The 140,487-nt window shown below is 53.1% G+C and overlaps 3 protein-coding genes across 4 annotated transcripts; 1 reads left to right on the forward strand and 2 right to left on the reverse strand.

The window, feature by feature from the left end:
• Positions 1–35,572: 35,572 nt before the first annotated feature.
• On the forward strand, positions 35,573–71,226 carry ACAN (aggrecan). Of its 2 annotated transcripts, XM_044230976.1 has the most exons (17): positions 35,573–35,642; positions 38,020–38,403; positions 39,267–39,441; positions 41,051–41,178; positions 42,461–42,754; positions 43,929–44,354; positions 46,184–46,358; positions 46,892–47,019; positions 47,966–48,259; positions 50,056–50,268; positions 53,026–56,901; positions 65,222–65,335; positions 68,207–68,365; positions 68,702–68,784; positions 69,398–69,542; positions 70,333–70,515; positions 70,891–71,226. In XM_044230976.1, the coding sequence occupies exons 1-17, from the start codon at positions 35,573–35,575 to the stop codon at positions 70,965–70,967; spliced, it is 6,924 nt and encodes a 2,307-aa protein (XP_044086911.1). In that variant the 3' UTR covers positions 70,968–71,226. The 2 variants fall into 2 exon arrangements, with proteins under 2 accessions (XP_044086911.1, XP_044086912.1); XM_044230977.1 differs by lacking the exon at positions 65,222–65,335.
• A 2,028-nt stretch (positions 71,227–73,254) lies between these two features.
• Positions 73,255–87,852, reverse strand: HAPLN3 (hyaluronan and proteoglycan link protein 3). Its single transcript, XM_044229997.1, has 5 exons — positions 87,728–87,852; positions 78,982–79,119; positions 76,313–76,681; positions 74,555–74,857; positions 73,255–74,118 (listed from the first exon to the last, which is right to left on the reverse strand). The coding sequence occupies exons 2-5, from the start codon at positions 79,094–79,096 to the stop codon at positions 73,832–73,834; spliced, it is 1,074 nt and encodes a 357-aa protein (XP_044085932.1). The 5' UTR covers positions 79,097–79,119; positions 87,728–87,852; the 3' UTR covers positions 73,255–73,831.
• A 3,186-nt stretch (positions 87,853–91,038) lies between these two features.
• MFGE8 (milk fat globule EGF and factor V/VIII domain containing) lies at positions 91,039–103,064 on the reverse strand. Its single transcript, XM_044230440.1, has 9 exons — positions 102,924–103,064; positions 100,270–100,395; positions 99,760–99,891; positions 97,840–98,021; positions 97,298–97,453; positions 96,485–96,629; positions 93,001–93,185; positions 91,921–92,076; positions 91,039–91,788 (listed from the first exon to the last, which is right to left on the reverse strand). Exons 1-9 carry the CDS (start codon positions 103,054–103,056, stop codon positions 91,651–91,653), a joined length of 1,353 nt encoding a protein of 450 aa, XP_044086375.1. The 5' UTR covers positions 103,057–103,064; the 3' UTR covers positions 91,039–91,650.
• Positions 103,065–140,487: the final 37,423 nt, after the last annotated feature.

Here is a 140,487-nt window from a genome sequence, read left to right on the forward strand (position 1 = left end):
CCAGACGCACCAGAAGCCACTGGACAGAACGCTTTTGGGCAGAGAAGCAGCAGGATCCCAGGATCCTTCCTCTTTCTCTGGGAGATACTGCAGTTCTTCTTGTACAGAGGAGGGGCCTGAAGCTCGTAGGCACGTCGTTGGTAGATGACACAGCTAGAACTAGAGAAGGTCACCTAAGCACCCCCCCCCTCAGGGAACTGGCCAATTCACCCTGGTTGCATACGGCAGGGGCCAACTGCACAAGGAACACCTTGCTACCTCCCAAAGCCCTTCGCTTGCTCCTGGGGTGGTGGTGCCTGTCTTGATCTAAACTCCCACCACACCCAGGGCTCCGCCATGTACAACTGGGTGTCTCGTGCTGGTTTTCATGCCAGTGGCTTCTGGAAATGAACTGCCTCCCCGCATTTCTTCCCCACCACTTTTTCCATCCCCCACAACCACGCCAATAACCTCAAGTCAACGTGTTTCTCCCTGGGACACACAGTTAAACACACAACCACAGAGATGTGTCTCGAGCCCAGAATGGAGGGGACCAAGTTGCCAGGGATGACAAGTCCCCTGAGAATCCAGCTTGAAGCTCCCCTGAGAGACACCCCTCCCCGAAATAGGCAGAGAGGGTCGGGAACACCCATGCAAACAGCTGATCCACAAAACCCCCACTGTGCCCACGACTTTCCCCACCTCGGCCCTTTCTATTTTTATCAGGGGAATAAGAGGGGGTTGCCAGGTGGGGCCGTGCCGCTGTTTATGTCTGAAATTTGAAAAGATGCACAGTGTACTCGGGAGAAGGTGTTTGCAGTTAAAGGAATTTCAGAGGAGAATTTCAAACCCAGCAGGGTGAATAGGTGCCTTGTGTTCTGGCTTTTGACTCTGGAAAAGCCACATTTCCAACCAAGGCGTGCAGAGGGGCCAGGGGTGGGGAGAGAAACACACGGGTGTGAGATGTGGGCAGACGGAGGGACTCAGCTCACCTGGGCACAGGGAACAACCGATTTTCAAGATGAGGGTCTTGGGGAAAGCCCTTTCACCCTCTCCAGGGCAATTTCTGTTTATTTGCCCCCCTAATTAATTCCTAGCCTTTCCTGGCCCTCTTACCCTTCCCTGGTTAACCCCACTCAGAATCTATCCTCTACCTCGTCTTCATCAGTGAGTTCTACTCAGTATTGATTCATATATTCCTATTTGTCAAGGCTCGAAATCCCTCTAATTTGTCAATTTCCTGTTTCCTGGTTAAATCGTAAGTGTCCCTTTGGTAGCTGTATAGCTGCTTTTTCTTTTCTTTTCTTTCTTTCTTTCTTTATTTATTTTGACAAACACACAGCTTAAGACCTGATCGAATGCTTTACTCTGGAGGCATGACATTGGGACTCAGTGGCCCTAATTCATCAACATGTGGAAAATGGGAAGACAGAAATAACAATAAAATGACACCTCCCCCCCCCACACACAAGCCGAATGAAGTTCACCCTTTTTTCTCTTCTTCATCCTTCAAAGATTAAGCTGGCTCTGACAGAGCTCTGCAGAGAACTTCTAACCCAAACTACACAGAGCCCTTACAAAGCCAGGGATCCCCAGAAAGGCTGGGGGTACTTTGTGGGGACTGGACTTCTGACTTGATCTGATACCAGAGGTGGGCCCAGTGCATGAGACCTGGGCAATGTGTGTAAGAGGATCAGAGCTGTTTGTCTCATTTATTTGTGCGTAGGGATAAATGCCAAGGAGCAGTAACCTTGTTTGTGCCCCCAGCTGCAAAAAAAAAAAAAAAAAGAAAGAAAGAAAAAAGAAAAGAAATAAACAAAAAATGCAATGGTTTTTAAAATTCATTAGCCATAATGTCCTAACAGGCACAAGATGAAATTGACATGGAGCTAGATTCTAGCTCTGCCTACGGTTCACAAAAATTCATCGCTTGACCTTTGTCTGTATTTCTGTTTCTCTAGAACCCCCTTATAGGCACCACTTTCGCTCGAGTGTGTCAGGGGCTCTGGCATTCCCTCTCTACGTGTCTGGGGCTCTGTCTGTTTTTCTCGGTCTCCTTGCCTTTCTATCCAACAATCTCTCGTCCTCCATCTTTTCTGCGCGCCTCTCTCCCTTAATTGGTTACAGTATGCAATTAAAGTCTATTTTAGTATTTATTGGGTAGAATTCAATGTTCCCTACTTTTCCATGTGTGGACTCTCCTCGGGCTGAGCTTTTTCCCAAGTCCCAGGCTCACAATTCTCTCAGCCTGCTGGCCACTTCCCCTGAACGTCCCTCCAACTCTGAACACACCACTCCCTACCCCAGCACTTGCTGTCTTTCTCCCCAAACCAACTCCTCTTCCTGACCTCCCTGTGACTGTCACTTGGACTCCCCATCTCCCAGGCAGGCGGGTTCAAAAGTCGGAGGCTTTTCTTGCTTCTCTCTCTCTCTCCCCCAAGATCCAGTGTCTGATTTTTCCTTTCAAACGTCCCTCCATGTGCATTCCCACTGCCCTCCCCAGCGCATGATCCCACCACTCACAGAAGCTTTTTGCCGATCCTTCAACATTTTGATACACACCATATTTTAATGCTTACGTTAGTCATCGTCTGATCTTGTGTCAAAATGCAGACATTTGGCTTCTCAAGGAAAACAACAAAAGTACCCCCACGGCCCCCATTGTTAATCCTAATACCAATGCTAATACAAATACTATGTGATCCAGCAACAAAGAACTGAATTCCCGAATGGTGACCTTTAGTTGGAGCAAGGAAGTGACTGTCCCCTTGGATGAGGCATATGCTCTCCAGGTTGCCTCCAACTTGAACAGAAGAAGCCAGAGACAACAGTGTATTCATAGGATAATAACATTTCTATCAAGTTTAAGAATAGACAAAACTGATCTGTCAGTAAAGGTCAGAAAAATGGTCTCCCTGGAGTGTACCATCTAGAAGGGACACCAGGGAAACTTCTAGGGAGCTGGAAATTTCTGCGTCTTGATTGTATTGTGAGTACAATGGTGTTAGTATATGGTAAAAATTCCTTGAGTTGTACACTTAAGATGCACTTTATTCTATGTAAATTACATATCAAAAGAAAGGAAGGGAAGGAGGAAAAAAAGTAGATACAATGCCTACCTTAGTACCCAGCACATTGTAGGTGCTCAGTAAACAGTTACTATTGAAAGTTTTTTGTTTTAAGCCTGAGGGCTCTGAAGCCAGGTGGCCTGGCTGAGACGTCTGGTTCTCTTCAGCAACTACATGAACTAAGGCAGCTTGCCAAGCCTCCCTGCCCTCAGTTTCTTCATCAGTGAAATGGACGGAGTTCATGAGACTTCGCAAGGTCCTTGTGAGATTTAATGAAGCACCCGGCACAGGGCCTGGCACATAGTAAGAGCTCAATACGTTGTTGCTCTAGAGTAAAGGGAAGTGTTACCAATTGTAGAAGACGTCATGGGAGTGAATATACCAGTCAATCCAGAACATAAATACTGCATGTTCCCACGTATACGAAGCACCTAGAGTAGTTACATTCATAGAGGCAGAGTCGAGTAGTGGCTGCCAGAGGCTCAGGGGACAGGGGGCCGGGGACTTAACGTTTCATGAGTACGGAGTTTCAGTCTGGGGAGATGAGAAAGCTCTGGAGACCAAGGGTGGTGATGTTTGTAGAACACTGTGAATGTACTTAACGCCACGGAACTGGATGCTTCAAATGGTTAAAATGATCAGCTCTGTGCAATGTATGTTTTACCACAATAACAAAGAAAGAGAAGGAGAGGAAGGAAGGAAGGAAAGAAGGGAAGGAGGGAGGAAGAAAGGGAAGGGAAGAATGAAGGGAAGGGAGAGGAAAGAAGGGAAGGGAAGAAGGAAGGCAGGCAGGCAGGCGAGGCTGTGCTAGCCCACGAAGGAAATGACATTTCATTTTTTTGAACTTAAGATTTTGAGACTAGACCAAGCACCCTCCAGCATTTTGATAATTCTTGTTTTTTAATGACTGTTTTAAGACTGAATGCCAACAAGTCAATGTCCTAAGAATAAAAGATTACCTAATTTAATGCTGCTTTTCCCCCCTTACACATTCTGTATGTTCTCGCCTTAAAGGAATACACATTAAGAAACCAAACAGATCAATAGCAACAGCTAAAATGTCAAGATAACCATTCCCCAGGGCTTTCGTATCAAATAAGGGCCAAGTGTTGTGGGGAGAAGCCATGCCCGTGTTTTAACAGACGATCTTCGAGCTACGAAGAAGCTCTCTGTACCTCTCACATTTCATCTTCAGTGCGTGTGGGCTACCGTAGTTGCACATGGAGAAAGTACGCATTTTATATCCCTGCTGGAATATGCAAAACATCTGGGACAAAAATTTTCAGACTGACCCAATGTTAATCACTGAACGAAAATAAAATCATCGAGCCCAATGTCACAAGGGCTGGGCCATCAGTTCCTAAAACATTCCAATGGCAGAAATAAGGGAAAGAGCAGGGAAAAGCCATGTCAGGTGTGGGAGGCAGTCCCTTAGGATTCAGTGTTGGGGACAGACTCAGGGTTAGGGACAGAGAAAGTGGGCAAGTTCCCAGGGGCCCTGGGGGCTGAAGCTGCCAGGGGAAGGATCCTTCTACTCTCTTCTTACCCCAGACCTGCTTGGAAAATACCGTTTTCGATGATGATGGGGGTGATGATGATGACGGTGACGATCCTTTACAGTAACATGGTCACACACCCCCGCCCCCGTGTCATTCCCTGCGTCTTCTCAATGATAAAAACACTAGTGAGTCACAAGTAAAATGCTTGCCATAATTTCCTCTGTTATAAATGGCAGGGGTTTTATTGAAAATAGAAACTGCTATAAATTCAGGTGGTGGGGGAAGAGGGAAAAATCAAACTGAATCTTCAAGAAATGAGAGTTTCCTTAAACATGCCCTCAATTTCTATGTCTGAAGTGACACAGCACTTTCCCGTCACTGTACGTCATTATTCCACACAGACCTGTGGGGATTCGTAAGTGTTTCATTAACTTACCCCATGTTCTTAATTATTAGAACATTTCCCTCTGAACATTTCACTTACACAGCGTTTAAGTAATAAAACAGCACTTTTCAAATGTTCCACTAATTCTCAGAAGATCACTCCCCCTCTCGGTTCGGCAATAAGAACACTTTTCCATATCATACTTCTATGGCCCTTGGCTTCCAGGAAGGATCGCAACCTTTCTACACACATGACATATAGTATTTATTATTGTCACACTCCAAGGAGGCGAGTTTTCCAGCTTCCTTTATGAACCCAGAGAGCAGCCCATACTTGCTCGGGAACATCAGTTTGTAGTGCGGAGGAAAAGGAAGAAAAGTCATCATCTTGAGCCAGATCACTCGCTAGGCACTGACTGACATCCCTTATTCTAACTCTACATTTCCATACAATCCCGTTTCACAGATGAGAAAACCGAGACCCAGAGAGGTTAAGAAACTTGCCCACCTTCTTGTGCCAGAACCGGGATTCACCTCCAAGGCTCCTGAAGACACAGAGGACCTCCTCTTCCACTCTGTTTTGTTGCTTGAGAGAGACAGGAAGCCCTTTCATGAAAATGAGCTGATGCTTTTTGACTGTCCTCAAGTTTCAAGATCAACCAGAAGTGTGACACAGCTCAGCAAAGCAACAATCTTTGACTGTACCAGGAAGAATGGGATGCTGAAGACTGTCCCGCAAAAACTGGGACAGATGTGTTGTCCCAGAGAGCAGGATAGGCTGCTTGCTTGTACAGGCGTATCCAAAGGATGCCTCAGAGGAAATCTGCAAATTGGGACTCAGCAAGTTTCGTACACGGTGCCCCACTAAGGGACAGAAACATGCACTTGTGGTGCTACGGTTAGGTGAACTGGGGGACTGGCCATCCTCTAAGAGCCACTTGAATGGCACGTGGAAGCCAACCTCCAAGATGCTTCCCAGCAATCCCCATCCCCTGGATCCATGTGACTAAGGGAATATGGCAGATGTGACAGTGTGTGCCTTCCAAAGCTAGGACATCAGAGCACTGCAGCTCCCACTCAGCCCCCTGGATCACTTGCTGTGGCAGAAGCCAGCTGCCATCCGTGTGATGAGGTGACTCCCCTGGCAGGCAAGATGGAGAGGAGCTGAGGCCACTGGCCAGCAGCCGACACCGACTCGCCGGCCATCCTAGACCCGGATCGTCTAAGCCCCAGTCAAGCCTTCAGCTGACACCTGACTGCAACCCCATGAGATAACCTAAGGCAAAATGACTGGCCATGCTTCTCCCAAATTCCTGACCCACTGAACCCATGAACGATATTAAAAGACTCATCGCTTGAAGCCACTAAGGCTTGGGGTAATGCATGACACAGCCATTGTCATCGGAATATGGAGCCATGACATCGTGTCCTGCTCTAGAACTCAGCCCCAGGATAAGTGAAGACACGAAAGTGGAACATTGGTCAGCTTTGCAGAAAGTCTGCTGCCAAGAATGATAGAATGAAGTCCCACACTTGGATTAGAAGACACTGGGCCCCTTCAATACTTGTGGAAAGGAGATCTGAGTTGGCTACAGACTCAGAATGAGCCATGATGAGGCTGCAGAAAAGCACGTAAAGGAAGGCTGCATTAAAAGAAGCATAGTACCTCATTGAAGGAGGTGAGCTCCTGCCCTGGGCTGAGTACCCTAATAGGACTGTGTTTAGGTCTGAATCACTCTACATGGGACAAGGGCAGTCCAGACACGCTAGGGGAAGATTGGTGGGAGTAAGTAGCTTCCACTGATGGAGAAAGATGAAGAAGGACATAGCGAAGTGGGGATTCCCGGTTCCTAAAGGAGAAAAGGGAGAGGGCGAGAGCAAGGCAATCCCTGATCTTAAATGCAAAAACATCTGCCATGTGGAAGGAGGTCTGGGCGACAAGGCCAGGATGTAGAAATGGGCCTGTTCGGTTCACTGCTGAATCCATAGTATGGGAACCAGTAGGCACTTCTACAACATCTAAGAGCTGCCTAAGTATTAGAATCACGTGAAAATGGGAGGCAGACTCAGAAGGGAGTCAAATCCACGGGCGTGTTCACACAGAGCATATATCCCAGTCAGGGAGGACGTGGTCCTCCATGTTCCCTAAAGACCCTTTCCCAGCTCAGAGACCCTTATTCTGTGATTTCGTGACTGGATGAGTGGTACCTGCTGAATAAGGCCAACACAGGGGTTCTTAAACTTCAGAAGGCATATGAAACACCCGAGGGATCTTATTAAAACACAGCTTCTGAGCCAGAAGATCTGCAGTAGGCCTGAGATTTTGCACTGTGAGTGAGCGCCCAGCTGACGCTGCTGGTCTACAGACCACACTGGGAGCAGCGAGAGGTTAAAGGTCGCCCGTGACAGCAGTTAGGGTCAGGCAGCCTGGAAAAGGCATTATGTATTTGAGCAGAGGAGGGATGACCAGCATCAGAAGTTACTGCACAAGGAAGAGCCCTGAACAGGGGAGGGTCCATACCCCACCAAGGACTTTCGGACACTAACATCCTTTGATCTCCTGAATGTGGTCTTTACTTTGTCCACTTCCTAATCATCCTGGGTTTTCTGCAGCCTGAAGGCGCAGTAGTGTGAAGTCATGCCAACCCGCACTCATTCACTACCTGGGGCCTGTGAGTCTCAGTTTCTTCGTGTGTAAAATGGGAACAATGTTCCCCCTGCAAGGCCCTTGTATTGAACAGTGTCTGGCGTGTAAAAATGCCCATTATATTTTTCTTAGCCTCATCACAAAACTAGATAATCAATAAGCATTTGTTCCCTTCACTACAAAGATTAATTACCTAATATTCATCCTGGAATTGAATTGCCCTTCACTAACCCCACACGTCCTGGGATGTAAGTCAGATATGACCCCGTCTTACAGACGAGGGTGTGATGTGTTCTCACCTAGAGCATCAAGTAAATACCGGCATGAGTACCACGACTCCTGTTGGAATTCTAAGAATTCTTTTTTTTCTGGAAGAGTCATTTCCCCTGGTCCAGGCACTGGGGCCAGTAACTAGTAAGATTTCATCCCACCTCCTTATCTGAGAGACAAAATGCTGTTTCCCCCGAGGGGCTTCTCTGGTCACCATCATGTCAGAAGGGCCCAAGGTGCTCCGTAACTTGGAGACCTGACCAGGAGAAACCAACAGATTCAGGTAGAACAACAGTGAAGCCAAGAACTGCCCACCAGTGGAACACCTCAGCCACAGCTCCTGGGCACCAGCAGGTGGAGTGGGAACTATGCCCTCCCCAGGCTTCACTGCCCAGTGCAGAGAACAGGCAGGAGAAGGTGCTGGGCCAGGGCCAGTCCTGCCCCCTAGCAGAGATGGCCAGCAAAACACCCACACAATTCCAGAATTATCACCCCTGGGAAACGGAGGCACTTCCATGCCTTTTAATCAAGAAAAAGCTTAGTCTATTGTCTCTGTAATGGGCAGCCCACAGAGACCCGGCTTCTTGCTCTTTCTCATTCAGTCCATGCCCAGTGAGGGCTTCAAGCCGCTTCTACCACACCGACCTGGGCCACTAAATCTTAGCATCAAGCCCGGCCAGCTTCCTCCATAAGGACTATGAAGACCACCAACCAGCCCGGGTCCCCCCAAAACTGCTGTAGCTAAGCCAGCAACCTGTGTAGCAGAGAGAGCATGACTTTGGGCTTGAATTCAGACTCCGCCTTAAATAGGTAACTCCCTCACTCTCTGAGCCTCCGTTTTCACATCTTTGGGGTGTGGGGGGAATCCTAATATTTACCTCATTGGGCTTTTGGGGAAATGAAGTGAGATATTAATGTATGTTAAGCAACCAGCTTAGGGAAGGTGTTCAAACGCTGTTGGTTCTCTTATTCTTTCGGCTGGGAAAAATATTATTAAAGAGGGTGGTCTCTGGAGATCCAGAAGTCCTAGAGAAGTCCTGCTTCGTTCGAGAGATGTCCTTGGCCTCTCCGGGACTTTGAAGAGACCCTCAGCCTTTTGCCCTGGGGCTGGCTCCCCGTCCCCAGCACGCCTCCCCGCGGCCCCCTAAAACCTCCTCTCTCCCTGTCTTCCCTGCCATCCCGGCGCACCCCATCCCCAAAAACTTTCAGCCAGTTCCTCCCGAGGGTCCTTCCAAACCGTGGCCCGGGAGCAGGGGGCGCGCGGTGCCCTCTCGCTTCCCGCCGGGCGTCGGCCGCACACCCAGCGCGGGCCGCCGGGGAGCCCCGTCCGGCCACCGCAGGCGCGGGCGCGGGTGCCGGCGCGGATGCAGGCGCGGGTCCCGGCCCAGCCCTCCGGGGCCCCTCGGACTGCGGAGCCGCCGACCGCATTGCAGCCCTTCCCGCGCCGCTGCCTCCCGCGGGCCCGGGGGCTGCCGGCTCCTCTCGCGCCCTGCGCCCCGGGCGGCTTCCCCCGCGGCGCGCCGGTCCGGAGCCGGGGTCCAGCGCGCTCCAGACGCCTCCGCCCTCCCCTCCCCCGCCGGCCGCCCCTCGGGTCCCCCGGGGGTGGGGTTTCCCTCCGCGTCGGCCCCCCCCCCGCCACCGCCCTCCCCTCCCCCGCCCGCCCCTATGTATGTGTCACCACGCGCCATGCCCGCCCGCCCGCCCGCCCACCTACCTCCCCGCCGCTCGAGAGGGGGCTCGCAGAGCTGAGGACGCGCCCGCGCCGCTCCAGGTCTCTCCTTCCGCGCGCTCGCCGGCCGGCATCTGACGCGGGCGCCAGGGGCTCCGGGCACCTTGCAGTGGCCCTTGCCTCGGCCAGCCGGGACTCCGCAACCCAGCCGCCGCCGCCGCGGCCGCCGCCTGAGGGGACCTGCGGACAGGACGCCGGCGGCAGGAGGGGTGCGCGGCGCGCGCGCAGAGCGTCTCCCCCGCGGCGCCGCCAGCCCCGGGCCTCCCGGCCCCGCGAGCCCCCCGGCCGCCCCGCCAGCTGTGTGGCACCGAAGTTCTCGCGAAGGGCGTCCAACTCTTCAAGGTAACTGTCCCCTTCCCTCCGGGGAGAGGCTCTCCCGGGGTCCCCCGGCCGCCGGCCGCTCCGCGCGCGGGGGCCGCGCTGCCTCGGTGTCCCCTGCGGGGGGAGGCGTGCGCTGCGGCTTCCCGACCGCCGCGTCCGCCCGCGGAGTTGAGCAAACTTTCGGGCTGTTGCGGACGCAGCGTGCGTGGGGCGAAGGAACACGTGACGAGGGGCTGTTGTCTGCTGGTCCCCCGAAATTAAGGAACAGGGAACAGAGGAGCTTTTACTCCCGACTCCCGTGTGTTTGCAAGTCCTAGGGTCTGGAACGCGCTTCGGTGGACAGACGAGCGGCTTTGGAGTCGGGGAAATGTGGGTTCAGATCCCCTGGGCTACCCTTGAGCTGGAGGAGTTGCTTCATAGTTCCGAGCCTTGGCCTGGGCTGTCCGTGGGAAGGACGAGGCCCTTGGGCAGGGTGGCTGGGCATGGGCAGTGTATCGGGTACAGGGCAGGTGCCCAAGCAGGGGCTGAGAGAACCCGCTGGTCCCACTTCCTTGGCCACTTGGCCTACTCCAGGAGCGCAGGGATGGGGGAAAGCTGGGGAAAGGGGGGAACTGGTAGAACCCAGGACAGGGCCACTGAGCTGCCAGCGAGGGAGACAAACTCAGACCGGGCCACTAGGCAGGGGCATCTCTCAAGGAAGAGGAGGGGAAATGAGGACACATGACAGCTTTGCCGTCTCTGGGCTCCTCTGCAGTGGAAGCCCACGATGGTGGAGTCTTTCAAACCCCGGGGTTTGGGTGGATGGTTGTCAGCGTTTACCGAATCTGCATTCCAATCCAGAGCAAACTGTGGGGTGACGGTGGGAGGGGCTTGTCTCCTGTTGGAAGACTCCAACCCAAACTTTTCCATCATTCCACTCCTTGCAGTCGTGAGCAGGGTTCTGGTAAGATTCTTGTAGGGTCTCACCGCTAAGGAGCCCCAGGTCCCAGCATTTTGCTTGGTGTGTACATTCCAATTCTGTCGGGAGTGGGCTGCCAGGAGGAAAGGAAGGAGGATGGAAAGCTGAATGGGTTAGCGAGGTGTTTCAGGTCCCTGACACTGCGGTGGGTGGGTATCTGTCAGTTTGGGGGAACCCTGGACCTTGGAAAGATATTCAGAAGAAAGTGAATCCGGAAAGGTGTGATGACTTTCTAAAGGTCACACCTGACTTAGGGGAAGGGCAGGACTAGAATCAGGATTTTCCAAGGTTCTAGTCGGTTGCTTGTCCTGATTTAAGAATCCAGAAGTCTGGGCTCCAGTCCTGGTTCCTTCCTTGCCTCTGGGTTGCCAAGGGGAAGATCGTCTGTACCCCTGGGCAGAGCGGGTTGGGTGGGGGGGGCTTGGAAGATCAGTATAGGAGCGCTGGCCTGGCAATCACTGAACCTGGAAGAGACTGCCCAAGAATAGAAGGGCAATCAGGGAGAAAACCCGAAGGAGGAGGTGCCTCTACACCCAGAAGCAAGGATCCCTCCAATTTCAAAAGTTTCGGAAGAAGGAATTATGAAAAGGAAGAAAATATCTCTCAGGGAAATGCTGGAATTTTTCGGGTTACATCAAATTGGGTTTAAATGAGATGCATGTATGTGCAATTTCCAGCGTGTCCCTGGGTCCCTTCATTCATTCTCCAGTAACTACTGAGCGCCACCTAGTAACTCTGTGCCCAGTGCTGGCCATTGCTGGTCTGGCCATTGCTGGCCATAAAACAGTTGCTGTGGTTACGCAATCAAGTACTCCAGAACTGATATCATTTATTATTATTATCACTAATTTTAATTCTAAGTAGATATTTTTCTTTTCCTAGAACTTTCTAGGAAAATCATACTTAAATTGGGAGTCTTTATGATTTGAAAGCCCTTCTTCCAATATAGGAATAAAGAGGGGCGCCTGGGTGGCTCAGTCGTTAAGCGTCTGTCTTCAGCCCAGGGTCCTGGGATCGAGCCCTGCATCTGGCTCCCTGCTTGGCGGAAAGCCTGCTTCTCCCTCACCCACTCCCCCTGCCTTTGTTCCCTCTCTCACTGTGTCTCTCTCTCTGTCAAATAAAAACAAATAAAATCTTTAAAAAATTTATGGGAGGAAAGAATCCAGAGGGGGAGATGATAGAAATATGATTACGTCTTCAGGGAGTCTCGGTGAGCTTGCGTGGCGGAACTGTGCGCTGTTGGAACCACACCTGACTCCAGGCCCCTTCTCACACCCACAGCCAGGCTTTGCCCCTGCTCCCCATCTCCCACACACCCACATGCCAGGCAGCCGCACCCCTGCATGCCGAGTGGGGGGTCCTCCATCCCCACATGCCCAGAACAGATGTCCAACTCCCCAGTTGGAGAGGGCGCTCCAAGAGAGCCCTGACTCCTGGGATGGTGGGGGAGAGCCGCGGGGGTGGGGGGGAGCCTGCCCAGCAGGGCAGACCTGGGTTCGAATCCCAACTCAGCCACTTACTGGCGGCATGATTTTGAAGAGGGCCTTGTCTGGCTCTCAGCAGGCACCAGAAACCTTAATTCCTCTCCTCTAGCGGATTCTAGGCCCCCTTGGGGTCACAAACTGTAAGTTCAGGAGAGTATTAATTGAGAATATTCTGTAGTAGTAAAAGACTGTGTGTCCTAACTTTTTTTTTTTTTAAGATTTTATTTATTTATCAGAGAGAGAGGGGGAGAGAGCGAGCACAGGCAGACAGAATGGCCGGCAGAGGCAGAGGGAGAAGCAGGCTCCCCGCCGAACAAGGAGCCCGATGTGGGACTCGATCCCCGGACGCCGGGATCATGACCCGAGCCGAAGGCAGCTGCTTAACCAACTGAGCCACCCAGGCGTGTGTGTCCTAACTTTTCATGTGGATCTTTTTCATGCTGGCTCCTAGAACCCAGTCCCTTCCAAGCCCCTTCTTGTTGGGCCCGAGGAGGGCCTCAGCTGAGCCAGGGGAGGCCCATGAGCCCCTGCTTGGAGCCTCCCTCTTTGTCTCTGCTCCAGCGGACACATCTAGCACTGAGTATCTCCATCTGCAGGTTGTAAAACCGATTTAGGGGGGTGTAATGACATAGGAAATAGTAATTTCATAGTGTCTCCCATGTAATAAAAGTAATTATTGTTTCCAGAAACTTCTATTTCTGTTTTATATTTGGCAATCCTAAATAAGTGTCTATGTGATTATAATACATAGATATATACACAATATATACAAATTTGATGTTTATAGGATGAATTTCTTACTGCGGGTTGCAGTCAAAAAAGTTTGAAAGACACCGATCTTGATAATGTTTTTGTCTCTGAGAAATTCCTGCCTCGTGGTTCCAGCTGACAGGTGCTGGGGCCTCCTTGCTGCCCCTATGCTAACACCTGGACTGGACCTGTAAACGTCCCGGGAGTGGGAGCAGCAGGGGGTAGAAGTCGGGGGGGGGGGGGAGTAGCGAAAGGCAAGTTCAAGGAAGAGGACCCAGACGCAGACAGAGAGAAAGCAATGAGTCCTGCTTGCGAGTGGAACAGGAGGGGTGACAGGGCCAATTGCCCCCCCCCCCGGGAAAGGGAGTCTATGGGTGGATACATCTTTTTTTAAGATTTTATCTATATATTTTTAAAGAGCGAGAGACCGTGCTCGCGTGTGTGTGAGTGAGCAGGGAAGAAGCCGAGGGAGAGGGACAAGCAGACTCTGCTGGGCGTGGAGCCTCTCTCGGGGCTTGATTCCAGGACCCCGAGATCATGACCTGAGCTGAAATCAAGAGTCAAACGTCCAACCCACTGAGCCACCCAGGCACCCCTATGGGAGGGAGAACATCTTTAAATAGGATCCCTCCTCTTCTGCTGTCACCAGGTGGGCCTCTTGGCCACGCTGGGGACCTTGATGGGAGCATCAGTCCTGCCCTCCTTCCTCGAGAAAGCTCTGTTCTATGGAGTGAAAGGGGGTTGTGGCATCTCCCCCGGCTGCTTTTCTTCCCCCAGACCAGATAGGACACCCCCATCCCTGAGAGGAGGCCTGGGCCCCTGGGCGTGGTTGGAAATGGAGTCAACATTATAGGGGAGGAGCAGCTGGTTGCGGGGGGGGGGGGGGGTTTGCAGGGCAGGGGCAGGGTTAGAGAGGGAGAGCGGGAGTGAGGCACAGGGAGGACCAGAGAGAGGGGGAATTTGGAGGGAGAATGGGAAAACGGCTCCTTTTTTCAAAAGTTGAATCCAGGGCAAGAACGGAAACCGTGGAGTTTACTTTTAAAAACTCAGAGCCTCCTTGTAAGCAGCTGCGTGTGTGTGTGAGTGTGTGTGTGTGTGAGTGCACGCTAGGAGGGCGGGCCCTGCGGGCTGGCCTGGGCTTGTGAGAGGCGACTTTTCTCCCTCTCAATGGCCTTACAGTGTATCCTAAAGAAGCTTTTTGTTAAGCTCATGAATAGGTGGGTTTGGGGTGTGCGATGCTAGCCCTCACGATCTGGGTATTTGGTTACCTTTGAGGTTACGTGTTTTCCCTTCTAAGACACACACCCAAAAAAAGGAGCCTCCTCTCCTGCATCAGGCCGCTTTTGGGGATGGGAGGGCTTGTTCGTCTCTGTGTGATGGATTTGGCTTGAGGAGCAAGGGTCCGAAGGAGAAACTGAGAACTAGACAGAGGTGTAATGTCCAGCCTGGTGGACAACCCCTCCTCAGCCCCCAGACTCTGGGCCTCTGAGCTGGAACATCATGGTTCCCAGACCATGGATGTCCAGGACCTTTGGGGCCTGTGATGATCCTCCTGTAAGACATCACAAGGGGAATGGAGGCCCAGAAGGGAGAAAGTGCTTGCCCCAGGCTAGCCCAGAACAGACCAGTGAAGATCTGGATGGAAACCTAGGCCTTCAGGCCCTCACCCTGAAACATACCATATCCATGGAAAGCATTCATTCATTCTTCCTGCTGTACCACTTGCTACATGTTACAGGCACTGCACTAGGTGTGGGTAAACAATTAGCTCTTCCTGCCCTCCAGCTGCTCTTAGTCTATTGAGGAGGACGGGCTATAATCAACTTGACCCCGGCCCCACATTCCTATAAAGCAGCGGCTCTCAACTGGGGAGTTCTTTTGCTCTCCAGAGACCATTTGGCCTTATGTGGGGAGATTTTTTTGTTGTCGCCATGGGGAGGGGGTGACGTACTAGTGTACCAGGGATGCTGTAACCATTTGAAAATGCCCAGGACAGCACTTTCCTCCTACCAGTAGAGAATGATCCAGCCCAAAATGTCAATAATGCCAAGATCGAGAAGTCCTATTCCAGAGCTTCATTTAGCTATGGCACCAAAGCATGCTGTGTGCACCAGCAAGAAGACTGGGGGTAGGAGGGCAAGAAGGGAGGGTTTGGCAGGCGGTGAAGAGCCGGCAACAAAAGAAAACAAGAAGCCAGGCCCCAGTGGTAAAGCAGAAAGAACGTGGACTTTGGCAGCCCCATCATAGGTTGAAATCCCAGCTGTGTGCCCTTGGGCAAGTCAATTACCCTCTCTGAGCCTCACTTTCCACATCTGTGAAATGAGGCTCCTCTGATGGTTGAGGGGGTTCAAGATAAAGCGAATAAGGGACTTGGCACAAAATAGACCAACAATAAAAGAGCAACTGCTATTATTGTCTTGGAGGCCTTTTGAGGTCCCACTCTGGAAAATCACACCAGCAGGTGTGGACGTGGGATAGCGAGACCAAAGAAGATTGCTGTTCAGGGCACGATTGCCACAGTAGTGCGTTCTGGTGGGGGGGTGGCATGTGGGTCAGCACCTCCCCCCACCCCACACAGCTCCCAGCAAGGGGGAGGGGGTGTGCTCCAGGGAGAACGCATCCTACAGTCGGGGAAGTGGGAGAAGCTGGGCTTGCAGCCACTTGAATTGGGCACTGCCTGGCTGCATGACGTGGGTATATTGCTTTGCCTCCCTGAGACTCGGTTTTCTTCTCTGTAAAATGGGCATCCTAAGGCCTGTCTTCACAGAGCAAGATCCAGGGAGAAGTTACTTCTGGGAAGGTGACTTGTAGGGATGGGGGGAGCACCTGTGAGGCCTAAGCAGGCATCTTTCGTATCTGGTGTGCGCTACACCTAACCCAGGGCCTGGCACACGCAGACAGGCCGAATGGATGAATGAGCAGACCCTCACACTCTAAGTTCCTTTGGATGCTTGACAAGAAGAGCGCCAATACTCAGATGGGCGGTCCTCCACTTGACCACGCCTCCATCCCTAGCCGGGCGGAAGAAGCCGGGCCCTGTGTTTCCCGGTGGGCGCCGGGCTCGGGTCACAGCGCTGACGGCAGCGCCCTCTAGAGGGTACTGAAGTCATAGCAGCTGAGTTGTGCTAACCGGGAGGCTCCCTCCTCCCGGGGAGCTGGAGGTGTGGGTGAGACACCAGAAGGGAGAAAGCCCAAGCTGCCAAGAAGAGGACCCAGTCCGGATCAGGAATGTGGATACTTATCTCAGTGCAGGGCGCATCCATTTTCCCACCTGAACAGTAAGGCCTTTGCTTGACTACACGAAATTGAACTTCGAATATATTAAGGCCTCCTTGAAAGTCATTAGCCATAGGGGTGGATTTGAGAATTGCCACCCTTCCCCTGAGCATCTGCTCTTCAGAGTCATGAAGAATTAAATCAGAAAGGGATGCAGGGGACTGAATCACCCGCCTCCTTCATTATACAGATGAGGCACCTGAGCCCCAGAGAAGGGTTCAGGCTGCTCTCAGCAGGCCATAGATCCCATCAGGGCTGCTGGGGCTCCTCCCTGCACATCACATGTCACATTCAAGCCAGTAAAAGGAGGCACCTGATCACAGAAACACTGTGCCATCCCATAAAAACCCAACTGTGGACAGACCTCCTCCTGGGGCCCCCCACCGTCTACTTAGAACCACCTTCTGACTCTGTGCCTCTAGGGTCTTTGCTGGTTCCCAGAATGCTTGAGAGAAGAAAGTCCTTGTAAGAGAAATGTCCAGGGCAATGCGGAGCCTAGCCTCCCCTCTCCCTCAGAACCCCTGGGCTTTCTTATCCCAACCTCCCACCTTGGTCATAGGGAGGGGGTTTTCCCCAACCAAACCTGGACCTTGGCCTGACCTTCCCCTTGAGGGTCTCCCTTCTTCCCCATCCCCCGAACCACCCTCACTCTGACCTCTTATCAAGTTGGCTCAGGGGAACACCTGGATTTTAGGATGACTCAGGAATATAATGGACGTTTGTCAGCTTCACAAGACGCTGAAAAAGGGACTCAAACGCCATCATCAGAAGTAGACTCTGTCCCTAGAATTGAAAGCATTGGAGGAGCTTTGGGAAAACAAGTATGCCTAAATCCTAATGCACCTGCAGAGATTCTGCTTGGGGGGCAGGGTAGGAATTTGTGCTTTTCAAACACACCCAAGGTGATCCCAATGCAACCCAGCTTTTGAACTCCTAATGTAAAGCCCCAAACAGTTCCCTGGGTGCCTCCAGTTCTAAGCCACTTTCTTATAGCCCTGCCTGTTGGGGTCACCTGCCCTCCCCTCCCTGCAGGCAGAACTACAGCCTCTGCCCCCAGTTTGCCCTTTAGGAGAATGAGGAGGTCACGGCCTGCTTCTCTGTCTCCTCCTTCCTGCCTGTGACAGGGGCCCTGCTTCCTTACCATAGTTGTCCTTGACCCTGGATCAAAGTACATTTGTCCCTGGAGGATGAAGCCAGGCCAGGGTTCCCAGAAGTGGGTTCCCCAGAACAACTGTTTCAGGGATGGTCAAAGGACATTTCATGTAAAAAGGGCCTCATCCCCGAGGGTCAAACAGAACAGAATGCACCCCTGTTCTGCAGGAATTCTCCAGATGCTGATGGATATTGGAAATCTCCGAGAGTTTCTTACACTGAATTTTCCAGGGAGCTCTTCTTTTCTAGAGCAGATGGAGGGTCTGTAGAGATGCTGATCTAAGCAATCAGCCAGCTCTGATCCTGCGGCAGGAATGAGGCAGCTGCACCAGGGCCCAAGGGGCAGCCTGGGGACAGGGGAGCGCTTCAAAACCTAAATCGCAAACAGGGTCACTGATCCAGCAGGCCCTCTCCACCCCCAGAGCCAGGCAGGGCCCTCCCTCCCCTTTGCTCCCTCCCACCCTCTCTTTAAAGGTTGACCATGCAGGATGCGTATTTTAGTTTCATTGAACTAAATCGGATTGAAAAACATGGGAGGGAGGTGGCGCACACGGTATGGTCCACTGGGGGATGCGGATGGGAGCCCCCCTCCCCACCTTGGACCAGAGGCCTAACCGGGTGTGCTCTACTGGCCCTGTGACTACAGGGGGCACCAGTGTCGGGACTATTTCTATGAATGACCCCTGCCCCTGGAGCTGAGCGAGGAAGAGCGGTGTCTGCATGCTTGCCTCTGTCCCCCGTCCTCGTCATTACATCCATGAGTGTTGTCCGCACCCCCACTTGCCCACAGTTCCTCCAGGGGGGGCTTCTTCGCCCTTCTCTGGGCTGTTAATTCCCCTTAAAGTAGCCTCATTCTGTGATTCTCCCTCCCTAAGCCCAGCCTGCAGGGGCTTCTGCTGATCTCAATTTGTGAATGTTTTTAGCAGAGAGGGTCCCCCTGGTGTGGGGAGATCTGATTGCATGAGTTGTCTCCACACCCCGTCCTGAGAGAGAAGAATGCTGTAGGGCTGGCTTGGAGGTGGAATGAGCTTTATTAACCATGGGAAGACCTAGCACAAGCTTAGACCCTCACTTCCTACTGCATCCCCTGCCCACCTGGTCCCTCCCATCCACGCTTCCACCTAGGAGCCCCAGCTGCTATCTCAATGCCTTAGGGGCTCCAGGGGTCCCCACAGGGGTCAGCAAAACTCACATATGCCAGATAAGGCCCCCACAACGTTCTGTGGCTGGAAAACTGTAACTCATCCAGCTCCCTCCTTCATAACTGCAAGTATAGCATGGGTGACGATGCTTAGAAGCTTATGGAAATCTTTCAGGTTATTTGCACATCACTTCTCAGCCCTCTGGGCACAGCAGAGGCTCTCAGACCTTCTACCCTTGGAAGACAGCCCAGTTCTCTTCCTTGGCCCATAGGCCTTCAGGAGCCCGTTTCCCCCGCCCCCCCTCGGCATCCCAATTCACTTTCCCCTCACCCACCACCCTGCAGCATCTTCCACTTCATTTCCACCTGAGGACCTTTGTCCTCCTGATCTCTCCTGCCTGAAGCTCTTCCTACTTGGCTTTGCAAGGTTGGCTCATTCAGGTCCAAATGTCACCTCCTCCAGGAGGCCTTTCTTGACCACCTAATTTGAAGAAGATAGACACGCCCACCCCCATGTCCCAGCAATCCTGTGTTGCACTTTCTTTGTCACTTGCCGCTGTCTAAAGACTGCAGGTTGGTTGGTTTCCTTGGTGGTTGTCTGACTCCCCCTGCCCTAGCCCCCACCAAATCAAAATTGCATGGGACAAGTAAGTGCCCATCACACAGATGATCTGTCTTGATCTTCTATCCCCAACACCTAGAAAATGCTCAGCACAGGGCAGGTACTCAGTAAAAGTGTGCTAACCCGACAAATGACTTTAGGCCAGTACTTTTCGAACTGTCTTCAGGGAGTCTGTGGTCATTGTCTATGATGCCCCACAGAGGCCATAGAGGTAAGTAGAGAGGGACAGTGATTTTAGGGGTCCCCCCAAGTCAGATTCGATCAGAACAACTGCACTTTTGTGTCTTTTGAAAGCCACTGATATGGGACTTTCTACTCTTGTCAGAGATCAGAAAACTGGGCCCTAGAAAGGAGTATGTCCACTAGAATGCTGAACGAAGTAAGTCAATCAGAGAAGAACAAATACCATATGACCTCACTTCTATGGGGAATTGAAGAAACAAAACAAATGAGCAAAAATGAAAAAGGGGGGGGGGAAGCATGACAAAGGCAAACCAAGAAACAAACTCTTTTTTTTTTTTTAAGATTTTATTTATTTATTTGACAGAGAGACAGGGAGAGAGAGCATGAGAGAGGAGAAGGTCAGAGGGAGAAGCAGACTCCCCATGGAGCAGGGAGCCCAATGTGGGGCTCGATCCCAGGACTCTGGGATCATGACCTGAGCTGAAGGCAGTCGCCTAACCAACTGAGCCACCCAGACGCCCAAGAAACAAACTCTGAACTGTAGAGAACAGACTGGTGGCGGGCAGGGGAAAGGTGGGAGCAGGCATGGGGACATCGGGGCTGGGATGAAGGAGGGCATTTGTCGTGATGAGCACCGAGGGTCTTAAGGAAGACTTGAATCACTATATTGTGCACCTGAGACTAATATAAGACTATGTTCTCCATCCTGGCATTAAAATAAAATTTAAAAAAAGAACATGTGTGGCCTAAGGGTCTGGCAGGGGATGGTTTCAGAGCTGGAACTAGGACCCAACTCCCACTGAACTGGGCCATTGTCTAAAAACACCCCCCGCCTGTCCCGGCCCCCTCGGCAGCCCCATCTCACCCTGATCATGGCTCGGGGACTCTGCAGGGTCAGAACGGCCACCACCCTGAGCCAGCTTGGGCTCTGCCACCAAGGGGACCCAGCTGAGGAGAGACATGGCCGCTCTCCATACGCCAGTGCCCTCTTCGCAGCTTCCCTTAGTAGCTCATGATGACTCGAGCATCCAGGGGGAGCAGCTGCTTTTAGGAATAAATTTGTATTTTTAGGTTCTACCACCTTTGGAGCCTCAAATTCTATCACTGGGCTACTCAGCATGGACAGTGAGCCTTCTGTCATCTTGTTTCCTTTACCTTCTTCAAGCTGTGGGGTCCTGGCACTCCCTATGGCCTGGAGGAAGGGGGCCAGGCCAGGGGGTTAGGAGAGAGAACAAGAGGGGTTTCCCTGCCTTCGTGACTCTGCAGACCACAGCGGGCAATCCTTCTCTGCCTTCACCATCCACACTGAACAGCATTTCTCCTCCAGCTCGCCTGTGTGCCTGTCGTCTCAGATTCTCCCCCTGGGGGCCTCCCTGGAGCCCGGGGCCCTATCCTGTCTCTCTTTTGTGATGGAGGGTCCAGCCCATGGTCGTCATTGTTTTATTCCCAGGCCATTGTCCCATAGGAGAGGGGGTCAGGTGGATGGGCTCCAATTCTCCAGCTGTGTGACCTTGCCGGAGCTGATTGGTCTTGCATGCCTCAGTTTCCATATCTGTAAATCAGGTATAACGTCTCTGACCTCATGAGTTTGTGGATCCCCTCAGGTGTTGAGGTTAAAATGACATCACTAAACCAAGCTACCTGGCACAGAGCAAATGCCCTCCAAGCAGAACAGCTGTTAATCATGAATATCCCCTGGCATTCCTGGGATCTGAGAACCTGACCTTTTGCAGAGATGGGTTGGGTGGTCACGTGACTACCTCTGCTTGTCCAGCCAAGTGGGGAACCCAACAAGAGCCTTGTGCTTTGTGCCACCTGGAAGCTAGCAGTGGAACAGGGCAGATCCCCTGGCAGGACCGACAGCAGGTGGCTCAGCAAGACCTGTTGTACCAAGACCCACCTCCCCCTACCCCCCCCCAACCCTGCACTGTGTAATCCCAGGGGATGCCATTCCGTTCCCTTCCATGTGTAGACTGCCCCCTGTGGCGGTACAGGGCACAGCTGATTGCGGCTTTGCCCATCAGCCCTCATTCCCTCAGCCACCCCTTGGGACTGCACCACAGCTACAAAGGATGGACCAGCAAGAAATTCCTTTTCAGATGTTCTAACTGCTACCAACTTGGCTGTGCTTTCGGGAGGTGGGCTGGGGAGGGGGAGCTGGTGCTGGACTCAGAGCTCCCTCCACACACCTGTTCCATGTCCTGTTCCATGCCCTGTCCTCCCCTTCTGGGACTGGGGAACCAGGAAGTCTAACTGTCCCAAGAGAACCTTCGATGGTTCTTAGCTAGCAAAGGCAGCTGAACTGCCTGAGTTGTGTCTCTGTTGAAACGTCAGTGTTTCTTGGTCCTACCTGGACTCTAGGAGCAAAGATGCTCTGAGTCCAGACGGGACCAGAAACCTCAAAGAAAAGTTCGCTTCTGGGTTTTTGTTATTAAAAGACAGTTTCCAGACCAGGATCTGGGCTGTTTCTCCCTTCTCCTGGCTCCCTAAAAAAACAGAGAGCCACCGTCATCAATCAGTGAGAGCGGAAGGGGAGATGGAAGGACCTGATGAGGGCATGAGGGTCAAGGAGCCAAATCAAGGAAGTCACAAAGACTGGGTTCAAAGGGCAGATGAGAAAGATCTAGAAAAATCCATCAAGAACAATCCCAGGGCACCTGGCTAGCTCAGTCGGTAGAGTCTGCGGCTCTTAATCTCAGGGTTGTGAGCCCCACGTTGGGTGTAGAGATTACTTAAAAATAAAATCCAAAAAACAAAACAGGGGGGCGCTGGGTGGCTCAGTCCATTAAGCGTCTGCCTTCGGCTCAGGTCATGATCCCAGGGTCCTGGGATCAAGCCCTGCATCAGGGTCCCTGCTCATAGGGAAGCTTGCTTCTCCCTCTCCCACTGCTTGTGTCCCCTCTCTCGCTCTGTCTCTCTCTGTCAAATAAATAAAATTAAAAAAAAAAATCCCAAAGCAGGACACGTCTCCACTAAGGAAAAAAAGGCAGGAGAGATTTAGACTAGACCTGAGAAGTAAAGAAATCTCTAAAGAAATCTCAGTCATCCTGAGGTTGATGACCAAGTAAGGTAGGGCAGTCTCCTTTTTTAGAAGTGTTTTTAGTTGTAGTCATAATAGAATAGAAAGTTTCCTATTGTATTGGTTTCCCCAGGGCTGCCGTAACAAAGCACCGCAAAGGGGGCGGTTAAAATGACAGAAATGTATCACCTCACAGTTCTGGAGTCTAGAAGTCCAAAATCAAGGTCTCTTCAGGGCCCTGCTCCCTCCGAAACCTGTAGGAGAGAACCCATCCTTGCCTCTTCCTGGCTACTAGTAATGGGCCAGAAGCTGTTTCACTCTGATCTCTGCCTCTGAGTAATGTTCTCCGTGCATGTCTGGGTCTTCACACCTGTTCACACTTCTTATGAAGACACCAGTCATACTGGAATAAGGGTCCATCCCAATGACCTCACCTTGACTCGATCACATCTGCAAAGACCCTGTTTCCAGATAAGGTCACATTCACAGGTCCTGGGGATTAGGGCTTCAGCATATCTTTTTTGGGGAGTGGAGAACTCAATTCAACCAATGACAGCCTTCATTGACCGGTTACCATATTTTGGGCTCATGCTTCGTCTCTGAGACGTACAGGGAGTTTATCAAGTTAGGTAAATGACGTGTTCTCTGATGGGTCAGTGCTTTTATGCTAACCAGAGACTGGATATGTTGAGTAGAAAGGATATAAACGTTTTCTCATGACCCAAAGCAGCAGGAAGCTTGAAGTAGGTCTAATATCGCCATTCCATAGATGGTGAAACAGAGGCATGGCTAGTAAGTAATCGGGCCAGGGCTTAAACTCATGACCGTCTGATTCCGAAGTTCATGGTTTCTTGGCTAGTCCATGCCCAAAGAGAAGGTGAATTTCTCAGATTGGACCCAGACATGTAATGTAAGAAAGAGAAGCAAAGGGGCTTGTCTCCCAGTCTGGGGCCCATGCATGGGTGTGAGTATTCAGATCTGCTCACTCTGGCATTCCATACCTGTGAACCTCATGGGGGCTCCTTGGCTCACAGTCTCCAGGAGCACCTTTGGGAGAGAGTCATGAGCTGGGAAGACCTTGGGCCCAGAGTCTGTTGAACCCTTAACTAAGACAGAAGAAAATTCTGACGGTCAGTCCATTCCCAAGAATTTTACAGTACACAGAGAACTTTCTCCTCTCCTCTACCCCAGCCCCAGGCCCTCCCCCTCCCGCTCCCCCACCCCACCCTTCCTCCACTGGCTACCACCTTGGTCACTGGGGAGTTCATTGTCCTGAATGTAGATTTTTTTTTAAAAGGATATAAAATTTCCTTTTATTTTTGGAAACACTTTTTCTTTGAAACACGTTTTAACATCCCCGAAAGTTGAGGGACTATAAACACTAGACGTGGGAAAATAAAAATCTACTGTAAACCTAACACCCAGAGATGACCAGAGTTAAACTTATGTACATCCTTCAGGTTTTTTTCCCCCCAAGAATAGATAGATCCACCCAAAAATGGAATGGCATTGCATTGCACGTAATATTTTGCCCGTTTGCTTTTTGTGTGAACGTGTTTCCAAGTCAGGACGCAGTTTTCCATAATTAGAACATCCCACGTGCCAGGCTCTCTATGGGACACCGCAGGGAAAACACAAGGAGGAGGGAAGTCTGCTCTGTCCTCGAGGAGAACCTGTAGGCCAGGTAGGAGAAAGTAGGAAGCAGAGAGTCCCAGGGCCTCATCCTAGTACGGCTGCTGTCTGCGCAGCTGTGGGTGAATTTTCCCACCCAGGAAGGTGGGCCCCGCTGCTCCCACCAAGCTCAGATAGGTCTGGGGTCTGAGGCTGAGTTACGGTGCAGGGGTAGTTACCGAGAGAGAGCACCCTCGGCAAGAAAGTCTGCAGGCGCTCTCCCCCTAGTGTATCTGTGCCCCAGCGAGCCGGAGACCAGAGACTCAAATTTGCTGCTCCCAGAATCAGCCTCGGATCCCTTGTTCCTCTCATGGCGCGAGCATCTTAAAGAGCCAAGCCTGTTTCTAGTTTTAATGTAAGTACAGCTCCAAAAACATGGCCTTCTAACAAGCCCACTAATGCGTCCAGTGCTCAGATAATTAACCCAAAATTGGAAAAAGGACCATTGTGTTTGATTCATTAAGGGGGAGTTGTGAGGGGCCCCAACATGGTGCCTTCTTGGGAATTTTCAAGGGAAATGTTAATCATACCTGGTTTCTTCTTTGCTTTAGAGCCCAACCCCAGGAACATGCAGGCATTCCTGGATGCCAAAGGCAGTGCCCGGCAGGGCCCTGTGTGCGGAAAGGCCTCCTTGACCATAGAGAGCACTCCAGAAAAAAAAAAAGGGACCTGTCCAAATGGAATAGTGCATAAAGATCTCTACATACTGGCACAGATAGGGATATTGATTTTCCTCCTCAAAGGGAAAGGCAGTAGTCAAATTCGTAGAGACAGAAAGTGGAATGGTGGCTGCCAGGAGCTGGGGGAGGGGGAAATGGGAGTTGTCTTCCAAGGGGCACAAAGTTTCAGCTGGGCAGACAATGATGATGGCGGCAGGGTCATGTGACATATGAACGTACCTCGTGCTACAGAACTGAAAGAATTATGAACTTAAAGATAGTGAAGATGGTAAACTTTGTGGAGCGCCTGGTGGCTCAGTTGGTAAAGCATCTGACTCTTGATCTCAGCTCAGTCCTCCATCTCTGGGTCATGAGTTCAAGCCCCCCATGGTGCTCCCCGTTGGGAGCTACTAAAAAAAAAAAGACGGTAACTTTTGTGTTAGGCGTATTTTACCACAATTCTTTTTAAAAGAATTTAAAACAACAACCACGCAAAAGGAAAGGTGGGTTTCTTGTGAGGACCATGTCCTTGGAGAAACACTTGGAGAAGCACCTGCAACAGGGAGGAGCCCGGAGGCAGAGGACGGCGGAGTCCTTCGAAGGTGCTTTCTGGAAGGCGGCTGTGCTGGCATCCTGTTGGGAGGCCCCGTAATCCTGACAGCTGTGCAGGGCAGAGTGGCACAGCCAGAGAAGGCTGGCCGAGCACTGGGGACATGCTGGAGACAGCTGGAAGGGGAGGAGACGGGGGAGCAGCAGAAGGTCATGCCCGGGCTCATGGCTCTTAGCCAACTCTTCTGGAGCAAGCTGAGAGTCAGAGGGAGTCTGTGAGGGGCTCAGAGAGCAAGCTCTTCAGGGTTTTCAGCCTTGTTCTACAGCCCCAAGGTGGCTGGGTGCTCTGCTCCAACGCTAAAGCTTAACCCCATCCATGGGAAGACTCCTTTCGTAGGAGGAACTCAGCAAATGTCTGTGAACGGAAGCCATGCTTTAAGGCTGGGTCCGTACATGGTCAAAGGCCTTTGAACAATGAGAATGGACTCCTGACAGGCTCCGCCCTCTGCACCAAACTCCATTGCTAGCATATACGTGGGAAGCAGAGAACAGGTTAGGAGTCAGGGGCACCTGGGTTGGAATCCTGACCCTGCCACTCCCTGGCTGTGGGATTTGGGGAAGTCATTGACTTGCTCTAAGCCTCCGTCTCCAGGCCCCCCTCTCGGGATGATTGTGAGCATTGAATGAGACAACGTCTTTGTTCAGACTGCTGTCGGGCACCATGCTGGCTTGGGGGCAGCTTTCAATACAGGGTCATTTTTAGAGGATGTAGTTGTCGGTGCTCAGGCATGCAGGAGACCCAAGGAAGGACGAGCCCAGTGCCCACTCCTGTAGGCACCATCTCCTTGCGGAGACAGACGAATGCTGCATGCCGTGTGTGATCCTGCTCTAATGGAGGAGGGTGAACTTGGTCATAGTGGGGTCCTGGTGAGACTTCCCAGAGGTGGGGGCCAGCAACAGCTAGAGAAGAAGCTTCAGTTTGTTTCTGAAACACAGCTCAGATCAGGACATTCCTGAACACACACACTCCCCAGAGCCTCCCCATCACTTGCAGAAGGTGTAGGTGACTCACTAACCTAATTACAGGGGTTCTTCAAAATGTGGCCCCGTGGCCCCGCCTTGTTTGTAACTTCCTTTAATCCTACCAGTTGGTTGTACTCCTTTCTTCATGCCTTTGCTCATATGATCCTTCCCTCCTCGAAGGCCCTTTCCCTCTCCCATTGGGTCCCTGACTATCTATCAAGGCTCAGCTCAAATGTTACCTTTTCCTCAGAGCACTCCCAGGCCTCCCAAACGGAGTGATTTCTGCATCTTCTCAGCTCCCAGAATTCTCTCAACCAGAGAGACCTTTCCTCGTGGGTTGTAGGATTTATTCATACATCTTCTCTCCCATCCCACATGGTGAGCCCTGGGGGCAGATACGCATGGGGCCATCCCTCCATCCTCCTCAGCACCCACGACAGAGTTTGACAGAGGAAAGGAGGGAGGGAGGAAAGCCAAAAATGGCTGGAACTTCTCCAGAGGAAAGGCAAATAATTATTCCTTCCACATGAGAGCTGAAAAAGAATCCTCTGCTTTTCAGAGCTCATGCTCTAAGAAAGGGAACGGAGTGTGGGTGAAGGATGGCCATAAGGTGAAGGTGTGACTCTTGATCTCAGAGCTGTGAGTGTGAGCGCTGTGTTGGGTGCACACATTACTTGAAAAATCTTAAAGAAAAAGAAAAAAGTGAATGAGGTTTTTTTTCTCCAGTAACCCATTTTCTTACTTACTCTTGACTAGACCCTGGGACTAAATTTACAGAACCCGAGCGTCTGTCCCAGGGAGACAGTGGCCCCCTGTTTCCCACCAGCCACAAGCCAGGCACCTGGCCGTCTGCCTGCCCAGGGACTCGGCTGTCACCCCAAACACCTGATGGCCCTTTCTGACAAGCGGGCCTTGCCACCGGGACTCTCGGCTTCCAGACACCTCTACCAAAGATCATTTTGTAAACCTGGGCTCTGTTCTCAGCTCTGGAGGCCACCGAGGCGTCACACTGGACCCTCTAGCCCCTTCCCAAACCCCAGCAGGAAGGCGTTCTCCATTCTGCCAGGTTGGCGGTGAGCACGGAGTGGAGGGAACTCAGCTCTTGGCCCAGGATCCCTGCCCCAGAAAAGGAGCTTGTGCCTGATGGAAAGTTTGGGCTGAAGGACACTCCCTTCCAAAATCCCAGGTTCGGTATTTACACATCGTCTGAAATTAATGCAGAGAAAACCTCTAAGTGCCCAGCTGGAAGGGAAGTCTGAGAGCAGGAAGGGGTGGGTCCCACGTCCTAGGGTTTTTTTCCACAGAGAGAACGGGGCAAAGCTAAAAGTCCCTGAGTGAGTGTCCGGGAACATGTACATGTACCATGTACACCTCCACTTTAATCTGGTTTTACTGGGGATTTGCAATGGCGAGTGGGGAGAGGTGGGCATAACGGGGAAAGATTGGTGGTGTTGAGCTGAATTATTCCCTCCAGTGCTGCCCCCCTCCCTTTGGGGCCATGATGGCTGCAGGCACCCAGCCTTTAGGAAGCAAGACCGATGGCCAGCCTTTCTTCTCAGCTCCCGGACTCAGCCTCCCCCCACCCAAGCCTCTTGTAAATGCAGCCTTCATCAGATGCCAGCATGGCTCCAAGTTCTGTTTTGTCCCTGGATCTTTGGAGTCCCTCCCCACTCCGTATACAGCCCTTCTGCCCTACCCCTGGTCCTTTCCCGCAGGAGAGGAACATGAATAAGTGTTTCCATGGGTGATGTATGAGTATTTCCATGGACTACAGGAATGCTCTCAGCTCCCCTGACAGCCCCTGCTCCCAGGTACCCTTTCTGTGAGGGCTTCTCATGGTTTCCAAGGCTGAGGAGGCAGGAATACCTTGAAATCAGGTGACATCCAACAGTTATGATCAGTTTTAGGCTCACCACCTCTTGCATTCCCAAACTTAATCCAGAAGGGACATTGCCCATGCATTAAGAACCATCCATTCAGGGGCGCCTGGGTGGCTCAGTGGTTAAGCTGCTGCCTTCGGCTCAGGTCATGATTCCAGGGTCCTGGGATCGAGCCCCACATCGGGCTCTCTGCTCAGCGGGGAGCTTGCTTCCTCCTCTCTCTCTCTGCCTGCCTCTCTGCCTACTCATGATCTCTGTCTGTCAATAAATAAATAAATAAAATCTTTAAAAAAAAAAAAAAAAGAACCGTCCATTCACATATTCAATGAACATTTTTTATTGACCTGCTGTGTGCCAGGCACTGTTCTAGGCACTGGAAACAGACCAGTGAGCAAAAGAGAGGAAAGTCTCTGCCCTCACGGGACGTATATTCTGGGAGGGGGAACAGATCATCAACACACAGGAAAGGACGATAATTTCCAATAATAATATAAATAAACAATATCAGGGAGGCACAAGGTGGGGGTGAAGGAACAGGGTGGTCAGGGAAAGGACCTTTGGACTGAGCCTGGAATGTTGCAAGGTGGCCAGCTAGGGAGCGATACACAAGTGTATCTTGTGTATACCAGATACCAAAAGGCTCTTAGAAGGAAACAAGTTGGGGTGCCTGGGTGGCTCAGTGGGTTGAGCCTCTGCCTTCAGCTCGGGTCGTGGTCTCAGGGTCCTGGGATCAAGCCCCGAATCGGGTTCTCTGTTCAGCAGGGAGCCTGCTCCCCAACCCCCACCCCGCTCTGCCTACTTGTGATCTCTCTCCATTAAAAAAAAAAGGAAACAAGTTTTTGTGCTTAAGGGGGAGCTAGAATATGGCTGGAAATGGAAGTAGGAGATGTGTTGTAAGCAGGAATGGGGGCAGATCACGTAGGGCCTTGCAGGCCATGGGAGAGGAGGGCTGGCTTTCACTTCAAGAACATTCACCCTGTGTTCCCGTGGAGTACCCAGGCCAAGCTTCCCTTTGCTTCAGCTCTCCCTTCTGATTGAAGCTTTCAGTGGGATACAAGCTCCCTTTCTCCCCACTCCTCCTGCCAGCTCCCCCGACGGGATCAGACTACCTGGGGGACATAGAAACTTCTGTTTTGTGATTTGGAAGGAACAAGAAGAAGTTTAGAACATGGTTCCCTGCCTCTCCTCTTAACTGGAAAGAAGCCATTTCCAGAAGCCTCCCCAGGGGTTTTCTGGCCAGAGATGGCAAGAAATTTGCCCAGCTTCACCCAAATAACAAGTTGTGGGTCAAAGGTATGAATTCAGGTTGTATTTTTAAGGTTTTCATCTTCTCCCATACTGCATTTTTCCCGGAAAACTGGAGCAGAGACCACTTCAGGGAATTGCCCAGAGCCTGCGTTCACAGTGGACCCCAGAGAGCAGAGGAAGAATAGCCTATCTCTTGTCACAACAGATCCAAGTCAAACAGTTATCAGCCAAAAGTCCCTAGCAAGGACATTTATCAGTGGGTGAAGGAGATCAAGGCAGAAAGGGCAGAGAGGAAAGAAGTGGTTGTCTTCTACAATATTGTATGTCTTCCATGCCCTGACCAGGGTCTGCTCCTTCCAGTTCTCTGCTCTGCTCACCCCTCACCTCCATAGGCAGGGCCTTCCCCTTCCCACCATGCAGGCCTTCAGCAAACCCAGGCCTGCTTTTTTTCTTTTTTTAAACTGTGGAACCAGTAAAACCTAGACCCTGGCTGGGACGGTGAGGTTGGCCACAGACTGGCATTGGCAGAAACAGCTCCTTGGGCTAATTTCTGAAGCTGAGTTCAGAAAGGGCTTCCTTCCCTTAGCTTCCCCCTCCCTGCGATCAGGAGCATGAGAAGCAGCAAGGAGCTGGCCAGCGCTTCCAGCGGCCAAAGGTGAGGGTGGGACATTAGAGCTCCTCCCTACCAGTGGAAGGTCCAGGAGTGGGTCAGGACTCTCTCAGTTGGGAATTCACACCCACGCACAGAGTGGACCCTGCATTAGTGATAGTCAAGAGTTCCAGATGCTTCGGTGACAACAGAGCAAACAAAACAGGAATAAGGAAATCAAAGATATGGAAAAAGACACACAGAATAAGAAATAGGAGGAAGAAGGAGAGAGGAGAAAATACAAAAAGAATCTTCTCATTCACACAAAAAAATACCTTCACAAGGGGCAAAGGCTGTGCTGTGATTCAGCAGATTCCCCAGATTCTGATTCCCCAGCAGATGGGGAAACTGAGGGCTTCCATGAGTTCCCCAGTGAGTGAGAACAGAGCTAGGACTGGAATCAGCTGCCTGGCTCTCCCTTTCCATACCATCCCACCATCAATTAGCAGCTGCACTTGGGGTCACTATGGCTAGAGGTGTCCTTGGTGTGGGATCGCTGTCCCATTCTCAATGCTGGGCTTGAAATCCCAATCTTAGGTGCATATGTCAACATCATGACGCACAGAGGTAGGATGGGTCTTGTCTGTGAACAACAAGAAAAGAGGCACTGTTGTGATCTGCTGGGGACCAGGGGCTGGGGGAATGGGTGGCTTTGGTCCTTTTAAATCTCTCCCCCAGGACTGAAGTCATGGACACAGAGCCACTTAGTGACTAATCCTACTGGTCAACCAGCCTACCAAATTCAGGCATTCACCAGTAAGTAGGAATCGAATACCATTTTTTGTTGTTCCCAGCGTTGCATGAATTAATGTGGAGGGAATTCTCTTTTTTAACGTAAGCCTTGACTTTCAGCCTTAAGGAGGTCACAGTGTGCATGGTGAGGCAGAGCTAGCAGACATAGGAGAAAACCTAGTTGCTAACTTGGCTGTAGCAGCAGTCCTAGTCAGGGGAGGCGAACCAGCCTGGTTCTTTGTTTAGCGTTAGATGCTTCCAGTAGTGTGCTGGTAAGCCCACTCCCAAAAAGGCAGGGAAAGCCAAATGCCATCATTTGTGGTGTTCCCTCATTTTCCGCGCTAGAGATAGTCCCATGACCAATTTCAATCTCCCAGTGTGCCATCGTTGAACACGGAGTTGGAAAGAGATATGGGAAGTTATCTCTGCCCAGCCAATGCGGTCTAGCCCTGGCGTCCCACTGGTTCTCCCTGGGACCCCAGGAAGGGAAGTCCCAACTTGTCTCATCCCTGGGCTGCACATGGGTTGTGACCTTTCCAAAGCCACAGGCTGTACCGGTGTGCTGACATGAAGGAACACGGCCAAGTACGTCACCAGTGATGTAGCTGAGATTTATTGACTGCAAAACGCGAGTGGCCTATCCCACAGCTGTGGGCTCCACCAGTGTGAGCCTCCAGCCTCCCTTCTCCTCCGACAGAGGCCTGGGGTACTCGGGCCTCCCTTTGTTCATTCATTCATTCAGCAGGTATTTCCTGAATGACCTCTCTCTGTGCTGGGTGCTCTGCGGAGGGCTGCGGAGACTTTGAGGACAAGACACACTCGGAGAGCTAACAACAGGGGATGATGATGACCGGGTCCCTAGAACTGGGTTCTGGTCCTGGCTCTACCTCCAACTTCCTGTGTGGCCTTGAGCAAGTCACTTAACATCTCTGGGTCTTAGTTTCATCACCTGTAAGCTGAAGGAGTTGAACTTGCCATTCACATGTCTCTTCCAGCTCTGGCTTTCTGTGGGTCCAGGAAGGGAGGTGAGGTTGGGAGGGCACAGGAGGAAGAGTTGAAGGAATGGGCAGGTCTGTAAGAGAACAGAAGACAGGAGAGCAGAGGGGACCCCTGGAGATCTGGCATGAGTCCCTTGAAAGAGGAGTGGACATGTTGAGTGTGGTCCCTGAGGGAGGAGTTCAGGGGTGGAAATTATAATGGGGGCAGGTCATTGGAGCCCAGCTTCAGCCATGACATGAGCCACCTTGTGAAGGAGCAGGCTGCTCCTATTCAGTTAGAGATGAAAAAACCACCTGTCTTGGCCATGAGGACAGGATCCCCGGCAGGGAGGTCATGGCTATAAACCCCAGCCACTGGCCCCTCTTCCGGTCAGCTCACCCAACCCTGCCACCAAGGGACATCATGGGGAGAGTGGTGTTGATGGCTGCCTGCCGAGTGCCACACCTCCAAGCCCGGGACAGAGTTTCCGCCCCAGATAGGAGAGCCGGACTGGTACATTATCTCACTTGGTCTTGAAACAGCCATGGGGTTGTGTCCTGGGGTATTAAAGTAGTAGGTGGCCAAGCCAGGACTGGGCCTGGGGGTCTCCATTCTAGAGGGGGGGGGGGTCTCAGGTCTGGGATCTCCATTGGATGTCCTGGAAGAGGGCTTCAAGGCAAGGGGGTGAGCTGCCCGTCTGGTCTCTTAATTTGGTGGAGTAAAGGCTTAGGCCCTGGCTGGGTCAGCAACCGTGAGGCAGAGTCTAGCTGATGAGAACGTGGGGGTTTTTCCTACCTCCAGCTATGGGGCATGCACACGTGAGTGTGTGCGCGTACACACACACACACACACCCCTTCAGCCCAGTTTAAAAACACTAGTAAGCTTACTTTCCCATCAGGCCTCCTAGTTCTTCTCTCCTGAGAAAGCCAGTTCCTTGGTGACCCACCCAGCCATACACAGAACCCCCTCAGCCCCCACCCTCCCATCATGCTCCCCCAAACTCCTCGTCTCACTTCAATCCAGACACCCCAGTCCCTTCCTCTTCCCCAGCCCTGTCCCCTCGCCACCACCTCACTGTGCTTGCCGTGGAGAAAGGCCTCCCTGTTGACAGGCTGGCAGAGTCCATCTCCTTCCATAAAAGACTCAGTGAGTCCTGGAGACACTTGGAAGCCGGACAGAATGGTATTTCTCCCTATTTTCTTTACAGCTGAGAAAACACAAACACAAGAGCATATTTATTGCAATGTTTCTATCCCAAAGTTTGTCTTAAAAAAAGAAGAAATAAAATTAGTTTCTCTGTCCAGTCCACCCCTACCCCAAACCCCTGCCCTTTCCATTCCTGGTGGAGGCCAGGGAGAAAAACAGAGCGGGCCCCAGCCCCACAGAGAGGCACGGCCTCTGGGACAATGGCGGGCTTGTTCATGGAGTTTGGGAAGAAACGCGCCTCCAAAAACATACACAGAACTTCCAGTGGAGGGTGTTCTGAGGGAAGAACAGGCGGGCCCTGTGTCTGGACACCGTATCTCGGAGGCTCTGGGAAGAGAGGAGCTCGCAAGTCTAGCCCCCTCCCCAGACAGGAGGGGACACCTTACCCTTCCAGCCTCTGGGGGACAATTTCCCACAACTGGTGGGCCTGAAGGGAGTGCCACACGTGAGAGGCCCCAAACGGACCTGGAACCCCAGAGAATGAAGGCAGCATCAGAGGAGGAACATCTCTGAGGAGAAGCAAGGGACTGCTTGTTAGGCCTCTGGGATTTTCCAGATGTCCTATGGTGAGAGGGAAACATGCCTCACACACTCATCTCTGTCCCCTGAGTGGGGACAAAGTCCTTGGGGACTCTGTCCCCAAGAGATGGGGACAGACCGTCCTTCCATCTCGCAGGTGACAAACGCATGTGGCATGAATGACAGTGATGGAAAGAAAGGTCAACTGGGTCAACCCAGAGTCCTGGGCCCTACCTGCCCCTCCCCCATGCATTCCTGGGAAGGGAGCCCAGGAGATGCCCCCCCTCCACTCCCCCCCCACCCCGGCTGATGGTGACTGAGCCAACAGCGACACCTGCTGGGTGTCAGACTCTGACACAGCGGGGAACCCAGGGGTGCCGTCCCAGCCTCCCCAAAGCTCCACGCTTGTCTTTGTTCCAGGTCTTCCGTTCCTTCCACCTCCCTCCCCCCACCCCACAAGGAGCATCTGTGATGCAGATACTTCCTAAACCAAGACGAAATGCTCCCAGTCTGGAGGGGAGGGGAGGATGGGTGCCAGTGCAGGTCCCACCAACAGAGCAACTCAGGAAACATCCTCAGGCACCTGTCATGGATGCCAGCCACAGGGTCTGCTACAGGACCACACACTCTCCAGCTGGTGGTGCTCCGTCTTGGCCGCACATTAGAACCTTCTGGGGAGCTTTTAAAATGCCTCAAGACTAGGCTGAAGCTCACGTGATTTCCATATACAGCCAAGATCGATGACCACTGTTATGGTTGATCTCTTGTATGTTTAATGGGGTCTTTTTGGGGTCTACCTGCAGTGACCCACTTGGAGTCAGGGGCCCAGCTGTGCAGGGGAGGCCTTTATGTTGTGGTTGTCATGTATTTGTATACTTGGCATGACAGTTTTACTGCAGATAACAATAAGGAAGTCTTTTCTGATTTCCAGGTAGTCATTGTTTGAGCCAGTAGGAGGGATCTGGGGGTCCTGGGATCTCACTGCTCTCCTCCATGATTAATCTGTCCATTCCAAAGCCTCCTCAAGGGCTCTTTGGTTGGGAGTCCTTCCCCTGGCTTGACCCAGGCCCCTGTGAATTGTATTCCAAAGCTCGGGCTTTCTTTATCCTAAAAACACACAAGATTCCCAAATTAGAAGTTGGGGGCAGGCCTGGATTCCATCAAGGAGGTTGGCTAACTGATTTCATTTCTCTGGGCCTGGGGGATTATAACAGACTTCTCCAAAGAGACAGAATCTATTGGATGTGTGCGTCTATAGAGAAAGGAATTGATGTAAGGAATTGGCTCACATGATTCTGGAGGTACCAGGTAAGCCAGAAGCCCAATAAAACCAGGGTATAGTTCTGGCCTGAGTCTGAAGACTCGAGACCCAGGGAGAGCCAATGTTTCAGAGCAAATCTGAAGGCAGTTTGAAGGTCATCAGGCAGGAGGAATGGGCTCTCTCCTGGGAGCGGTTCAGTGTTTGTTTGTTTGTTTGTTTGTTTAAAAAAAAAAATCACACCTTCCACTGATTAGACGAGGCCCATCCACATTATCAGAGCAACCTGCTTTACTTAGTTACCAACTTAAATGTTCACCTGATCCAAAAACACCCCCAGAGACGCACCCAAAATGATGTTTGAACAAATATCTGAGCAGCCCAGGGTCCAGTCAAGTCGACATGACATCAACCATCACAGGGATCCTTCAGACACAGCCTTTACAGGTCAGAAGGTGGGACGTGGCCTAGAAGAGACAGGAGGAGGTTTCCAGCCTCGCACGTGTCATCAAACGGAGACATCCGTGGAGGCTTTACGGAGAGAGGATTCTTGGAGGAGACACCCCTGGAACCTACACGCAGCCGCCTTATCTTGCTGGGATGTCAGATCTCCGCCCGTGGAATTGATCGCCTTGTGTCCTGTGCCACGTGACCCCCCAATCTCACCATATCTGAACCTCCAACTAACCCCTCCGCCTCCCTTCTTGCAGGTGAACTATGACCACTTTACTCCTGGTGTTTGTGACTCTGAGAGTCATCACAGCCGTCAGCTCCCTAGAAGCTTCAGGTAAGGACACTCCCCGCGCGTGCCTCGCACATCCAGCAGCCGCAGAAGACTGGATTCCGGGTACTAGGTCCCGAACTGAGTGCTGCTGCTCCCAGGGATACAAGCTCCCCCTTCCCGGCCTTTTCCCGGCCCTGCCTGCCCCTTCCCTATGGAAGGCAAGCCTCGCTGCGCGGGGAGCGCACCCGCGCACCTGAACGCACGCACGCACGCACGCACGCACGCACGCACGCGCATGCGCCCTGGAGCCCTGGCGCTGGTCCGCTCCTGGCCGTCCTCGCAGATGGGCAGCGGAGAGGGGGAGCTCCTGGCGGGTATCCATCTTCCCGTCTCTTCTCTGTGGCTCTTACCTTAAACCGCCACACGCTGAGCTTGGGGTTGGGGCGGGATTATAGATAAGCCCAGAGAGGAAAAGCTGCCAAGGAAGGATCTGCTGGAACATCAAAGAAGAGAAAATTCCTTGAGAAGCAGTAAGAAGTCCCCAACGCCTCACGCAGGTCTTTGTTTTTCTTGGCAAACCGTCCTCGGGAAGACCCTGCGGGGTCTTTCGCATATGGCAGGCACGTGGTGGGTTTCTGGTCATGGAGCCCTCAACCAAGTAAATGAACTGCCCCCTGACTGCAGGACGGGTTGGCCCCAAAGTGTGCTGTATCTCCCTTAGACCTAGGCAGGAGAGGCCCCTGCTCTGGGCCATGCACTTTCAGGCTTCCCTCCGGCCCTCCTCCAGCCCCAGTGCTCCTTAAAGGATGAGGGGTCTGTAGGGACATGTCCATCCAGATCGAGGCTCTCTCCCTTTAGACCACACTCTGGATACCCAGCATGCCCCAAATTACCTGCCCACGTGGACCCAAGCCACTTCCAGGACCCATCCTCCAAGAGGGAGGACCATGCTCTTGGTGAAAGCCGTCCCAGGCCTGAGGGAGAGGTCAAGGGGTGGCTGTTTGTGTGCGGTGTGGACAGAGCTGGGGTGTGAGGGCTGGGATAAGCGCAGACCCCTCACGGTGCAGAGAACTGGCAAAGAAGGCGGCCTCCTGCTTGGCCACCAGAGTCCAGTGCAAAACGCTAGGGAATCCAAGAATTCTAAATTAGAATCTGGCTTTTCATTTTTGAAAGGTATCATTGTCAAATAAGAAGATAGAGCATATTTTATTTAACAATCTGTGGACTTGATTTATAACTTTTAAATATTTATACGTAGGATGTATGGGTCTCCAACTGTACTCTCGCTCGGGGACCCACAAATATCCAGCCCTTGGCTGTAACCTGGGTGGTTTGCCCACACAGGCAAACCAGTTCATAGGGTCACATGAGAGCTTTAAAAACTGCAGTGTTGGGCCCTGCAGTCACTTTTAGCTCTCCCGGGAGAACCGGAGAACAGCCAGCTCTAAAACCATGCTGTGTTGTGGGGTGAGGGCTGAGCATTCAGAGGGAGATTTTTTGTGGAAGGACCTAATAGTGGCTGCCCAGAACCTCAGAGCTTAGGGCTGGGCCCCCCAAACTTCCCTGCCCCCCCGTCCTTGCCCTGTTACGTATTTACCACCACAAATATCTGAGACATTTTTATTTTCAACCTGTAGGATCTCCTGGAAAAAAAAAAAAAAGGGCCCCATAAGTCTATGACCTGCCGTGAAAGGTGCTATTTTTGCAAAAGCTGTTTCTTTCCCATTCCAGGAAGATCTTTTACTTCTAAGTGGATTTGGTAAACATGTGACATCTTCCCTACCAATACTCTCCAGGATTTTTTGAGGAGCTGATCATATGCCACTCTCAACACCCACCCCTCTCTGACTTTTTGTGGACGTACATGAATGTCTACTCTTCTCTGACGCTTCTCCAGCTGGCCCCCTATCCCTGAGTCCCCAACAGCAGGAGAAAATGCCTTGTCCTTCCACAAAGACGGGATGGCGTCCAAAGCAGACCTCAAGTGTCTGTCATTTTGCATATGAGCTTTAAACATCATGTGGATTTGTTTTTCTTCCTCATCACAATTTTTCCTGCCCGGAAGTGATTTTCCCCCAAATCTTTAAGTTGTCATTTCAGGAAGATGGGAGTCCTTTTTCTCTTATGGCTTGGTATCCCCTGGGGTACCCCAGGTTGAGAAACAGAGAGGCAGAATCTCAGCTCTAAAGTTTTCTTTGCCCTCCCTGCAGCCCTTTTCCAGTCCCATAGTTCCTGTCTTGAGGTGAGGAGACCGGGGTTCTTGAGGAAGGTTGCTCTGGAAAAGGTGTTGCAAAGCTTCCCAGAATTCCAGATGGTACAGGAGTGTCCCACACACACACCGTAAATACAGACGCACTCACGGGATTTTGTCATTTCCAGAACTGACCAGGAGGCTGGGTGGTCCTCTCCAGTCACTAACAGCTCTGTCCCTGCCCCACAGACCCTGACAACTCACTGAGTGTCAGCATCCCTGAACCGTCCCCTCTGCGGGTCCTCCTGGGGAACTCCCTCAGCATCCCCTGCTACTTCATCGACCCCATGCATCCTGTGACCACCGCCCCCTCCACTGCCCCCCTCGCCCCGAGAATTAAGTGGAGCCGCATTTCCAAGGAGAAGGAAGTGGTCCTGTTGGTAGCCACGGAAGGACAGGTGCGGGTCAACAGTGCCTACCAAGACAAGGTCTCGCTGCCCAACTACCCGGCCATTCCCAGCGATGCCACCTTGGAAATCCAGAACCTTCGCTCCAATGACTCTGGGATCTACCGCTGTGAGGTTATGCACGGCATTGAGGACAGCGAGGCTACCGTAGAGGTCGTGGTGAAAGGTGAGAACGTCCCACAGGGACACTGCTTCACCTGGGGAAAGAACCAGAATGGTATGACCCCTGGAGTGGATGCAGGCAGGCTGGTTTTCAAATCCCGGCTCCTACCCCACCAGCTTCCACCCACCTGAGTCAAGTCACTTAACTTCAGTTGTGTCTCTAACACAGAGATGGGACTGTCATTCTCTCTGGACTTTGAGGGACTTAAAAACATCTTGGCCATCATCACATGTAAATGAAAGTTTGTGCTTTGCTACAATCCCATGATTCCGTGATCATCCCCATTTTACAGATAAGCAAACTGAGGTTAGGTGATCTGCCTGACGTTTCCCTGGAAGCGAGCCAGAGTGGTCTCCTGACTCTTCATCCAGATGTCTTTTCCCTCCCCCACCTCCCACCCCAGACCCATTCTCAGCTCCAGAAGCCAGAGAAAGGGATGAAGCCTCCCTGGTTCCCTTTCTCTCCCTGGCCCAAGGTTAGTTTGGTTAGTTTGAGGATAGGGTTCCCACTAGGATGCCCCTGGGCTGAAGATACTTGGAGCTCTAAGTGTCTCTTTCCCTGAAGAAAATATGGGGCCTGGGAGTGCCACAAAAAAAAAGTAAAAGAAGGCAGATTTTAGTTCAATTCAAGAACTTTCTGATTATCAGAATTATCAGATATTCAAAACAGGTCCTCTGTAAGGTAGTGAGGTCCCCGTCACTAGAGGTATTTTAGCAAAGGCAGAAGGACCACATGTGAATGTGGGGAGATCAGCGCATCTGCTAGATGCCCAGACCAGGCCCCTTGACCGTAGCCATAAGTCTTCAAGGACTTTGATGACAGGAGACTGTGCCTGACCTGCTCTCCCACCTGCGTGTGTCTTGCAGGCATTGTGTTCCATTACAGAGCCATCTCCACGCGCTACACGCTGGACTTTGACAGGGCGCAGCGGGCCTGCCTGCAGAACAGTGCCATCATTGCCACCCCCGAGCAGCTGCAGGCCGCCTACGAGGACGGCTTCCACCAGTGTGACGCCGGCTGGCTGGCCGACCAGACTGTCAGGTATGCCGCCAGGGCCACATGCAGAGTCGGGCAGCCCGGGCGTGGGGCTGCCGTGATGCTGTGGCCAGCCTGGGCTGGGGCTGGAGCAATGCCTCAGCCTACTCTAACCATCCTTATGTCGTTGTTCGGGAGCAAGTATTCGATTTGGGGCCATCCAGTTGAGCTATGAGGAAAGATACAATCATGGGTCAGCTATGCTGCATGCAAGAAATTCACCACGTGCTTTTCCAGAAAGCTCCAGTGCTCCCGGGCAAATACTTTTAGTGGCTGCAAGGAATTTTAAAAGAATATAGAACTTGCACAGAAAGCTGTGCCTTAGTTTTTTTTTTAAAAAGGGGCTTATTGTATTCATTTGAAAATGTAGCGTGAGCAATAAAGCAACTGTGCCCCTTGTCCCAGACCATCTCAGATAGGAGCCCTGGGGTGGTCACGACACATTCTGGAACGTCCGATGACAGTGTCTGGCTCTGCTGATGGAAGACTCCTGACCTGTCTAGATCCTTGTCCGTCTGCCCTGTGGCAGAGTCAGGAGCTGCTGGTAACTTCACCCTAAATGAGCAAATGACCCATCATTACCCTTCCTACCCCTGTGCCCCTTTGCCATGATCTCTGCAGTTTCTTGAGGCTTTGGTGTTTTGTGGTTTTTTTGTAAAACCCTTGCCTTTTTGTTGTTGTTGTTTTTAACAAGGCAAGACATAAATTAAGCTTTCTGGTGCTTTTTTTCCGTGCGGGCGGCTGCTGAGGGATGCGTAGCCCAGCCGCACAGACAGAGCTCTGCCCTCGAGGGATCTCAAGCCCTGAGAGCCTGTTGAGGCGGGATGAGACATGCATTCAGGGTGGGTCAGAGCACTGAATGGAAGAGCCGGAACCACACAACCTCCAGAAGAAAACAAAGGAAAATATCTTCACAATCTTGGGGTAGATCTTTCAGATCTTAGGACACAAAGGCTATCAGCAGGAAGACAAGACAAGACAGCAGCCTAGCAGAGTGCAAGAGCCCGCCCTATGGCCTCAGAAAGAGCTGGGCTCAAAACTCAGCTCAGACACTTATAAGCTGTGTGACCTTGGGCAAATTGTTTATCATCTCAGGGCCCAGTTTTTTCCAGGTTAAAATGGAGTGTTTCTAACACTTGCCTCATTAGGTGGACGTGAGGCTCAAATGACGCAAAGTAGGGGTCGGCAAATGGTGGCCAATGCGTCACATTCAACCCACCTTTGTTTCTGTACATGAAGTCGTGTGGGAACTCTGACTGCTTCACGCTACCGTGCCAGAGATGAGGGGTCAGGATGAGACTCTGCGGGCCACAAGACCTAAAATATTTGCTCTTTGGCCTTTCTATAGAAAAGGTTTGCAGGCCCTGGATGTTCGGTTCCAATATGTATTTGGCAAAGGGGGCTGCCTGTAATCGCCACTGACTGTGAAAACGTGTATCTCATCGAAGCTTGGGGAACAAAGGCATAAAGACGAACAGTCCCCATATCCAGGGCAGATGCTGGCCAACACACCAGTGAGTCCTCCTCCCACATGGGAGGAGGATACCAGGGCCCAGGCCACGTACGCCTTCTGTCCCCTGAGTGTCACACCACATCCACTCTGGGTTCCCGGCAGGTACCCCATCCACACTCCCCGGGAAGGCTGCTATGGGGACAAGGACGAGTTTCCAGGCGTGAGAACCTATGGCATCCGCGACACCAATGAGACCTACGATGTCTACTGCTTCGCTGAGGAGATGGAGGGTGAGGCCCTGTCCCCTTCTCCCCAGTGACACTAGGAAGCATGTGGGCCTCCTCTGAGGCAGACCACAAACCCAGGGCAGCGCACACCAGACCCCTCTCTGCCTTGCCCAGAGAGGGTGGGGGGCCTGTGGGGGGATGGAATGGGCCCCCAGGTCCCCTCACTCCCCACTTTGGAAAGAGCTTCAGCAGGCGGTGGACACCTACCAACCACCTGGTCCCACTACTGGGCCCAAGAATGTTTGTCTCTGTCTCTCCGCTGGGCTGGGCTGGGACTGCCCCTCCCAGCCAGGACCCCTGCTGCTCTGACCAGCCCATCGCTGTCCCAAGGGTCACTGCACCAGTAAAGCCCAGCCCAGCCTTGTCACCCTTGCAAAGGACACCCCAGGCCACTCCAGGGTGGGTCCATCAGAAATGTAGTTCCCAGGAGAGCCGGCTGCCCTTCCACCCTCTCTAGTTTCCCTGCAGCCAGCCCCCAGCGTCATCCAGGCTCTCCTGGTGGGCTGGTTCTGGAGAGCCTCAGTGGTGGCAGGAAGGAAGCTGGGGTCTTTCTCTGCTTCGTAAAGGGTGCTCACTTGATCACAAGCAGAGCTTCCTGCGTGACCCAGGCATGTGGAGGACTACCTCTTCTCACACCTGCACACATCACCTCTTGACACTCCAGGCTCTGCTGCCTCTGCCCCCAGCCCACCCAAGTTTGCAGCTTCCCCCAGGCTGGAGATAAGACCTGACAACCTGGCTCACTCTGAGGCTGGGACAGTCCCCTGCTTTCTCACCCCGGGGCTCCCTTTCTCTCACCCCCCCGGGCCCAGGGCCTGTTAAGGAGCAAATATTTGTGTTCCTGTTCTTGGCTCACCAAAGGCACGGCCAATCAGAGCTGCCACTAAGTGGGGACGACCCTCGCCTTCCCAGGAAACAGATACCCACTCCCAACCCCTAGCCCCGACCCAACATGCTTAGGTTTGTGAAAATAGTAAAAAGAGCTCACGAGGCCCTTATGGATGCTTTGGGGCCTAGAAACCCCCATTGGGGAACCACCACTGGGAGGGTCAAAGTCTAATACCTGTTCTTCCCATCACAACTTGGATTTTTTTAAAGGATTGCTTGCATGGACAATGCTTAACTGCTAGGAAAGATGCCCTGGGAGGGGGTACGTTGCACAGCAGAGCGTGAGCAAGGATGCTTTAGAGCAGGATTTGGAGCCTAGGAGTCACATGGATTTCCTGGGGATGCAGGGCAGGAGAGGGGACAGAGGTCCTCACCCTGCCCATCCCGTCGCTCCCAGGTGAGGTCTTCTATGCGACGTCTCCAGACAAGTTCACCTTCCAGGAGGCGGCCGATGAGTGCCGGCGGCTGGGCGCACGACTGGCCACCACGGGCCAACTCTACCTGGCCTGGCAGGGCGGCATGGATGTGTGCAGTGCCGGCTGGCTGGCCGACCGCAGCGTGCGCTACCCCATCTCCAAGGCCCGGCCCAACTGTGGGGGCAATCTCCTGGGCGTGCGGACCGTCTACCTGCACGCCAACCAGACAGGCTACCCGGACCCCTCGTCCCGCTACGATGCCATCTGCTACACAGGTGGGGCTCAGAGGGATGCCAGGAAGCGGGCGGCGTTGTGCTCTGGGAATGGGGGCCCAGAAGATGGGAGCTGGGAATGGGGGTTGTGTTCTACCCCTTCAAGGGGCCACAGGTGCCCAAACCCCATGTCTCAACACCCCTGTTGTCACTAGCTCCTAGAACACCTAAGGGAGAGGCCCCGAGCAGGATCCCGCCCTGGCTCGTCAGCTCAGAAGAGGATTAAAAGAGCGAGCTTAGACTCTGTGTTTGCTCAGGTTGGAGTCCCAGCTCTGCCACGGGCGACTGTGCAGCCGGGGAAAGCCTCAATGTTCCCAGCTGTCCGAGGGGTGGGTGGCGGGCACGAAACCATGCCCCCCCCCAGAGGCGGGCACCATTATCCACCCTCTGGAATCCAGTGTGCAGAAGGACCACAGGGTCATTGAAAAGAGTGGGCAGGTGGGGACAGTGCTGACCCACAATTTACTTTGGAAGATTTAGACTAAACCTTTTAAAAATAAGGTTTTTATCTCATGTTACAACCACATGCTAAATTCTTAGAGGAAAAATAATGTGGATACCATGGAGCTGTGTCCCTGTTATGACGAAATTGGGACAGCACGGTGGCCTAGCTCCTTCCTGTTCGGCTTTCATGGCCTGACTTTACACGAAGAGAAGAATTTATGCCAAAGTAACAAAGATTCCCCCCAAAGCCTCTCTTAACCTTTCAGCATCCTAAGCAGCCTTTTGGAAGTGGTAGCGCGCTGTGCGTCTCCTCTTTCTTAAAATGATTGACTGGCTTGTCCTTGCCGGTCGCTCTTTGGCTCATGACCAAGGCAGGCAGTGGTCTTAGGTCCTTTTCACCCATGTCATGGGCTCCCACATCTTTGGCAAGCTTTCTCAGTTCCGCTTCTTAACTGATTGACCTTGTCCTGCTGGCCAGTTGCCGCACCGGGTACCCAGAAGAGAGGTGAGGAGGCAGCGGGCGTTGATCAGGAAGGGAGGTTTAGCCAGAACCTGTCATACAAGCGGTGAGCCGCTCGGTCAGTGTCTCGTGGCCTGATCCCTTGGAATTCTTCAGCCACACGGAGACGGAAAGCTTTCCTTCCCTGGTGGGGAAGGAGGTGGATCTGCCACTCAGCTCCCTCAAGCCAGCCCCAGGTTGAGCCACTAAAGCCTGTCTCTCTCCCCCGCCCAGGTGAAGACTTTGTGGACATCCCAGAAAACTTCTTCGGGGTTGGCGGCGAGGAGGACATCACCATCCAGACCGTGACCTGGCCTGACGTGGAGTTGCCGCTGCCCGGAAATGTCACCGAGGGTGAAGCCCGAGGCAACGTGATCCTCACCGTGAGACCCGTCTTCGGTGTCTCTCCCACTGTCCCGGAGCCCGAGGAGCCCTTCACGTTCGCCCCGGAGCCCGAGGAGCCCTTCACATTTGCCCCTGTTGGAGGGGCCACTGCCTTCCCTGAGGCTGAGAACAGGACTGGAGAGATCACGGGGCCCTGGGGTGTTCCCGCCACGCCCGGCCCAGCCTTCACCGCCTTCACCAGTGAGGACCATGTCGTGCAGGTGACCGCAGCCCCAGGCGCAGCTGAGGTGTCTGGGCGGCCACGATTGCCTGGGGGTAAGTGTCCGCCCTCAGGGGGCTGCATGGGGGCTGGGGGGCAGGTGGAAAGAACTTGGAGTACCTAAGGATCTGTACCTTCAACTTTGCCTGAGACCTAGGCCAAGCCTTCCTCCCCTCAGACTCGGTTCTCCTCGCTTATAAAACAAGGAGGTGGGCCAGAGAGCGACCCCCGTGCTCTTTTGCCGCAAAGAATTTCCTTCAAATGAAATCGTAGGTGGAAATGGGAGTATGTGTCAAGCAGAACAGGATGCCACATGGATCAAGGGGGGAGTGGAGCCAAGAACTGGGGCCCTTTTGTCCAGGGCCCCCCCTCGCCCCATCAGGCACCGCCACGGAACAGAGCTGCTTGAAAACCAGAGGTGTACGAGGTGACCCCAGGGCTCCTCACAGAGCTGACCTTCAGGGACAGGGGTCAGCAAACCAAGCTCTGACGATCACACCAGCTTTCCACCTGTTTCTATATGGTCCGCACGGAGATGGCTTTACAGTTTTAAATAGTTGAGGGACCAAGTCAGAGTGAGAATAACCTTTTGTGTCATATAATGAAAATGATATAAAATTTAAGACTCAACATCCGCAAATAGAGCTGGACTGGAACAAAGCCACAGCTACTCATCAGTGTGCTCTCTCTGGCCCTTTTCAGGCTGTCACCAAAGAGTTCAGTAGTTGTGGCAGAAACTAGTGAGCTCACGAAGACTAAACTATGTCCTGTCTGACCCTTTCCAGAAAATGCTTGCCAGCCCTTCTTCTAGGAAAGGTGTGTTCCAGGGGCTTAATAAAGGTCTGGAGGCTTGGGATGTTATAGAGCTCAGCTGCTCCCCAAACTCCAATCCAAGAACAGGAAGGGCATTCTGGGGTGGCTTTTGTAAGGGGCTTGGTGGTGTCCCCTTCTGGGGGAAAAGCAGATTGGACACTGCCACCCACCATCACACCCAGGATGCCACCAAGTGGGATTTCAGCCTGACATGACCCAATGAGTACAATCTGTTGGGAAGGAGAAATCATTTCAGAGTTTCAGGGTAACCCCCAAATGGCTGGGTCCCAGGGTTAGGCCAGGACTGGAAAGAGTCCCATTGGCTCTGTGTGGGAAGGTGCCAAGGGACAGATGACATCCGCCACAGGACAGAGCAAGGGGCGTGGGACAGTATAGCCAAGGATTTGAAGGTGTGACATAGGCTGGTCAATCATCTTGGGAAGGGTCAGAAACAGAGACCAATGTACACAGCCGAACACAGCGGGAGAGGCAGAGGAAGTGGGTAGCTCAAGGACAAGGCTCTGCCCCTTTGAAAACCTGGTAAAAGCCACGAGGCCACTCCCAGAACGCTCCCGGTACACACCCACAAAAACACTGGCTGGCATCTTCAGTCAGACACCCGCCTCCTGGGGCCTGGGCCGGGTGCAAGAAGTGCCAGGGTTTGTCCAAGATATTCCTTAGCCTTCTCTGTATTTTCCGAATGTTCTGTAATGAGTGCTTATTCTTTTCATAATGAGAAAAAAATGCGTTTGTTTTAGAGTAAAGGGACAAAGGGGAGGGTTGGGGACACCCAGGGCAGAAGAGTCCTCCAAGGCCCTCTCAGGGAGATGGATTTCAGGAGTGGCTTGAACAAGCAGAGGGAATCAACTTGGTTGAGGATAGGATCAGAGGTAGGAAGGGAAGGAGAGGATGAAGGAGAATCGTTCCTGAAGGAGCCGGGGCTCCCTCCCTGCCCTCAAAGCCAAAGAACCAGGCCCCCTGGGCACTGTCACTGTGGTGTCACTGTCTCTGTCCAGTGTCTGCCCTGAGCCTACCTGGTCTCTCCTTCTCTTCCTCTCCCCACCCAAAGCAGGGGTTGTGTTCCACTACCGCCCAGGATCCACCCGCTACTCACTGACCTTTGAGGAGGCTCAGCAGGCCTGTCTGCGCACTGGGGCTGTCATCGCCTCCCCGGAGCAGCTCCAGGCCGCCTACGAAGCAGGCTACGAGCAGTGTGATGCTGGCTGGCTGCAGGACCAGACCGTCAGGTGAAGGACCAGCCCCGCCCCCCGGGCCAAAGCCAACCATGAGCGGTCGGGCTCGGGGAGCAGCACCTGTCCAGCACCCGTCCAGCACCCAGCAGAATGGGCACCTGCTACACTGTGCAGTAATTAATTAATTAATGACTCCATGGCTCCTCCCCTAATTTCTTCCCCAGAACCAAGGCGTATTCTGAGCAGGTGGGGAAGGGCCCAAGGTGACATTAAGTCCTTGGTCATTTACCCCGAGGAGACCGGGAGAATCTCTCCTCAAGGCCCCCCACTCCAGGCCCCTTCAGCTTGACTCAGTGCCCTTCCATATGACGGGCTCTCTTCTGAAGCCAGGAATCCCCCAGGAGCCCCCAGACCCTTCCCCCAGCCACACAGGGAGTTTGCTGCAAGAGGAGCTCCATCCGGGTTTCGATCCCAAATGACTGAAGATGCGCCCAGGTCCCCAAGAGACCTGCCAGCCTCTCCCTGGGCCCTGCATCCCCCAGCCTCTAGAACAGGCCTCCATGCACCCCTCCTGTGCTCCTTTGCAGATACCCCATTGTGAGCCCACGGACTCCGTGTGTGGGTGACAAAGACAGCAGCCCAGGGGTCAGGACCTACGGTGTGCGGCCAGCATCAGAAACCTATGACGTCTACTGCTACGTGGACAGGCTCGAAGGTACGGCCCGTGTTCTTGAATTTTGGGCCCCAGGCAGGGGGCTATTGGAGACACACAAAGAACCACCCAGTTCTGTTCCTTTTCCAGCCTCTCTCTCAGACTAAGCTCATTCTCTCCCTCCCGCATGGTTCATGCGGGTTCCCCCAGCACTGCAGGTGAACACTGATTAAAAACCATTGAGTTCTGCTGATCAATGAGCCTTTAATTATTACAAATAAGTTTTAAGTATGCCATCTGTCTCATGGAGAGTCCCAATGCCCAGGAACAAATCAAAGGTTCTGGGAAGTCCTGCAGTAGAAAACCTTTTAAACTCTGCTTAACCAAGCAGTACAAACAAAAAGATCTTTTCTTTTGTTTCATTTCATTTCTTTTAATTACAATGATCATCACCAAATTGCTATTCCAATGAACCCAATTTTGGAAATGCTGGTGTCCTGGAAAGAGTTCAGCATCCCCACTCACTTGTTCTGGGGGACCTGGGGCAAGTTACTTAACCTCTCTGGGCCTTAGTTTCCTCATCTATAAAATAGGAGCTGATTGTGCTGATATCACCCTTGGTGAGTATTAAATGAGATATGTGTGATAAGGGCCTGGTACAAGTGGGAATTCAGTAAACATGAACTTCCTTCCCTCAAATCAGACAGGCACCTGGGTACAGTTCTGGGTTTGGGGACCCAAACCCCAAGAGTGGCTCCAGGACCCACCCCAGGGGTGGGGGCTGCCAGTGCTCAGGTGCTCCATGCTTGAATCCTGTGGTGGAAGGGAGCACAGGGAGGGTGCCCAAGAGTGACTGGACAAGCTAGACAAGACGGAAGATGCTTCCATGCACAGGGACCGACTGGTCTCAGTTCAGTTGCCCTGCCCCCCACTCCCCCACCCCCCAGTAAGCTGAGCTGCTCTGGCTGTGGGCATGAGGGTCACACCTGCCACCTGCTTCTGCCCCCAGGGGAGGTGTTCTTCGTCACACGCCTGGAGCAGTTCACCTTCCAGGAAGCGCTGGCATTCTGTGAATCTCACAACGCCACCCTGGCCTCCACGGGCCAGCTCTATGCCGCCTGGAGCCGAGGCCTGGACAAGTGCTACGCTGGCTGGCTGTCGGACGGCAGCCTCCGTTACCCCATCGTCACCCCGAGGCCTTCCTGCGGCGGAGACAAGCCAGGCGTGAGAACTGTCTACCTCTACCCCAACCAGACAGGCCTCCCTGACCCCCAGTCCCGGCACCACGCCTTCTGCTTCCGAGGTATGCTTTCCTGCCTCTCCTCCAGCCTCCTTTCTGCCTGGTGCATGACTCCTCTGGGTTCACCGCTTCTGGCCCCCGTCCACCATCCCTGTCCCTCCGGGCAAGGAGGAGAAAGCCCCTCTGGGGCAGGGAAGCTCTGGAGCTAGCATGACCTTAGATGTGGACCCCAAGGCAAGTACATCCTCCTAAAGTTCCCCAGAGAGCAGCAGAGAGAAGTGAGTGAGAACTGGGTTTCTAAAGTTAGGCAGACCTGAATTTTAATTACAGCTCTGCTGCTTAGTGGTTGTGGTACCCGGGGCAAGTCACTTGATCTGTTCCTCTGCTTAGCCTATAAAATAGTGATATAATAATTCCTCCTTCAAAGAGGTGTGCAGATAAACTGGAAGAGGGCGTACAGAACACTTGGCATTGTGCTTGGGTAAATTCTCAGTAAATGTTACCTTTTCTATAGATAACAGATACATACATATAGATATGCTGTTTTGATTTGTATACCCTTGCCCAGTTTTCTCCTGCTTGTAAATATGTTTGTGATAAGTTGAGTCAAAGTATTCTTTTACTCTTCACTAAGCACCAGAAATTCATGGCTCTAATTGGCCCACGCTGAGGACCCACTGCCGCATCAGTCAGTCCTCATCACCTGTGGGAGTTCTGAGATTGACGTCATCCAGCAGCCCAGGGGGTGTGGCTAGGGCGTGGCCAAGCCCTGCAGGGCTCTGCCTGGATGAGATTCCCCCCCCACCCCGTTTTGGATCTACTACAGTGGAGATTATAGTCACTGCTTGGGCCACGTTTTGTATCTGATGCATCAAAACTGAGTGTCTTTGTAACTTCCTATGAATGTATCATTATTTAAAACAAAGGTAACAAAAAAATAAAAGCTGAGCTTTCCCCAGCTTCTCAGACTTCCAGAGCCATCTTTGAAAACCTAGTTCAAAGGACGCTCAGCCCCACTGCGTAGCCTCAAGAAAGCCAGACCCTTCCTGGAGGATGTGTTGGGGCTCTTGTGCCAGTACCCCCTCTGGGCAACAGAAGCCAAACCAGTTAGCCTCCCAGTTCGTTCTTAGACCTGCACCCCCACCGGCCGCGACCCTCTGTGAACTCGGTCTTTTCTGTACCTTCGAAGAGGTTTGACCTCCTTCCCAACCAAGCCCACAGCCCAACTGTTTAAACCAAAACAGTTAAGCGCCCCCTTCCTTCCCAAACATCTATAAATCCCACCTTCCGCCTGCAGTGCCAGGACAACTTCATGGATTTTAAATAGCAGCCTCCTATTTTTGACCAAGACATACTTGGAACCTAATTTCTGTCCCCAAGAAGGCAGCATCGTGCCTGGGAGCAGAGTCTGGCACCAGATACTTGCCTTCGAAGACGGGATCTGCCACTTACAAGCCAGTGGCCCTGGCAGGTCATTTAACTCAGGGCCTTGGTTTTCCCATCTGGACATGAGATCATAGTATCTATCTCATAGGCTGTTGTGGGATAAAATGATTTTATATACATAACACCTTTAAACAGTGCCTTACACATACAATACATTCTGCAGAAGGCATGCCCCAGACCGCCCTGAAATAATGTGTGTGTGATGGTGTGTGCGGCTCAGTATTGTGTAAGTGATGCAGTCAGCTCTTACTGAGGAAGACCAGAGCCGTCTTACTGGGCTTGAGGTGGGCTTCGGGTGAAGGTCGAGGCCCAGCAAGGTTTTTGCACCAGGCTGGCCCCCCCTCAAAAATCCCCTAGTTCCCCTGGGTTGGGTCACTGGCAGGAAGGAAGACTCACCCCCTGCCTCTCTTTAGGTGTCTCAGCAGCGCCTTCTCCAGGAGAAGAAGAGGGTGGCACACCCACTCCCTCTGTTGTGGAGGACTGGATCGCTACCCAGGTGGGGCCTGGAGTGGCTGCTGTCCCTGTGGGGGAGGAGACGACGGCCATCCCAGACTTCACCATTGAGCCGGAAAACCAGACGGAATGGGAACCAGCCTACAGCCCAGCGGGCACTTCCCCACCGCCAGGTCTGTGAGGGGAGGGCTCTGGGGTGCATCCTGAAGTCGCATGTGTCTGTCTCCCTGGGCTGTGGCCCAGCCCGCGCCGGTTCTTTCCCCGGGGCCTGTGCTGTTTCCCCAGCCCTGACGCTGGCTGGCAGCATATCCAGCCGTGGGCAACATCAGCCATCTCAACTGGCCTCTGGGACAACCGCCAAGGGAAAAAAGGGGCAGACTTTTTCACAAAACGCACCTCTCCCCCACCCCCGCCTCCCACCCCACAACTCCCTGTTCCCTGCTTTTTATTTCTCCCACCTGTACTGCGATGCCTATCACTGAGCTGATCAGAGGGCTCTTAGTCTGTCTTCCTGTATTCACATCTTTATCCTCTAACCTTTTAAAAACTCTGTTGTAGGAAGATCTCCAATAGTGGGGAAGGACCTATAGGGGTCTTTGGAAGTGTGACTCTGACCTGTCACCTTGCCTTGATCCTCCTTCTGTGTCACTCTTTTGGCCCAGGTATTCCCAACCAGCACTTCCTGAGCCCCATCTGTCCTGATCAAATTGGATGGAACTTGATGGGATGAAAGCTTTGGTCCCCTAACCATGTGGGGGGGGGGGGAGTGTTTTATGGCTGTAAGTTTAGGGACATGCTGGCTTATAGAAAGATTAACAGGTTCCCCTGCCCCGCCCACCCCTCCACTGCAGATCTTCTCAGTGCCTTTGATATGCTAATATGTGCTGTAAGGCAGAGGGGGTGATGTATTCAAAGTGTCCCAAATGAATCTGACCATTGGCTTCCCCCCACCCCAGCCCCCGTGGAGTATTTGTTTTATGGCCCAGTTTAGGTAAGCCTCAATTAAACAAAGCCCAGTAATGTGTGTGCGCTTAGTAGAGTCAGCTCGTCCAGGGACATGTTCATTTGAAGAAATGAGTATATCAGAGCTTTGTACTGGTCCATGTAGTCACTCATTCAATGCACTGTTCCCAAGCCATTCAGCCAGGCCAGACACCCCTCTCTATGCTGGAAATGCAAAAGCCTGTCCTCCCTCCATGCCGGAAGGTGAGGGTGTGTCAGTGGAGCAGGTGGGATTGTGGCCCAATGACCTCACCTAGCAGCCACGCCTGCCTGTGCCTTTTCCTCACCCTTCACCGGGACCAGAATAACCGAGTCCTGTTTGGCCAGAGTGTGTAGCTTGGCACAGGATCCTGGCACCAGCTAGTGGGAGTTTTCAAGGAAAGGGACTCCAATGGGCCCCTAGACACATTTTCCATACTTCAGTTCCCTACCACCTTGGCCATATCAGGAACCATCTGTACTGTTGTTAATTCTCTGTCTTTTTCTTTAAATTGACTTGCCTTTAAAAAGAAACCTAAATTTATTTAAAAGAGAAACGTTTTATCATGACTGTAAGTGGTTACTCCAGAATGTTTCTGATATATAGATATAGATATTGTTTTTATATATCTGTCTCCACCTGACGCCCTCTTGCAAGCCTCCACTACTATCCTGAACCCCACACCCGCCTCCAGGATTCTCCTGTCAGCCAGAGTAGGCTGTGAGCCTGCCCTGGGGCTAGGGCGTGTGCTTGGCTCAGGTTCTCTGCCTGAGAAGTAAGTCCAAAAGAACGTGCAAGCTCCAATCCCAGCTAGGCATTTTGTTGGGTCTTTTTTTGTTTGTTTTTTTAATTTATGTATTTATTTGAGAGAGAGAAAGCGTGTGTGTGCAGGCAAGTGGGAGGCACTGAGGGAGAGAGAGAATCTTAAGCACACTCCATGCTGAGCACAGGACCCGACTCAGGGCTCCATCTCATGACCCTGAGATCACGACCTGAGCCGAAACCAAGAGCCAGATGCTCAACTGACTGAGCCATCCAGGTGCCCCCGCCCGCTGGGTTATTTTTAAATGCAAAAGGTGGAAACAAGAGGGAAGGAAAATAATGCAACCATGATTCTTTAGAATGATGAGACTTTTTCCGCTTTGGTAGTCTCAGAATTGAAAAAGTTGATGTATTTTTGCGAACAGTACTACCTGGCCTCCCCTGCCTCAGAGGGATAGGATTGGATGAGTGACTCTCAAACTCGAGGGGGCATCAGTATCGTGAGGGTTCCAGGGTCGGGGGGCAGTGGCGAAGGGTTTTATTGAAAGACGACATGCCTGGGCAGCTTAGCTGGTTAAGCGTGTGACTCATGGTTTCCACTCAGGGTCCTGGGATCGAGCCCTGTGTTGGACTCCCCACTGCTTGTGTCCCTCTCTGCCCCTCCCCGCTGCTCACGCTCCATCCCCTTTTCTAAAATAAACAAATAAATATTCAAAAAAATAAAAGTTTGGGGGGGGGAAATGACATGCTACCCTCACCCTGGAGTCCCCAGAGGGATTTGGGGTGTGGGGGAGCTCTGAGAGTCTGCTTTTCTGTCAGGCTCCCAGAGAATGCTTGTATTGCTGGTAATGCTAAGGCTATCTATCAGTCTAGGGAGCACACTTTGCAAATCATGGGTTTAGCTACATGAGGTGATGGTGTGGAGGTACCGGAGAGGTGACCTCCATTGCTTTCCATGGGAGCCAGACCCCTACTTGCATGGGCTGTGTGGATGGTGTCCCCTGGAGTCTCAAAGAGCACAGTTTCCTGGGCCCCACCCTCCTTCCTGCCCCAGACACTGGGCAAGGTTCCATTAGAAGACGTCTGAGCACACCTCTGAAGAAAAGTTTTACTGTGGAAGGAATGGGTGAGGCTCCAATAGAGAAGAGGTACTAAACCCACACCTTATCTTCTTCCTCTCTTCCAGGGATCCCTCCAACATGGCCTCCCACCAGCACAGCAACAGAGGAGAGCACAGAAGGCCCTTCTGGAACGGAAGTACCCTCAGCCTCAGTGGAGCCATCCCCCTCAGTGGAGCCATCCCCCTCAGAGGAGCCATCCCCATCAGAGGAGCCATCCCCCTCAGAGGAGCCATCCCCATCAGAGGAGCTATCCCCCTCAGCGGAGCCATCCCCATCAGAGGGGCCGTCCCCCTCAGAAGAGCCATCCCCCTCAGAGGAACCTTCATTCCCCTGGGAGGAGCTGTCCACACTTTCACCCTCAGTGCCCAGTGGGACTGAGCTGCCAGGCTCTGGGGAAGTATCTGGGGTACCTGAAGTCAGTGGTGACTTCACGGGCATGGGAGAAGTTTCAGGACATCTGGACTCCAGTGCGCAACCCTCAGGAGAAAGTGCAAGCGGACTGCCCTCTGAAGATCTTGACGCCAGTGGACTCAACTCTACTGTGGGCTCAGGCATGCCTGTGGGAAGTGGACTGGCTTCAGGAGATGAAGATAAAATTCCATGGTCCAGCATTCCTAAAGTTGGAGGTGAGGGCCTAGAGACCTCTGCCTCTGGAATAGGGGAACTCAGCGGGCTACCTTCTGGAGAAGGTCCAGAAGCTTCTGCCTCTGGAGTAGAGGACCTCAGCAGGCTGCCTTCTGGAAAAGGTCCAGAAGTCTCTGTCTCTGGAGTAGAGGACCTCAGTGGATTACCTTCTGGAGAAGGTCCAGAAGTCTCTGCCTCTGGAGTAGAGGACATCAGCCAGCTGCCTTCTGGAGAAGGTCCAGAAGTCTCTGTCTCTGGAGTAGAGGACCTCAGTGGATTACCTTCTGGAGAAGGTCCAGAAGTCTCAGCCTCTGGAGTAGAGGACATCAGTGGATTAACTTCTGGAGAAGGTCCAGAAGTCTCAGCCTCTGGAGTAGAGGACCTTGGTGGACTTCCTTCTGGAGAAGGTCCAGAAGTCTCTGCCTCTGGAGTAGAGGACATCAGCCGGCTACCTTCTGGAGAAGGTCCAGAAGTCTCTGCCTCTGGAGTAGAGGACCTCAGTGGACTTCCTTCTGGAGAAGGTCCAGAAGTCTCTGCCTCTGGAGTAGAGGACATCAGCCGGCTACCTTCTGGAGAAGGTCCAGAAGTCTCTGCCTCTGGAGTAGAGGACATCAGCCGGCTACCTTCTGGAGAAGGTCCAGAAGTCTCTGCCTCTGGAGTAGAGGACCTCAGTGGATTGCCTTCTGGAGAAGGTCCAGAAGTCTCAGCCTCTGGAATAGAGGACTTCAGTGGATTACCTTCTGGAAAAGGTCCAGAAGTCTCTGCCTCTGGAGTAGGAGACCTCAGTGGACTTCCTTCTGGGGGAGAAGGAATAGAGACCTCTACCTCTGGTATAGGGGACCTCAGCAGGTTGCCTTCTGGAGAAGCTTCTGCCTCTGGAGTAGGAGACCTCAGCGGGCTACCTTCTGGAGAAGTTCCAGAAGTCTCTGCTTCTGGAGTAGGAGACCTCAGTGGATTTCCTTCTGGAAGAGAAGGTCTAGAGACTTCTGCCTCTGGTGTAGGGGACCTCAGCGGGCTGTCTTCTGGAGAAGGCCCAGAAGCCTCTGCCTCTGGAATAGGGGACCTCAGTGGACTTCCTTCTGGAAGAGAAGGTCTAGAGACCTCTGCTTCTGGAGTAGAGGACCTCGGTGGATTACCTTCAGGAGGCGAGGGTCTAGAGACCTCTGTTTCTGGTGCTGAGGATCTCAGCGGGTTACCCTCTGGAAAAGAAGACTCAGTTGGTTCAGCTTCTGGAGCCTTGGACTTTGGCAGAATACCTTCTGGAACTGTGGGAAGTGGGCAAGCTCCAGAAGCAAGTGGCCTTCCTTCAGGGTTTAGTGGTGAGTATTCAGGGATGGACCTTGGAAGTGGCCCATTCTCTGGTCTACCTGACTTTAGTGGACTTCCCTCTGGATTCCCAACTGTCTCCCTAGTGGATACTACCTTGGTGGAAGTGGTCACAGCTACCAGTGCAAGTGAACTGGAAGGGAGGGGAACCATTGGCATCAGCGGTGCTGGAGAAACGTCAGGACTGCCCTTCAGTGAGCTGGACATTAGTGGGGCAGTTAGTGGCCTCCCTTCAGGAGCTGAACTCAGTGGGCAAGCATCTGGGTCTCCTGATATCAGTGGGGAAACATCTGGATTCTTTGGTGTCAGTGGACAGCCATCAGGATTTCCTGACATCAGTGGGGGAACATCTGGGCTTTTTGAGGTCAGTGGACAGCCATCAGGGTTTTCTGGGGAAACATCTGGAGTGACCGAGCTTAGTGGACTGCCCTCCGGACAACCGGATGTCAGTGGAGAAGCCTCTGGAGTTCTTTCTGGCAGTGGCCCACCATTTGGCATAACTGACCTCAGTGGAGAAGGATCTGGAATCCCTGATACCAGTGGGCAACCATCAGGGTTGCCAGAGTTCAGTGGGACAACTTCTGAAGTCCCTGGCCTGGTTCCCGGGACCATGAGTGGCAGTGGCGAGTCTTCTGGAATTACATTTGTGGACACAAGTTTGGTTGAAGTGACCCCAACTATGTTTATAGAAGAAGAAGGTTTAGGGTCTGTGGAAGTCCGTGGACTCCCTTCAGGGGAGGCAGATGTCTCGGGCATATCTGGGATCATGGATGTCAGTGGCCAATCTTCTGGAGCAATTGACTCTAGCGGGTTGACATCCCAGCCTCCAGAATTCAGTGGCCTGCCAAGTGGAGTAGCAGAAGTCAGTGGAGAATCCTCTGGAGCAGAGACTGGGAGCAGCCCGCCCTCGGGAGCCTATGACAGCAGTGGATTCCCATCCGGGCTCCCCACTGTGTCTCTTGTAGACAGAACTTTGGTGGAATCCATCACCCAGACTCCAACAGCCCAGGAAGCAGGAGAAGGGCCTTCGGGCATTTTGGAACTCAGCGGGGCCCATTCTGGAGCCCCAGACGTGTCTGGAGACCACTCGGGGGGTTTGGACTTAAGCGGGCTGCAGTCCGGGCTGCTGGAGCCCAGTGGAGAGCCATCAAGTACTCCGTATTTTAGCGGGGACCTTTCTGGCACCGTGGATGTAAGTGGAGATTCCTCTGCAGCCACAAGCACCAGTGGGGAGGCCTCGGGGCTTCCCGAAGTTACTTTAATCACTTCAGAGTTCGTGGAGGGTGTCACCGAACCAACTGTTTCCCAGGAGCTTGCCCAAAGACCCCCTGTGACACATACCCCCCAGCTGTTTGAGTCCAGTGGAGAAGCCTCTACGTCTGGGGAAGTTAGTGGAGCTACACCAAGGTTCCCCGGGGCTGGGCTAGAAGAGTCATCAGTCCCGGAATCCGGCAGCGAGATGTCTGTCTTTCCTGAGGCTGGGGTGGGGGCGTCTGCCACCCCTGAGGCCAGCGGACAAACTTCCGGGGCCCCTGAGGTAGGTGAAGCCACCTCTGCCTTCCCTGAAACGGATGTGGAGGGAGCCTCAGGCCTGGGAGTGAGCAGCAGCACCTCTGCCTTTCCTGAAGGCCCCAGGGAGGGCTCTGCCACCCCGGAAGTACAAGAGGAGCCGACCAGCTCCTATGCTGTGGGCACAGAGGCATCAGGCTGGCCTTCGGCCACTCCGATGACATCTGGAGACAGGACTGAGGTCAGTGGAGACCTGTCTGGTCCCACGTCGGGGCTGGATGTTGTTACGAACCCCAGCGTCTCAGAGTCCGAGCGGATCCAGCAGACCCAGCGCCCTGCAGAGGCACCTCTAGAAATCGGGTCCTCAAGCCCCTTGCACTCAGGAGAAGAGACCCAAACCGCCGAAACAGCCACCTTCCCCACGGGTGTTTCCATCCCCACTTCTCCACGAGGGACAGATGAATCCGCACCAACCACTCCAGGTATGGTTGGGATTTTTTTTTTCTCCTTTCAGTGTTTTTCGGGGAGTTCAGACTGTAGGGTAGTGAGAGGCAGCGTCAACTCACACTCCTCTACAGGCCAGCTGTGTAGCCTCAGGCGAGTTTCTTAATCTCTCTGAGCCTTATCTGGAAGATGGGAAGAGTACCAGGGGCCGGCAAACAGGGTATAAATATATATCGAACAGGCACTTAGCATCTAACTTTGCACCGGGCCACACTTAGAGACTCGTGCTTGCCCGGGTTGCAGTGGAGTTACATCCCAAGAGCAATTATGCGTGAGTCCAGCTGTCTGTGCTTGGCACAGGGAGAGAGAAGGGGGACTCTTCAGTTAGTGCTAGAAATTCTACTCACGCCCCTTTCCCATGGAGCTCGTGTGACAGGAGAATGGATTTGATGACATCTATGCCCAGATATTAACCTCATGTAGGGTGAAGACCTGCATGATGTAAAGACCCGAAGCATCAATCTGGCTGTCCTGACTTTGCTCCCCACCCCCACCCCGGCACAGGTGCCCTCTCCGTACCACGGTCTCACTTTGACACAACCCAGGCACCGGGCACAAGAAGCTGATATTTTCCTTTGCTTTTTGCCAGGGGCTCCCTTGTCCCTCCCTCTGGGCCGAGAGAGCTCTCGCAGTCAGAGAGCCGAGATGCTGGGGCCAGCTTCCCAAGAGGGACAGAGTCCTCAGAAACATGCTGAGGAGCCAGCCTCGTGGGCTTCAGGGACTTTGTGCCCCAACCTCAGAGTCTCAGAAGCGAGGCTGCACCTCCGGCAGGCAGCTGTGGTCTCGCTGCTCAGTGTCTCCCCAGGAGCTGCGGCCCCATCAGGTCCTGTGCTGAGGGGCCCTGTGGGAACTGCCAGGAGATGGAGGGACCCATCTCCTGCCCATGCCCCCCAACCCCGGCCACATTGGCAAGCATTGCAACATAGCTAAACCTTCTTCAGCCGTGGCGGGGGACAGGCAGGGGAAGAAGGGGGACCCCTTTATTCCCCAGAAGGGGCTGCAGGCAGGAGGAGCTGACCAAGGCCCGCCAAGGCTCAGGCTTCCCAGACCAGGAAGGAGAGGGGTACAGTGACACCGTAGGGCAGACGCCACGGGGTAAACACAGCACGTCTCTCTAGAGAGTCTAGTCTGGGGCACTTTCGGGGGAAAAATAGTTAAATAATTAAACCAGGAAATAGTTCCTTTTCTTGTTAAGCCAATGATTGTTTTATGAGTCAAATTACAAATATGCTTGAATTTTGAAGACAAAATCTGTGACTTTCAGGAAGTGTGGAGCTAGGCCGTCAGTGGGGTCGAGCCGGTCATGCCTCCTGGGCCCCGGGAGGGAAGCTCCGAGGGGGCTGCCTTGCGCTGTCAGAGCCTTCCTCTGCAGGAAAGCCCCTGCTCGCCCCTCCATGCTCAGACCTGGGTGCGGTTTGGGTCTCCTTCTTGACCTGAAGGAAATGACGGGCACTGCCTACCACCCCCATCTGGGGGGAACTTGACCTACCGCGCCTGGCCCCTCGGCTCCCCAGCCCCCACTGCCCTGGGGCCTCTGTCATTCTTCATGGATCAGGCAGCCTGTGGGGCAGGTGAGGAGCCTAGGGCAGGGGGTCCTCTGATGGGAGGTGGCGCCCCAGAAGGAGACGATGAGGATCTGCTTGTGTTCCCTGAACACATCAAGGCCTGTGGTCATGAGGACGTTTCCTTCTGTCCCATCTGTTAAGGGAACAGATGCCCGGTACCTCCAAGCCCGTATTCTTGGGGTAGGTGTCTGCACTGCCACTGCGCCCTTACCCCAGCCTCTGCTCCAGAGTCTTTCCTAGAAGGGCTTCATTCCTCTGACATAGGCAGAATCAGAGCCATGAATCCTGGGGGAAAGCAGATCCCATGAGACAACCAGGACCGGGCAACTATCTCCTAATAGTCATTACATCATATACAAAGAAAGATTTTGTGTTTGCATATATTTATGTATACGCAAATTAATACCTCATAATATATTGCTCCCATCACGTAAATATGCTGTATACTTGGCCCTTACACTGGAAAGAGTCCGTGTAAGCAGGTCCTAGGGTGACTACGGATTCACTCTTTCCTCCACTGGGGTCAATCTCTAGCCGCACGGTGGAGCCATGAGTAAGAGCACTGTGGGCCTCTGCGGCCAGAGGGTGGGCTCTCCTCGGGCACGCAGCCCTACCACCTAGGGGATAGTGTCACGGGGCCACGGTGACCCCTGGGACTCCAGCCGCATCCCTCCATCATCCACCCCGATGGGAGGGCAGAGCCCGTCCTCCCTCTGGGTATGGCTGGTGGAGAGCAGCAGGACGCCTGACCTGGGTGACATGTTCACGGACACAGCCTAAGTCAGCGAGGAACAGACTCAGGGCCCAGCCAGACTTCCGGGACAGCTGCCAGGACCGGAAACCCCTTGCCCTGGTGTTTGTACCTCCTGACACCTCTCCCTTTTAGCAAGTCCTTTCTCTGACCATGTGTACCCCCACAGGGCTCTCTGCCCCCACAGTTCCTTCCCAGACAGCTCTGTGGGTAGCTTGACAGTTATCCCCATCTGAAATGACAGCTCCTCTGAGGGAGTCAAATCCAGAACTGGGGTCTTCACTCACTTGTTTCACATGCTCCGCTAAGTGAGAAGCCCTCTCTCGAACACAGAATCAGCCGCTAGACTTCACTTGGGAGATGAACTTCAGAGCCGCTAGAATGGAGAGAGGTTTAGAAGTGGGGCTTGGCCAGCCCTCGGGACCTCATTTGTAATAGGCTCAAAGTAGTGGTTCTCAGCTTTAAGAACCTCCTGATGCCTGGGGTCCCACTCCCCCCGATTCTGATTGAAAACGGTCCTGTGGCCTTGGCATTGGGGTTTTTAAGACTGCCCCGGTGACTCCAGGGCACAGCCAGGGCTGAGGATTAAGAACACCTGTGTGCAGCGTCCGGGCCCCCCCAAGAGGCATCTATAAAGATTGCTTCCCCTCTCCCATCTCTCTCGCCATGTTTAGAAAAAACTTTATCACCTCTAAAGAGCAGGTGGTAAGGATGCTTCTAGAAGGCCTGCAGATAGAGTCCCGCCTCTGCAGGTGACCCACCGTGGTCTTGAGCTAGAGCCCGCAGGCACAGGCTATTGAAAGACAGTGCGGTTCGGTGTTCTCCAGGCTCCAGAAGCAGCAAAAATGTCGCATTATTCCTGTGGCAGTATCTGAATACTCAGGGTAACCTTCCACCTAGTAAATGAGGCTGGAGGTTGTTATGTAGCCCTTAAGAGAAAATACGTGACAATTGTCATCGTCTTGCTAAGTCAGCATTCCATAAGCAAGTTCTTGATAAATGAGTCATCTGCACTCTTGACGTCGAAATGAACATGTTTAGTGAATACTCAGATTTCCTAGCAATTGAAGAAGTAGGGCTACCTCCCTCATTCTGATCCACTTAAAAAGCAGCAACCTCCCCTCTCCCCCCAACCTCTTTGCTGACATTTGTTGAGATTTCTGGCCCCAGCAGAACTGGTCTGAAGAGGGCTTCTGGCATTGGTAGTTTAAAAGATCTTTTACAAAATTTTTGTTAACTACCGCAGTAGACTCTGTTTTGCTAAGGTTGAGACATTCTGTTCTAATCAGATCTCAACATCCAATTTTCCAGCAATCACTGGTGCTGGGTGGATTTCTCTAAATTCCTGGGTTAGGGGGGCATGAACTCAGAATTCAGTCAGCCTCTCTTCCTGCTTATTGACATTCTTCATTTTGTAGGCTTGAGGCTCTGATCTGTGATCTGACATTGTCTCTTCCCCTGGAGCAGGGAGGTTGGAATTTCAGTGAAATCTTAGCCTCAGGGAGAAGGGGGATGTTGTCAAAGCAAGTGAAAATACAGGGTTACAAGTGCAAATACAAATCACACCTTCATGACACGACATAACCGAAAAGTCAATGGGCAGACTTGAACAGGGACTAGTCAACCCTTGAACGGCACCGGGGTTAGGGGTGCCAGTCCCCCACAGAATTGAAAATCTGCATATAGGGACGCCTGGGTGGCTCAGTTGGTTGGACGACTGCCTTCGGCTCAGGGCGTGATCCTGGAGTCCCGGGATCGAGTCCCACATCGGGCTCCCAGCTCCATGGGGAGTCTGCTTCGCTCTCTGACCTTCTCCTCGCTCATGCTCTTTCTCACTGTCTCTCTCTCTCAAATAAATAAATAAAATCTTTAAAAAAAAAAAAATCTGCATATAAATTCTGACTCCCCAAATACTTAACTACTAATAGTCTCCTGTTGACCAGAAGCCTTAGTAATAGCAGAAAGTCAATTAATACTTAGTTTGTATGTTATATGTACTATTTATTGTATTCTTATAATAAAGTAAGTTGAAGACAAGAAAATGTTATTCAGAAAATCTTAAGAGGGGGGCTCTTGGCTGGCTCAGTAGGTAGAACGTGTGACTTTTGATCTCGGGGTCATGAGTTCAAGCCCTGTGTTGGGCATAGAGCTTATTTAATTAAAAAAAAAAAATAGAAAAAAAAAATCATAAGAAAGAGAAAACACGTTTACAGTACTGTATCATAAAAAATCTGCGTATAAGCAGACAACACACAAACCCATGTTAGTTCAAAGGTCAATTGTGATTGAATTTAAGATGCATGATATTAAACTTACATTCAGGATCAAACTTTAAAAATATAAAAGACTTGATAGTATAATTATAGCATATTGGTTAACTTAATTATGTTTATTTAAAAGCAAACTGGAACTGACAAATATGTTCTTATAAACCTTCTGTCAATTGTGATACACCAGAAAACAAGTGTATTTACTCAGTTCTGGTCATCTGATTGATTCTAGGTGTTTGCAGGTTGTAGGACATCCACTGAGTTAAGAAATTGTCTCTGTGCTTCTTCTGCTTCTTCTTCTTTTTAAAAAAAATTTATGAGAGAGAGAGATAGCAAGAGAGGGAACACAAGCACAGGGAAGCTGGAAAGGGAGAAGCAGGTTCCCCGCCAAGCAGGGAGCTTGATCTGGGCCTCGATCCCAGGAAGCTGGGATCATGACCTAAGCTGAAGGCAGAAGCTCAACAACTGAGCCACCCAGGCACCCCATCTCTGTGCTTCTTGAGGGGATTTTCCTCCATGTTTGTCCAGGAAAGTTATGTCCAAGGTCAATACATACAGCTGCACAGGTTGTGCACTGAACAACTTGAATACCATTCATATATTCTTTATGATTGACAACCCCTTTAGTTGGGTATCCTTTGAGTAAAATTACCTGCTGTCTTCATTCGGCCTTTTCCTGTAAGCCAAATAAACTCTCTTGTTTGGAGGTCCTTATTTCTGACATAAGCAAAAGCCAGTCAAGGCCTATTCAGGGTGGAGGCCTGAGCTCCCCAATTCAGATGCCAAAGTGATTATTTGGAAGTGTCTTATTCCCCTCACCTTTACCGGGGGCTCTCAGTTCTTGTCTCCCCTAAGTTAGGTCCTGGTGCAGGAAAAAAATCATCCCTTTTGGTTATAGTTGTGGGAAGAGGACCCAGAGATCTGACCCTCAAGGGTCCCTGATGAAACAATAGGGGAGCTCTTGGCCTGGTGCAGCAGGAATGATAGTGAGATACTGAGACCCAAGACTTCAGTGATCCTCTCCCTTCACAGAGGACAGAGGCCCAACTTGCAGCCTGAGTGTCTGATTCTTGCCTCTATCTCTTCCGGTCTGTCTGCCCAGCTTACCGGCATGGGCAGGCTACGTCCTTTGTTTCCTTACCTGTACTCTAGGGCATATGACATCTGCGTCCTGGGACTGTTGGAAGGGTAAAGCATGTCGGAGCCATACCGTCTGGCTCAGAGAAGATTCGTGAGAGAGATCGGTTCCTTCTCTCTTCTCTTCCTTCATGCAGCCTGCCCATTGCCCAAAGCCCTTTCAGTCCCCCCCTCCTGCTGGCAGCCTGTCTGGGTCCCCACCCTCTTTGTGGTCAGCCCAGCTCACCTTCTCTCATGGTTCCAGAAGACGAGCAACATCCCATTTGCCCTTCACAGAAAGAGGTATGGGCACTGCAAGGCCGGAGGGAGAGGAGATGAGGCCTGGCAGATGTGAGCAGCTCACAAGTAAGCCCCACACAGAACGCCAGGCCCCCTTCCTGCAGCAGAAGGCCTCTCTCTACTGCCCCGCGGGCACCCACAGGCTCTGTGGTCTTCAGCATTCTGGCCCTCCTTCCCTTCTCATCTGTGAACCCTGGGCCCTGCACAAAACAGCTTCTGAACCCACGGACAGGTTCCCTGAGTTTTGGGGACCCTCTCTCCCCTGCACCCTTCTCAGATCGGGTGCCAAAGCCAGGAGGAAAACAACAAGGTCCCCAGCCCCGGTCTCTGGGCCACCAGGGGGCAAGTTCTGTGAAACAAGCTTCTGGGACAAGGGAGGCCTCCCCGGGGCCTCCGCCTCCTCTGCCCCTCCCCCATGGTGGGGCTGCCATCCAGCTCTTCCGCCCACAGGCCACTCCTGTCCCCTGCTCTCTACAACTGCTTTAGCCCCTCCGTTTGCTTAAGCCCCCCTCGCCCGGTGCTTCCCACATCCCGTAATGACGCTAATGGACACGAGAACAGAGGCTCCGTTGAGTAGCCCCCAGCTTCCGCCCAGCCCACCGGCCTGACCTATTGCTGCTACTGCTGCTGCTGGGAATCCAAGTGCATGCTGGGAATCCAAGTGCATGCTGGGACTCCCGTCAGTTCCTCCATGCATTTTGGTTTTGCTTGGAACAGTTCCGACCTTGGAACTGTTGGTGTCTAATCCATGGCGCACACTCCCTGAGATGAAGCTATGAACTCCGTGGGAACAGAAAGATGCCTGAGGACCCGAGATTTTTCAGGCCACCCACTGCCCAAACCTAACTGGTCCAGAAGACGTCTACTGCACACCAGCTGGTGAAAAGGATCCAAAGGAACGTACTTTTGCCTTCTTAAGAGGGGATGGACTTTAAGGTCTAATCTGCTGTCCTGAGAGGTGGGAACTAATCCTGGAAGGTGTTTAGGCGCTGATCACGTGGACACCACCTATAGATATGTCGGGTCCTGAAGGTTGTGTGAACACAGCTGCGTACATCAAGGCTTAGCCTTATATCATGATGCCCCAATGGCCACTGGCACCCATTCATTGCAGAATCCTACTGATCTGGGGAGAAGAGCTTCACAATACCTTCTATCGTGTTCCCAGAGGAAGGTACCCAGAGAAAACCAGCAGGAGCCTTTATAGTAGAAATATGAAGACAGTAAGAGACTCCCAAGTTCCTGGCTTCTCAGAAAGAGGCAGAAAGACCGGATTAGAGGATTCACTTCTCACTTTGGCCGATGGATGAAAAATGGAGGCCAGTGGCTTACCAATTCCAGTCCCACAAAGAAGTTGGATCAGAAAAAACGTCTTGGGCCAGAAGAACAGAAGGGAGGAAGAGTCTGCCTGGAAAGAAGAGGTTGATGGGGACCTGCTCTACCCCAGGGTGGTGGCTGGCCACTTAGTAAGTGGCTCATCAGCTTCAAATCTTAGTCTCCCACTGGCTAGAAAGGAACCTGTCTGAAAACTGGGACTCACTGAAGATGTCCACGTTCTAGGGCCCTAAGCTGGAAGGAACATGGGAAAATGCTGGGCTGGTTTCTCTTCCTTCCCCCAGGAGAATAATGCCAGCTTCACCTTTATAAAATAGAATCTGATTTACTGAAGACGGAGGTGTCTGCGACTCCCAAAGATGGAACGAGTCTCGGGCAGATGGCCCCTGCCGCCATTTTCTCATGGTTCTATGAAAGCGCATGCTGGGAATCCAAGTGCATGCTGGGACTCCCATCAGTTCCTCCATGCCACCTCTGGCTTGCCCTCTTGCCTCAGTTCATAACTACAGAGGAAGATCAGAAAAGAAAAGCTCTAACAAGCTCCAGACACTTGGCTTCCGGTGTCCTTGCTCACCAGCGTCACGTTGCGAGCCAGCTCAGACACAAAGCCTCTCGAAATACTCACAAGAGAAGGCATCTCGGAGGAGCTGCGTGCTCAGTCTTCCAGCGGGCGTTCGCCTTCAGAAGCCCCAGATCTCTCCACCCACAGGGAAACCTGGCTCCAGGGCTCCAGGGTTGCCCGGCAGGAATCACACACATCCAAGAAAACCCTGGTTGGATCTTTGGCTCAGCGCTCCAATGTGGCGGCAGCAGCAGCAGCAGCAGCAGCTCTTAGGAAGTCCAGCCACCCCTCCCAGGGCTCTGGAGAGCAGCAGGGCTGGCCACCCATAGGGCACCTGCGATGCTTGCCAAGCTGGAGCTGCCGGCCGGAGTCCTAATGGTGGCCCTTGGTTTCTTGCAGACATTGACGAATGCCTCTCAAGTCCTTGTCTGAATGGAGCCACCTGCGTGGACGCCATCGACTCTTTCACATGCTTATGCCTTCCCAGCTACCGAGGGGACCTGTGTGAGATTGGTACGGCCGTCTCGGCTTCAGCTAATGTTACTAACTGCCGCACCCCTCCTCCTCTGTCTCCCTTCCTTCTAACCACAGGCACTCGGCCCTGTCCACCCGGACAGCCATTTCGGGGGCCCCCACTGAGAAGTCTGCCTCACTCACTCCCACTCTTCTTGCGGAAACCCTCCTCTGGGGCATTGGCTGATATGACCATAGGAGAGACGTGCCAGCCTTTGCTCTGGAAGGTGGGGTCCTGGGGGATCGTTAAAACATGGACCTTCTTCAGGGCTTCCAGACCACTGATAGCACCTTGAGGTCGGTGCGTGCCTCAGACCCAAAGAGGACAGAGCTGATTCCGTGCACTCATCTGGAAGGAAGCTGTGGGTCATAAGCATGTGTCAGCCTGCTGTATTGCCTGTGGGACTTTTGTGGCCCCTCCATGGCCTGGGGAGCCACCAGGCCACACTGGCCATGCTACCTCATTCTTCTCTGGCAAGCGTTCTGTTTTGTCTGCCTGAGAGCTCTGTGTCACCAGCATGACATGCATGGGCAGGGGCTGCTGCATGTCAATTTCTTCCCATCACCAGTGACTGCTGCCATGTCAGTGCCACTCCTGGCCCGTGCTTCCTTTTCCCTGCCCTTGTGCAAGTCAAAAGGCTGGCCAGAGAGAACAGAGCCTCTCTGCAAGGAATGCAGCGCCCCTCTTGGGCCTTGCCAGCCCCTTCACTTCTGCACCTGGGCCAGGCTCAGCCAAGGAAGGCGTGTGCCAGGAACTTCCCTGAGCCTCGCACCCCCTGTCCCCCACACTCCCTCACTCTGGTACTTCTAGTCTCCCCCTGCCATGCTCCTAGGCCTCAGAGTCACCCCAACTCAGAAAGGGGGAGATGGCACTTGTGATTACTAGTAGCAATAACTCACACAGACCTAGAAGCATGTAGGGGTTCCAGACCATTTTCTATGATCGCTCAAGTTGGATATCTCAGGAGCTGCCAGAAAGCAAAAGAAACTCCTGGGAAGTGTCCCTTTGGTCCTAAGCAGTCTGGGGAGGTAGTTTGGGATTGCATTTTCCTACCAGGCACTGCCAAGATTACAGACTGTTGGAGGAACTTAAGGTTTCTGGAAGAAAAGGCCTGAACCTCCTTCCTTCCCTGCAGCCTCCCACCCTCCTCCTCTACCCCTAGACACCAAGAAATTAAGCATGGGGTCTTGGCTGCGGGGAAGAATGGAGGGTTATAGGATTCTCTTCCCAGGGTGCCGAAATGTTTGCCACAGGGGAGGAGTGTCTGGCACATCTGCTCTTGGACACCTTCCTAGGGAAAGAGGTGCTCTGCCCAGCGTGGAGGCAGGGCCCCCACCGGGCTGTGTGCTCTGGCGGGCCGCAGAGATGGTGCCGGTGTCGCCCGACTAAGCAAAGCGAGGCTCCATTTCTTCTCCCATTTCGGTCTGCCAGGTGCTTTGCGGCTTGGCTCCGGGCCCACTGCGCCTTCCCGCCTTGCTGGAATTCCGTTCCTGCTTCCCCAGAGCCTCCATCCTGCATGCCCTGGGCCCTCCCAGAGCTGTTCCCGCCAAACCCCACCCCCCCACCGTTCCACCCCTGCCCAGGTTTGCCTGCTCAGCCCAGCTCGTTGCCCCGACAGCCCTGGAATGCCGTCTCTCGCCTGCTCAGGTGCCTAGCTCCCTCGGACACCTTGCCACCTTCTTTCCAGACCTTTGCCTTGCTCCTCGGAGGAGGCATGGGCTACAGGGGACCAGCGGCCTCCTTCTCAGCCCTCCTGCTGCTCGGCCTCTTCTCCTCGGGCGGCTGGCCTCCACACGTTCTCTGTCTCAGCCGCCCGGAGTGTCTCTCTGCCTAGCATCCACCCCTTCAGCTAAGCCTCCTCCCCCTCTGGTTCTGGTCCTCCCTTCCCGGGTCAGCCAGACTGTGGGTCGCACCCAGTAAGGGAGGCTCCATACAGCCTGAGGGGTCCCAGCCCTGACCTCGGGCCCCCAGGCCCAAGGAGCACCCCTTCCCCTGGGAGGCCCCAGGGGAAGGAGGAAGAGAGGGTCTGGGAATTCCCTCTGTCCCATGGGGTACCGGCTGATGGTTAACAGCTAGCTCTTGAGGAGGAAGGGGGAGCCCTGAGAGGTAGCATCTGCCGATCTCTGAGGAATTTACAGCTCCTGATGCGGTGTCACTGAAGGCAGAGATGGGAAGACGCAGTCATATGACTCTCCCAAGCCTGCGGGAAACTCTGTCTGTCCCTCCGGCCTGCTCCAAGGGCTCCTTCTCCTTCTCCTGAACTCAGAACCCATTACCCATTTAGGTTTGTGAGGAGAGAAGCTCCCCCCTCTTCTCACTTGTCACCAAGAAATTAAATTAACAAGCAAGGCCCCTGGGTCGTGGACCCCCAGTTGGCTTCCTCGTCCTCCAAGAGGCCGGTATCCTGTGCCCAGCCAGGGCCAGCTCAGATCCACAGATGGAGAGCCCGAGTCTTCTGTAGAGCCAGACCGGACTTATTTCTGCTCCTCTCTGCCACCCAAAGTGCCATTTCATGCCCCCAGCAATGCCTGCTGCTGGTCCCTTCACATGTGCCCCACAACTCCCTGCTCCCCCCTTTAACCTCGACACCTCCCAACTTCCACCCTGCAGAGCAGGGATCCGACAGGAGAATAGCTTGGGGGGCCGACATCAGGGAAAGATGGTGGGAACATACCCAGAGGCTCTGGGGCTCCAGGGCCGGGCCTTCCTGGCTCCCAACTCGAGCCTCGTCTCGATGGGCCCGGCCCTCAGGGACGGACCTGGAAGGCGGGGCTAATGGAGGCAGCTGGCATACGACTGGACTGGCCGCACCAGACACCCCCAGGGGGCCCCCCGGGCCTCTCCCTTCAAGCCCCTGACCTGTGTTGCAGACCAGGAGCTGTGTGAGGAGGGCTGGACCAAGTTCCAGGGTCACTGTTACCGCTACTTCCCGGACCGCGAGAGCTGGGTGGATGCCGAGAGCCGGTGTCGGGCCCAACAGTCACACCTGAGCAGCATCGTCACCCCCGAGGAGCAGGAGTTTGTCAACAGTGAGTGCGGGGGGGTGGGGGGTCTCGGGGCCAACAGGGTGGGGGGCGGGGAGGGAAGGAAGGGGGTTTCCGCTCCCCCAGGGCTGCGCCCCGAAGCCACAGACTAACCCTGGGGAGTGGGTATCGCCAGTCCCTGCCAGCTTGGGGGCTGGTCCGAAGCATACTCCGCACGTGCTTATGCGGAGACCTGTGTCAGGGCTGTAGTAGCAGGTGGCCTGGTCCTAGGAGCCCACCCGCCTCCTGCCACAACCCCATCCCCTCCGGCTCTGTGCGCACAAGTTCTCAGACACCCTCAGGCTGTCCAGCGTCATGCCCAACCCTCATGCCTCTCTCTAGACAACGCCCAAGACTACCAGTGGATCGGCCTGAATGACAGGACCATCGAAGGGGACTTCCGCTGGTCAGATGGGCACTCCTTGGTGAGTTCTGCCAGGGACACCGGGGAGCGTTGGTGGCCCCGAGGAGGGGAGTCGAGGCACCCACTGAGCCGCTGCCGAGCTGGGAGCCCTGCGGGCCGGGACTGCATCTCAGTCCTCTCTGCCAGGGTGGGTCAGGGAACACTAGCATGAAGGAGGCGATGCAGACGATGACGGAATGCAGGCACACCGGCAGAAGGGGGACGCGGAGGCTTTGAAGGGCTTCCTTGCCCACAGAGGATTCAGTCCACTCAAGGAGCCAGGCCCACAGAAAGCGACATAGATCCTAAGGGACAGTACACAAAGTAATGCTGCAGCTCAGCAGAGGAAGTCAGGAAAGGCTTCCTGGAAGAGGTGGATGGGAGCAGAGTTGGAGGGTGGGAGAAGCGGACTCCTCCGGAGGGCCAGGCCTGAGGGAGAAGCCTAGGGAGACAGTCTGGACCCGGGAGCCACGTCTTCACCGCCCAGTGCTATCCAAGCGAGGCAGCCTGTGAGGCTCGCCCCTGCTGGCCCGATGGAGGAGTGGCATGGGCTCATCGGGGACAGAGAAGAAGGCGGGGGTCAGGCCGAGCTCCGGCCTCAGCCTCACCCCTGCCAACCCCCCACCTTCCCCCAGCAATTTGAGAACTGGCGCCCCAACCAGCCGGACAACTTCTTCGTCAGCGGAGAGGACTGCGTGGTGATGATCTGGCACGAGAAGGGAGAGTGGAACGACGTGCCCTGCAATTACCACCTGCCCTTCACGTGTAAAAAGGGCACAGGTGAGCGGCCACCCTGCAGCGGCCCCGCCTGCTAAGGTCAGGCCCTGGGGCTCCTGCTGTGGGATCTGGGGCACATGTCCTGGCCTCCTGGGTGCTGCTGTCCCCTTAACCGCCCAGCAGGCAGACTGGTGCTGGTCTGGGCGTGGGGGGCTCTCCCTGTGCCAGCGTCCCGGGGCCAGTGGCAAGAGCAGGCCCACTCCTAGGGAGGGCGAGGGTCCCAGGCTGGAGGACAGACCGGCTCCCACACACACAAGCCCCCTGGGCACCTGCACAGAAAGTCACACACAAGGACTGCCCTGGGTGGACAGCCCAGCGCTCTTCGGGGTCCCCAGAGCTGTCAGTGGTCAGGTCCCGATCCTCTGTTCAGAGTCTGTGGACACGGAGGTACTGGTCGAACATGGCTCTCTGGTTCCTGTGCCCTGCCCAGGCCTCCTTACTGTCCCACTGTTTTCATAAAGAAGTCACAGACCGTCTGCCTGGCTGTCGCCCCTTTTCCCAGCCTTTTCCCTCCCTGTTGTCCTTTCCTCGTTCCCTGGAGAACCTCCTTCTATTCCTGCCCTGCTGCCCTAAATCACAGAGGGGCCCAGATGTTAGAACCAGTGGTTCCCAGATGCTTAGCACGGTGTGAAAATGGCCCTTTGCCAGCAGCCAGGGCTCAGGGCCATGTGTCCCCTCCTTGGGCTCTGGGCTATCTCCTCACAGCCAGAGGGGGCTGCACCGGCTCATCACGGGCATGGGCCATCACGGGAGACCCTCTAAGAGCCCTTTCTCAAGGGTGTTTGCCCCTTAGTGGCCTGCGGAGATCCCCCCGTGGTGGAACACGCCAGAACCTTCGGGCAGAAGAAGGACCGGTATGAGATCAATTCACTGGTGCGGTACCAGTGCACCGAGGGTTTTGTCCAGCGCCACGTGCCCACCATCCGCTGCCAGCCCAGCGGGCACTGGGAGGAGCCTCGGGTCACCTGCACAGACCGTGAGCACCGCCCCTCCCCTGACCCGGGCTGGCACAGTGTTAGATCCCGGCACCAGGTCCTGCTGCTCTCTCCCGGGGTGGGGGGGGCCTGAGCACCAGCTGTCCCCACTGTCCGGGGCCTCACTCCCTCTGCTCGCTCTCGAAGGAAAAAGCAGGTGGCCTGCTTTCCTTTTCAACACCAGCTCAAAGCCCCCTAGCCCAAGTTGGTGCCAAGAAAAAATCAAAACCAGAAACCCGGCGAAGCCTCAGGTTGCCTTCTTGAGCCGGTGGTTCCTGCGGGGAAGGGGAAGAGGAGGGACCCATGGGGAGAGGCTGGGCTGCCCCAGCTCCCTGTTGAGCAAGCGGTCAAGATTTCTGGTCTCCCTTCCACCCCAGCCTCCACATACAAGCGCAGACTACAGAAGCGGAGCCCACGGGCCCCACGGAGGAGCCGCCCCAGCACAGCCCACTGAGGGGAGCCTCCAGGACGCGCCCAGGATGCTGAGCCCAGGAGCCTCGCCAGGCTGACGTCCCACACGGATGGTGTCCCCTTCTTGTCGCTTTCTGTCATATAAGGAATTCCATTAAAGAAGGAGAAAAATAAATCCCACATTGTGTATGCAACCGCCCCCCCGCCCCCCCCAATTGCCAAAACTGCATCTGATTTCCCCCCCAATGCCAAAGCCAAGCAAACGTATTGTAACCCGTGGACTGAGTTTAGAGACGTTTCTTCAATCTCCCGTTGTGCCTTTCCAGGGACCAGTGCAGGGACAGGGGGAGAAGGGGAGGGGTTAAGTTAAATAAAGAAGATTATTTTTTGTTTCCTGACTTTATCCAAGAGCAGTGCAATCGTTGGTTCTTTCACCTCCAGGGAGAGCTAGGGGGGGAGGGAGGAAGGGGCTGGGACCGGACCGCAGCTGAATGTATTGGAGGAAGGAGAGCTGCACCCTCTGTGTGGGGGAAGAAGCCTGGGGGAGAGGGGGCGGCCTCCGCTGAAGGTGAGGGGGCAGGAGGGAGCCATGGAGGGATCTTCCGCTGCGTGGGGGTCGGGTTCCCTCCCAGGGTCCCTCTTCCAGCAACCTCCTCCCACCCGAGCAGGTGTAGTCTCTCTCGTCTCTCTCATCTCTCTCGGCAGGGCTGGGTGGGGAGGGCACTTCCTTCCCAGCGGGAGTGCCGCCCCACCCCCTCCCCTCCCCCCACACCCCCGGGACGGTGCAGGCACCAGAGTTCCGTGCACCTATTTATATTTTTGAAAACTAAAGATTATGATAATTATAATAATAAAGACATTGGAAGAGATCTCTTTCTTCTCTTTTCCCTTTTTTTAAATTTCAAGAGAAGGCAACCAGGGTCTGAGGTCGACGGAAGGGGCCCTTAGGAATGGGGGCAGTTGGGACGTGTTTCCAGCAAAGGATCCCAAATTGGGTGAATGTTGTCTGTTCACGAAGCCTGGAACAGTCACACCTGTTGCACTCTGTTACTGTGAAGGTACCTGTGCTTTTGATGGACCGTGGGTGTGGGTGTGGGTGTGGGTGTGGATGTGTGTATGCACATGCATTTACTGTCAAAGGCCCACTCAAATGGGACATCCGGTTACTTTGTATAGTTTGGTTCTTTGATCGCACACTGCTCCCCTGGGAGATGCTTGGGAGAGCGAGTCAAGAGCAGAGGCCCATCAGGATTGAGAGGAGGGAACAGAAGCAGCGGCAGACATCCTGGGAACGGGCATCTTGCCTACACGTATCTGTGCTTAGCTAGTTCGCTGGCCACTAGCCAAAAAGTCTGGGTGTCCTTCCCTCAAGGAGGCTATAGGATATCAACAAAAGCGATTACAATGGCTTATGGATTCCCTCAGGAGACCTTGAGTGGAGGCAGAGGACCCCCTGCCAAGCCTGCTCCTTAGGAGGCCAGATGGGGGCCCCCTGCTCGGCTCAGTTGCTCAGTGGGCCCCTGCGTCGGTGTTTGGGAAGGAGTCTGGGCACTGGTTAGTGCGTGCTGCTGTGAGTTTGCTGGTATCTTTTCAGGCATGTGTTCGTGTGGGCAAGTATTTGTAGGTGAACATACACACGTGTCCAGATTACCCAAGAGTCTGGAAACAACGAGTGGACAGAAGTAAATGACGGTCACATAGAAGGGGCTCAGTAACTGTGTAAGTGATTAGCGGATCAGTTGAGAGCACTACGACATCTGTGGTTTTCAAACCTGGATCAGAATCAAGAGCGTCTTTGATAACACGGAGTTTCTCCCACAGCCGGTCTGAGGTGGGGCCCAGAAACTGGCAGTTCTAATAATTCCCAAGGGGTGCTGCCTGGCCACGCTTTGAGAAGCACAGGCCCACGTGTGGAACAGACTGCATAACCGAGTGAGAGAGGGGTGCCTGGGCAGAGGCAGGCTTGCTTTCCTGAAGCTGGGGTGGGGGCCGGGGGAAGAGGGTGAGGCACAGAGAGGGCTGGTCTCCAAGATCCTATTGGGGTGGGTGGCGGGGAGCACAGCCTCCACTGTGTCCTGAGAGGCGCATCCTTCTCTTCTGGGCCCCCACTGACACGCAGCCCAGGAGTGGAGATGGTGGAAAAGCAGGCCAGAGCTCCAGCAGCTGGGCCAGTGCCCAGGGCACAGAGCCTCAGGGCGGGCAAACCAGAACCACGGGGCCGGAAGGTGCAGCCCACAGAGCTCCCTGAAATAGTGCTGCCCCCCACTCTCCCTGGAAGAGGAGCTGTGTGTGCACCAGGACTGAATGAGGCAGAGAGCTGGACACAGGGACGGGGGTCACAGCACCATTTACTGTCCAAAGAGAGCGCACACCCCTGAGGACCACTCCCTGAGCAGGGGAAAAGGGGAACAAAATACAGACTTTTTGGAGAGAGAAATTTCTCCCTTTCCTGGGACTTCACGCAGAAGTCTGGGGACCCGCTCCCAGCGCTAGCTCCTCAGCCATGCTGACTTGGGCCAGCAGCTCTGCAGAGGGGGAGGAAGAGGAAGGAGGCCACGATGCCCGGGGAGGACACCCTCGCCCTCCCCCAGGCTGAGGTGGGGGGGGGGCCTCTGGGCAGCGCTCGGTGACGCTAGAGAGCCCTTGTGAGCCCACGAACCTCCACCGGCCGGGAGGAGAGGGGCAGAGGGCTTCCGGGAAGCGGGGAGCCTTGGGGTATCCACCCGAACAAAGGGAGGATTTGCAATGTTGGATTTACAAAAAAAAAAAAAAAAGTAATTAAAAAAATTTTCACTTGCGAAGTATAAAAACAATACAAAAATTGCCCCAACCCACGCGAGAAAATCACCCCCTCAATAAATACAGCGTGAGGCGGGACGGGGCAGAGCGGGGCAACCCCTCCAGGGACTAGCGCCGACGGTAGCAATACACGCCGTACTCGCGGCTCTGCGGGTCCGGGAAGCCGAAGCTTCGGACGCCGGGCTCCAGGGGCCCGCAGTTGGGACGCGGGCGAACCACGGGATAGCGGGCACTGCCATCCGCCAGCCAGCCGGCGTCACAGCGGTCCAGGCCGCGGAACTTCCAGGCGGCAAAGAGCTGGCCCACCTTGGCAATGCGGGCGCCGTCTTCCCGGCACGCCTCCTTTGCCTCGGCCAGGGTCAGCTTCTCGGGGAGCTCCAGGTAGTACACCTGCCCTGTGGGAAAGTGGGGCGTGAGGGCTGGGCGGTAGGGGGGCAGCCCGAGAGGACAGTGGGGCCCGCAGACACGCCCGCCCGTCAGATGTCCTCAGACAGACCTGGCAATGATGAACCCAGGGAACCACGAGGCTGCGGGCACTGGCCGCGTGTCCTTTGGGGAGGTACCTTCGAATTCTGACCCCCTCAGAGACCGTGCTCTGTTTGTCTGGGGTGCCCTAGTGTGGCCCCAGCACACGGGAGGCTCTCAGAAAAGGTCCGACGACCAAGGAAACCAGTGGTGGGGGTGAAGCAGCAGCAAAGCCCTCAAACGCAGCCAGACGTGGCTTCCAGCCCTGCAGGACTCCAGACCTCCAGGTAAGGTGCTGGCAGTGCAGGCAGAGGGGTCCCAAGGCTCCCCAGAGGCTGCCCTCCCAGCCCGGGCCCACGTACTCACCCCTGAGGGCAGGAGCGAAGCAGAAGGCGTCATAGCGGTGCCGGCGGTGGTGACGCGGGCCGTAACTGCGCACGCCGGGGGCCAGGCCCAGGCCGCCGCAGGGCTGCCGGGCTCGCGCGATGGGGTACTGCACCGAGGCGTCCTGCAGCCAGCCCGCATTGCACCAGTCCAGGCCCTCCTCCCACGCCCGGAACAACTGCTCGAAGGAGGCCACCACCGCGTCCTGCTCCTCGCACGCCCTCTGGGCCTCGTGGAAGTTGAGCTGGTAGCGCCCTCGGGGGTGTTGGTAGGGAAAGACCACGCCTGGGGAGGGAGGAAAGAGGGGCCTGAGGGGTGCGCAGGGGCCCAGCGAGCTGGAGACTCCAGTTCCTGCATCCCCACTCCACGTCCGGGTCTGAAGCAGAGTCTCCGTCTGCTTCCTGCCGCCCTCCTAGGACTGGGCCGCTACCCGGCGGTACTCAGGAAACACAGACTAGCTCATGAATGTCACAAAGGACTCAGGCAATTAATGTCCCCACCTATAGAACGGACATACCCCCGAATTTGCAGGGCTGCCGCAAGAGCCCCTGTGCCGTGGTCTCGGTGTGTCCCCTTACTTTCTGTTGAAATCCCAAGGCCTAATGGGATGGTCTCTGGAGGTGGGGCCGAGGAGGTACTGAGGTCATGAGGGTAGAGCTCTTGTGAATGAGACCAGTGTCCCTCTATGAGGCCGCACAGAGGTCGCACACCCCTTCCATCACATGAGGACACAGTGAGCAGGTTGGGAGCTGGCAGGGGACTCTCCCCTGACCACACGGACCCCCCTCCCTGTCATACCCAACATCAGCGGTGCGGAGTCTGACCCCACTAGCCGCCGTCTGGACTAGACCAGGATGCTGATGGGAAAGGTCCCTGACTTGCCTTTTATCCTCATCTCCTCTCAAGGAGGTAGAGGAGGCCCTCGTTTCACACTGGAAGGGACGGAGCTCCGAGGAGATGGGGCGTCTACGCAGGGTGCCACAGCTGGGGCGGGCTGGGTGTGGAGCCAGAACACGGTCCTCTATGCCTCCCAGCTGCCTCCCTCACAGGTAGGAGAGGTAGAGGGACACATAGCCCGTCCTAGGGACAGAGAGGGTAACTGTCCCTAGAGATTGCCCCCGGGGAGCGCACACACAAGGTCTGGCGTGCGAACTCTGAATGGTTTGCACAAAACAGAGTTGTGACTCTTGCTTTTTTTTTTTTCATTAGAAGATTTTACAGAAAAATTCAGAGATTTCGCATGAAAGTATATGCTTCTCTCGTCAAGTCAGAAAACCTGGCTGTGTGGGGTCTGCTCCTGGGCCTGAGTAGGGAGGGCACTCCTATGGGACAGGACGAGGGCTCAGCCGCATGGCCCCAGTGCCCACCACTCCTGCCACTCACACGGGGCGGCCTCCTTGGTTTGTGCCACTTACAACCCCCCACCGGAGCCTCAGCTCCGGTTGCCCTCTGAGTAAGGTGTGAGCCGGGGGAGTGGTGGGTTCTGGAGCCTGACTGCCTGGGGGTCGAACTCCTGCGCTCCCTTTTGTGGGCAGTATGATCTTAGGGAAGTTACCTGGCCTCCCTGTGCCTCTGTTTCCTCATCTGTAAAATGCGGGCGATGACAGCAGTAGCTTCCCCGTGGGGTTGTTTTGAGGACTGTATGGCTGTCCAAGGCACAGAGTTCTAGACGGTTTCTCGGGGCCCTCTCCCCGTGGCCCGGGCCCCCAGGACCCCCCTGCCCGCCCACCGGGGCCTCACCCCGCAGCTCCAGCTCCACCAGGCCGCTCTCGTCCTCCAGCCCGTCGATGACCTCACAGCGGTAGCGCCCAGAGTCCTCCAGCCGCACGTCCCGGATCTGCAGTGACGCTTCTCGCTCCCCATCCTCCCGCAGGCGCACCCGGCCTCGGTAGTCCCCGAAGGTGCGGTGCCTCAGCCCGATGGCCACGAGCACATCCAGCTCGGGGGCCCCGTTCTCCGACAGCTTCCACCATTTGACGCGCACGGGCCTCGGGGACAGCGGGGCTGGCTCGTAGTGGTAGCGGCAGGGCAGGGTCACGTTGGCCCCCGGGTGGGAGAACAGGGTCTCCTCGGGCGTCTCTACCACCAGCTTCACCCCATTGAAGATGCCTGGGAGAGAGGTGGGGTGCCAATGGGGCCTTCTCCAGCCCACCCGTGCCCCTGCGAGGACCACCCCATCCTCAGAGTCACACCTTGCAGGAATGGCCCTAATGCTCCGCTCCTCCCCATCCCACGCACTCTGCACTGCGGCTTTGCGTCTCCTATCAGGAGGGGACGTCATTTCCCCTCCCCCTTAAACCCCTGCTCGCCACGTCACTTGCTCTGACCACAGGAACGTGACGGAAGTGACTATTTCCCTGTGCCTGCTCTCAGCCTGGGTCCACTCTTTCCCCGGAACCTTGCCAACCCCCACGACAATGAACCTGGGTGCACCTGCTGGAGAGGGAGAGCCCACGGGGAGCAGAGACAAGCCCTCACAGCTGGGGCCATCCTAGGCCAACCAGCTCCCAGCTGACCTGTCTTACCGAGTGCAGGCACAGTCAATGGAGTGAGCACAGCTGGGACCAAGGATGTGGATGCCAGCCCAGAATGCTGACCCTTGGAATCACGAGCCAAAACAACAACCAAAAAAAGAAAAAAAAAAAAAGAAAGAAAACCAAAAAACCACTAAAAATGACTGTTGCCTTAAACTGCTCAGTTTGTTGTGCCCAAGAAGCTACCTGATATAGTAGGCACCAGAGCACCTCCTTCTCAGGCGGCTGGCGAGGACGCAGCCCTCCCTGAGGGAGCCACCACGGTGGCCGTGGGAGAGCACAGCCTGCCCTTCACTTTCTGTCCAACTGTTCTCCCCGATGCTCCTCAAACGCCTAGAAGTGCGGGTGACAGGAAGTCGGGACTTTTGATGGAGCCAATGTACCTCTAATCCTATACATATACCCAGCAGGCCTCCTGGGTACGAATAAACACAGAGCTGACACTGCTTGACCTTGGAAAAACACTGTATTCTATGAAGTAGCAGGGAGACTCCCAAGCCTACATATAGAGCAGGAGGAGAAAAAGAATTTTCTCGATCGTCTCTCAAAGGCGGGAGGGACCCACGGGACATGTTAGCAACGGTGCCCCCAGGTGTGGGGGATTATTGGTGATTTGGGGCGCACATATTCAGGGCCTGAAGGGAGAGCGGTAACAGGATGGGTAGAAGGTTTAAGTTTTTAAGTTTCCTTGAATCTCAGTAAAGTTGCCATTGTCTCACGAACTCTGGGGGACGAGGAGGGGGAGAGCCGGGTCCGAATTCCTGGCACCTGTGGGAGCTGCCTTCTACGGGAAAGAGAGGAGCCCGGATGACAGATTGCAGTCCCACGTGTCTTCTTAGAAGGGGGCCGAGGGAGATGTGACCCCAGAGACTTAGATGGGAGCGACACAGACACAAGTTCGGGTCCATCAGCGGCCACGGGGCACAGGGAGAGGTGAGGAGCGCCTGTTCCCCGAGAGCCTGAGGGAGGCTCATGGCACTGGGTCCCCAGTCCTGCCACAGACAAATCTCAGGGAAGGTTCTTAGGATCCGTGGGCCCTGGGAGGCTGGCTCAACCCTGTGAGCTTCGGTTTCCTCATCTAGGAAATGAAATAATCCACAATATCCGCTTTCGGGGCTGCCCATCAGCGTGGGGGGGCGGGTGCCCTCACGGTGCTGGTTGTCAACCTGGCTGCTACGCCAGGGTTTTTTGAGGATTGTATGAGGCAGCGTATGGACGGCACTGAGAAGCGTGCCTGGCGCATAGTAGGTACACCAGCTGCTAACTAAAAAGTCACCTGCCCAGAGGCGCCTCGGGGGGGCTCAGTCTGTCAAGCATCTGACTCTTGATTTTTGGCTCAGGTCGTGATCTCAGGGTTGTGAGATCAAACCCCGAGTCGGGCTCTGTGCTGAGCACGGAGCCTGCTGATGATTCTCTCTCCCTCTGCCTCTCCCCCACCTAAAAAAAGTCACCAGCCCAAAGCTGTTTAGGTACAAAGTGGCAAAATTAAGATTCAGACTCACATCTCTCTAACCTCAAACTCCCTTTTCCCCTGGGGACAACGGGGGAGATCCACTTAAGTTGGATCTCGGAGAACCGGCAGCGTCCGGACTTCGGCAGCGTCCAGAAGCGCACAGATGATTGTCTTTAAGTGCACTCGGCTCTGACGCCCTCCAGGCCGAGGGACCAGCAAACACAGAGTAAGTGGACCGTCCCTGGCCTTGTCTTAGAAATGCGCCTGGTCTGCTTCAGGACCCAGAGGGAGAAGGGGCCCCAGGCTCCACGCCCCGTCCCCTATCCCGGAATGGAGCCTGCTTATCCCAGCAGGAGCCCGGAGAGGTCCTGGTCACCGGTCACCCGGGCGAGGCATTGAGCCAGAGCCAGGAGGCCGCCCACCTTCGCCGTGGCTGTTCCAGGAGCTGGGATTGTTGGAGTAGTAGAAGCCATTGTAGAAAGGCAGGCCGGAGACGCAGGACAGCGGGTACAGCAGCACCAGGAGCAGTGGGCCCATGGCGCCAGGGCGTCCGGGGCAGGCTGGGGAGAAGAGAAACAAGCCAATGAGAGAAGCCTGCTGCCGAGGTCCGGGGACCCCCGGGTCGTAGCACCCACTTGTTCACTCGCTCAGCTGGCAATTACGGATCATCACACCCTGCCCTCAGAGCCGAGAAGACAAAGGGGAGCGAGCCCAGGTCCCTGCCCTCGGGGGACTGCACCCCCCAGGCCAGATGGGCCAGAAGCAAGCCAGCAAAGCCTAGGGAGGAGTGAGGAGGAAGCACGGAGTCCGCGGAGAAAAATTACACAGGACGATGGGACAGGATCAGTAATTTTCAGACGGCACGATTGGATCTGAAAGTTGTGAGCACCGAAGAGCCTAGACTAGACTGAAAATCTCGGGTGAATTCACGTTTAGTGAGGGGAGTCCCGCATTGTCCAGCTTTTGTCTCAGTCCTGAGCCGCTGCTGGGGGGTAACGGGGACCCCAAAGATTTATTTCCTGAGTCAAGGTCAAAAAGAAAAAGCTAGATCACTTCTGGGGGCCATCCCAGTTTCGGTGGACATGCACATGAAACAGGCTACTAGGCCTTGGGCTGTAGTTTGTTTGTTGGGTTGTTTTTTAAATATTGCATTAAATATTAGATTTTTTTTTAAAAGATTTTTTTTTTTATTTATTTGTCAGAGGCAGAGGGAGAGAGAGAGCACAGGCAGACAGAGAGGCAGGCAGAGGCACAGGGAGAAGCAGGCACCCTGCCGAGCAAGGAGCCTGATGTGGGACTCGATCCCAGAACGCTAGGATCACGATCCGAGCTGAAGGCAGCTGCTTAACCAACCGAGCCACCCAGGCGTCCTTAAATATTAGATCTTGATGACCAAGGTTTTTTGGTGCACACAGACTCTCCTCCCCTGGTGTATTTTGCGCCCAAGGCGAATAGTGCATCCCTCACCTCCCCCTCATTTTCCCCGCCCCCTCGCTACCATTTGCTGAGCCCTTGATTTAAAAGACCGGCAGCCTTGGAGGAACTCAGTGCCCGAGACGGGGTAGAGTCACGGGCAGAAGTCTGGATGCTGTGTGGGGAATGCAGAGGTGGGGTAGAGACAAGGAGCAGGAAAAGAGACTGAAGACACAGGAGTCAGCTAGGTGGAAAGGATGCTGGGGTGTGCCCAGCAAGGGCCCGGCAAATGCAAAGGCCCAGAGGCCAAAGAGAACCCGTGGGGGTGCTGGGAATGTGCTCTAAGTTCTCCGTTTGTGCTTTTCTCTGCCCTGCACTGGTCCCTGTGAAGCTTCTCTGGGGTCCTGCCTCTGGCTTCCAGCAGGATTCGGCCAACGGGAGGCAGCCACAGCAGAGGGGCAGGAGGAAGGAGAAGCTGCCTTGTGACCGACCACAGCCCTGCTGTGGGCTCCTCTCCCCAGCACTTGCTCTCCTGGGGTGTGTAATGCATTTCCTCCCCTTCCCGCAGCCCCTCCCAGGCCTGGGGGTAGGGAACTTGCTTGTGTCTGCGTCTTCCAGTCCCTCGAGGGTTTCCCCCCACCCCCTTCTCTGGAAGTCAACCAGTTCTTCCTCATTAAAGCTTTTTTATTGGAACCACCAGGGTGAATTCTGCTTCCAGCCAAAACCCTAGCTGATCCAGGGCAGAGGTGGTGAGAGGGGTCAGCGGGCCCAGCATCTAGATGCTCTTTGGTCTCCAGACCAGGATTTCCCCTCTCGCCTTGGTCCCAAAAGTCCTACGGTGCCAGGAACAGCCATAAGCAGAGGAGCCACAAGGTCAGGAGCACCCGTCCAGGGCCTGTGCTGAAGGTGAACAGTGGGGCGGCAAGGCCAGAGCGCAGCGGGCATCTGGAAGTCCGACCGTGATTATCATGTGGCAATGTGGAAACAGGCTTAGGGTATAATTTAAAATGGACAAAGCAGAACATGAGAACTGCCCCTTTGCTATGATTTGCAAGGCTGCGGCCCCGTGAATGCCTGTTGTACGGAGACCAGAATGTGGGAGAACAGCTAAAAGAGACCAGAGCGGGGAGGTGGGGGGACGGGAGGGGGAAAGAAAAGAAAAAGAAATGGGGCACCTGGGCGGCTCAGTCACTTAAGTGTCTGTCTTTGGCTCGGGTCATGGTCTTGGGGTCCTGGGATGGAGTCCCGCAGGGGGGTCTGCTTTGTCCTTCTCGCTCTCCCCACTCCCACCCCCCTCTGCCCCAGCTCGTACTCCGTCTCTCTCGCTCTCTAAGTAAAATCTTTAAAAAGAAAACGAGGAAAGCATGGAATCTGCAAGGAAGGGCGGTGGGACTCAGCAGGGAACCTTCTTGCTTCCAGGACCGTGAGGAGCCCTTGCTGGAGAAAAAGCAGATTCGGGGGCGCCTGGGTGACTCAGTGGGTTGAGCCGCTGCCTTCGACTCAGGTCATGATCTCAGGGTCCTGGGATCGAGTCCCGCATCGGGCTCTCTGCTCAGCAGGGAGCCTGCTTCCCTCTCTCTCTCTCTCTCTCTGCCTGTCTCTCTGTCTACTTGTGATCTCTCTCTGTCAAATAAATAAAATCTTTAAAAAACAAACAAAAAAAAAGCAGATTCGGGGAAAGCTGACACATAGAATCTGCTACTCTTATAGGCCTCTGGGGGAGATCTGAGCCCCAGAGCCCCCTCTGTGCCGAGCACAGCTGTAGGACGAGGCCCTTCTGAGCTCTCGCTTCTTGGCAAGGAGCAGCCCCACCAGACAGCACAATCCGCAGCCTAGTACAGAAGTCCGGGGATGGGAGGATCTGGGTTCAAACCCCATCTCCACCCCTTACACGCTGCGTGATTCTAGGCAGGTTTCCTCGTGTGTGAAAGGAACCTCCTAAAACTCACCATGAGCTAGGCCTCACCCACGTGCTCGACTTCTCTCTGCAGTCACCTAGTTCTGGAGAAGCACGTGACCGGCCAGCACGAAGCTGTGATCTCAGCCTCCCTCTGCAGCGAAGAGGGGCCCATGGGATTCCGTGCTGGTTAAGGGCTGTGAGCGAAGTAACACGTGCCACACACAGCTCTTGGACTAAAACAGGGATCCCAGGGGCGCCTGGGTGGCTCAGTGGGTTAAAGCCTCTGCCTTTGGCTCAGGTCATGATCCCAGGGTCCTGGGATCAAGCCCCACATCGGGCTCTCTGCTCAGTAGGGAGCCTGCTCCCCCCTCTCTGTGCCTGCCTCTCTGCCTACTTGTGATCTCTATCTATCAAATAAATAAATAAAATCTTTAAAAAAAAAACAAAAAAAAAACGGGATCCCGCTCCCTGGCATTTTTTCCCCCTCCACCTGCTGGCAACCAGAGGTCCCCTTTGAGTTTCAGAAATGTAAATCATGGGTTGAACGGCAAAGCAAGGTTCACCAGCCCTGGACTGCCCCCAGTGCACGGTGTCACCATGAGAGAAAGTCATAGCATATTGAAGTCCCCCATTTTGAGTCTCTTTGTGAACCCAGCTGAGCCTCACTTGGACCGCTCTCCTTGGCCTGAAAATACAACTGAGTTTAATGAGCACTTACTATCTCACTTACTCCTGACCACAAGCCTTGAAGGTGGGACCTTCTAGTATCTCACTGTACCGCTGGGAGGACCAAGGGCGCAGAGAGATGAACTCATCGGCCCAAGGTCACCCAGCAAGGACCCAGCAGAGTTGGGATCTGAACCCACAACCAGCTCCAAAGTCCAGAACGACCACGTCAAATTCCAAGAGGTGACGTGTGCAGAGCACACACAGCAGGCCCTCCTAGGGGAGTTTCCTTTCCCTTCCTTAAGGTCCCACGTCTGGAACCAGAACCGAGAGGCTGTTGATACTGAGCTGGGTGTGACAGGCCCTGCCGTGTCCCTGGACACTCGCAGCCTGTGCCAGGGAAGGGGCCGGTCGGGTCTCGGCCTGCCATGTCCCCAGCCTCTCCTCACAGCGGCTCATCAGGCCCAGACACCCTCCATCGAGAAAAGGCTTCCCTGGGAAGAGCAAATGCAGGTGTTTCTGCCACAAAGTGATAGAGATGTGCCTGAAAAAACAGATTTTTGCAATTAAATAATAGGGTAGGGGGGAAAATAAGGCTGGGGCACATTACTCAAAACATATGCAGCTTTGTAACCAGCAATTGACAAAACCTAATAGAGTCCTAATAAAGAACACCGGCACCGTGAATTCTCTCCACTGACCTTGGCACCCAGCACGCCCTGTCAATCAGCCTTTGCAGCCTTCACCTCCGGTTAAGGGCTTCCTCCTCTGAGATGTAGGTTTTCAGGGACCTTGGATTCCAGGAGAAACCAGATTTGCCAAAATTAAGAATCTGAGCCAGATGGAGCCATCTTCTTCAATCATTTTTTTTTTTAACTCAAGGGAAATGGCTTTGCAACTTTGCCAAGGGATTCCTGCACTTATCAGAAAAATTTGCACAAAGCTGCCATACAGGCACCCCTCCTCCACCCCGGGATCCTTGAGTTGAGATGGTGTGAGTTTGGATCTCAAGAGGCGGGACAGTGGGATGGGAAGGGATACTGCGTTATCCAAGTCTACTTGGTCCCTGAGTTTTGAACACGGAACAGTGAAGAGCCCGGGGAGTGACCTTCGTATGTGTGCTTTTCTGCAGGAGTATCAGCATTTGTCTTAAGGAATCCACAGCTTGCTTAGGTTTGTTCTTTGCTTGTGAGACATGCTGTTTTAGTGGTCCAATATGTCAGCATGTTGAGAAAGATCACCCTGGACCAACGCCGCTCCATGACACTCTGACCTCAGTCCCCCATCGTTCTCCCCAGTCGTGGGTGAGGTCCTTCATTGTTCAGAAACATGCACTGAGGCAGGAAAGACTGTAGCACCTTCCGGAGCCTCCAGCAAGCTCCTAGGCACCGCTTCCCAGCCTCCAAAACCCCACCCCCTACACTCCCTTGGTTTTAAAGGGCTTCTATGGCCAGCAGCTCTCTTGACCCTTCCAAGAACCACCCCCCACCCCAGACAGAATTTTACTCTCCCCAGTTCCTCCACAGGTAAACAGAGGCACAAGGGTATGAAGCAACTGTCCGAAGGTCAGGTGGCCAAGACGGCAGGGGCGGGACTCTACTGGAAGCTCTCCAGCCAGCCCCCATAAGGATCTGTCCTATAGGAGGACCACCTTCCGCTCGACAGCGCATTTGTACCAATGTCATTGCCTGTGGGTTTCAGTGTCAGAATTTTTATCCCCCTTATACAGACAAGGAAACGGAGGTTCGGAAATGCTAAGTTGCAGGGCGCCTGGGCGGCTCATTCGGCTGGGCCATCGACCCTCGGTTTTGGCTCAGGTCGTCATCTCGGAGCCGTGGGATGGAGCCCCAAGTCTGGCTGGGCGCGCTCAGCAAGGAGTCTGCTTGAGATTCTCTCCCTCTGCCCCTCTCCCAACTCACACACGTGTGCGGGCGCACTCCCCCCTTCAAAAATTAGTAAATAAAATCGTTCAAAAAAGAAATGCAAAGTTGCATAGCTAAAGTGACGGTCTTCATCAGGAGATGGATGAAGGAGCTGGAACGGGACCTCATTCACTCAGCAAGTACTTGTCCCACATCTGCCCCGTGCTGGGCACAGTTTCCAGCCCGCGGGATACAAATCAGATGTTGCCAGAGCTTCCATTCCAGGGAGGAAAGCAGGCAGCAAATAGGATATGGGACATCCGTGTTGTCACAGTGTGGCAAGTTGACAGAGGAGGCTGAGCAGGGGAGAGGGGCCGCCAGAGACAGGATGGGTCAGGAAGGCCTCCCTGAGAAGGGCACCAACTGAAGGTGTGGGCTCTGAGAATCCCAGGGAAAAGCATTCCAGGGGAGGGAACAGCAAGTGCAAAGAAAGGCCTTTGGCTGGAAGGGCTTGAAGTCCAGTGCGGAGCAAGAGGGAGGGAGGCAGGAAGTGATGTCCCCATCCCCCGGCAGAGGCACAGGACCAGACGCAGCCCGCTGAAGGGAAGGCACTGGAGGGTTTCCAGTGGAGGATGGCCACAAATCTGATTGACATTCTAGAAGAACCATTCTGGCTCTCTACCTGCCTTAGCTCCAGGGCATGTCCTCCTTCTGGTTCCTTCTTTCCAGCTAAAGACAGCCCTAAATTTTGCTTTTTGCTTTTTGCTTTTTTTTTTTTTTTTTAAGATTTTATTTATTAGAGAAAGCGCATGGTGGGGGGGGTCGGGTAGAGAAGGACAAGCAGACCCAATGCTCAGCAGGGAGGCTGATGCGGGGCTCGATCCCAGGATCATGACCTGAGCTGAGAGCAGACGCTTAGCCGAATGAGACCCCCAGGTGCCCCAAAGGAGCCCTTGTTCTCCTTCATTACTTTGGTCCCCTCTCCAGTCTGGATACCCACTCTCTGGTTTACTAACACGACTGCAGGGGTGCCTAGATGGCTCAGTCAGTGGAACGTGTGACTCTTGATCTTGGGTCGTGAGCTCAAGCCCTATGTTGAGCATGGAGCCTACCTAAAAAAACCAACAAACCATTCCCACAGGAGAGGTGTGACCTGGCCTTTGCTGGATGTTAACCCAGCAATCATGCAACCTTAGAATGCGGGGAGGGGTCCCAAGAAAAACAGTGAGTTCTGAAGATCAGCCCAGTGTCCAGGGGCTCTGACCCAGATGGAAGTTGGCCCCCCTCTCCCAGCCTCTCTGACACCAGGGCAGCACACAAAGCCTGAGGCGTCCCATTAGACTTGCCACCTGCTGGCTGGCTCATTTGACTTCTCTGAACAGAAGTTTCCCGGTCTCCAGAGCAGATTAACGGGAAAGCTCAGCAGTTGAAAACAAACGACCATCCTGAATGTTAGGCGAAAAGTCAACCACTACCACTCAAGGAAGCAATGGACAGCCTGGGCTCCCCTACCCTGGCTACCGTGGGGGTCATGGGAGGCTCCCCAAGTCAGCTGGAGCTTTGCCTGGGCAAAGACACACCTGCACCCTGCTGAGTGACCTTGAGCTAGTTACTCAACCTCTCTGTGCTTCCTCTCCTCATCTAGAACCTCACTCTAGGACGTGAAGAGGATTATATACAATGAATTGTGTCCAGCCCTAACACACAACAGATGTTCCACAAACTGTTGCTCGTATGCATTGGCAGAAGAACATAGCGGCAGATTTCGGGTTCTAGAATCAGACCGGCCACCAGGATTTGGTTCTGGTTCCCCCGAATTACTAACAGTGTATCAGAGGGCAAGTCACTGAACTTCACTTTCCTCATCTGTCAGATGGAGGTCACAACACTTATAACACTTATAAAGAAAATATCTCTGGTCAGAAAATTAAAGGAGAGAAAGTCTGCAAAGCTGTCACTCACAAAATAGAGCAGTTATTACTACGTTAAAGGTGCAGTCTCCCCTTATTTCGGTGGATCCTTCACCCCTCTCACTGCCCAGGAGAGAAAGCAGTCACCATTGCCTTCTCTTCACAGCTGGGGAAACTGAGGCCAAGAGCATGGAGGCGAGGGAAGTATCCAAGGCTTTATCTTTGGTAAACAGGCAGCGGTAAGAGAAATTTCAAATGTCCCTGACCGCCCACCCTTTGCTTCTCCCAGCACCACGTGCCTCGGGACCCGTCCCCACAGCAGAATAAGGGGAAGCCCTCGGAAGGAAGATGGGGCCCCCCCAGGCTCTCCTCATTTGTGCCGCGGAGAGGAGCGTTCCCCCATCCAACAGCAGGGGGCAGTATTGCCCTCCAGGTTTCTCCAAGCCCGGGTTCCCGGGCAAGAATCAGACTTCGGTGCCCCCTGTTTCGACAAGGCTTCACAGGCGCCTTTGAAACCCGCGGCCCCCGGAAACTGAAAGCCGGAGGTGTTTCCTACCAGCATTCCAGCCGGCTGGCTCACGCGGGGCCGCGGGGGAGAGGCCAGGGCGCCTCTCAATCACCTCCCCCTGCTGCAGAGAGCAGAGGCACCCCGGGGGTCAGCGCTGGGCACCACGGTCCACGCTGGGTCACACAGGCTGCTGGGGCCACCCAGCGAGTTGGTGACAGAGCCGGGTCCAAGCGCCCGCCCTGCTTCCTTCCTGGCTGCCCACCGGCCCTAAATGCCTCCCCGAGCGACCCCATCTCCCACCCAGGGCGCTACTGGCCGCCCTCCCTCTTCGACTCTGGTCTCGCCGCCCTAAGGCAGAAACGCCCGCGAATCGCAGCCTGAAACCGACCCGCATGCCTGGGACAGCCGAGGGGGCGGCAGAGGCCAAGGGGCGCAGGTCTGCCGCCTGCCGCCCCCGCGGGTTGTCCCCAACCCCTCACCCCACCCCCGGCCTCCGGCGGACCCCGGAGCACCCGACACGTGCCGGGACAGAGCCCGGCGCGCCGCGCACGGCGCGGGAGGCTGCAGGACCCAGACCGCCCGAGACTGGCAGGGATCCGGCGGGCCCCGGTGGCAAAGGGGCTGGACCGGGCGGTGGTCTCGGAGGCATCGGGTTTCGCTGGGGATGTGCCTCCTCGTGGCGCGCCCCGGGGTTTCGCGCAGGTCCGCCCGCGCCCCCACGCTGCTCCCCACGAACTTGCGCCCAGGGCGCGCCCCAGGAGCGATCACAGCCCGGCGGTGCCCGGGGCACTCCTCCAGCGCGTTTCCCCTACCCTGCCCCGGGAGACGTGGGGGCTCGCAGGAGAACCAAAGTGCGGTGGACACGGCCCGCAGAGGGACCCAGCAGCCCGGCCACCCCCAGCTACTCACTGTCCCCAGGCGGCTCTTGGACGGCTGCAGCGTTCCCAGCCCGGGGCTGTCGGGGTCCGAGGAAGCGGGCGGATTTGGGGGACCCCGAACCGCTTGAGAGGAAGCGGCTGCGGACAAACCCCCGCGTTCCCGCTGGGCCAGCCCCTTAAAGGAACACACGCCCCTTTCCCTCCCAAGGGCTGGGCCCAAAGGGAGGCTCTTGGGCTCCAACTCTGAGATGCTAGTGGGGAGTAAAGGGAATGTGCAGGAGTTGCTGGCACAGCTTGGAGAGGGTAAGTGGGAGATGGAAGAAGTGCGTTATTGAGGAAGTTCCCCTTGGAACACTCTGGTTTACCAAAAACAGTGGGACTAAACAGGGGGAACCCCTCTCCAGCACTCAGCAGGCGGGCAATGGCTGCCCCCCACTTTCAGGAGCAGGAAGGATAAACGTTCTGTGTGCTTACGGCCCAGATGAGGCAAGGGGTCCGTGACCTCCCTCCTGCCCATGAGTTTAGCCATCATGAGATCCCCAGGCAGACTGTTAGCTAATGTCAGGCACAAGGACACTGACCTTCGGAGAAGGGGCTTGAAACAGTGGTCTTGGGGCGCCTGGGTGGCTCAGTGGGTTAGGCCGCTGCCTTCGGCTCGGGTCATGATCTCGGGGTCCTGGGATCGAGTCCCGCATGCATCGGGCTCTCTGCTCAGCAGGGAGCCTGCTTCCTCCTCTCTCTCTCTCTGCCTGCCTCTCTGCCTACTTGTGATCTCTCTCTGTCAAATAAATGGATGAAATCTTTGGAAAAAAAAAAAAAAAAACAGTGGTCTTGGGGGAAGGGAAGGCAAAGTTAGGGGTGCTCCCAGCAGCCAGCAGGGGCAACCAGGATTCTGACTGGTGCTCCAACAGGGGCAGGGCCCTCCCTCCGAGTCCGGACTTCTGTCTGTTCAGCCATCTGGCAGGCACCACCACCTCCTAGGACTTCTGTTTGGAAAGGGTGTTTTGTTTCCACCCTGGTCAACAAGGGTCCTGGGCTGGACAGTTTCCCTCAGCAGAAAAGCCTAGAGTCCTTTGACCCTAGTCAGGAGAAAGGCCACATGTCACAGGGTCACGGAGTCCAGAGTCTTCCTAAACAGACTTCAAATGCGTGGGTGCATCTGCGCGTGCCTGTGTGTGTGTGTGTGTGTGTGTGTGTGTGTTACACGTGAGCCAGGAGCACATGAGAGCACACTGGCCGAAGTGAATGCCAGGCATCAGAGAGCCAGTGAAGGTTCCTCCATGAGGAGAGACCCGTCTGACTTCTGAGTGGAGACGGACTGGAGAAGTAAGGCTTGAGCACCAATTAGGAAATTCTTGCAGGCTTCCGACCCATGTTTGAGGCCTCCAAAGAGCCAGACTTTGCATCTGGGGATCTCCTCTGTCAGCCTCCACAAGGCTATGGAGCTGGTCCTGTTAGTTCCATTTTACAGACAAAGGAATGGAGGCCCAGAGAGATTTCAGTAAATTGCCTAAGGCCCCTCAGAATCAAGAGGTGAGCTCCGGTTTTCCAACCTGAGTTCCTAATGACTCCAGGAACAGAAACCAGGAACAGAAAGTATTTAAACCAGGAACAGAAAGTAGACCGGACTCCTGGGAGAGGGGGTTCAAAGGGTCCCAGAGCTGAGAGCCACAGGGGAAGGGAGAAGGACCACAGCTGGGCAGGTCAGTTCTGCCGCAGCAACACAATGTCACGCACCAGCCAAGGCCAGGGCTGGCCAGCAGGTAATCTCAGTCCTGGCTCCCTAGACTGTGGTAAAAGGAAATCTGGAGAGGAGATGATGAACGTGTGTGGAAGTCGGGGAGGCTGCCCAGGGGGAGGGGCAGGAGTGAGGGCCCCAGGCTCTCCAGAGGGGGATTTTCAGGCTTCGGCCAACTCATCCAAGATTACATTAGAGATGAGCAGAAGGGCCTGTGTGGCTTAGGCCATTCCAGAGGGCCCTTGGGGCTCCCAGGCCTGGTGGGGGTCTTGTGACTACGGCAGAGATGGGCCTGCGGCAAACATTCAGTGCCTTGAATGCTTGTGGACAGATAGCCGGGAAGCTGTTTCCCCTTATGGAAGTGGGACTCCTTGGGTTCTAGCAAGACCCCCAGTGCAGTTCATTCCTGGAGGTGGGGCACAGTGGAACCATCCCAGAGCACAGGTGTGGAGGAAAGCAGCTTCTCCCGCTGTTAGTCCCCAGGGGAGGCCAGAACAGGCTTGTGGCTAGGAAATGCTCCCAAAAGGGAGTCCTGAGGCCAATAACCACCACCAACCCCCCAGCCCCGAAGACTGACTCCAGATACAATCCATGCAGCTCCCCAGAAGAGCTCTCTGAAGCAGGAAGGAGTGGGATGAAAGATTCCCCGGAGGTAGGGAGCCCCAATGGCCAGTTTGCTCAGAGACCACAGCCTGGGCCTTTTATTCTGTCCCTGGCAAGGGCCGCTCTCAGGAAGGAGCCACTTCCAGACGAATTTTCCTCACCAAGTTCCAGCAAAGCCACACCCTCTCTTTGGCAGCCACATGGCCCAGATCGGCTGCCAGGAGGTGCCTCTGTGTATCACAGCATGGCTCCCGAAGTTTGTTCCAGAAAATTCACCTTGTGTCCCACAGCCTGGGATACAAGGGTGGTTTTCTATACCCGTTCCCACTAGTCCGTCCCTCCTCTACCTGTCCATCTCCTTCCCAGACCACCAGGGCACTGGCCTGCACTGCCCCTCACTGGCTACTTCCTGATGTCTTCAGCAGGGGGGGCTGGGGGGAACGGCCGAGGGTACCCCTGGAGCTTTCCACAGCCCTGCCGCCCTGCCAGCAGCCTCCCAGGACCCTGTGTGCTCCGCCAGGAGGCCTCGTGACCAGCCAGAGCCCAGGCTGCTTCCTTGCATCCCACCCCGGGGCCTCCCCCAGCTCTGAAGACAGCCCTGGTTCATAGGGTTTCTAGTCATTTCTGCAGCCCACCACTCCGGATGCAGAGAAAATGCCAAAAATCAACAGCCTCAGCAATGGGGTTGTGGTGGGGGAAAAGAACAAAGGCATTCCTGGAGTCAGCCTCTGCGCCAGCGCCGCCCCCCACCCCCACCCCCGGTCACCGCCACTGGCCCTCTTCAGGCCGCAGCTACAGGCCCCCAGGGCTGCATGGCTCAGGGGGCTGGAGAACGGAGGGGACGGAGGGGACGAGTCCGAAGGGGTCTCCTCCCTTCTCCAGCTGTTAAGCTGGTAGGAGACACCAGCATGCCTGCCTCTGGGAGGACGGAGGGGGACGGTGGGAGCACCAGCCCAAAGCCCATGCCGATCGGAACAATGATGAACCACAGCAAGAGTTCCGGGGGTGACATAAATATATTTTTGAAGCTGCCTGTGTACTCTGGGGTAAAGAACCAGCACAGAGGGTGCCCCCCCCCAGGCCACCCACCTCCACCCCTATCTCTCCGGAAGCCCACCCACCCCATCCCCTTCTGTCTCTTTTTAGGCCAAGGGTCAAGAGGTCTCCAGGGAAATAAGGGGGATGTGTCAGGGGGCTTGGTGGCAGCCGTAGGAGTGGCAGCCTCGTGCTGAGGGACAGGAGACAGTTCTCTTTAGCCTGGTGCCTCAGGGTCTTCCTCCGGGGGCAGCGGGCACTTGGGGGGGGCCGGGAGCGAGTGTTGGGAAAATAGGAGACTAGAACCAGGGATCCGGGGAGATGCAGCCCCCACTCCCTACTCTGCCCTTCCCGCTCCATCCCTACTTCATTCCCACAGGGCCTAAGAGAGCAACTGGGGCAGGGAGAAGGGGGGTGGGGGGGTTGGGAGGGAGGGGTGGCTGAACCCCACCCCCACCCCAGGTCGCAGACAATCAGGAGGTGGGGTGGAGGAGGCAGCAGGCCACCCGAAGGCCAGGAGGACCAGGTACGGGGCGGCTGCCCCAAGGCCCTTGTGGTCACTCCGGCCAGGCCGAGCACTAGCAGCCCAGCAGCTCCACACGCATGGTGATACGGTTGTGCCAGGCGACGGGCAGGATGCGCACAAAGCGAGCCAGGAAGGGCATCTCGAACATGTTCTTCTTGTGGGAATTATTGTCCAAGTTGCCAGGGAAGATCTGGAGGCAGAGGGCGGGGCGTCAGGAGGGCCCCAGGGCCCGGCCCGCCCCGCCCCGCCCCTCAGAGCTCCTGGCCAGACTCCAAGGGCACCCCCAGAGGGATGGCAGGACATGGGCTGGCCAGACACTGACCTTGCTGTCCAAAGACCCCGGGTCCTTGTACTCGACCCAGTTCATGCTGTCGTTACTGTAGGCCACCTTGTAGGCTGCCACATACTGGATGTGGCCGAAGTCTCGGGCCCCCTGGGTAATGATGCCGGCCACTTGCCTCTCGGAGCCCAGGTCAATCTACAGGGAAAAATCAACCATGTTGTGTTTGTGTCGACCATTCTCTCCAAGAAGGTAGCAAAAGGCAGACAGGCCGGGGAGGCAGGGTGGGCAGGGCTTCCAGTTTGGGCGAAGCTACTGTATTTGGCACGACCTTCTCATTTATACGAGGGGCATAAAGCCTGTCACCTACTTTGCCACACTCTGTTAGACACCTCACTGCAGCAAAGCTAGAGTTTAGAGCCCGGACCTTGGCCAACCCGCAGCCAGTCCCCACCCCTCCCCCGGTCCAAAGAGAACAAGGACAGGAGAGACACTGGCACGGTTCCCAAGGTGTCCCGCATGGCGTCTGCGGCCTGGCACGAATCTCGAAGGAGCCCAAACGCAGCTCCTCACAGAACCCAGCTCTACAGGCTAAGGGCAACTGGGGACCGAGAGACACAGGTCCTGCTCCCAGTCCCTGAACGCTCCTGGTTCCCAATTTCATGAAATCCAAGGGCTGTCCCATGGGGCATTCTCAGACACCGAGTGTCAGGCAGGGAAGTCCTGTGGGGCACCTGCCGGGGTCAGGGGTCTCACCTCTGTCCTGCCCTACTGTCCACGGGTCACCTTGTGACCGCAGGTGGAGATGGCTCCACGGTGCTACACACACACACACACACACACACACACACACACCCCACACACACACACACCCCCCACACACACCCCACACACACACACCCCCCACACACACACCCCCCACACACACACCCCCCACACACACACCCCCCACACACACACACCACCCCCACCCCTTTCTCCAGATCCGGAGAAGGTGCGGGAAATTAAAAATAAGGCTTTTCAGACACTCCCTCTTGGGGAGCAGAAGGCTGGGCTGGGCGAGGTCAAAGATCAGTCACCCCGTGGATCCCATCCCAACCCGTGCCCTGCAGCCCGACACACCTGCAGCCACTCGGAGGCATCGTTGGTCTGAGCAGTCCAGGCATTGAATTTGCCCTGCTTGTCCAGCCGTGCGTAGAAGGGGTACCAGCTGAAGGCATTCAGGCCCCAGGTCCTGTAGATGCTGGAGGCCGTGATCTGCCTGTCGGGGATGCTGTTGTCCTTCATGCCCAGGGGCTCCGCGCATCCTGCCAGCAAAGGGGTTTGTCACAAAGATCACGACCCACAGCAGCCTCCCAGAAGCAATAGCACAAGGTGGACTGGGGGTCAACGGTTGTGCTTCCTCTCTGCCCACCCCACCAACCCCTCACCTGGGCCAGCTGCCCTCAGTTCCCACCCCCACCTTGATGTGCCCTTCCCAGATCCCCCAGCGCCTGTCCCCTCTGCACAAGGGCAGGCTCTCCCACCACCTCCGCCACGCCTTCAAGGCCTTACTCATTAGACACCTCCTCCAAGAAGCCTGCCCTGACCACCTCATTTGGGCGGAACTTGGGCCCCTATGGGATTTCTCTCTTACTCCTGTGGTCCAGCTGCTATCTATATCAAGGCTGAGGCCTGTGATCTTGGTCAAGGACATCAGCAACAAGTAACCCATTGATCCAGTGCTCACTTGTGTGATTTCGATCACCACCAGGAACCTGAAAGCCGTATCGGTAACCCCATTCTATAGGTACAGAAACAGGCTGAGATGGTAAGCATTGTGCCTAAGTCGGTCTCTCTCTCACATGTACACACAGACACACAGACACTCTCCTACTCACCACACCAGGCTGTGACATCATCGCCACCAACCACACCCCCCTCCCAGAGCCATGAAGGCCTGCCTGCTGGTAACCCAGGGATGAAGGGGACCACACGGCTGCCCTCCAGCAGGCGGAAATGAGAGCAGTCAGGATCCCCGGGCTCAGCGCGGATCCCGTCTCCTTGCCCAGCAGCCCCTCCGAGTCGCCCAGGGGGCTTTTCACGCTCAACACCGATTCCTCCCGGGGCTGCCACTCGGGCCCGGGAAGCTAGCCCGGGCTTCTTGCAGGCATGCCCTGCTCAGCAATGTGCCGGGCTTTTCTGCATAGCCACACCCACCGGCAGGTGGCTGGGACAGTTAGGGAGGGGCGGCAGGAGACCAAGCTCCCAAGACCATGATGGGTATGTCTTACACCGGGCAGAATCCTCACTCTGCTCCCCAGAGACTTGCACTCTCGCCACTAAAGACCTCTGCCTCCAGCTGTGCCCTTGTCTGCCGGATGCCTCCTTGTGATGGTGGCACGCCAGGTCATCCCCGCGCTCCTCCCAGAGAGAGAGGCTGCTGGGCCGGGAGGCAGGTGGTTCCCAGACAGGCTGGCGAAATCAGCCTTCCAGGGAAAATGCCATGGGGAGGGGCACTGCGCCAAAGGCCAGGACTCTCCCCTCCATCCTCGCTATGTGACCCTGGGAAGGACCCCACAGAGGGGTGTTTCTCTTAGATCAACCAAGGATATTGTTAAAATGAAGATTCTAGGGGCACCTGGGTGGCTCAGTGGGTTGGGCCTCTGCCTTTGGCTCAGGTCATGTTTCAGTCAGGGTCCTGGGATAAAGCCCCACATCGGGCCTTCTGCTCAGCGGGAGCCTGCTTCCCTCTCTCTCTCTGCCTGCCTCTCCGGCTACTTGTGATCTCTCTGCCAAGTAAATTTTAAAAAGGGAAAACATGAAGATTCTCTCTCCGTGGGTCCCGGATGAGGCTGGAGCCCGCGTTTCTACAAGCTCCCGGGTGATGCTCATACAGCTGGGTCCCTGGAGCTCACGCTGAGTTGAGGGCTGTAACCCAACCCCGCTCAAGTCTACCACCCTGATCCAAGCCACCTTACTTTCCCACTCCCCTCCCCCATGATGGGCCTCTGCCCCCATTCTCCCCACACAGCCTAAGGGATCCCTTCTAGACACATTCCAATCATTTCCTGTTAGCACTCCCCCATGTCCACATGGCTGCCCCTTGTTCTGAGGACAAAGATCTGAATCCTTAAAATGATCCATTCAGCCCAGCTCGCTAGGCTCCGTCCACCTCTTCAGCCTCACTGCCCAGCAAGCTGCCCCTCGCTGTCTAGGCTCTAGCCCCACTGGCCTGCCTTCGATCCTTCAACATACCCCAGGACCTTTGCACTTGCCAGCTCCTCATCTGCCTGGAATGCTCTTTCCAAGTTCTTCATTGTGGCTTCCTCTGTCATCCAAGCCTCCACTCAAAAGCCATCCCAACAGGGGCGTCCTCATGCCCAGATCTCAGTGCCACATGTGCACACATGCACACACACTTGTCCATACACACATACATCAACACTCTCACCAGCCCCCTGGAATGCCAACTAAGGAAAGGAGAAGATCCAGATCTCGAGGAATACAGGCAGGACAGCTTCTACAGCTTGCCAGGCTTGCCCCCTCTTGGCCTAGGAGGGAGCCAGCTGGGACAGGACCGTGAATCATGCAGGCAACTTTAATACAGCCAAAGGCTGCACAGCCCCCACACCTGTCCTGTATCAACAGCCTAAATTTCCCTTTAGCAAAAGGTAGTCTTTAACCCCCCCCACTTAAACAATAAGGCTCAAAAAAGCAATGATCCTGGGAGAAGGAATGCAATGACTTAAATTCATACTTTAAAAGGGTGGGTTTTCAGCAGCTCCGCCTAGGGAGCCCTGAAGTTCCCCCAGCGGCCAGCAGGTGGCGCTGTCACCGCAAAGAGAGAGAAATAACCGGGCGCCGGGGAGCCCAGGGCTGAGACCCAAGTTGCACAGCCTAGCCCCTGCAGCCTGAGGGTCCCTGATGACTTTTCCTGGATCAGAAACAGATCTCTTTCTGGTGTCTCCCCACATTCCTCCACAGGGAACTCTCTGTAAGGAGCAGCAGAAAGCACCAGCTCCAGGCCTAGGACTCTCGAAGTCCCCACGTTTCTCTTGAATGATGAGTTATGGGGGGGAGCCGGGTGGGGGAGGAAGGGGCTGGGGGAGCACTAAATGGGTGGGTGTCCAAAGCCCAGGGATCTAGACCAAGTTTTAATACCAACCAGCTTGTGTGCACTTGACAAAAAATTTATCGGGGCCTCTGTATTCATTCACTCATTCATTAAATGTTGATTGATCATCTATAATCCAGACACCGTTCCAGGCACTGGGACTACAGCCATGAAGAAAACAAACTCCCTGACCTCAGGAAGCTGATGTCTGTAAAACAGAACTCATACTACATGTTCTAGAAGCTCAAGGAACCAATCAGAATAACAAAAAATACTTTGGCAACTGGAGGGAGTGCCTTTTTTTTCTGCCACCACCCCAAATGCCAAGGGTTGGCAGACCGCAAACATGAAGGCAAGTGCCCCGAGGGCCAGGTGGTGCCTCTGGTGTGCATCTGCTGTGGGAGCCCAGGTCCCCTGGCCTTGCGGCCGTCCTACCCAGCTCCACCTGGCTGAGAAGGAAGTGGGCAGGGAAGCCCATTTGTAGCAATGCCCCAGCTACCCCGTACTCACCATTCACCTCACAGCCAAGGAGCTCAAAGCGGAGGGTGCAGCCCCGGTGACAGATGATGGGGACCAGCCTCACATACTGCACCTCCAGAGGGAAGTCAAATAGGTTGACTTTCAGGCCACTGTTGTCCATGTTGCCCACAAATATCTAGGAGGAAAACAGATTGGAGCATGGGTCAGCGTGGGCAGTCTACCTTCCTGGGGTCACCTCACCTCCCTCGTCAGGCCTGGGAGGCAGAGATGGGGTTTAGCAGAGCCAGCAGGGGGTCAGTTCTTCCTCTGGCCACCCCTCTTCACATCTTTCTTGGTCGTCATGGGGGATGGACATGAACTCCTACCTTGCACACATGCCTACCTATCACCTATAGGGTGCCTCTGCAAATTAGGAAAAGGCACTCCTCTCCCGAGACACTTTATTATACTAATCTCCCCATAGGCAGAAGTACACAAACCCATGATGTCTACACTGTGAATGGTGCTCACTTAGAAATGACATCCTTAAGCAGTGTACAACCTGCATAGCTGTACATGGTAGCCCTGAAGGCTCAGAATGCCTCCCACCTCCACCACCACAGCCACCCTCAACAGGTCACTGAACCTTTCTGAGTCCATTATCCTCATCTATAATGTAGGAGCTATCAGCTGTAACTATGGAACATGGGCATAATGTAGGTTTCCCGATTTCTGGGAACCAAGAGGCCACTGATGACCCACCACATAGCTAATGGTCCAGCATACCCTCCCTCCACTAGGAGCCCTCAAATAGCTCTAGAGTCCCAGAGGATGAGGACCACAGCCCTTCTTTAGAGCCCTCACCTTGTCTCCTGTCCCCTCCGCACCCTGGATAAATTGGAACTTGTGTCCATTGTCGCTGTAGGCCACCTTGAAGGTCTTCAGGTACTCAGCACTGCCTGCGCGGCTGGCACCCTGTGTCACAACGCCCATCACCCGCATCTTCCGCATCAGGTTCACCTGGACCCCGGGAGGGAGGACAGTACCCTTATCTCCTGGGTTCTTTAGATCTTCTCTACTCCCCCTGCCCAGAAACAAGGAGGGGCTTTCCCATCGGGGCCTCTCAGAGCCTTGGGCCCAGTGCTGAAGAACGCACACGGAGAAGGACAAGGACCCCAAAGGCTGCATCCAGGGCAAACAGCCCCTCTGCAGCCTGGGGTCTGCTCCCCATCCGCCCCCCCACTCCAGTCCCCCGCAATGCTGCTCTGCACTGACAGACACTTCACCTGTGGGAACCCACAACCTTGTTACCTGGACCTCGGTTGTGACCCCTCAAATGCAAGCACACTCTCTCCCATCACTCTGCCGTCCCCCTTCCCTCACACCCCAAGCCATTCTTTCCATACCTGGATCCAGGGGTTCTTGTCATAGTTGCTGGCTGTCCAGGCATTGACGATGCCCGTGCGGTGCAGACGGGCCAGCTCTGGGGCCCAGCGCTGTAAACCCATGAAGCCCAAGTGCACAGAGGAGGCAGAGATCTGCGAGTCAGCAATGGCACCCGTCTCCATGCCCAGCGGCATGGTGCAGACTGCAGGGGGGAGGGGGGAGGGGAGGTGGCAGTCAGGTGGCCACCCAAGCACATGGGCCCCAGACAACCAGAAAATCAGTGTGGCCTCTGCTGAGACCCAGGGCAGAGATCAGGAAAGGACTCTCAGGGTCCAAGAGGTGCATGGTAAGGAAGAGGTGGGGAGAGAGAGACAAGGGGAGTTGGGACCCAGGGCTGCCCGAAGGTTCCAGGCCAGGCCGGCACCTGTGCCATCACTGGGACAGGCAGCCAGGGACCAGACTGGTGGGAGGGATTTCCAGTGGGACCCGCTCTTCTTCAGTGTCCCCAGCCGACCAGGAAGACCAACGTGTCCAGCCCCACCCCTGGTGTCCCCAGAACAGCTTTGGGAAAAGGGACACCCCAGTTGGCAGTGAACAGTACTTGTACTAGGCATGAAGGAAGAGGCAAATCCTGGAGCACCTCAGGGGCTCAGTCAGTTAAGCGTTTGCCTTTAGCTCAGGTCATGAGCTCACAGTCCTGGGATCAAGCCCATGCCAGTCAGATTCCCTGCTCTACGAGGGTCTGCTTCTCCGTCTCCCTCTGGAGGGGCTGCAGTGGTCCCTCTGGGGGCTCTCCCACCTTTGTGGCTGCCTCCTGCCTTCTGCATCCAAACCGTGGCAGACCCCAGGCCACAGAGCTGGAGGCTGGGTGGCTAATTCCAACTCCAGCAAACCCAGAGTAACCTTGGCTCCCCGCACAGTAATTAGTGGGCACACCTGGCCCCACCCAGGGCTGTCTGCCTTAGGGACCCCCAACCACAGACATGCACACACACACAGACATGCACACAGTCCTCCAACTAGTGTCTCCAAAAGACACGAGCCCAAGGGACAGGCCCTCCCTGCCGCCTCCTTGGAGGTGCTCTCCCCCAGGCCCCAGCACCCACCCAGCTGGCCCACAACCCCCCCTTCTCAGATCAGCCTCAGAGAGCAGCCCCACATCGGCGGGAAGGGGAACCGCCTGCCCCCAGCCCAAGATGCTCGGTGGCAGACCCACTGGCCGGAAGAACCCAGACCCCCCGAAGATGCAGACTCAGCCGCCCGCCCGCCCGCCTGCAGCAGGCAAGGACAAGTCCCAGCTTGGAGGGAGGGACTCCAGCTGAGCCAGGAGGGAGGACAGCGTGGACAGCCACCGCCAGCACTGGAGGCTGGGCACACACCCAGGGCCATTCTGTGGCTGAGTGGATAACCGGGCAGGCCGGGCCGGTCAGCCCCTCTGCACACGCCGGGCCTCTGACCGCCTGACCGTTAGGGGACGGCCCAGCCTGCCCAGGCCTCTCCCTCCTCCCTGAGCTCTGTGATGAGGCCGCGGTCAAACTTGGGCCAGGAACCATCAGCCTCCAAGGCAAGGCCCCCAGCCTTACTTGCTGACCTCCTGGGCCCTAGGATTAAGAATGTATTTGTTTCCCCCTCTTGGGAGAAAACTCTCAGGACTTAATCCTAACACTGTGGGTCTGGTTCGTGGTGACCCAGGCAGCAGCACTCCCGGGACCTCTGGGGCCACCACCACCCTTCTGTCCACTGCAGCGACATCAGGCCTGGCCTGCAGCCTGAGGACAAAAGGCCAAGCAGAAATTAGTCCAGGACAACAGAAGCGAGAACTGAGGCTCTATCTTCCCCTTGATCTACCAGAGGAAACCTTAAGGCAGGGAATGAGGCCAGCATGTGGCCGGGGCTGCTCCGGGCCTCCCCCATCAGAGCAGCCTCCCCCAGATACTCACTGGTCTCGCAGTGGACACCCGTATAGCCATGATGACACATGCAGACGTACTCAGTGAAGACGTCCCCTCTGTGCGAGTCGTCGACCACCCGGCACTCGGCTTCATTGCGGCAGGGGTTTGGAAAACAAGGACCTAGGGGTGGAGAGGCAGGTAAGGCAGGCAGGGGATCAGGAAGGAGCCAGAGATGGAGAAGGGTAGCTGCAGATGCCCCAAAAGGACCCGCTGCACAGACTCAGCCCCCTGCCCGCCTCCCCATGCCATCCCCTCCCTCTCTCCTCTGCCTGATGGGAAGTTGGGCCAGCCTGGCACCAAGAAGGGTCAGGTGTAGGCGAATCAGTCCCAGGGAGGGAAGCACCCAGCTTTCCAAGTGGCACGGGGAGTTCCCAGGGAAATGCTGGCTGAGCACAGGAGAGGGGCTGGGGACCTCCACCCACTAGGGGACAAAGCAGGGCCGGCAGCAGGGGCTGCAGCTGGGAGCTGGGGGCGCAGCGGGGTGGGGGGCGCAGGTACCTTTTTCCGTCTCATTGCAGATCAGGCCCGTGAAGCCTTCAGGGCAGAGGCAGTAGAAGGGGGTGTTGTCCTGGCCCAATATGCAGGTCCCACCATTCAGGCACTGGCTGGAGTCACAGAAGTCACCTGCAAAGTCACGAGCTCTGACTCAAGTAGCAAGTCATTCCTGTAAATACTGGGGGCAGGGGGGCCCTACCATGCACATGCTGGGTCACTGAAACAGGGGAACCAGGTGTGGTCCAGGCCTCAAGAAGCCACTGGAAAAAGGGGGACAGTCACTGGGTGGTGAAGAGGCATCACCAGCTCCAGACAGAAGCCTGCATGAAGGGCCACTGGAGGCGGGCTTCTGCCAGGATTGGAAGTGTCGCAGAGGGGACAGGGGAGCTGGGTCTAAGAGGTGGAGTGGAGTGTGCCCAAACAGGGCGGAAAGAATGTTCTAAAGAAAGAGAGGAGTACAGGACCACGGTCAGAGTAGAAAGGGTAGGTAGGGGCCAGACCTGCAGGGACCTTAGGAATGACAAGCTCAGACTTCCCGTCCAGCAGACTGGGAGCCCTTAACCTTCCTTCAGCAGCCCACGTCGTCCACGGAGGGAAAAGGAAAAAAAAGGGGGGGGGGACTTCCCAAGAGGGAGGTGGGAGTGAGGAAGCCCTTTCCTATTCTGGGAAGGTGAATATGGAGAAAAGGCCATTTGTAGAGCTGTGGATTGGCTCCCCTGGGGGAGGGAGGTGTCCTGGGGCCACACCAAGCTCTCTCTGGCTCTGGGGTGGAAATGTGACGGGAGTGGCTGGGGTGAGTGGCCTGATGAGAGAGGAATTCAGGTGAAAAGGTGAGGGGGAAGGCGGATTTGAGAAACACGGCAGAGGGAGGAGGAGGGCTGGAGAGGACCACAGGGCTTCTGGCCCCAGGGCCTGGGGGGGACAGATGGGAGCTATCTGTGCCGCCCACCAGGCCGGCCAGGCAGGTGGGGGCTCTCCTAGCGGACCCTCGCATCCCAGCAGGGCCTACCCTGCCACATAGGGTAAGACATGAGAAATGGCTTTTCCTCCCCCTAGATTCATGCCATCCCAGGCGGGGGGTGGGGCTCCTGAAATCTCAAAGCTCCAGAGAGCCCCCCGGGGGGGGGGGGCAGCTCCTGAGAAGGGAGCAGAGGGACCAGGAACACCGTTAATGAGTACTGGAGCCCTCAGACTGCCACCTCGGCTGCGCCTGGGAGCTTAAGGCGGCTCCCAATGAGCTATTAGTCATTGGCTTTAAATAGCAGGTTAATCCCCTCCCCTGACCTGGCAGGCCAGGGCACTGCCACAGACAGAGCTTTGGGAATGGCCAGAGTCCTGGGCTCCTGTCCCAACCAAATTCAACTCCTCTTCTCCCCACCCAGCCACACCTCCCCCCCCCCATGCTGCTCCGGGGCAAAGCGTTCCACTGGGTAAAAAAAGAAAGTGAAAGGTGGCTCCTGCCCCCCACAGCCCAGGTCTTAGGGGGACTCACCTGGCCACCGCACCTGTGGTACTTCCCCTTTCCGGGAAAAGCCCCATCACCCCCCATCAAACCACCTTGGAGGTTTCAGAGTCCTGCCTTGTGGGTGACTTCCCCAGGAACATTTAGCCAGGGCTCAGGTGGTGGGGACAGAGAGGAGCAGAAAGGGACTTCAAAGACCCAGCTAAGTCTCAGGGTCGCTGGACAGCCACCAGCTCCAAGTACCCAAGTGTGGCTGAGCTTGGAGGGCCCGGGAGGTTCTGGCTCCAGGCGTGGGGGTCGTACTGTGGCAGGAAGGCAGGAAGGAGCGCCAGGGCTCCGCTTTGACCCCATCCCTACCAGCCACCCCCCTCCCCGTTTTCTTTAAGCGCGCCGATCATGGGCACCTCTTCAAAGCCCTGGAGGCGACCAGCTGTGCGGGCCCCACGGTGCAATGGGGGCATCCCCAGGACCAGCCCGCCGAAGGCCCAGCTGTGCGCGGAGGCCTGCTCGGCGGGGGAGGAGCAGCGAGGAAGATAGAGCGGCACGCCAAGGCCGCGGGAGGGAGTCGGAAGCCACCACCAGCCCGGGAGGCAGCCCTCTCCAAGTCCCTCCCCTGGTTCTTGGGCCCCCCTCCCGGGCCCCACCCGAAGTCCCGTCCCCTCCCTCCGCCTTCCCCGCCCGCGCTCATCCCACCAGACACCTACGAGCGGAGACGCAAAACTCCAATGAACACCCGAGCCGCCGGCTAGCGAGGGAGCAGCCGGGGAAAGTTGGCTGGACAAGACTTAGCAAGACAAGAGCCCTAGAAACTTCAGGTGGAAGACGCGCCAGAGTGGGGCGCAGTTCAATGGCCTCATTTTACAGATGGGAAAAGAGAGGCCCGACACAGCAGATTCCTTTGTTATGTGTAAGCCCCATCCCTGGGGGCCGTCGGGCTGTCACCCGGTGTCCCCAGTCCCCGCCCCACTCTCAAGCCTCTATCACTGCCCAGAACGCCCGAGCGTGGAGAGCGCAGGAGAGGCCGAGCGCATCCCCGCGTCCGGCCGGGGCGCAGCCGGAGCAGCCGCCCCTCCGCACGGGCCCGGCTCTTTGCCCAAGTTTGTAAACAGGGGTGGTGGAGGGAGGGCGCCGCGGCGAACTTCCGAGCGGCGCGGAAAGGAGGGGCGAGGGTCGGAGGGCGGCGCGATCGACTCACCGGAGGCGGCGAAGAGTCCCGAGGCGCAGAGGAGCGCGCCGCAGAGCGCGGCCAGCAGGCGGGGGCGCGGCATGCCGCGGGGACTCGGGCGCAGGAGCAGGGGCCTCAGCCGTGCACACCGCGGGGCTCTCATTGCCGCTCCTGGACGGGAATAAATCAGGCAGCGCGGCGCCGCCCCCCGCCCGCCCGCTCCGCCCGCTCCGCCCAGGCCCTCGGGAGGCGGACCTGGGGCGGGGCTCCGCGGCCAACCAGAGAAGGGGGGCACCGAGGGGTCCGCGCCCCCGCCTCCCGCCTCCCGCTGCGGCCACGCCCGGCGCCCCGCGGGGAGCGGAGGACCAGGCCCCGCGTCGTGAGTCCTCTGGACCGCGAAGGGCTCCGGAGGAACTGTTTGGTGTTTCGTGGGTTGTTTTTTTTTTTTTAATTTTCGACTTAAGATGCTTTGCCCTTATCCCTAATGAGAAAAATGCAAATTAAAAGTACAGTGAGCGCCAGGTTTCACTTAATCAGATTGGCAAGTGTCGAATGATTAGCGCACTGTTCGTGCGAGGCTGAGGGGAGCGGGCCCAAGCATGCATTGTCGGAGGGAGTCTAAATTGGTTCGGCTTCTCCGGAGAGCTGCTTGGTAAGAGCCACCAAAGCGACCCAGACCGAGACCGTAAGCCCTAGCCATTGCGCTCACAGCATTCCTTCCATCTGAACTCACTACGTAAAATGGCATGTATATAAAGATGTCCTAGCAGATCATAGCAGCATCCTTGGAACGGATAAAAGACTAAAAAGGGAATCAGCAAACTTCTTCTATAAAGGATCAGATAGAAAATAGTTCAGGATTAGCCCACACGTGGTCTCCGGAGCAGCCCTTCACCTATGCCCCCAGGCGGAAGAGCAGCTACAGACCAGTCTCCCAGGAAATGAGCACGGTGGTGGCCTAAGCCCAAGGAAACCAGGGGGCCAGGGCCGGAAGAGACTTGCCGGTCACCCTGACTTTTATCTAAATGACTCTTTTTTAGATCCTAGCTCTCTCTCTCAAATCTTTAAAGCAAAAAAGAGAATAATTTCATTTATAATAGATAATAGCATCAGCAAGAATAAAATAATTGGGAATAAATTTAACTAAAGTGCAAGACCTGTACACTGGACACTACAAAACACCATTGAAAGAAATTAAAGACCTAAATAAATGGAAAGTCATCCTTGTTCCCGGATTGGAAGACTTATCTTGTTAAGATGGCAATAATCCCCAAACTGATATAAATTCAACACAATCCCTATCAAAATCTCAGCTGTCCTTTTTCAGAAGTTAACGAGCTGACCCTAGAATTAATATGGAAATGGATGGAAACCCAGAATCTCCAAAGCAATCTTGCAGGAAAGAAAAAAAGTTGGAAGACTTATATTTTCCAATTCCGAGACATACTACAGAGCCGCATTAAGCAAGACCATGTGGCCCTGGCATAAGTATAGACATAAGGATCAATAGAATAGAATTAAGAATCCAAAAGTAGATCAATACATCTGCAGTGAGTTGATTTTCAACAAAAGTGCAAGACAATTCAGTGGGGAAAGAGCAGTTTTTTTCCAACAAATTATGCCAGAACAACTGGATAACCACAGAAGAATAAAGTTGGACTACAGATCACACTTTACATAAAAATTAACTCAAAATAGATCAAAGACCTAAATATAAGAGCGCCAAATACAAAACAACCAAAGGAAAGAGTAGATTAGTTGAACTGTATCAAAACTTACAATTTTACTACTTCCAAGGACACTATCAAAAAGGCAGGAAGCGGGGTGTGTGGGTGGCTCAGTGGGTTAAAGCCTCTGCCTTCAACTCAGGTCATGATCCTGGGGTCCTGGGATGGAGCCCTGCGTCGGACTCTCTGTTCAGCAGGGAGCCTGCTTCCCCCTGCCTCTCTGCCGCTTGTGATCTCTCTCTCTCTCTCTCTGCATGTCAAATAAATAAATGAATAAGTAAAATCTTTTAAAAAAGGCAAGAAGACAACCCACAAAATGAGAGCAATATTTGCAGATCACATGACTGATAAGGGTCTCATATCCAAATTATCAGAATATTAACTCATAACAAAGGATACCCCAATTTTAAAATGGGCAAAGAATCTGGATAGATTTTCCCCAGAGAAGATATACAAACAGCCAATAAGCACATGAAAAGACACTTAACGTTATTAGTCATCAGGAAAATGGAAATCAAAATCAAAACCACATGAGATACCGCTTCACACACCCACTAGGATGACGATATTCAAGAAAACATCATAACAATGTTAGTGAGGATGTCGAGAAAGCGGAACCTTCACACATTACCGATGGGGTTGTAAAATGGTGCAGACACTGAAAACCAATTTGGTAGCTCCTCAAAAGATTAAGCAGAGCTATCCTATGACCCAGCAGTTCTACTCCTAAGTATACACCCAAGAAAATTAAAAGCATATGTTCATACAAAAGCTTACACGTGAATGATCATAACAGCTTTAACAGCCGGCAAGCGGAAACCGCCCAAATGTCCACCAGCTGATGGGTGGGTAAGCCAAGTAGTCTATCCATCCAGTGGACGATTATTCCGCCGTAAAAATAAATGAAGATTTAATACCCACTGCAGAATGACTGAACCTTGAAAACACGATGCTAAGTGAAAGAAGCCAGATACACAAGACCATGATTCCATGTATATGAAATGTCCAGAATAGACAAGTCTATTATGACAGTAAGTTGATGAGTAGCTGCCAGGGGCTGGGGTGAGGGCAGAATGAGAAGTCATGGTCATGGGTGTGGGATTTCTTCTGGGAGGCGATGAAGGCATCCTGAAATTTTTTTTTTAAGATTTTATTTATTTATTTGACAGAGATTATAAGCAGGCAGAGAGGCAGGCAGAGAGAGGAGGAAGCAGGCTCCCTGCTGAGCAGAGTGCCTGATGTGGGGCTGGATCCCAGGACCCTGAGATCATGACCTGAGCTGAAGGCAGAGGTTTTAACCCACTGAGCCACCCAGGCGCCCCAAGACGGCCTGAAATTTAATAGTGATGATGGTTCCCTAACTTTATAAGCATGTTTAAAACCACTGAACTTCACATTCCAAAAGAATGGATTTTCTGTTGTGTGAAGTATATCTCGATAAAAAGGGAATACGACTCTCCAGAAACCTGTCTCAAATCAGTAAATCACTCAATAAGCATTTAGTGAGCACTGACTGTCGTGAGCATTGACTGGAAACCCTCGCTGCACATGAGTGTCACTTGGGAAGATTTTTGTAAAAATACAGGTGACCAGGATGCATTCCAAAGCAAATAAATCTCAATCCCTGTAGAGCGTAGGAATGAGTATTTTTTTAAAGCTCCCCAGATGAGGCCAGTGTGAAACTAATAAGAGAACCATTGGCTAAACTCACTGAGAGCAAAGACAAAAGACCTAGGCCTTGGGACCACAAGGGACAAGGAGGGGAGGGATTTTAACAGGTGAAGGCAGGATAGAGAAGGAGGGGATTTACTTGTATGATCTGACCCTTGTAGAGTTCAGTGGGTTAGTAGCTCCTCTGTCTGAATACTTTGCTTACCGAGCATTACAGCATCCCAGTATTGGAAGATTGGGTTGGATTTTCTAACAAGTGTCATCCCAGGATCACCTGAAACAGGGAATCCACTTAAGAGCTTTAGATTTTGTGCATGTATATATGATAGGAAACCAGGTACGCTTTTACTTTTCACTTAGTCCTACCCCTGCACAATCAGAGAAATGTAACAGAAGTTCCATTGCATCGACAAAACTCCAAGCCGATGGGGCCGGGGGGAGGGAAAGAAACATGTATACCTAATTGGTAGAACTACCAGTTGATTCCGCGTCTGGATCACAGTCCAACTGTAGCAAGACCTACAGAACTGGACCTTGTCCTCTGCTTTGAACAAATTCACTGGAACGAAATTACCCAAATAAAAAGCCAATGTACAAAGATGCACACGGTACCACTGTTGGTGGTTCTGAAAAACTGACTAACGGTCCAAAACGCCCCGAGGTGAAGAGCTAAGCAAACCTGCTAAGACACAGCCCAGTGCGGTGTTAACACGTGAAAAGGACGAGTAAGTTTGCAGGTGAAAGGAGGTGCCTTGGCGGAGCAGAAGGCCTGTCCACAGCTCCCATCCGTACTCAGCCACAGCACACCTCCGTAAAAAGTGCCTCACGCAGACATGGGTCTGCACAGAAACAACACTCAAAAGAGAACAGATCACAGACAGGTAATCCCATGATGCCGCTTATACGAGGTCCCCAAAGTAGTCAAATTCATGGCGGGGCACCTGGCTGGCTCTGTCCAAAGAGCATGTGACTCTTGATTTTGGGGTTGCAAGTTTGAGCCCCACGCTGGAAGGACAAATACTTAAAAATAAAATCTTGGGGAAAAAAAATCTAGTCCTATTAGAAAGAAAAAGTGGAATGCTGGTTACCAGGTGCCAGGAGCAGGATAAGGGGAGCTTCTCTTTAAGGGGGGCACATTTCAGTTCTGCAAGGTGAAGTTTTGGAGATGCTGCTCCGCCAGGGCACAGACACAATGAGCCCCGCTGAAGTGTATATTTACAATGATTTAGGTGGCAAATTGTATTTGCATTTTTTTACCATGATAAAAAAAATCAATTTTAAAAGAGAGGGAGGGGGCACCTGACTGGCTCAGTCAGTGGAGCAGGTGACTCTGGATCTTGGGGTCATGAGTTTAAGCCCTAGGTTGGGGGGTAGAGTTTACTAAATAAGAAAATAAATAAATTTATTTTTATTATTTTATTTTACCAACTCTGAGCCAAGCACCATTCCAAGCCTTATATAGGGTAAGAAAAGAAGATAATATGATATGACATGTCAAGTAGACCTTAATTAATGTTTTTAAGTTTATTTATTTAGGGGCTCCTGGGTGGTTCAGTGGGTTAAGCCTCTGCTTTTGGCTCAGGTCATGATCTCAGAGTCCTGGGATCGAGCCCCGCATCGGGCTCTCTGCTCGTCAGGGAGCCTGCTTCTGCCTCTTTCTCTCTCTCTCTCTCTTTCTCTCTCTGCCTGCCTCTGTACCTACTTGTGATCTCTCTGTGTCAAATGAATAAAATATTTTTTTAAGTTTATTTATTTAAGTAATCTGTACACCCAACGTAGGGCACAAACCCAACGACCCTGAGATCAAGAGTCACACACTCTCCTGCCTGAGCCAGCTAAGCGCCCCGAGTATACCTCAACTTAAAAAAAAAAAAAGAGGAAGAGAAGTTATTTCAGGTGCTAGCAAGGGCTCCACAGATGACAGGACAGGACTGTGTGACAAAGCACCGAGGGGAGAAGGGAGGCCATTTAGGCAGGTGACTAGCAAAACCTTGTCTGAAAAGGTGACATTCCCACTGAGACCCCGAAGGGCGAGAAGCCGGTCTTCCATGGATCTGAGGAGGCAAAAGCTCTGAGAAAGGGACAGAAGCGGAGCTCAGAAACTGACCGACACCAACAAAGCCCACTGAGTTTTGACAAAGGGACCGTGCAAGAAGCCGCTGGCTGTCCACACACCGCAGAACGACGTCAAAGCCAAAACTCACGCCTTGTACAAAATTTAACCCCAAACAGATCAGAGACCTCACTGTAAAACACAAAACTCTAAAACTTCTGGAAGAGAACAGAAGCAAATCTGTATGATCTTTGGTTTGGGGACGAGTTTTACATACATAACGATACCCAAAGCAGGATCCATAAGAGAAACATCGATATAAACTGGGCTTTATCACAAGAAGACCAGTTGTTCTGTGAAAGATACCAGTAAGAAAATTAACAGACAAGCCACAAACTGAAGGAAAATATTTGCAAGTCATTTATCTAATAAGGAAGATGTGGGGCGCCTGGGTGGCTCAATGTGTTAAGCCCCTGCCTTTGGCTCAGGTAATGATCTCAGGGTCCTGGGATCGAGCCCCGCATCCGGCTCTCTGCTTGGCAGTTCTGCTCTCTCCTCCCCCTCTGCCTGCCTCTCTGCCTACTTGTGCTCTTTCTCTCTCTGTCAAAAAAATAAATAAAATCTTTAAAAAAAAAGAAAAAGAAAAAGAAATGTGAGATGTGAGGTGCCAACCTGGGATTGCCATCTTATTAAAAAAAAAAAATGTAGCCAGAATAAGTAAAGAAATCTTAAAACTCAAAAATAGGAAAACACACAGCCCAATTTTTAAAATGGATGAAAGATCTAAACAGGCAAAAAACAAACAAACAAACAAAAAAAAACCCCCAAACCCTATGGATGGCAAGTAAGCCTATGAAGACACGCTCAACGCAATTTTCTGTTAAGGAAGTGAAAACGCAAACAACTATTAAATACCACTGCCCACCTACTGGAACGGCTACAATCCAGAAACTCTTCCCCAGCCAAATGAAGCGCCTTCATCGCTCCTGAGGAACGCACGGCGATGCGACCACTTTGGAAGACAGGTTGGCAGTTTCTTATAAAGTTAAACACAAACCTGCCATAGGACCCTGAAGCGATCGCACTCCCAGGTCATCTACCTCAGCCAATTAAAACTTAGGGCGACACAAAAACCTATTTGCTGAAAACCAATGTTTACCACAGCTTTGCTCATCGTCATCAAAAACCAGAAGCCACCACGTTGTCTTTCGGTAGGTGAACGGATGAACTGGGGACCCTCATACAATGGGGGACTGTTCAGTGATAAAAGGACAGAGTTACTGACTCACACGACATGAATAAATCTTAAATGCATTTTGTTAGGTGAGTGAACACAGATCAAAACAGCTACATGTTGAGCGCCTGGGTGGCTCAGTCGGTTAAGTGTCTACCTTTGGCTCAGATCATGATCTCAGGGTCCTGGGATCGAGCCCCGCATTGGGCTCCCCCCTCAGTGGACCCTGCTTCTGCTCTCCCTCTGCCTGCTGCTCCCCCTCGTGCTCTCTCTGTCAAATAATAAAATCTTTAAAACACACACACACACACACATAAAAAACCAACAACAAACACAAACCCCAGCTACAGGTTGTGTGATTATATTCATGGGACATTCTAGGAAAAGCAAAACTGTAAGGGCAAAAAACCCAGCTGAGTGGTTGACAGGCTGGGGTAAGGGAAGTAGGCAACTGCAGAGGGGAGGCCTGGGGGGGGTTCAGGTGATGGGATTATCCTGCTGGATCCTGGAGTGCTGCATACAGAATCCCAAGTAACTGCCAAATGCATAGAACTTGACAGCCCAAAGATTGAGCTTTAACGTATGCACAGGGAAAAAAAAAAAATCATCCCAAGGGCTGCCTGGGGGACTCAGTCAGTTAAGCACCTGCTTTTTGGCTCAGGTCAGGATCCCACTTGGGGAATCCCTGCTGGACCTCTCTCTCTCTCTCTTTCCCTCTGCCTGCCACTCCCCCTGCTTGTGCACTCACTCTCTCTCTCTCTGTCAAATAAATAAATAAAATCTCTTTAAAAAATCATCCAGAATGTTGGAAGATTCCAGACTACTTCAAAAGAATCAAAATGTATGAAAAACTTCACTGTAAGCAGTAGGGGGGCTGGGGAGCATCCTGGAGGTGGTGTAGACCTTCAGCAGGGAGGGGTGTGGAGAGGACCTGACCTCCGTAACTTTGGGAAGCAGTGTTTCAGCCAGAAACCGTAAGGCTAAAGACGAAAGGGACTGTATATAACCGCTGAACCCCAGTTGTTCCTCATGGGAGTATGGGTTAACAATGCTGGAATTGCTTGTGTTTTTTGGCATCCTGGGCTGAGACAAGGTAGTGGCTGGTGGAGGGGAGGGGTGGGGATTCTCACTGCGGGACAGGGAAGTTAGGGGGAAGCCGGGAGGGAGGCTGGAACCAAGCACTCAGTCCTGGGTTTGTCTGAGACGTCAGTGGAAGGACCTATTTAGCCGGAGGCTTCTATCGAGGTTGAGACAATAACGTTGTCTTAAATTATCCCTGCTCCCCTTCTCCCAGAAGACTTACTTAAAAACAAGTCCTGGCCTGTGTGGCTCAGTGGGTTAAGCCGCTGCCTTTGGCTCAGGTCATGATCTCAGGGTCCTGGGATCGAGTCCCACATTGGGCTCTCTGCTCAGCAGTGAGCCTGCTTCCGGCCCTGTCTGCCTGCCTCTCTGCCTACTTGTGATCTCTCTCTCTCTCTCTCTGTCAAATAAATAAATAAAATCTAAAAAAAAAAACCAAAAAACAAGTCCTGGAAATCAGCTCCAGGTAACAAAGCTCAAATACAAGGGTGGGTCCGGCCAGGTGGAGACATCTGGTGAGTGGGGGGTTGCATACTGTCTCCCTAGCTACCAAGGAGGATGGGCCCCGCCCTTTGGGCACCTTTTGGGCACCAATTCTGACCAAGGTGATAGGCTGGTTCAAATGTCTACTAGGGTAAATTGTAATTCAGTTGGCCACCTGTGCGTGGCCAGGCCCGACTGCATGACCTTTGCCCTTAAAAGCTAGCCCGTGAAACAGAGAAGGATCGCCCCTCTCTGTAAGAGGTGCGTCCCCGGACGTTCGGTTAGATTCTTGATGCTTGGCACGAAATAAATCTTTGCTTGACCTTCGCTTTATATCCGTCTAGCTCCTTTAATCTCGGACCCATTTTGGGGGCATAACAGTCAGTACGCCTTCCTGCTTAACTTTGTTTAGATACAGATGACAGGTGTAGGAAAAACTCCAGATACAAGTATATATACACATGCAAGTGTGTGTCTGTGTGCGTACACACAGGTTAGAACGCGTGTGCCTATTTCCTAGCTCTGTCTGCAGACGCGGACTAGAAGCAGCGACAGCCCAGTGCTCAGAACTTGGTCTGTATTGCATGTTTCCAGTGAAAGGCATCGGGGCTCCTTGGAGAGATGGCCAGTTCTAGGGCTAGGGCAGGGAGAACACAAGATGAAACCTGGGGCACCCAGAAAATGCTTTAGAAAACAAAAGGAGGAGGGCATGTGAAACAGGCAAAAAACTAAGCTAAAAGAGTTTCCCAGTCACCAAAACAGGAAAAAGGTAAGCAGCAAAGTAAATAATGAGCTATTGGACTATAACCCACAGTATAAAATAAATATCCATGAGTCCATAACAGTACAAACAAATGAATGAGTGAATGAATGAATGAGTGAGTGAATGGAGAAAGGAATACAGAAGAATTGCAAATAATCTACGTAGCTATTCCCTCCTCTGGGAGATAGAACTTACAGGCCCTCTCCTCATTTGAGCAGGGACGGTGCCCACTGGCTTGTTTCCGAAGTACAGGAAGGATGGAAAGATTGGAAACTTTTCAGTGGAACAATGATTCAGAAAAGGGACCTTCTCCTTTCCCCAGGTGACCACTATGAACAGCATTAGTGACAAGTTCCATGGATTGCATTGTCCCAAATGATAGGACAAGAAGTGTGCTTTCCCTCTGTAGTCTTCCTCCCAAGAACACATCAGAAAATTAGGAAAAAAAACCCGCAGACCAAACCAAGTTGCAGGACATTCTACAAAACCCTAGACCGAGACTTTCAAAACTACCCAGGCGAGTCTGAGAAATTGTCCTCGACCGGAGGAGACGAGAAGATAGGATGGCAAGTGTGTGCAGCATTCCGCATGCTGGCCGGGAACAGAAGGACTTTAATGGAAAAACTAGCAAAATCCAAACAAGATATGGTGATCATTCACAATAACGTGCCAACGTTAGCTTCTTAGTTGTGACAATGTGCCCTGGTGGGGGAAGGTGTTGACAATGGGGAAAACTGGGTGAGGGATCAATAGGGACTCTAGAACCATCTTTACCAATTTTCTATAAACATGGAACCCTCAAAAATGGAATTCGCTCTCCCATAAAAGGAGCCGAAGAGTTCCTTTGCCCCTTCCAGCACACTACGGACTCAGCGAGAAGGCACCATCCATGAACCAGAAAGCAGGCCTTTGCTAGACACCCAATCTGCTGGTGCCTTAACCTTGGACTTCCCGGCCTCAGGAACCGTGCCAAGGAAACTTCCATGGCTCATAAGCTACCCAGTCTCTGCTGTTTTGTTTCAGCGGCAAGAATGGGCTTAGACATTCTTCAATCTCTCCGAGCCTCCGTTTTCTTATCTGCACAATAATGTAGTCTCCAGGCCTGGGCACAATGTGCAGTAATAAGAAAGGAAGCACCCCTAAAATACTTGTGGAAAGAATGACCTGACTATCCCCTTTGGGCAGAACCAGATCCAGGGTGTGGGAGCTGGTGGCCAAGCAGATTATATACGAGAGAAGGAGGGCTCAAGTCACGGGAATCACAGGGACGGAATAGGGAATATGGTCAACGATACTGTAATTATGGGGACAAATGGGGACAGATGGGGACTGGACTTGTGGGGAGCACAGCGTAACATAGCGAGAAGTGGACTGTACCCCTAAAACTGATATAGCATTGGATGTCAACTATACTCAAATAAAAATATTTTTTTAAAGAGAGAGAGGGGGACGCCTGGATGGCTCAGTTGGTTAAGCATCTGCCTTCAGCTCGAGTCCTGGTCCCGGGGTCCTGGGATCAAACCCCACCTCAAGCTCCCTGCTCAGCACGGGGTCTGCTTCTCCCTCTCTCTCTGCCTGCTCATGCTCTCTCTTGGTCACTCTCTCAAATAAATAAAATCGTTAAAAAGAGAGAGAGAAAGAGGTGCTCCCCAGGGATGGCAGCTAGGTGCACAGTGGGGGACGGACTCCCCTGGTGGGCGCTGGGCTTCCTGTGCTGGAAGGGACTGACACAAAGGGCACGTGTCAGGAAGACAGAGCAGGAGATGGACCGTGAGGACACGTGACCTTGAAGGTCTACACCACCTCCAGGATGCTGCTTTGGGATGACCTGTCAACACTGCCCAGCACCCTCCAAGTGCACAGGAGGCAGGGAGGGGCGTCCCCACCCCCCACCGGGCTGGCCCAGGCCCCTCCCCCTCTGCTCTCCAGCATTGGTGAACGCAGGCCTCACGTGGGCTCGAACAGAGCCTGGGGTGGCCCCACACTCACATCCTCCAAGTGCACACCCCCTTTCCCAAACCAGATGCTCTGAACACACATCATGATCTGTGAGCAAACATCCCGGCCCAGGGACCAAACAACCCCCTTTTGTTTCCAAGCCAGAGACCAAGGGCTAGGGCCCAGCGCTGCCGAATAAATATGCTTTCAGTTGAAAAACGTAAAAGTGTTTTCTCACTGAAACCGAAGGGGTGGGCTGAATTCTGAGGTTCCTTTATGTGATTTTCCATACTTCGGCTGGGCTTTCCATTGCCTGCTGTCCTCACAAATTTCTCTGGAGACTCCCTCCAACCCTGACCAATTTCCCCTCCTCTGAACCCCTGAAGCTCCCACAGTCAGAACCAGCCCAGATCTGTTCACAGTGGAGCAGCGCCCCAAGGTGTCTCCTTGCCAGGATTGTCTGCTGCTCTGAGACACGCCGGGGGTCATACAGAAAGATCTAGACCCGGCACCTGGATCCAAGCCCCAGCTTCATATCTTACCTGCCTGGTGATCTTCTCCAAACTGCCGCTCAGGCACATTTATTTTCTTCATATAAAGCTCGTCTCCTTCCCTCCTTTCCAGGAGGTCAGTGACACGAGGAACAGTTGCCTCCCAAGCCCTGAGAGGTCTCAGGCGTCTTCATCTGCTGGGGAACGTGCCCACATCTGGGTTGGGTTTTGGTCTGCAGAGTCAAAAGGATGCGAAAGAAATGCTTTAGAAAAATCTATTTTTATAGGGCTCTGCTCACAGCCTTTCTGCGTGGGCCAGCTGGACATCTGGACAACGCATCTCCCGAATGAGACCGGAGTGAGGCCGTTTCCAGAAGAACATCAAGTTCTTCCCTGGAAGTTGCTAAAAAACAAAATTAACCCGAGTAACTTTGAAGATCTAATGGGCTTTATGAAATGATTCGTGAATTGGGCAGTGTCCCATCCAGCAAGTAGCAAGCAGCTCTGTCATGCTATAGAGAAGGAAAGATGTTTAAAGGCAGAGAAGGGGCAGGGAGAAAGGGAAATTATTAGCAAGAAACGCATTGTTTCAGGCAAGGTTGTCCTCCTCGGAAAGGGTCTATGAGTAAATTTCCTCGTGCTGACCGGAAATTCCGGGCTGGCTGGTTAAAGGTTACATTCCTGGGAGGGTTGAAAGTGCAGTTGGTTAAGTATTAGGCTTGGCTTACTTGTGTGAGGCCTTAACGTAAGTGACTCCATTTTGGGCCTGTGATTTTCTTCCAAACAAAACCAAACCCGAGGAGAGCTGGAGGCAGAGCCCCAGACTGGGCAGGACTGAGGGGCCAATCAGCAAACTGTAGGCCCAGGAGGGTTTATCACTGGCTGATCCCGGCCCCCCACCCCGGCCGCCCAACCACAGTCTCCCCCAGTCTCCTTCCCCAGCTGGAAGGGCCTCTCTTTAAGGATCTGGTAACCTCGTCTAAGCACAGATCACTGACCTATTTGGGAACTGGTTGTCTTCCTTCTCTATTACCCCCCCCCTTTCGAGCCAGTACCCCTTGGGCTCGCTTCGGCAGCACATATACTAAAATTGAGCCAGTACCCCTTGCTTGTCAGACACTCTTTCTGCCATTCCTCCCCCAAAAAAGTCAACCCTCTCAATGAATTGAGTAACAGACTTAACATTTCTGACTTCTTGTTCCAAACCCACTGCTCAGTGGCTCTGGCCTCAAAACCTCCTGAGTCCCAGCAGATGTCAGATGAAGGTCCACAAAGCTACTGGGTGACCAAGCTGGCCGGCCCAGTCTTTGATGAATTTCAGATATGCCACTGAAGCTGAAAGGAGCACAGCTTGGCTGTATGGGGCAACTTCGTCACCAGAAAGGGGAATTTCGACTTTATTTCCTGCCCTAATCCCTGTGCCACATACTTAGCGATCAGGCAATAGCCTCCCTACCTAATCCTTCCTGTGTTCACTCATTCATTCAAAAATACGTATTGAGTAAATGCCACGTTTTGTGGTATGAGGACCCCCTCAGAACCCTAGAGTTGTAAAGAATTTTTTAAAAAGATTTTAGTAGTTTATTTGACAGAGAGAAAGAGATCACAAGCAGGCAGAGAGGCAGGCAGAGAGAGAGGAGGAAGCAGGCTTCCCGCTGAGCAGAGAGCCCGATGCGGGGCTCGATCCCAGGACCCTGAGATCAGGACCTGAGCTGAAAGCAGAGGCTTTACCCCACTGAGCCACCCAGGCACCCCGTAAAGAATTTTTTTAATTTTAATTTATTTTTCTTAAGTAAATACTGCGCCCAAGGTGGGATTCAAACTCACAGCCTTGAGATTAAAGAGTCGCGTGTTCCACTGACGGAGCCCACCACGTGCCTCAAGAATATTTTAAGCTGAAGACATTTGAGATTCAACAGATGAAGGAAAAAGCCTCATGGGAGGCTAAAACCAGAAACTTCTAAGAAATGAGGATTGCCGTAAATTCCTTCTTTGGGGGAGATCTCCTCCCAGGAGAGAGTAAACCTAACCTAGATTCCCTCTCTGGAGGAGTTTTATGACCCTGGAGAAGAAAGACCACTCATACCTTTACAGACAAATATTATCCCAGACATTCTTTTGTCCCCTTTGTTCTCCTAAAGAAACGTCTACTTCCCACAGGAGCCTTTTCTCCCCCTTGCCTTTCCCCCACTAAATTTGATATAGGAACCCCTAAATCTACCCATCCCTTCTGAGTTACTCGTCATTGAGCACTCTAGTGTGTAAACAGACTCTTTTCATTTGTTAACGGGTCTTTTGTCAATTTAATTCGAAGGGCCGCAGGCACAGAACTTAAGAAGGTAGAAACCAAGAGTTTTTTCCTCCCCACCACCGGTCTGTACTGACTCTTACCCCTCAATTCTCAGTAGGGCTTAGAGCCCCTAAACCCTTCACCTAGCACTGCCAACCTCTTGATCCTAAGACATTAAACCCTTCTCATGGGGCCCTTGGGGGTGTCCCTGTCCCAAGCCTTACTCCCTGGCAGTCCTCACTCCCCAAGGATCTACGAACCTCAGCAGAGGAAGTCTCTGGTATGTGGGTCTTGAGCTCAAAATCCGCTCCTTTCCCAGCACAACAGCAGGCCTAACCTATCTGTCTTTCTAGAAATTAGATTCTAGATTCTATTTGTCTTTCTAGAATCTAGAATGTTGATTGATGCCCTGGCAGCTCTTGTCAAACAATATGGTGGTCAAAGAAGCTTTGGCACAGAGTCCAGACCCTTCAAAGTCTTACCAGCGAGGTGACCTGCGGAAAAGCCTCTTTGTTTCCCCAATAATCCTGCTCATCTTTGCTGAATCAGATACCCCCACATTTCTAAAGGACAAACATTCGTCCTCAGAGATAGAACCTCTTAGTCTTTACAGAGGATGGGACTGTATTCCTAAGGGCCCTGTAATTAGTACTTTACATCACCCTACCCCCAGCCCCTTGGTCTGCCAGAAACAAGAAAAACCCCAGTGAGCCACACTCCTTACAGGCAGCTCTCAGCTACACACACAAAGACTGGACCGAAAGAAAATGATCCCCCGTAAAGGCCCAACTGCATTCTTAGCGAGGGTGGCCCTCCCCCTCTGCCACTGTCGTGGTGGGGGTTGGGTAAGGGGATAGCATTCTTCTGGCGATCTCTTGTGTTTGGGAAGGTAAAGTTGAGATATCTCAGAAGGCATCCAGGCAGTTGGAAATAAAGCTTCTGGGAGCTTGTTGATCCAAACAGAGAGATGTGAAAATCATCAGCTCTGATGTGGCAAGCCGACTTGTGAAAATGGGGGCACCCCCTTGGGGGCACAGGCAGGGACAGGGCAGAATCTCTGTGTTTTCATCTGCCTGACTCTGAGAAGACGACCTCCTTCATCTCTGGCCAGCTCCCCCAGATACTCGAAGCAGAAGAAGGGGCAGGAGAGAACTAAGAAGTCCTCCAAACTGGGTCTGAGCCTGGCTCCACCACTTCTGTAGTGGGAATGACCGGAACCAGCTAAAAATGGGTGTGGCTCCGTGAAAAGCGAAAATACCAGGCCCCTTGTCCCCAAATTATGAAGAATATCAAGATGACAACAGAAGATCTCTCCACCAAGTGCGGGTCCTTCTCAGCGAGGGGTCTGTGAGACAGGTCTCAAGTCCAGGAAGCCAGCCCTGGAGCAATTCGGAGCAAGTTCCTTTCCTTCCCTCTGATTCTCGGGCTTCTCGAAAGTTGTTGGGACCCGCGCAGGGCCACGTACCTAGAAGGAGATCAAATTTGGGTTGTTTCCATATCCTTATCCACAGGACTGTTACTTCCTTCCGGGAAATGGTGATCCTTTCCATCTTTTGTGATCACAGCCCCTGGCATACAGTAGGTGCTCAATAAATGTTACAGAAGCACAACGTTCTCAAGTTCTTGCTTGATCCTAGAGCCTGCCTCGCTTTCAAAGACAGCTGACTGGTGTACCAGCTGCTTCTCTCAATGTCCTGTTTCCTTGCTCAGTCCATGGGGACCTAGGGCCTTGACCCCTGAATCCCCACCCCCACACCAGGGGATAGGTCGTCCACTTCTCTGGTTTTCTTCCACAGATAAACTCTCAGCCACCTGTTTGGCACTGTACCCTCCAGTAACAATGTTCAAGAAGGTTATTCCAGATCCTGCCCCTCACCTATAAAAAAAATTTTATTGGTCAATCATGAATTTCAGAGGATGGCACAAAACATTACTTTTCCTGGGAGGGCAAGGCTTGGGTAGAGACCAAGGCATCCCTTTTTCTCGCTGGTAACCCTCCTGTCCCCTTTGCATCCCCTCCACCCTCCCAGCAAACCTATCTTCACTCTGGCTGCTGCCCTTGGTGGTCCAGACACCTGGGATCTTCTTGTTTCCATCCTAGGAGGGAGGGGAATGAGGGCTCCAGGGGCCTTGGGCCTCTCAGATTCATCAAGGTGAGAGTCAGCAGGGCAGGAAGACCTTTCTGTCACCTCCCCTAACTTGACCTTGTTTCATTATTATTATTATTATTAAGATTTTATCTATTTTACAGACAGAGATCACAAGGAGGCAGAGAGGCAGGCAGAGAGAGAGGAAGGGAAGCAGGCTCCCTGCCTAGCAGAGAGCCCGATGCAGGCTCGATCCCAGGACCCTGAGATCGTGACCTGAGCCGAAGGCAGAGGCTTAAACCCACTGAGCCACCCAGGCACCACAATCTTGTTTCATTATTATGCTCCAGGGGCACCTGGCTGGCTCAGGTGGAAAAGCATGTGACTTGATCTCAGCGGCCGGAGTCTGAGTCCCACACTGGGTGTAGAGATTACTTAAACATAAAACCCTGGGGCACCGGGGTGGCTCAGTCAGTTAAGCGTCTGCCTTTGGCTCAGGTCATGATCCCAGCGTTCTGGGATCAAGTCCCACATCGGGCTCCCTGCTTGATGGGAAGTCTGCTTCTCCCTCTGCTTGTGTTCCCTCTCTTGCTGTCTCTCTTCTCCGTCAAATAAATAAATAGTATTTTAAAATAAAATCTTAAAAATACAAAATAAAAAGAACCTAGTTATGCTACCAAGCTAGGATGGAAGGGAAGCCCCTGAGAGGGAACTACACGGAAAACCAGTCAGACCTCTTGAACCAACCTCAGGCCACGGTGGATCCAGACACCGGCCCACGGTTGCGAAGGGGGCCTGGAAAGTTACAGCTGCTTCCTGGAATTCCCCGTCCTCATCCTGAGAATTTAGGATCTGCCAGGCCTGGTGGGGAATGCTGAAAGGGGACCAGAAGGAGCCCGAAGCCCAGCGGGGGAGCAAGCTCCTTCAGGACTAACAAGGCAAACTTGGGGAAGGGCTGCATGACAGGTTCTAGCAAAGACCAAAGCGGCTCTCAGAGACAGGACAGAAGGCAGGCCCCACGCTCCCTGCCTCTCTCTGTAAGGGCCTCTGGTAGCAGCTCCGATGCCATTTCAAAGCCAGAGATACAGGCAGAGCTCTAAGCCCATTTCCTCCCTGAAGGAGCAAACAGATGTCCCCTTGTTGCCTGAAACCCCGGATGAACACGGAGTAGGGGCTGTGCCAAGGCCCTCTCTTTGGGAGTTCGCTCCTGGCACCTGACTCGTGAGTCTTGGGGTGGCAGTCCCCACTGGCTTCCCCCACCTCTCAGAGGACTGTCATCCTTGCTGTCCTGGCCTCCCTGGGGAGAACCGGCACCCCCTTTCTTGTTTGCCCCAAGCACCCTGACCATTGTCCTGAGGCTGCTGTTGAAATTCCAGCCCCTAGGGGCACCTGGGTGGCTCAGTGGGTTAAGCCTCTTCCTTCGGCTCAGGTTGTGATCTCAGGGTTCTGGGAGCGAGCCGCATCATCGGGCTCTCTGCTCAGCAGGGAGCCTGCTTCCTCCTCTCTCTCTCTGCCTGCTTCTCTGCCTACTTGTGATCTCTGTCTGTTAAATAAAAAAATAATCTTAAAAAAAATACATAAATAAAAAGAAATTCCAGCCCACACCACCACCATGAGGCTGCCACCAACAGTCCCCCCATTGGAGCGGGCTCTGTCCCCCTGCCACTCAGTTCTCCGGGGGGGAGGATGGAGCTGCCTTCTGCACAAGGCAGGCCCCTCTGCCACCGCTGGGGAGAGAGAATTCCCTATTCCCTTCGAGGTCCTTCTAGCCAGACTAAGAATCAAATGGACATGAGATTAACAGGAGAAAATCAAATTTAGTTCCGTATGTTTGGAGAATCCACACAGCCATAGACATTCCGAAGATGGTCGGGCAAAATGAGGTATATACACCGTCATTCTGATCTAAGAAGAGGTCAGCAGTCTGGACTTCAAAGGGAGCAGGTGCAATTCCTAGGAAGGGGGGAAAGGTGTGGATGTGTTGTAAATAAGCATTGCTGGGTCACAAACAGCGGGATGCAGTGGACTTGGACCCTGCCAGGTTCCTCCCGACCTGCTGTACCTAGTTCCTACTACCTTGTAGTTTCTGTGGTGATCGCCCTCTTTCTGGAGCAGCTCCGCTATCTGCATTCTTTTTAGGCAGTGAGGGGCAGGTTAAGACTTTTTGTGGAAACTGCCAGGTTTTGATTGCCTTTTTTTTTTTTAAGATTTTATTTATTTATTTGACAGAGATCACAAGTAGGCAGAGAGGCAGGCAGAGAGAGAGAGGAGGAAGCAGGCTCCCCGCTGAGCAGAGAGCCTGATGCGGGGCTCGATCCCAGGACCCTGAGACCATGACCTGAGCGGAATGCAGAGGCTTTAACCCACTGAGCCACCCAGGCGCCCCTTGATTGCTTTTTAACTCAAAACCGTCTTTATGCTGAAGTGACCCATCTTGGGGCGGCCTACCTTGGCCCCCTACACCATCCCGCACATGGCCGGCCCGTTGCTAGAGATGCCCTGGGTCATGTCTCCCTGTTGCCAGGCTTAGGGGCCCACTTCCCCCTGGGGGCAAGGGTGGACCGCAGCCAACACAGTGCCCCCTCCTCTCCCCAACCCCGCCGCCCCAGTCGGCCCTTCTAGGTCTGCTCTTCCAACCAAACTGTCCGGGTAGATACTCCAGCGGTCGTGCCTGCCCCTCAGTTTCATCGGGGCTCCCTCCCTTCATCAAATCTCCATCTTGTGCCCATTTCACAGTTGGGAAGACAAGGCACAGAGAAACCTCTCACTTGCTGTTTGCTCTGGGGGCCCAGCTGCTGGGCTTTTTGCCCAGAAACCCAGGCCCTGGGTGCAAAGAGAAGAACTCAGGGCTTGGGCCGCTGGCTCTCGTGGGAAGAGAAATTGTCAGCAGTGAGCAGCTCGAGGCTCCCAGCTCCCCCTCCAGCCAGACCTCCCTCCTGCCGCCAGCAAGCTTGGACAGGGAACAGGCACCCGGGGGGCACCGGAAGCTGCCGGCAGCCTCCCAGCGGACCTTTCAGACCGAGTTGTTTTTGAGGATCAGAGAGCCTGCCGGAGACCAGGCAACGGGGAGCCTGCAAATAGGGCTCTTCGCAGAGAAAAGCGTAAATACGCACTTAACCACCGGTGACATTTCCTCATCAGCCCACGCTGGCCGGCTCTCCCTGTCCCCCTGCCCCCGCGCTGTCCCAGAAGGCCGGCTGGCACGGAGCATGGGCACGGAGAGTTCCTTCCCAGCGCGGCAATTAGCTCCAGACATGGGAGCAGATGCACATTCCCAGGGAGGCCGAGTCCCGAGGCCTTGGCAGGGACCCCCGCAGCTGCCCATCGCCAGCAAGACTGTCAAAAGGAGGTGGTGAGGCGTGGGAGCCGGGCCTTCAGGGGGGACACCACCGGACCTGCAGGCCTTGGCAGGAAGAGAAAACATTTTTGCTCTTAGAGAGAGTAAAGAGAAAGGCAGCATGGCCCCGCAGGCCAACTTCTGCCAGTCTTGAGGGGGTGGAGAACAAAACCCTTTTTCTCCAGGACCTCGAATCTTCTGCCAGGCTGGGCCATTGGTTGGTGCTTTCCCAGCTCTGGGGAGGTGTGGCCATCAGAGCTCGCCCGGGGCCCATTGAGGAGAGGCCCTGAATAGACACATCCAGGAGGCCCTGGCCAGCTGATGCCACCTCCCGGAGTCAGCCTCATGGGCTCTGCATTCTGAGAGACCCTCCTTCCCCAGCCAGGCCTCGGAACATCTGCGGTGGGCAAGGTCTTCTTGCTTAATAGAATAAAGATAGGGTCTGCCGTGCCATGCAAAGGCAGTGCAAGGGTACCTTTGCATGCCCAGTGTGCCACCGGTCAAGGAGGCAGGGGAGGGGAGCCATAACGTTCATGCACGTTGGTGTGTGTGCACACATGGAGGAGGGGCGTTCTAGTGGGCTGTTTGGGTGGCCTCCAGGAAGGGACATGGGTGGCCGGCTGAGGAACAGGGGAGGGAGACTTCTCGGAGGGTACATTTTGGAGCTTTCGAGTTTTGAGCTGTTTCAATGACTATATATTTAAAAATAGAATTTGAATTAGGCAAACAAAACACAAGGGTAATGGTAGGGACCTCCCTGGAGGGCTGCGAGGGTGTGCTAATGACAGAGAGAGGCCAGCAGGGTGCCAGGTGCGTGGCAGGCCCTCGGGAAGTGGTGTTAGAGCCTTATCGGGTAAGATACGTGGCCACCAGCCTGCACTGCTGGGCAAGAAAGGGTGCGGAGTGCGCACAGCGGTTCCCGCTGTGCATGTGGGAGCTGGAGGTCCAGGAGGGACATGCCCAAGGTCACACAGCTGGAAGTGATGGAAGGTGGATCTTGGGCAGGGTTCTGTTCCCGGGAGGAGCCTGGGAACATGTGTAGGAACTAGGAAAGCTGTTTACGGCCTCTGGAGATACCAACACCAGGGGAAAATCAGACCCTTCCGAGATGGCGTGACTTTCAAGGTCAGCGTTCAGAAGAGCCAGGGGCCCCAGCCTTGACTGATCGGGGCAGAATTTTGGGTCAGGGGGTAAGGGGCAGGGAGGCTGGACTCAGAATCTAGCCTCCTGGCAGAGCAGGTCGACCTCAAGAGGCCCCCTGGTTGAGTGAACTCACACTTCTGTGCTTCTCTACCCAGGCCCGCTCTTGGCATCTGCTGGAGAGAAATCCTTTTGCAAAATGCTCCTGGCCCCTCCCTCACCCAGCAGACCTCTCCTCTACAAAGATAGCACGCCTCCTTTTTTTTTTTTTAAAGATTTTATTTTATTTATTTGACAGAGAGAGATCACAAGTAGGCAGAGAGGCAGGCAGAGAGAGAGAGGAGGAAGCAGGCTCCCTGCTGAGCAGAGAACACGATGCGGGGCTCAATCCCAGGACCCTGAGATCATGACCCGAGCCGAAGGAAGAGGCTTAACCCGCTGAGCCACCCAGGCGCCCAGCATGCCTCCTTTTTATACTAGGCATTCAGCGAGGTCATGGGGGCACCAAGAAGTCTAAGGAAACTCTTGGCGCGTCTAGTTTAATTGGAAGTTGAGAGCTGACAAATACTGGTTCTTGCAGCCCTGCTCCTCCCACTCGCTAGCTGTGTGACCTCGAGTCAGACACTTTGCATCTTGTGGCCTCTGTTTCCTCATCTGTAAAATGGGCATCAAAAAAGCAGCTGCCTAGCTTGTGTTGAGGACTAAGTGATAGTCAGTAGAAGGCCTGTGCAGTGTCCATGAGGGGCCCAACCACAGTGCTATTAGCTGGTCCTGTCAATGCGAGAGAGAAGGGAAAAGATGCATTTTAAGACAGGACCAAAGTGTGGATGAGCTGTGTAAGCCTACACAGCACTGTCATTCTTGGGATTCCCAGAGGGAATGCCGGGGCAGTCTAGAAGGGCTCCGTGACCAAGTGGAGCTTGTGTTGGGCCTCGAACAGGGGAAAAAGGAAACAACGTTCTGGGACACCTGGCCGGTTCAGTTGGAAGAGCGTGCGACTCTCGATCTCAGGGCTGTGATTTGAGTTCCACGCTCAGTGTGGAGATTACTTAGAAATAAAATAATTTTTAAAAAAGATTTTATTTATTTATTTGCAACAGTGAGCAAGAGAGCATGAGTAGGTAGGACAGAGAGAGAGGGAGAAGCAGACTCACCGCTGAGCAGAGAGCCTGACGTGGGGCTCAATCCCAGGACCTTGGGATCACCACCTGAGCCAAAGGCAGATGCTTAACCGACTGAGGTACCCAGGTGCCCCAAAAATAAAATCTTAAAAAAAAAGGAGGTGATACTCCAAGGAAGTGGCTCAGTGATGGCAAAGGTGAGAGTAGGTAGGGCTGGAGGGAAGACAGCAGGTGTTTTTACGGAATTAGCCCCTTGTCCTGTAGATGAAGCACTGGGGTCTGAAGCCAGCCTCTGCAGCCCTCCCCTGGCGACACCCAGGCCCGGCCAGAGGTCACCCAGAATTCCTGTTCTTGACTCATTGAAATCAGTGTGCTTCCTCTCTCTGGGTCCAGCTGCCAAGCCCAGGCCTGCCTCAAAGGATTCAGGATGCTCCATTCCTGCTCCTGGGAAAGGCCAGTGGGTACAAGCAGCCCGACTCTATTATGCCCACTGTCCTTACAGTGACTGTCCCCATCCCAGGAGTGTGGCCCCACAGTGGTCAGACTCTTCTCTGCTTGGGCAGTCAGAAAAACAGGCCGCCATCTGTTCATAGTAACACACGTTAATTATTAGAACTTTAGAAAACAGAAATATTTCAAGAAGAAAAGAACTGATCCCCTCATCCTCTAACCCCAAAAGAATCTCAGTCATCATTTGACCACATCTGTCCTTCTAACCTTCGTCCTATGCAGGCAATTCTGACAAAGGCAAAAATTGTGTCGGGCCTCCAAGTGGCTCAGTTGGTGAAGCATCTGCCTTTGGCTCAGGTCACCACCCCAGGGTCCTGGGATCGAGCCCCGTGCTGGGCTCCCTGCTCAGTGGAGGGTCTGCCTCTCCTTCTCCTCCCCACTCATGCTCTCTCTTGTTATCTCAGTGGCTATCTCTATTTCTCTCTCTCTCAAATAAGTAAATAAAATCTTTAAAAAAAAAAGTGTGCCATGTGTGAAAGGCAGCCTTCTGAAATGGCCGCACTTGGACTCCTAAGTGGCTTAGTTGGTTAAGCGTCTGTCTGTCACTATGTTTTGGAATAATGTGGTATGCAGCATATACAATTAATAAACTATGTATATAATTTTACAAACTAATTTTATTTTTTTAAGATTTTATTTATTTATTTGACAGACAGAGATCACAAGTACGCAGAGAAGCAGGCAGAGGGAGAGGAGGAAGCAGGCTCCCTGCTAAGCAGAGAGCCCGATGCGGGGCTTGATCCCAGGACCCTGGGATCATGACCTGAGCCGAAGGCAGAGGCTTAACCCACTGAGCCACCCAGGTACCCTACAGACTAATTTTAAAGCCTAACATAACAACATAAGCATTCTCCTTCATTATCTATCTCTCTGCAAACATTGTGCTTGTGTGTTGTGTAATGTTCATCCCTAATTTTTTTAACCATCCTGCTCAGGTAGAACATTTGAACGATTTTCCAGTTTTCACTGTGTGGTGCATAGAGCATTGCCTTTTTTTTTTCTTTCTTTCTTTTTTTTTTTTTTTAAGATTTTATTTATTTATTTGACAGACAGAGATCACAAGCAGGTAGAGAGGCAGGCAGAGAGAGAGGGGGAAGCAGGCTCCCCACTGAGCAGAGAACCTGATGCAGGGCTTGATCCCAGGACCCTGAGATCATGACCTGAGCTGAAGGCAGTGGCTTAATCCACTGAGCCACCCAGGCGCCCCCCCCCCTTTTTTTTTAAAGATTTTATTTATTTGGGGTCATGAGTTTGAGTCCCACGGTGGATGTAGAGATTACTTAAAAATAAAATCTTAAAAAAATAAAAAAGATTTTATGTATTTATTTGTTTAGAGAGAGCATGAACATAAGCTGGAGGAGAGGCAGAGGCACAGAGAGAGCGAGAGAATCTTAAACAGACTCCCCGTTAAGTGCAGAGCCCGACTCCGGGCTCGATCTCATGACCCTGAGATCATGATCTGAGCTGAAACCAGGAGTCGGACCCTTAATCACCTGAGCCACCCAGTCTTCCCTAAGGTATCATCTTTAAGTGATTTCTTCAGAGCATATTCCCATAAGAATTATTGCGTCGAAGAACATGACACACATCATTTAAGAGTATGAGTTACGATAAACTCACCACCCTACCTCTGAAAGGCACAGTTTATCCTTTTAAATCCTGGCTCTACAGACCAGACTACTTAACAAAGTTGCCCTAAGTTAATGCCTAGAGCCAAGGATTTGGCTGCGGTCAGAGATTAGATATTAGAGAAGCCATAAAACAAGAAATTCAGGTTCAATTTTCCTTTCAAGAGCATTTGGTACCGAAGGAGGCTGAGGGTACGCGTTCTAGGTTCTGTTTACTACAAAAGTCTCAGCAAACTCATCCTTCTCACTCTCTTGGGGTTCCCATTGACTGCTGTGTGACGTTGGGCAAGTTACTTAACCTCTCTGTGCCTCAACGTCCTCATATATAAAAGTGGGGTATAAAAATAATACCCACAGCATAGTGTTATGTGACAATTAAGTGATTTTAAAATATGTAAAGTAGCGGCGCCTGGGTGGTTCAGTGGGTTAAGCTGCTGCCTTCGGCTCAGGTCATGATCTCTGAGTCCTGGGATCAAGCCTCGCATCCATCAGGCTCTCTGCTCAGCGGGGAGCCTGCTGCCTCCTCTCTCTCTGCCTGCCTCTCTGCCTGCTTGTGATCTCCGTCTGTCAAGTAAATAAATAAAATCTTTAAAAAAAAATAAATAAAATATGTAAAGTATTCAGAGGAGCGCTGTGCACAGTGCTGTGGGTGTGTGTTCTTACTCTCAGAGAAGGACAGCGTAAGAATGAAGGGCTGAGCAGACCTGGCTTTAAAATCACCCCCCCCCCCATTAAGGGGTTCCCGGGTGGCTCAGATGGTTAAGCATCTGCCTTCAGCTCTGGTCATGATCCTGGGGTTCTGGGATCAAGTCCCATGTTGGACTCTCACTTGGTTCAGTGGAAGTCTCCTTCTCCCTCGTCTTCTCCCCCTGCTTGTGCTATCTCTGTCTCTCTCTCTCTCTCAAATGCATAAATAAAATCTTAAAAAAATAAAAATAAAAAATAAATAAACCCCCCCTCCACTGATTATGAGCTGTGTCTCCTTGGACAGATGACTTAACCTTTCAGACATTCAATCTGTGCATTTGCAGACTAGGTCCCGAAGTTAGGAACCCTCATTTGCCAAGGTTCTGTACCTAATTTTGCACAGGATTTATAATGGTGTAATTGCAATTTACATATAATTTGCAAGTATATAATTGCAAAAGAAAGCCCCCAATTTTGTAAGCTTCCAGGCCTCAAAAACCTGGGTGCAGGGGTGCTTGGGTATCTCATTCGTTAAGCATCTGCCTTTGGCTCAGGTCCTGATCCTAGGGTCCTGGGATCGAGCCCCGCATTGGGCTCCCTGCTCAACAGGGAGCCTGCTTCTCCCTCTCCCACTCCCCCTGCTTGTGTTCCCTCTCTCCTTATGTCTCTCTGTATCAAACAAAATCTTTAAAAAAACAAAAACCCCTGGGTCCATCCCTAAGAAGGGTGATGCCATATGGGGTGGTTATAAAAATTAAATGAGATAATGTGTTAATGGACTTAAAATAGTGTCTGGTACATAGAAAGCCCTAACTAGTGTACAGTAGTTACTTCTTTGGAACATAATGAGAATAGAACTTCCTTTGCTCCTTTTCTTCCTTTATACATATGTTACCACTTTAGGAAACCTAATTTACAAACACCCAAATTTTGGAAAAGAAAACAGAGGATGATCATCCTAGTCACGAAATGACTCACTGACTTTATTTATTTTTTTTTTTTAGTAACCTCCATGCCCCACGTGGGGCTTGAACTCACAACCCTGAGATCAAGAGTCACATGCTCTACCGACTGAGCTAGTCAGACACCTCCCTGGCTTTACACTTATAGTTGATGTCTAAAAAGCAGGGATCCATCCACCGGGGCAAACATGAGAACTGAGACACGGGAAGTGCTTTGAAATCCTGGGAGGGTGGTCCCTGCAGAGAACAGAGGGATCAACAGCCCTTGGTACCCAGGGCTGCTGCACCTGCAAAACGGAAAAGCGAGCCGGGGGAGGAGCGGGATGGGTGGCCACCGCTCTCCAAGCCTAGAGGACAGGACCCTGCCTTGTCTTTGTTTTTTGTAAACATCCCAACGACTTTCTTTTCAAAAAACATTTTTAAAGAAAATCCTGAAGCAAAGAACCAGAGCCGGTAGTTATCACTCAGAGCAAAACCCCCAGCGATAACTGATAATGCAAGAGGCTAACGAGAAGGTTAAGCCTCGGTAAATAAAGCCAGGAGTAAACACCAGTACGAGGAGCAGTGGCTGATGGAATGTGGGAGGGAGAGGATTGAAGACAGGGGCCGCCAGGCAGTGAGTCAGCCCGGAGGCCTGGCGGGCCCTCCTCCCAGCGGCCCCTTGGGGAGTCAGGGCTCAGACTAGGGACAGGCCTGATAAACCCGGTCAGGATCCAAAAGGCCCTGGAATCCCCTCCCGGGTCTGTTATTCTCTGTCCCTCCCTGGGTATGGCTCCCTCCTCCACATCCAACTACCCCTTGCTTATGATTCTAGCCTCTTGCTACCTAAACCAGAGCCTGCGGGAAGGACCCATCTGTTTCAACGAGAGGGGGGCCCGGGGAGGAATTTCATATCCAGCATCCCGTGGCTTATGTGGCCACCTCCTGACATGCCCACATGACCTTGGGCTGTACCCACATTTTCTAGACCAAGAAGATGCCCCAAAAGTAATGAAGCCAAGCCCTGGCAATGCTGCGTGACAGAGCAGCAAGGGCACAGATGTGACGTTCTCCCCCGTGTGACCTTGACAGTCCCTCAGCGCCATAAAATGAGGAGAGTGATAGCCCCATGGCCCACCTTACGTGAGTGTCCTGAAGATGAAGGGAACTGTTATGTGGGAAAGTAACTTGCAAAAGGAAAGGTATGGAACAAAGATTGATTATGTAAGAAACGGGGGAAATTTCAGGTCCCAGCCTGACCTGGCATAATCTCCTCTGTCTTCTGCAGCGACCTGGAAACAGCGGCGTGGGCCCTTTCCCTAACCCCCTGGGGTCTGTCTATACAACCCAGACCAATCAACGCTCAGAGAGGTTTCCTCAGTGCTGGGTTGGACAGCGCCTGGGGCCTTGTGAGCACTTCTCAGGGACTGTCCTCCCCCGGGACCCATCTCCACCACGTCTCCAACTTCCTGTTGATACCAAGCCCAGGACAAAAGCCACCAGGAGGCAAGTCTCCGACAGCTGAGCATCCTCCCAGAAAGTGAGAATCCCGTCTCGTAGAAGAAAAAGATGGAGGAGGAGGAGAAAAGTAATTGGTTTATGGTTGAAAAGTTTGGGAAATTCTGCTGACCCAAATCCAACCTCTTCTCCCTTCCCCTTCCCATCCAACAAGGAAACACACAGGAACCTGCAGGGTTGGGACAACACTGTGACGAAGGGCATAGTTGGGGTTTTGGGTTTTGGGGTTGTTTTAAAGGCAACTTTCAAATACACAGAAATAGAGTAAATAGTAAAATAAACCCTTTGGATCAGCTTCAACAATTATCAATATTTAAGAACACAAGGGAGGAGGGATTTAGGAACCAAGTCAATGTCCCAGTTCCAGTCCTAACACCAATTAGTGATGAGATTTGAGCAAGTTGTTCAATCTTTCTGTTTCTTGAAGCATTCCATGGAAATGATAATTGGGAATAATCACCTTGAGAATTCCTTGTTCCGTAGTAAATGAAATAAGATGAAATAAGTTAGCTCCAAGGCACCAGCTGAATGTCCCCAACAGAGTGCTCAATCATTAGCGATAATCTGAGCTAGAGGCTAGGAGTGTGGGTTGTAGGGGCCCAGGGCAGACTGCCCCAGGATGGGCCACTTCGCTTTTAATCAAAGAAATGTTCATGCCAATTAAAACCCAGCAGATTCAAGAACAGCTCTTCACCTCCCCCTCCATGGTGTGCTTGGACCAGGAAGAGAGCTATTAACAGAAATTCCTGTTTACACAAGAAATGTATCTGCATGATAGGGCAACCTTTGTTTAACAAACATCTCCTACCTTCCTGCTAATGGTCTTCCTCCCTTTGTAGCTTCGGACCCCCACCCCACTCTGTAGCTCCTATAAGGGTCCTGTTGCCCCACTGTCTTTGCAATTGTCATGTTCAAGTGGATTCCCCATGCGTAAGCCATGAAATTTGACTCTTTCCTACTAATCTGTCTCATGTCTATTGGATTTAGTCCAGCTAGAAGGATGTTGAAAGGCAGAGGAAATTCTTCGTCCCCAACAGGCTTTCTGGAGCCAGATAACCTGGGATTGAATCCCAGCTCTCACTTTCTAGCTATGTGACCTGGGACAAGTTGCTGACGCCCTCCATGCCCTAGTGTTTTAACAGCATTCCCTACCACCTGGGTGTTTTGTTAGGCAAGTACATTTAGAGCATTGGCAATAACACAGGGCAAGTAGTAAGGGCTTGATAAGGGTTGACTTTCCTACTGTTAATACAACCTGTTGATCTCTACTTATTTTGGCATTTCGTACATTCCACTCACACCTCTACCCATCCTCCTTCCGAAGGGGAAGCTCAGAGCCTCAGCTTTAGGGAAATCTGGAAGAAGGAAAGAAGGAAAGTGTCAGGAGTTGCACTTCCGCTGGACCATTCCACGGAGGCTCCTGCCATTTTCCCAGCAGAAATGTCAGACCTGCAAGCCCAAGAATTATGTTCTGATTTGTTTGCTCTGTGTGTGGGTCACAGATTCTTCATGGGGCAATCAGAAATGCTTTTAGGTTAAGTTGACACAACCTTGAAAAGCTGGAGTGACAAACCAGGAGAGGCTTCACAGTGATGGAGACACGCGCCCCACCCCCCCACCCCCCACCCCCCACCCCCCTACTAGCTGAACAGAAGGCACCTCCTTTCTCGAAGACCTTTTATTTTTTTTTCTCTCCAAGACCTTTAAACTGTTGCCTGACCTCTCACGGGAGCCCTGTCACCTAGAAATCCTGGAGTGGTGTCCGTGGATGAGTACATTTCATTCTTCTCCCCTCATGGAGCAAACACTGGGGTGCCCCGTGGTACCTGTCCTGGGATGAGGGGATGGGACGTGCCCAGTTTTTCCTGGGGGACCTTGGGCTCTTTGCTTCCCACATCTGGGCTTTCCTTTTTCATGTGATAACCACAGTCCCTTCCAAATCTTGCCTTTTGTGATGCTATACTTCTCTTTTGGATCTGAAATGCCAGTATTTGAACAATCTGATTCTTTTGACCAAACAAAAGGGGTGGGGGAGAGGGAAATCAGGGGCCTGTGGCTTCTGGCGATGGCGGTTCCCCTCTCAGCCTGCAGCTGCCCACACCGCCTCCTGCATGCAGATGTTTACAGTGGTCGAAACCACAGCCTTTCCGTAGGGCTCAGACAGTGAGGCCAGCTCACCCCCACTGGCCCTGGCTTTGTTTATTAGGGGGGAAGAAAAACCACCAAAAAATCCCGCTACCAAGATCTCAGACAGGCTGAACCCGTGACCTGAGGAAAGGCAGTAACCTGGGCCTGTGCCAAGAGGACATCCCAGCGGCGCAGGGAGGGCTGGGCCTCCTCATGATGCGGCGGAGACCATACCGTGAACTGAGCCAGCATAAGACCTTCTCATCCAAATTCTGACCTCATCACCCCAGTGCGTGTCTCTATTATTGTGTTCCTTGGAGGACAGTGAACGTTTCTTTACTGTCAGTTGCATTGATCAAATAACGCTATTAAGAAGGCCAGTTGTAGGGGCTCCTGGGTGGCTCAGTGGGTTAAACATCTGCCTTCAGCTCAGGTCATGATCTCAGTGTCCTGGGATTAAGCCCCACATAGGGCTCTCTGCTCAGCAGGGAGCATGCTTCTCCCTCTGTCTCTGCCTGCCTCTCTGCCAACTTGTAATCTCTCTCTGTCTTAAAAATCTTAAAATCTTAAAAAAATCTTAAAATCTTAAAAAAAAAAAAAAAGAAGGCCAGTTGTAACTCTGAAAGGAAGGCTGACCAGGCGTGGTAACGGTCACCAGCATCCACGGCCCCTTCCTATGAGAGGATTGTTGGTCCCCGCCTTGACACTGGTGGCATCTCTCTGAGTGAGGACAGACCTCCCCTGCCCCATCCTCAGGTCTGGCCATGTGGTTTAGTAGTGATGTGGGAAACAGAGGCAGAAGAACAATTATTAAATTTCCTTACCCACTGACAAGCCTTGAAAAAGACAGTCACATTCCTCTAGGGACTCAATTGCCTCCTCCTGGAGGCTTTGCTAAGGGCAAAGGGCAAACGCAGCCTGACAGACCCCTACCCACCCCCTACCAGGATCCTGCAGTCTACTTTAACAATTCCTTTGAAAATTTTATCTCTGAATCCTCCAAGATACATGTTGACAATCATTCCCAAACATATGGCCCCGCTGATATACATCTAAAGGGTCTCACACAAAGGTTTTATTACATATAATGAATAACTTTTTCCCAACAACAGCCAGCCCCTCAAGGTCCTGGAAACCTTGCTTCCAATATTCCTTAGAGACTTACGCCATCCCTAACCCCCCACCCAACTTGGAGGCAACCAAGGGACCACTCCTCACAACCCCAAGGCAGCAGCTTTTTCTGCCCACAGTTCCTGTCCCTGTGCTTTTTTTTTTTTTTTTAAGATTTTATTTATTTATTTGACAGACAGAGATCACAAGTAGGCAGAGAGGCAGGCAGAGGGGTGGAGTGGGGGGGAGAAGCAGGCTCCCTGCTGAGCAGAGAGCCTGATGCTGGACTCGATCCCAGGACCCTGGGATCATGACCTGAGCCGAAGGCAGAGGCTTTAACCCACTGAGCCACCCAGGCGCCCTCCCTGTGCTTTAATAAACCACCATTTTGCACCAAGGATGTCTCAAGAACTCTTTCTTGGTCGTCGGCTCCAGACCTCACCCCACCAAACCTCACTTATATTCTAAGATGTCATCAGTAGGACCCGAGACAGGAGAGCAGAGCTAACATAAGCCCGCTCCAAGCAGAAACTTTAAGATCCATTGTATGTTTCCTCCAGATGGCTTCCTCTTTCCCGTTGCCTTGGGAACCCCAGGTTCCAGAGAGCGGCTTCCCCTACTTGGGTCCTGGGCTAAGAAATCACGTGAGGCAGAGCTGCAGCCACAAACATATAATGTGGGGCGCTTGGGTGGCTCAGTGGGTTAAAGCCTCTGCCTTTGGCTCAGGTCATGACCTCAGGGTCCTGGGATCGAGCCCCACATTGGGCTCTCTGCTCAGCAGGGAGCCTGCTTCCTCCTCTCTCTCTCTCTGCCTGCCTCTCTGCCTACTTGTGATCTCTGTCAAATAGATAAATAAAATCTTAAAAAAAAAAAAAAAAGACTTCTGCGAAACCAACTCTAACCAGGGTTTAATTCAACAGTAGCTAAACATCAGGAAACTGCCTGACTTTGATTCAGAATGGTGAGATATATGAATGCAGGGCTGTTTTCCACTCCACACAACTCTCTGCTCTCTTGGGATATAAGCAACACAAAATCTGGTTGCTCTGTTTTCCATCTTACCTACCATGGCGGCCCCGGGCAGGTCACCCCCAAATCTGTCATGGTGGGATATTGATTATTTTGATGTAAGTTACTTAAGAAAGAGCAGGTGCAGGAAGAAGGCTCTGGCTCCCCTTCGCCTCCAGGAAGCAAGAAATCTATCTCCCGTGGGAGAGGTATGTCCCTGCAGCAGGAGGCAGAGAGATCTGTACCATCGAAGGGGATCCAGAGAGGAGGAAGTACACATACACAGACCTTGTTACTTTCATGTACGTACTGTCCCCGGCCAAATTCTGTTTAGGATTCCTCACTAACGGAAACTCCCAAATATAAGTCATTTGTGATGGTTTGTTTGTTTCTTTGTTTTCGTTGTCAGTTCCTCACAGACTGTTGTGTCTTTGTCTTAAGAAGTAGAAGGGCTGCCTGCCTTGGTCATGCCTTTGGGGCTCAGTTTTCCTCTTGTGCCAGTGATGGGAAGTTTTGCGGGGCAGGTTGGCTAGGCTGTACCACCCGGTTGCTTAATCCAACACCAACCTAGGTGGTGCCGTGAAGATGTCTTGCAGATGTGGTTGACTTTCAGCAAAGGGTATGATCCTTGATTATGTGTGTGGGCCTCACCCGATCAGTGGATTTTGTTTGCCACGAGAGCAAAAACTGAGGTTTTCTGGGCGCAGGAATTTCTGTTGCATCGGTTCCTGCCTGAGTTTCTAGCCTGCCCTATGGATTTCAAACTAACCAACCCAGTCCTTAAAATCAGTCTCTCTCTTGCTCGCTCTCTCTCTCCCTTTCTTAGCCGACTCTTCCCCATCCAGAGCCAATCCAGGTTTTTCTGTACTCCCTGTGTGATCTGTTCTCACTATTTGTGGGGCTTTGGGGACTGAGACCATTGGTCTTAGCTGGTATTGTTTACCCTGGGGAATGCCAGGGGGCCTTTGAGAAGGAGGGGCTCCCCTCCAGCTCATCCCAAAAAGCTATGAGTGAGCTGAGGGAACTGATTTTGCCCTCCTTTCATCAGTATATAAGCAAGTCTCTCTGTCTTTTTTTAAAGTAGGCTCCACCCCCAGCATGGAGCCCAACACCGGGCTCGATCTCATGACCTTGAGATTAAGACCTGAGCTGAGATCAAGAGTCAAATGCTTAGCCAACTGAGCCACCCCAGGTGCCCCTAAAAACAAATCTCTTGATCAAGGATTTATTGGCAGCCTCTATCTTTTTGGGAATGACCTATCCTTGGAGTCTCCGTTCTTTTTTTCCTTTCTGTCTTTCCCTTCCTTGCCTCCTTCCTCCTTTTCTTCCTCAATCCTTCTTCCCCAAATTTTCTCTCATTTATGCAAAACTGAGGACAATCAGTATGGTGGGACAGAGAAGTGGAGTGCTCCGGGAGGCGATCATGAAGAACAAGGGTGGGAACCAGGCCACCCCACGGCTCAGAACAGCAGGGACAGGCACAGGTGTAGGAGACACTCCAGGGACCCAGGGGACAGAACCCGGGGTCTGGGCAGTGTCTGAGGGCCGGGTTGGGTGGTGAAGCCATTGACTGACACAGGGGACAAAGGATAGTGAGAGAGTTGGTGAAGGGGTTATGTGATATAGTGGGGCTTTTTTTTTAAAGATTTTATTTATTTATTTGAGAGCGAGAGCGAGAGCGAGAGAGAGAGAGAGAGAGAGAGAAAGCACAAGCAGGAGAAGGGGCAGAGGGAGAAGCAGGCTCCCTGCTGAGCAGAAAACCCAGAACCCTGAAATCATGACCGGAGCCAAAGGCAGATGCTTAACCGACTGAGCCACCCAGGCGCCCTGACACAGTGATTCATAATAAGAATATACATTTTGTCACCTAGCTCCTAAAAATCCCAGGAGTTTCCTGAGAAGAGCAATAGAGTCGCTCTCCATTTTTCCCAGCCAGCTGCTTTCAATCAGGCAAGTTTATGTTAATGAATGACTCCTGGAAAGCCCCTAAGGACAAGGGGGCAGTAGCCAGAGGAACCAACCTTACAGATTAGAGCCCACCTCTGGGGAGGGGGAGCAGGGATGGTGACTGAGCTAACTCACAGATGGCCCATGAACTGATCAGCTGTGCCTGTGTAATAAAACCCCCGCAAAAACCCCGAAGGATGAGTTAGTGAACGAGCGCGCATCGACCCCCCAGGAGGGTGGTGCTCTCGGCTCCACCGGGACGGAAGCTCCGGGGCTCAGAACCCTTCTGCATCTCACCTATGCGTCTCTTCATCTCTCCCTTTATCCTTTGTAAGAACCAGTGATCTAGTAAGTAAACTGTTCCCCTGAGTTCTGTAACTCGGGCCATGGGAAGCTGAATTATAGTCAGTGGGTCAGAATCACAGGAAACAGTCTGGACCCATGATCGGCGACTGGTGATAGAGGATGGGGCCATCTTTTGGGACCAAGCTCCTAACTGGGGGGATCTTATGCCATTCCCAGGCAGAGGGTGTCAGAACTGAGTGAACTGTGGGATGTCTGCTTGGTGTCGCAGAATAGTTTCTGTGCGGGGATCCCTCCCCCGCACCCCCTCCCACATATATTTGGTGAGGGTAGAGGAGATAGGCAGGAGTGTTTTGTAGGGTTTTGGGTTTTTTTTTAAGATTTAATTTATTTGGGGCACCTGGGTGTCTCAGTGAGTTGAACCTCTGCTTTAGGCTCAGGTCATGATCTCAGGGTCCTGGGATCGAGCCCCACATCGGGCTCTCTGCTCAGTGGGGAGCCTGCTTCCTCCTCTCTCTCTGCCTGCCTTTCTGCCTACTTGTGATCTCTGTCTGTCAAATAAATAAATAAATAAAGCTTTAAAAAAAGATTTAATTTATTTGTCAGAGAGAGAGAGAACGAGAGCGCACAAACAGGGCGGCGGCATGCAGATTGAAAGGAGAGGGGGAAGCAGGCTCCTTGCTGAGCAAGAAGCCCGATGCGGGGCTCGACCCCACGAACCTGGGATCGTGACCTGAGCTGAAGGCAGACACTTAACCAACTGAGCCACCCAGGCGTCCCACACAGGAGTGTTTTATATTTACAAGTGGGAAAAAGTGATTGTGGTTAAGATTTTTTTTTCCTTTTTTATTACTTGATTGACGGACTGATTGATAATAGTCTTTACACCCAAAGTGGGGCTTGATCAGGAGTCACATGCTCTACCGACTGAGCCAAACAGGTGCCCTGATTGTGGTTAAGATTTTAAGTTATCTTGAGCCATCTGTGTGGACTGAGCAGGTAGAAGGAAATCGGAAGCTCATGAACCAGGTGGAGAAGGTGTGTTTGGAGAGGCTCCAACACACAGGAGAGGGAGAAGGGTAACCGTGGGAGACATGTGACAGGCCTGAGAGGAAGTGGTGAGTGACAGGAGGCGCTGGGTGGGGCTGGCTGCTGGGGACATTCCGGCACTGAAAGGACTAGAAGATCAAGAGGTGCCAGAAAAGAGAAAAAAAATAAGGCATAGAAGGAGGGGCAGCCCATCTGGAAGTTCCAGAGAAAGAGAAGAAAGGAAGGAAGGAAACAGAGAGGCTAGAAAAAGTTAGAACAAAATATCCATCAGCTGAAGAAAGGCTTGAATCTGCAGATTGAAAAGGCTCAGGTATCAAGCGAGATAAACAAATAAAACCAAAGCCCAGTAAAACCACGAGACACAGCCTGGTGATAGTCTAGGTCTCTAAGGATAACGAAAACCATCGTAAAAGTTTCTGGAGAGAGGAAAACAGGTCGCCTGCAAAATAAATATCCAACAAGCCTCCAACATCTCATCAACAATACTGGATTCCAGAATATAATCAAAACAATACCTTCCAGCTTCTCAGGAAATGTTGTTTTGACGCTACGATTGTATGCCAGCCAAGAGATCAAATAAGACATTTCTCATATGTAGAAGGACCCGACATTGACCTCCGACATGCTTTTTCTAGGGAGAAAAAAATTCCTAGGACATACCCTAGCGAGATGGAAACAGAATTCGGGAGAAGGAAAGTGAAATCAACTGAGGAACAGGATTGGGTGGGGGGCAGGGGATTCCAGAATGGTAACTGTCCACAGACCTGTAAATTAGTGGCTCAGTTGGAGTAAGAAGTCAAGGAATTGCATGAAAAATGCTTTCAAAGGGAAAGTGAATTCAGTCAATGGGTAATATTAGGAGCGCCTCGTGGCTCAGTCAGAAGAGCCTGCAACCCTGAATCTCAGGGTTGTGTCTGAGCCCCCCACACTGATAGAGTTTACTGAAAAAGACAAATATAAACTTAAAAAAATATTAATCTGAGGATGATCTTCATCTCCACCTCATTTAAAAGCAGAGAAACCAATAAAAAAAAACTCTGGGAAAAACAAAAAGTTGTATTAAGAAGTAATGACCCACATATTAAAGATTTATTCATTTGTTAGAGGGAGAGAGAGAGAGCATTCGAGGAGAATGTGCACAGGGTGGGGTATGGGCAGAGGGAGAGGGGGAGAGAGAATCTCAAGCAGACTCCCCAGTGAGCACAAGCCCGGTACTGGAGCTTGATCTTACCACCCCGACATCATGGTCTGGGCCATAATAAAGAGTCAGAAGCTCAACCCACTGAGCCACCCAGGAGCCCCGTCATGACCCATATATAAAGCCAGCTACATTTTAAAAAAGATTTACTTTTTTTTTTAAATAAAGATTTTATTTATCAACTTTGGAAGAGAGAGAGAGCATGCATATGTGAGTGGCGGGGAGGGACAGAGGGAGAGAAAGAATCTCAAGCAGACTCTGTGCTGAGTGCAGAGCCCCACGTAGGGCTTGATCTCATGACCTTGAGATCATGACCCGAGCTGAAATCAAGGGTCAGACACTTAACACCATCCAGGCGTCCCATACTTTTTCTATTTTAATTAAGGTATAACGTACCTAAAGGAAAATGCTCCGATCTTAAGAGTTCTACGCAGTCGGTTGTGACCAATGTGAACGCTTAGGTAACATCACTCATTTACACCATTATCAAGATCAAGAACATCCGTATCGCTCCCAGGAAATTCGGTCATTTCTCTTCCCCATCAAGCCTCTCCACCCAAAAGCAACCATTGATCTGAAACAAGCTAATATTGAGACAAGTGTAATAAACCAGAATCCATTTGACCTTGATTTTTCTTAACTCTCTTTTGAGCAACCCAAGTGTCGTGCCAAAAACTATGTTTACTTCTTTACGGAATCTAAGAACAACACTTTGTCCTAATATTATAAGTGATATTTATTGGTATATTAGTTTCCTAGAGATCCTATTACAAATTTCCATAAACTTGGGGGCTTAAGACAACAGAGATTTCTTCTCTCACAGTTCTGAAGGCCGGAAATCTGAAACCAAGGTGTCAACAAGGCCACGTTCCCTCCAAAGGCTCACCTTTCTTTGCGCCTTCCAGGTTCTGGTGCCTCCAGATGTCCTTTGGCTTGTGGGTGTGTGTCTCCAGTCTCTTCCTCTGTGGCCATTTTCCTTTCTCCCCTCTTCTGTGTCTTCTCTGTGGGCCCTTATAAGGACACCTGTTATTAGAAATAAGGCTCACACTGTTAATCCAGGATGACCCTCTCATCTCAAGATCCCTATCTTAATTTTACATCTGTAAAGACCCTTTTTCCAAATAAGGTCACATTCACAGTTTTCAGATATGAATATATTTTGGGGGCAGGCCACCATTCAGACCCCCATAATTGGTTCTCAGTTTTTAAAACCAGACTGGTGCTGATGATAGACATAATATGTGAATGGTGTACGTAATCTTAAACATTCTAGTCGTCACATTACAGAAGTAAAAAGAAAACGGGTGATATTAGGGACCGAATGTTTGTGTCTCCCAAAATTCGTATGTTGAAGCTTTAGATGTACAGTTTAGCTTAGAGGTGGGGCTTGTAAGACAGTAATTAAGGTTGAATGAGGTAATAAGGATGGGAGTCTTATTCAATAGGGTTGGTCCCTTATAAGAGAAGGAGACGCTAGTGCACTATTGGTGGGAATGTAAATTGGTGCAGCCACCATGAAAACAATATGGAGGATCCTCAAAAAATTTAAAACAGAACTACTCTATGATCCAACGATTCCATTTCTGAGTATTTATCCAAAGGAATTGAAGTCACTATCTCAGAGAGGTATCTGCTTCCCCGTGCTCACTGTAGCATTATTCACACTAGCCAAGACATTGAAACAATCTAAGTGTCCATCAATGGATGGATGGATAAAGAAAATGTGGCGTATGTATATACAATGGAATATTATTCAGCCATAAAAAGGACATCCTGGCAACATGGATGGACCTCAAGAGTGTTATATGAAGTAAAATAAACCAAGAGAACAGAACTGAGAGTCCAGAAATATATTTATGGGCAACTGATTTTCACCAAGGGTGCCAAGACCATTTCATGGGGGAAAGAAAAGTCTTTTCAACAAATGGCGCTAAAGCAGGTTGAAATGCAAAACAATTAGTTTGGACCCTTACCTCATACCCTATGCAAAAATTAACTGAAAATGGATCAAAGTCTAAATGGAAGAGCTAATATCATAAAACTCTTAGGTGAAAACATAGTTGTAAATTTTTGTGAACTTGGGTTAGGCAGTGGTTTCTCACATATGACACTTAAAGCACAAGCAATGAAAAAAATAGAAAAATTGGACTTT

This window comes from Neovison vison, chromosome 13 (genome assembly GCF_020171115.1).
Source record: "Neovison vison isolate M4711 chromosome 13, ASM_NN_V1, whole genome shotgun sequence".
NCBI lineage: Eukaryota > Metazoa > Chordata > Mammalia > Carnivora > Mustelidae > Neogale > Neogale vison.

Coding starts and splice junctions, on each gene's coding strand:
- HAPLN3 (XM_044229997.1), bottom strand. CDS start 79,096: ATGGGCCCACTGCTCCTGGTGCTGCTGTACCCGCTGTCCTGCGTCTCC. Junction 74,858..76,312: donor GGTGGAGCTGGAGCTGCGGG/GTGAGGCCCCGG, acceptor CTCCCTCCCCAG/GCGTGGTCTTTCCCTACCAA. Junction 74,119..74,554: donor CTTCGCTCCTGCCCTCAGGG/GTGAGTACGTGG, acceptor ACTTTCCCACAG/GGCAGGTGTACTACCTGGAG.
- MFGE8 (XM_044230440.1), bottom strand. CDS start 103,056: ATGAGAGCCCCGCGGTGTGCACGGCTGAGGCCCCTGCTCCTGCGCCCG. Junction 100,396..102,923: donor GGGACTCTTCGCCGCCTCCG/GTGAGTCGATCG, acceptor GTGACTTTGCAG/GTGACTTCTGTGACTCCAGC. Junction 92,077..93,000: donor ATGCCTCCGAGTGGCTGCAG/GTGTGTCGGGCT, acceptor TTTTCCCTGTAG/ATTGACCTGGGCTCCGAGAG.
- ACAN (XM_044230976.1), top strand. CDS start 35,573: ATGACCACTTTACTCCTGGTGTTTGTGACTCTGAGAGTCATCACAGCC. Junction 50,269..53,025: donor GGGCACTTCCCCACCGCCAG/GTCTGTGAGGGG, acceptor CCTCTCTTCCAG/GGATCCCTCCAACATGGCCT. Junction 69,543..70,332: donor CACGTGTAAAAAGGGCACAG/GTGAGCGGCCAC, acceptor TTTGCCCCTTAG/TGGCCTGCGGAGATCCCCCC.